The sequence below is a fragment of the Phoxinus phoxinus genome, assembly GCF_949152265.1.
Source record: "Phoxinus phoxinus genome assembly, chromosome: 21".
NCBI lineage: Eukaryota > Metazoa > Chordata > Actinopteri > Cypriniformes > Leuciscidae > Phoxinus > Phoxinus phoxinus.
This window is the reverse complement of record NC_136896.1, coordinates 29,134,231-29,278,409: the sequence shown is the minus strand read 5'-3', so window position 1 is coordinate 29,278,409 and position 144,179 is coordinate 29,134,231. Positions and strand designations below refer to the sequence as shown.

The following is a 144,179-nucleotide window of genomic DNA, read 5'->3' as shown; positions in this document are numbered from 1 at the left end:
GAAGCAAAGATCAAACTACAGAGAGACTTATTAGACTTCACTGGGTGAGAACAAACTCATGCATCCCATGTGCTACAACCATGAACCATGTCTGTCTTTGTATTAAAGAGGTGTTTGTGCTCTACTAGAATAGGTATTTTCCTCATATTCTCCATTGTTGCGGCTCCTCTCTTCCCAGTCTGTCAGTAACGCTCTGTTTAGTTCCTGTCTCTATGAAGCCCCTCCTTCTGAAAAGCACACTGTGCTCTGATTGGTCGGCTGGAGCAGTGTGTTGTGATTGGTCGAGTGCTTCGAGAGTGTTTGGGAAATGTCCCGCCCCTTACCATAACCGCCAGTTTAACACACTACTAACTAACTCAACCAGGCCCTGCCCCTTTATTCTGCATATTAATTATTTAAATGAGGAATATTGTGATGTGTTCGTTCCCGAAAGAAAGACTACAATGGAGACACTTCCTTTCAGGGAGTTCAGAAACAGTGATATAGAGAATAACTGCGTTTGGAGGGACTTTTTCATGCTCAAACAGGAACATTACACACTAAAGGAAGATGAACATGTAAAAAAAAAAGCATAATAGGTCCTCTTTAGGGCAAGACATTACAGGCAAAACCATTGTTTTTTTAAACCACTGGTCCGTTTTGGGCTATTTTGCTTCTAATAACATGTCATCTTTCCCACTATTGTAAAGAAAACATCCAAAATACACATTGAAGTGTTAATCTTCTTAATTGCATCTGTAGATTTCAGTTACAATACATATCTCGGCCGTGAGTCAGAAATCTCCACATCTGTATTCTGAAGTTTTGCACTGAGAAGTTTGTTCATATATATCATTGACCTGGTTTATATAACATGTTATTCCTAATAACATGGTGGAAATGTTTTTTTTTTGGCTGTTTTGACAGTATTTTCTGATTTATGGAGTGATAAAAATGGATTTCCCGAATCCCCTCTGTAAACAAAGTCATGTGGATCCATTCTTTATCCAGTGTTCTCATGGTGTCCTGTCTGTTTGTTTCACTTCTAGATCCCAAAGTCCAGCTCTACAGAGAAGCTCTTGTAGTTCCCCGAAGCGTTGCTCTGAAGTCCCTTCGATGTGCTCTGCTTTAAGAGGTAGGATTGACAATCAGCCCATAACATCAACCGCTTTCATTGGGAAACAGTGCAATGCAGTGTGACCTTTTCTCACAGATACTTCAACAAGTTCCCGATCTCCGGAGAGGGAAATAATCTGTGTTTCCCTCAAAAAGGACCCCAAAATTGGCCTTGGTAAGTGGATTATGGATCATTACTAACTGATATGCATTGAATCTACTCAAAAAATGTGAATTAATTCCATGTTTTGAGTAAAGACTACCTTAATTTATCAGCCATGACATGCTAAAAGAAAATGAGTAAAGTCCACATAACATTTGTCAAATACATTACAAATTTAACTTTCAAAAATTAAGTTTGAGTCTTGAGTTTTCTTCCAGGAATGAACACGTCACAATATTCCTCATTTAAATAATTAATACGCAGAATAAAGGGGCGGGGCCTGGTTGAGTTAGTTAGTAGTGTGTTAAACTGGCGGTTATGGTAAGGGGCGGGACATTTCCCAAACACACTCGAAGAGCTCCACCAATCACAACACACTGCTCCAGCCGACCAATCAGAGCACAGTGTGCTTTTCAGAAGGAGGAGCTTCATAGAGACAGGAACTAAACCGAGCGTTACTGACAGACTGGGAAGAGAGGAGCCGCAATAATGGAGAATATGAGGAAAATAATGTGTTTTTTGATAACCTAGACCCCAAAAACAAAATCAAGCCTTTGAAAAAGGGCATAACGGGTCCCCTTTAAATAACACTTAATTTCAACATTTACTCTCCTGATCCAGTCCAATGGAAAGCATGCTGGGAACTAAACATCCATGCAACAAAAATGATTCAGATAGGCCCAACACAAATGGATAAAGTAAACCTCAATTTTACATATTTAAGTGGATTAAACACAATAAAAGTACATCCTGCATCATTTTTTACAGCATGCAGGCTTGCCATTAACTTTCCTTCAGACAAGTAAATTTATGTTTCACTTGTCCATGCACAAAAGTCACTTGTCCGGGTAAAGATTTATAATTTTATCATTTATTTTTGATAAATGCCACTTTCTACCCGGCAGAGGCTGATTGACCAAGGGATACTTTAAAACGTGTAGCTACTTTACATCTGAACATTATCTAATATTTAACTATGTACATTTAACCAATACAAATGTTGTTAATGCTTGTTTACAGTACACGGCTGCCGACGCTAGCTAGCTAACGCCACTTACTTGTCAGCCGGGTTGGGTTTCCCCCGACAGACGCCACAGACCATTACTCCGTCTCCATAAATAACCCAGTCGAATTCATTTCCATTTGGTTACAAATTTTCATTCCCGTTTTATTTCGTATGGTGCTGTTGGTGTAACTGTACGGTGACTTGTTTATGGAGCTTTTCCTGGCGCTTTGAGGCAGGTAAAAATGTTTCAACTTGGACCGACTCCTGATTGGCCAATCAAAGCATTCTGAGTTGGACGCTGGTTCCACGGATTGTGGGGGAAAAAATGTGTTCGTTTCAAATCTGTAAAATTAAATCTGTCAAATAGACGTAATGAGTGGCACATAACGTGAAGTATGGCATTTTATTTTGTTTGAAATTTAACTTGTCCAGTGGGACAACTAAAAAAATCCACTTGTCCCGGACAAGCCTTAATGTCGAGCCCTGGCATGCATACAGAATATTAATTCACTCTTTCTTCATTCTGCCTCTAGGTATTGTTATTGTTGGAGAAGACAACACTGGGAAACTGGACCTTGGTATCTATATCGCATCCATTGTCCCCGGAAGCCCAGCTGACCGAGATGGACGCATCAAACCAGGTGAATCCTCACAATCATCAGATTATTTTGTGTCACTAACATCAAGACGAGACCTCAGAAGTCGCTGTATGAACACTTGTGAAGGCGAGCTCCATGTTTCCGTCAGGTGGTCGACTGATCTCTCTCAACCAGCTCAGTCTGGAGGGCATGTCCTTCGGCGAGGCCGCTGACATCATGCAGAACAGCTCCAGTGAGGTGGAGCTTATCGTCTCGCAGCCGAAAGGTACGATCATGCTTTTCAATTACAGGTGAAACTCGAAAAATTTGAATATTGTGCAAAAGTTCATTTATTTCAGTAATTCAACTTAAAAGGTGAAACTAATATATTATACAGTGCTATGCATAAGTTTAGACACCCATGCTAAAGTTGACTAAAAAGAGGAATAAAAAATCATCTTTTGGAAATTGAACTTAATGCCTTAATTTAAAAAAATAGGAAAAATCCAACCTTTAAGGACACCAATTTTCTTTGTGAATGAATAATGTATCGTAAATAAATAAATGTTCTTCCTTAAAATACAGGGTGCATAAGTTTGGACACCCCTATGTTAAACTCCCATAGAGGCAGGCAGATTTTTATTTTTAAAGGCCAGTTACTATATGGATCCAGGATACTCAGCATCCTGATAAAGTTCCCCTGGCCTCTGGAATTAAAATAGCCCCACATCATCACACACTCTTCACTATACCTGGAGATTGGCATGGAGTACTTTCCATAAGATCATCTCTCAATGCAAATCAAACCAGCTGTTAGGCTAACTGAAATAAAACCATGCCAATCTCTAGGTATGGTGAAGGCTATGTGATGATGTGGGGCTATTTTAATTCCAAAGGCCAGGGGAACTTTATCAGGATGCTGAGTATCCTGGATCCATGAAGTAACTGGCCTTTAAAAATACAAATCTGCCTGCCTCTATGGGAGTTTAACATAGGGGTGTCCAAACTTATGCACCCTGTATTTTAAGGAAGAACATTTATTTATTTACGATACATTATTCATTCACAACGAAAATTGGTGTCCTTAAAGGTTGGATTTTTCCTATTTTTTTAAATTAAGGCATTAAGTTCAATTTCCAAAAGATGATTTTTTATTCCTCTTTTTAGTCAACTTTAGCATGGGTGTCTAAACTTATGCATAGCACTGTATAGACTCATTACCGTATTATACCGGAGTATAAGTCGCATCAGTTACAAAATTGCTTCATGAAGAGGAAAAAAAACATATAAGTCGCACTGGACTATAAGTCGCATTTATTTAGAAATTTATTTCACAAAATCCAAGACCAAGAACAGACATTTAATCTGGAAAGGCAAGTTATTCAGCTCCACAACAGCACACAGAACAACAGCTGAATAGTGTCCGGTGTGTTAGCGTAACACATTCACACTTCACAGTTATTCAGCGACACAATAGCATAAAGAACATATACCTGAGGCTGAATAGGCTAAATTAACATTAGCCAGCGAGTCCAACAAGCAAGTTACCGGTAAGCAAGTTCACAAAGCTCGTGATCTCATTCCACAACACTGGATCCATTGAGTTCTTCCTCTGTGTCGCTTCTGAACAACTCCGCTAACTAGAGCGCCCCCTCGCGGCTGTAGACGGTAATGTTTTCTCTTGGTTCTCAGTCAGTATGAATACATTTTGATATATAAGTCGCACCTGACTATAAGACGCAGGACCAGCCAAACTATGAAAAAAAGTGTGACTTATAGTCCGGAAAACACCGTACATGCAAAGTGAGATATTTCAAGCCTTTATTAGTTATAATTTTGATGATTATGGCTTACAGCTTATGAAAACCTTTTCATAATATTCTAATTTTGAATAATCCATAATCCATTTTGAATAAGCCATAATCATCAAAAGTATAACAAATAAAGGCTTGAAATATCTCACTTTGCATGTAATGAGTCTATATAATATATTAGTTTCACCTTTTAAATTGAATTACTGAAATAAATGAACTTTTGCACCATATTCTAATTTTTCAAATGTGTTTCACCTGTATATACGTATATTCTGCTGCACGTGTGATATAACATCAGTAAACTCTAAAAACAACACAAATAATTAACACTACAGTTTGCATCAATTTTTTTGAGTTATGACAACCTCTAACGAAATTATGTTCAACTAATGTACAACACTGAAAAAAAAATTTGTTCCTACACTGAAAATAATTTCTCTCAGAAATTGCTAGTACATTTAATAAATAATTACAAAGAAACGGCAAGAAACACATTGATGTAAACTTGACATTTGTTAGAATGAAAGAGTGTTTTCTTGTAAAACAAAACGGTAACACTTTACAATAAGGTTCATTAGTTAACTACATTAGTTAACGTTAACTAATAATGAACTGCACTTATAGAGCATTTATTCATCTTTGTTCATGTTAATTTCAACATTTACTAATACTTTATTAAAATCTTGTTAACATGAGTTAATGCACTGTGAACTAACATGAACAAACAACGAACAGCTTTATTCATATGAACTAACATTAAGAAAGATTAATAAATACTGTAACAAATGTATTGCTCATTGTTAGTTCATGTTAGTTAATACATTAACTAATGTTTAATAAATGAACCTTATTGTAAAGTGTGACCAACAAAAAATACTCCAATAATCTTTTACAGTATACATTGTGTTAAAAGAACTTACATTTTGAGTAATCAACTCAAAAAAAAATTGTTTATGCTACAAATGATTAAGTAGTTCCAACTAATTTCAACATAATTGAGTGGTGACCCTAGAACCAAACCAATGCATCTTATCTCTATCAGTTCAAATTAATAACTAACATAGGACGTACTAAATGTAACTTATTTATTATGTAAATGTAATGAACAAGACATTACTTGGCATCAGTGCAGCCATTGTTCATTTGCTCAATGTAGTTTATATCAAACACAAACTAACCAAGAGCAGCATGATGGTAACCACAAAATCTTCAACACAACAAAACTCTTTTAAATGTAAAACATAAGAATATTGAACAATAACTATAAAAATTAATAACAATAAATAAATAAAAACAAATCTATTATTTTCCTTATCCAGTCCTATGCAATGCATGCTGGGAACTAGAAATTCACTCGCCAAGTTATCAAAACAATTTCTACTCGATTTCTAAAGCTAAAAAAAAATCCATTTAGGCAGAGATTTCAGTTTAAATAACACAATATTAGATTGATGTAATGATCAACATATTGCCAACAGAAAATTGTATTTTGTTTTATTAAATCAATAAATTTGATTGTTTAAAGATGCAACCATACATGTATATGAAAATGGCGTTGTGAAATCCTCAGCTCTGTACAAGCGTGACGGCGCTGGTCATCTGGCAGAGAGGAACTACACGTCGCAGAGCACTATCCTGGCTGACGGTCGAGCAGGGGACGAGTATCTGGACGAGCTGGTCAGTGTCATGATGACCCCTAAAGGCAGCAGCCGGCTTCACGTTCCTGAGGTTCGCATTATAAACGCACAGGTACTGAACATGTTCCTTCAGAGGCTGGGGAAGTGTGGCTTGTTTTCTAGGAATATTTGTATATATTTGTGCTGTGTAGATGCATGATTGTTTCTTTATCTATAGGTCATTTTGGCCTAAAACAATGTGTAATAAAAACAAATATATATATATATATTATAAATATACATTAAACATATTAAATGTTTTGTGTTCTAAATACACAGTTAAACATTTTTAAATTACACTTTTTGCTTAATTTGAAAATTACAGTTATAAAATGTCTATTTTTTTCTTTACTTTTTTAGAAATTATGGTATGACTATTTCACTGTTTAGATCATCAATGTCAATTTCAATAATTCATATTTTTAAGGTGGATTTAAGGGTAATGCTTTACAATAAGGTTTCATTTATTAACACTAGTTAACCTGAACTAACAATGAACAATACTTTTACAGCATTTATTAATCTTAGTTAATGTTCATCTCAACATTTACTAATACATTTTTAAGATCAAAATGTGCATCTGTTAACATTATTTCTACAAAAATATGAAGCAGTATGAATAATAATCATTATATTTTATTATATATAGCACAACTGTTTTCAACACTAATTTTAATGATCATAAATGTTTCTTGAACAGCAAATCATCATATTATACTGATTTCTGAAGCATCGTGTGTGTGTGTGTGTGTGTGTGTGTGTGTGTGTGTGTGTGTGTGTGTGTGTGTGTGTGTGTGTGTGTGTGTGTGTGTGTGTGTGTGTGTGTGTGTGTGTGTGTGTGTGTGTGTGTGTGTGTGTGTGTGTGTGTGTGTGTGTGTGTGTGTGTGTGTGATATAATCATGTCTAATAGTTGTGTCCACTCTCTCTGTCTGTTTTTAACAGGATGATTATTCCCGGTCAGCGTCTCTGATCAGCCTGAGACCTGAAGAGTTTATCGTGATGCTTCAGAGATCTGGAGGAAGTCTGGGCATCAGTATCGCTGTAAGCTCACTGTTTCATAGCTTTATAACTTTTGAGACTAAACAAAGTGGGCACATACATTTTTAAATAAAAAAATAGGACTTCATATGACACGGCTGTCTTAGGTTTTGGTAATGCTTATGCTTTCTTGTCTTTTATTTCGATATTTGTCATAGTCTTGTTTCCTGGTGGGTCATGTGATTTCGGTTGCCATCTTGTCTTTTGGTCATTTAGTGCACTGATTGGTTCTTTTGTCTCGTGTGTCATGTTCTGATTGGTTTATTGTCTTACCTTGTTATCAGTTTTGTCGTTTCATTGGTTCATGTTCATTAATTCCAGCTAAAAAGGTCTCAGGACCCGACGCAAAAGACTGATTCATAAGACAAGTTTTGAATTGCTGAGTGCGGATACGGGAAGGAAGTTATTGATCTGTGTGTGGGAAGCGGAAGAAAGAAATTACTTATGTGCTCCTGCAAAATATAATAATCTAATAATAACAGCACACAGGAGTCTGTCACTGCAGATCTGAAGCATAGTGTATGTGGATATTAGAGCCTATAGACATCAGCCGTCATGGCCGCCACATCGCAATCCACAAAAGTGATCTTGAAGCGTTTGAGACTGGTATCCAAGGTCAGGTGTCAGCCTCCTCAATGATGCTATTCTGTGTGAAAATGTTGTAGGCGGTCTCAGCGATTCCAAGTCACCAAACTTCTGGCCTGGCAGCGGATTACAGCGATTTTAGTCATTTTCGAGGATCCGTGTGAATGGGAATCATTTTGACAATGGTGTCATCTGTACGCGAAAAAACACTAAGGAAATTATTTTTCATTTTTTAGTACATTGTTGTCATGTAAACGTATCCTAAATCAATTTTAAGTTTAAGGCCTTGTGTCCACTAAAGCGTTTTTTCACGCGACTGGTGTATTTTTAATTGTTTTCAATGTGAGTGCCGCGTTTTTAAAACGCCATGAGCGTAAAGAGCCTTTCACACAGGACGCGGAATGCGCGGCGCTGGCCGTTGGGTTCAGCGTTGCTCTTCAGATACAATGCGATTTGCGCTACGCTATGCCAATGGACACACGGCCTAAGTATATTTTCCATGTATACTTTATGTAGCAAGTATATTAGTGTATTATATAGTGTACTTATACAAGTATACTACTAGTAGTACACTGAATATGTGTACTATTTCAATATTTCTATGGACCAAATTGTCCCACTTTTTACTTTAAAAAAAGTATACTTTAAATCGAGTGCTCAACTAGTATACACAAGTGTTTCTTTATATATATTATGTAGCAAGTATATTAGTGTACTATATAGTGTACTTATATTCAGTGTACTAGTAGTATACTTGTATGTGTACTATTTCAATACTTCTAGGGGCTAAATTGGCCCATTTTTAGTTTTAAAGAAGTATGCTTTAAATTGAGTGCTCAACTGGTATACACAAGTGTTTCTTTATAGGATTGCAGCTATACAACTACAAAATTTACTTTTAAAAACTAAAAATGAGTTAGTAACTATAGTAAACTAACAGTATAATTATAAATTCACTCAAACATGCCACCTACCAACTACATGCCAAGTATACTTAGAATACGTAATTGTTCTTTTCTTTTTTTAAGTATATCTTAATCAATTAAGCACAAGCATAGGCCAAATGTACTAGACTGTTCTGTATACTTGTCCATGTAAGCCAAGTAAATATAATTGTAAGTATACTCCTGATGAGTAGACAGAATGTATACTCTTATATTTATAGTTTAAAACAAGTAAGCTAATAGCAAACTTCTTCTTTTTTTTTTGTCAGAGAAGCAAACCTTAGCACTATTCAATTCAATTCAATTCAAATTTATTTGTATAGCGCTTTTCACAATACATATTGTTTCAAAGCAGCTTTACAGAAAATGTCTATCAATATAGTCTATCAAACTATCAATATTATTTACACGTAAACCGAGAAACCGAGTTAGCTGTTGTACGTCTGCTACTCCATCGGCTTCCACAGGGTCAGTAGTATCACAGAAGGTCAAACTGAATCAGCTGCCAAAGGGCAAGGAGAAAGAGTGGTCACATGACTCTGGATATAAACGTGCGGACGGGGGAAGCACAGGGCTACACAGGCTACGGCTAATCTGTCTAAATGGGGTTAAGTAGCTTGAAAGGCTTTTGTACTAAATGTCTGTGAGTTTAGAAGGCCGTACCATCAACACGAAATCCAACCCTGAATCCATTATTCTGTGCTCACCTTCTGCTACATGATGACCTTGGCAGGTCACTTGTGAAAAGTACACTTTAGCATAATTGTAGAAAGAAACTATTAAGTATGACCTGAATGTAATGTTTTCAAACACTTACATGTGAAACTGGCAAAATGAGAATATGGTGCAAAAGTTCATTTATTTCAGTAATTCAACTTAAAAGGTGAAACTAATATATTATATAGACTCATTACATGCAAAGTGAGATATTTCAAGCCTTTATTTGTTATAATTTTAATGATTATGGCTTACAGCTTATGAAAACCTTTTCACAATATTCTAATTTTGAATTTGGGGTTTTCATAAGATGTAAGCCATAATAATCACAAATAAAGGCTTGAAATATCTCACTTTGCATATAATGAGTCTATATAATATTTTAGTTTCACCTTTTAAGTTGAATTACTGAAATAAATGAACTTTTGCACCCTATTCTAATTTTGCCAGTTTCTCCTGTAATTGCATCTTAATTACAAAACGATTAAAATGCATGTTTACGATATATTTTAAAGTGTCATTGTTATAGTGTAATTATATACCCAAGTACTCAGAAATATTAATGAACAACATGTACTATAGGGTTAGGGTTTGGTTGAGGGTTAGTTGCGTGTAATTATATGCATAATTTACTGTTATTACTATGGTAAGTACATGTAACATATGGAACTGTAAAATAAAGTGTTACCAAATGTATTATAGTTTAGATTTATATTAAATGCAGTTAAGAGTGACCCAGTAGGACTTAAGTACATTTTTATATGTCATTTAATAATTACTCTTAAAGTATTTGAAATATGGCTAAAGTGTACTGACAAACAGTGACAATCATTCATGATGAATTAGAATAAACTTTAATGCCAATTCTATTGTAATTTATTTAAATATATTTGTAACTACACATTTGTAATGATGAAGACGCTACAGTTAAAATTATAATTAAGCGTTTGCATGTGCTTTTAGTCAGCAAAATAAGTGTACTTTAAAGCATGCCAAAAAACGGTATTAAAACAATTATTTCAATGTAGATTTTACATTTTTATAAAGTGACTGGTCGAAAAGTGTGTAAAGAGATCTTGGCATGAAAGTGTTCCCTCATTAAGTGGCCTTTTGTTTTATTTTTATTATAGTATCTACAAGTACAGTTAAAAAGTACACATTTAATACAATCAAGCACACTTATTTTCTTATGAAAAGAAGTTGACTGTGTGTCTCGATGTGTGACTCCACAGGGAGGAGTGAATACTGGTCTCCGTTACGGAGGGATTTACATCAAGAGTCTGATACCTGGTGGAGTGGCCGAACAAGATGGCCGAATCCAGACAGGTAAACGTTCCCATTACAGAGACTGAGGATCTGGACTGGGATTTAGTGCACTCATCTCTTCTTTAGTTTAGTAAATGGATGCAAGAATACGTCGGTTTGGTTGAGTCACTTGAATAATGATTGTGTGTGTATGTGTGTGTGTGTATCAGGAGACAGGCTGTTGGAAGTGGACGGCACCAGACTGCAGGGATTCACAGATCAGCAGGCGGCTGAATGTTTGGCAAGAGCAGGCGAGGTAATCTCTCTCTCTCTCTCTCTCTCTCTCTCTCTCTCTCTCTCTCTCTCTCTCTCTCTCTCTCTCTCTCTCTCTCTCTCTCTCTCTCTCTCTCTCTCTCTGCAAGTCTGCTCTGCTGTAATCACTGCTTCCTTCTAGGAATTCAGTATAACCCTCTAAAGTCTATCATATCATGTCTCTCTCTCTCTCTCTCTCTCTACAACACTATAAAGTCTATCATATCATGTCTCTCTCTCTCTCTCTCTCTCTCTCTCTCTACAACACTATAAAGTCTATCATATTTGGTACGTGAATTTGTACGGCCTCTAAATTTTCAACATGATCAAAACTTTGCTTTGCACAGAATCTGCTACATGCCTTCTGTCGTCTGGTTGATATTTCAAACTTTTTCAGCAAGTAAAATGCATTTTTGAATCATTGTTAAAACGTCCACCTTCAGCTCGTGGTTCACGTGTCTTTTTGCTGTGAAATCTTTATTGATATTTTAATAAGTAAACGTAAGAATAATTTTAATATTGTCTTTTATATTACAAGATGAATACTTACTGGACTGAAGCAACTTTGGATTACTTGATTATACAAACATCTTTTTTTATCTTGTTAAAATGTCTCAAATATGATCATCAGGCTTTTGAGGAAGGTTTATTTGTTCATCTCTCGATCATCATTGCATTGCATTATAAGTTTTTAAACTACAGAGCTTTGATCATAAATCATAATCATTTAAATATCATCTTACAACATTATTTGCATATATATATATATATATATATATATATAGTGATGAGTCTGATGACTGATATATGCATTTTATTGAAGTAATCTGATATGCTGTTATAAATATCTAATTGACAAGCTATCAGGATTTAATCTTTTTTTGGTCATATACTGTAGTATATTAATAAATGCACCAAATTGCAGATTTTTGTTCTTTTTGGTGCCTTTTTTTTTCTTTTGATGCTTTATTTCCATTTCTCCAATAATTGAAGCCATAGCCTCAATTTTGGGGGAATGGTGAGATTTTAGTGATATATACATTTTTATTAGCAGGCCTTCAGGATTGTGCCTTTTTATGCTTGAAACAACCAGATATTTGTACATTAGGTAATCAAGCATTGTTCTTATATATGTTTGTTTTCTCAAATTTCTCACTTTATCATACTGTATGATCCATAAAAGCATGATGTATCAAATATGATACAAAACATGAAACACTAAAACACTAAAAAAATCCCCCTAAATTATATACCGGTACTGCTATTTTTTGTATGTAAAACATTGAAGAATATTTTTGAAGCTTATTTCTATACAGTTTATGAATATGTATGTCAAGGTGACAAAAAAAAAGACAAAAAACTAAAGATTTAGATACTCTTCAGCTGAGTGATAATAGTTTTGTGTGTGTGTGTGTGTGTGTGTGTGTGTGTGTGTGTGTGTGTGTGTGTGTGTGTGTGTGTGTGTGTGTGTGTGTGTGTGTGTGTGTGTGCGTGCGTGTGTGTGTGTGTGTGTGTGTGTGTGTGTGTGTGTGTGTGTGTGTGTGTGTGTGTGTGTGTGCGTGTGTGCGTGTGTGTGTGTGTGTGTGTGCGTGTGTGCGTGCATGCGTGCGTGTGTGTGTGTGCAGGTGGTGAGTCTGGTGCTGGAGCGGGACGGAGGCTCTGTGGTGAGGCAAGGCCCTATAACCCCTCAGTTACGGGAGACACTCGCCGTCCGATCCCCGAATCCCACAGGGATGAGGAACAGCTGTCCTGCCATCACCATGACCAGACCCTTCGGCGTCAAGCCCAGAGACTACAGCTTTGTGTCGGACGGTAATCAAAAGATGCATGTAAATGCACCACTTTAATGGTATATACTGTACACTCATTCAGATTCTGTGCTGCTTTTGGAGTGCAAAGACGACTACCCGCCCGGTCTGGTCCTACCAGACTCTCGTACATTTCATTTGTACAGAGACTCTGGCCTCTCTCCATTGACAAGCGTTAGCTTCCTTGTAGGCGGATACTCTGTTGAAGTTTAAAACTATTAGATCTGCCATAGCCAATCGCTAACGTTTGTTTGTGACGCACGACTAGCGCACGACCTCAACGTCATCGGTCTTAGACACTCCCTCTGTTTGCTGATTGGACCGGTAAAAAATGGACCGGAGAAAACCCAGACGACGTACTGAAGGAAAATGAAAATTGAGCGGAAGCGTGTAGGAGGGCGGAGCCAGGCTAACTACACACTACATCATGTGTTTAAGAAGAAATCACCCTTTTAAACCATCTTAGAATATTGAATATTAATAGAAGGATTTGTTAACCTTTATCTCTGAGCCCATTCAATTCAATTGACAATTCTTATATTTGTATGGAATATTGCAGTATTTATCATAAATGATTTATACATGCACATCATATTTTTTTTAATTTCATGTACTTTCATAATATGGACTCGCATGAGATCCACCAATAGAAAACCACAACCATCCAATTCAAGCTCCGCCCTACATTTGCTGTTGTTTCAAAAAGCTGGTCACTCAGATATGCGTCACAATAGGAAAAATGATGTTTCATAACAGTTTTAACTCTTTCCCCGCCAGCATTTGTTTTGTTTTGCCAGCCACCGCCAGCATTTTTGAGCATTTACCCAAAAGTTTAAATTCCCCCAGAATATTTTGTTGTATGAATATCTGAACATGCAATATATCAAAAGAAAGAAGCGAGCCTGTGGTTTTTTTATGTTTTATCCTAGCTTAACCCTTGAAGACCTCTACAGCTGCCGCCGGCTAGAAATAACTATTATTCTTTAAATGTTTAATAACTTTTGAACCGCTAATCAAATCTGTATGCTTTAAAAAGTCCCGTAAAGAGGAGCTTCACTGGCTTTACATGTGGTATCATATATTCATGTTTAATCTCGTTTGGACATTCAGAGGCTCCGTAGTGAATGTGATTGCGTCATCAGGTTTTGATCAGCATTGATTCGTCAAAGAAACCCATGTGGTTTGTTTCTCTAAGCCAAACAGGAATGATTGTTGATGCTTAGTCCCATCCTCTGCCCAGATTGGTTTATATATATATATATATATATGTTACTTTTGCTTCAGTGTTCAATTACAACGTTTTCTATTTATTTTACATCTACATTGTCAGTAAATTGAAAAAACACACCAGCTTTTCACTGAAAATCGCCTATAATAATGTTGTAATAAATGGCTATAACTTGCTTAGGGATTGTTACATGTAGTCAAAATTTCATCTGGACATCTAGAATATCCAAGTAAAACTTTCTAAAAGGAAAAAATCCAAACTTCAGGGGGATTTTTTTGAATTGAGTAAAAAAAAAAATTCTACCGTTTTTCTTAAATCTGGTAAATTCATCCATTTCAAGACAAAATTAATGTCAAATTGGGAATTTAAATGAGCTAGATGGAAACTTCAAGTTCTCCTGATTAAAATTATATATGGCACTTGATGCTGACTGCTGTAATGGGTTAGAGAAACAAAGAAAAGAACAGGCGATGTTCTATGTCTTTAAGGGTTAATGAAATCCTTTTTTATCAACACTTGAATGTGGCTAAGTTTCATAAAAAAAGCAACATTGAGCAAAAAGCTGAGAAAATCTGATTTTTGTCAAAGACTACGTCTGGATGGGATTCAGAATGATGATCGAAACACAGATGAGAGAACATCAACACGGTTCACAGTCCTGTAGCTCGTCCTGGTCGACAGTTCATCCAGTAACAGGCAGTTTTGATTTCTATGCCGTTTAATGTCAATGATCGGGTTATTTTACATATGCATATGATTACATATGAAATTGCTTGTTTCTGCTTCTTCCTCGCACGTGTTCTGATCCTGAGATTCTGCACTCTTCCAGAAGATGTGCAATAGCGCCCCCTACTGTATAACAGTGAACACACAGAAAGCCGATACTAAAAATCACTTGATAGCATTTTCTGTGTAAAGTAAAATCCAATTTTACAACTTTATTGATGATTAAACAGATAATTTACTGTAGATAATTAATGATGAGCTCAAATAATGCACATGTTTTAACAAAATAATTAATGTAAGTGCTTTCATAAAATGATAAGCTTCACATTTCAGCTTTTAAAAACTAGATTTTTGCTCCCTTTTAAAAGAAAATGAGGGACAACATTGTGCCACAAAAGCTGTTGATTGATATCATACAGTATATTAAATGTGGAATATTCATTTTTAAAGTGCCCTATTATACCATTTTAAAGATCCCTAATGTTGTTTTGGAGTTTCCTACAATAGGGTTGCATGCATCCAAGGTCAAAACACACTTTCATTTTCTTATAATATACATTATATAAACAGTTCGATCCGGTCTCTCTAAACCCCTCCTTTCTGAGAGCCAACTCTGCTCTGATTGGTCAGATGGCCCAGTGAAAACATGGAAATCCGGAAAGTTCCGTCAATGGCGAGGAAAGAGTTAAAATCGTGGAAATCTTGAAATGTCTTAAAGATTGTATTCCCTAAGATGCCCTGTCCACCGTGCTTCAGGATTACACAAACACAGGTACAGTGACGTCAGCTCCACAAGGCTGGCTTAAACGTGTCTAATTCTGTCCTCAGAGAACATTCAGGAGGTGAAACTTAAGAAGACCCTGAACGGTCTGGGCTTCAGCTTCTTCATCTCAGAGCTGGACACGTCCCTCGACTGTGGCTCCATCGTGCGGATCAGAACGCTGTTCCCAGGTCAGCCGGCCGAGGAGAGCCGCAAGATTCAGGAGGGAGACGTCATTCTGTCGATTAACGGGCAGCCGCTGAAGGGACTGTCCTATCAGGTGACGAGAGCTTTTCTTTAACCGTTACAGACTCCAGTTACAGGATTTGTTGATTATAGTCCAATTATTCCTTTCTGGGCAATCAAAGTGATGTCAGCCAAGACAGTATGTGACCCTGGATCACAAAACTAGTCACATGTCGCACGGGTATATCTGTGGCAATAGCCGACAATATGTTGTATGGGTCAAAATGATCCATTTTTCTTTTATGCCAAAAATCATTAGGGTATTAAGTAAAGATCATGTTCCATGAAGATATTTAGTAAATTTCCTACCGTAAATATATAAAACATGTATTTTTGTGAGTGAATGCAGCACAATCGTGAACATAAATGCACAACTTTAAAGGAGATTTTCTCAATGTTTACATTTTTTTGCATCCTCAGATTCCAGATTTTCAATAGTTGTGTCTCGGTCTAATATTGTCCTATCCTAACAAACCACACATCAATGGAAAGCTTATTTAATCACATTTTCAGATTCTAATCTCAATTTCAATTTCAAAAAATTGACTCATGTGACTGGTTTTGTGGTCCAGGGTCACATATTTACTATTAAACTGATATTTGTCCTGTGAACTCTGACCCCACAGCAAGTGTTGCAGTGTTTGAGGATTTCTCCTTCAGTGGTGCGGCTGGTTCTCTGCCGTCCTGCTCAAGGTATGGAGAGAACGCACAACACCGACAATAGACTAAATCTGATCATCTTTTTATTTCATTTGATATTTGTAATCATAATAATCGTATATACTCACAGACACACACTCTCTCTCTCTCTCTCTCTCTCTCTCTCTGTCTACAGGTCAAAAGTTTGGAAACAATTTTCCATACATTAAATCAATTTTAATGTTTCTTTTAAAGAAGTCTCTTATTATAAAATAACTTTAAAATAAATTTTTGTATTGTGATAAATGTTCAAATGTGATTTATTCCTGTGATCAAAGCTGAATTTTCATCATCATTACTCCAGTCTTTAGTGTCACGTGATCCTTCAGAAATATGATTATTTTTATGCTCAAGAAACATTTATGATTATCAATGTTGAAACTTTTATTCAGCAAGGACACATTAAATTTGATAACTGAAGACTGGAATAATGATGCTGAAAATTCAGCTTTGTGTCACGGGAATAAATTACATTTTAAAATCTATTTAAATAGAAAACTTGTCTTTTTTTATCAAATAAATGCAGCATTGGTGAGCAGAAGAGACTTCTTTCAAAAATATAAAAAATCCTAATGATTCCAAACTTTTGACCGGTAGTGTAGCCTATGCAGTGTCATATTTGTGTATTTTTAATTAAATAATCAAAGAGAACAACGTCACTGATTTGTGTTTACAGTAACTTGTTTTATGTTTTATGTTGTTAAGGAACACTTCCACCGATATCCGAGAAAATAGGCCAACTGACCTGCAGCTGATCCACGAAACATGTGAAGGTCTTCTCCTGGGAAGGACGGTCAAAGAGGAATCCTGGTGCATTATGGGAGAGGATGGATCCTTCAGAGGGGTTAGAAAGTTCAAAACTGATTTTCCTTTAAAGGACAAGTTCGGTATTTTACACTTAAAGCCCTGTTTACAGATCGTATCTGATGAAATAGAACGGTTAAGATTAAAATTTGGACACATGCTCCTGTCCCCATAATTTTATTTAGCTTTTGTGGACCTATTTTGCCAAACGCGTCACACCCAGATTCTTCCGTTGAGAGCTTGAATAATAGACACCAGTTGGTGGCGATAATGCACCTTTGCTGATTGCAAGCAAACCGCTGGCATTTCATTTAATACACAGAAGAAGCAGAAGAAGAAGCGGCGGAGGAATAACGTACCTCACACAGCACATTCAATACAATCAATGGAGTTGGACAAACACTACGATAAAACCAGTTGGAAAGCATCTTTTTCAGCGTTTTTTTTTTTGGGACCGTATCAGTGAACACCCCTGACCACTCGGTGAGTTTCACGTCTTTGTAAACGAAAGTTTAATGTGTTTTAGGAAGGAATCTGCCAGTGCACCTAGACAACCATTGTGGGGGGGTGGGGGGGGAAGCTAAATAAAACTAAAATTCTCGGGACAGGAGCATGTGTCCAAATTTTAATCTTAACCGTTCTATTTCATCAGATACGATCTGTAAACAGGGCTTTAAGTGTAAAATACCGAACTTGTCCTTTAAGGAAGTTAATGATATGCTCGAGTAGATGTAAAATATGAATTTTTCTATACAGCCAAATTGATTTCTGTGACTTTACTGACATTTTTTGAAAAGGAAAATCGGGTAACTAATTCTTGCACATTCATTTCCTTTACCTCTTTTTTTGTATGTTAAAATGGCAATGAAGACATTCACACACACACACACACACACACACACGCACACACACACAATGTTTTCTAGGGTTAATCCTGAACTTGTAAAAGCAAGGTCAACATGTGAAGGATCTCAGCACTTTGACCAAACATGTTTTAAAGCGCCAGCCAGACTTTACTATCAGAATTACCACAGCACTTTAAAGGGATACTTCAGGATTTAGCATTAAGCTTTGTATCAGTAGAAAACCTGTAGTATTTTCAAATTACCGTGCTTCCCTCCCTCATATATCCCCCTGAGACGAGAGATTTATGTATTTTTTGTCTGTAAAAAATCCTCCGATGACGTAAAAAACGTCATTTTGAGTCATCTGAGGATTTTTTGGCCAGAGGCTAGAGACTACAGCCAGTAGGAGGCGCTAGATCCGCATGTTTTCAGCCCGCCCATAGAGGGAGGGATCTCACTCACAGAATGCACAGTGTCAGCCATCTTTTATTTGAAGCTAAGCTAACAGGCTCTTATTCTGTGGAGAAAGCTTAGTAGCGGTTACCATCCTCTTTTTCCCGGACATGTCCGGCCGTCGAGATCGTCCAAAATGTCTGGGATTCGGCTTTTGCTTTCTGCAGTCGCCATTCATTGTTTACATGCACACCTTTTGTTTCAATCTAACTGAATTCATCCCGATTGGCGAATCTGAATGCAGTGTTTACATGAACGCTAAACAAGTGATCGGTTGACGTGCCTTTGTAACATTGCTAAGAAAATTCCCGCTCCTCTGTGAGAGATACGAGACCGGTGTGTCTCACAGGCGCCGCTCATCAGTAATCACGCCACCGGCCTCGCGCCGTTCTCCCGCGGCCGTCAGTCTCGTCCTGCTCGCCGTTCTCCCGCGGCCGTCAGTCTCGTCACGCTCGCCGTTCTCCCGCGGCCGTCAGTCTCGTCCCGCTCGCCGCAGTAAACATGATGACTGGCGACTGTAGAACGCTAAAGCCGACATTTTTGGCAATCTTGAAATCTCGAGGAGACTCACTAGTAGCCTAGCCTTGTTGTTTAACTGCGCTCTTACCGGTAGGCGTGGCTTGGGCGTGTCCTCGTAGGGCAGCGAAGCAAGTGCATTCTGGGAGTTGTTGTCTTTCATCCCCATAAGCCACAAATACATTTTCTGGCTTTTCTCAGTCTAGAAGGCACCACATTCAAAAATAATTTCACATTTCTACAACATACATGACCCATTTTAAATACACATTCATCTTTCCAGAGGTGAAGTATCCCTTTAAGAGAGCAACTAGAAGAGTGTCTTTTGTTTGACTAAAGGAATATTTGTTTGTGTCTCAAGGTCCTGTCAAATACATAAATGAAGCAGACTGAGCGTTTGAAATCCTACAATGATCCATGATGCCGATCATTTCCTGCTCCTTTACTCGACTGGATGAAAAGGCAAGTGTCGGGAAGCCCTTTTTTATGAATGATTTGTCTCCATTATCATGCTATCATACTGCCAGTTTGAATACAAACTATTTGAATGATGCTTAAAAAAATATCAATTCTGTAGAATAAAAATCTCTGGGCCTTAGTTTCCTTCATTGCTGTGTTAAATAGGACATGTTTTACATTTACAAAGTCTTGATTTTGTTTCTGGGCTCTACTAGAATAGACTGATTGCCTGAATGTAAAAAAAAAAAATGTTTCCCATATTCTCCATTGCTGGCGCTCATTTCTTCCCAGATGTGTTCCCGAAAACATTGTTTGCCAACTATTGTTGCCAACATAGTTCAACGATTTCTCAAAACCATAGTTCCCACTAACATTTGCCAAAACTGCATGGTTGGAACTGCAGCTCTCGGCCTGTGGTTAGAAGCCGGTTTAGCTTAAAATGTTCCCAGCGTTACTTGTCATAATTGAATAATTGAACATAGAAGCAAAGTTTCTTGTTTGCATGACGTAAAATAAAGAAAAATGCCGTGGGGCAAAAATAGTGAAGTCGTCTTGAGGATCTGGAAAAAGAGGAATTAGCAGAAGTTATTAGTCCACCTGACCTGTGTGTGACGCTTTTCATGTACTGTACGGAGCAGGCGGCTGAGAGACAAGTCTGCAAAGTGCAAAAGCGTTACTAAGCATTCAATAACTTCACTGTAACCACTAGTGTCACCAAATGTAGTTTACACATCAATGGTCTCCCACTGGTTATACTACAGCACTCAGTTTGGCAAGTAGCAGTACATCAAAAATAAGTAGTGTGCGAACTATGGGGGAGCTCGGCTCCCCTTAATAAGACATGGGCTCCCCTGAAAACGTGATTGTGAAATTTTGGGGGGGGGGGGGGGGGTCTCAAAAAATATTGACTGTGTTATTTTGACGTGCAATTTCAGTTTTGTGTAATGTGATCATCGTGGATTATTATGTGCAAAAATATCATTCATTCATGCATGACGGCGATTTAAACCTACTGGTAATTCACTTCAATAAAGATTCATGCTATTCTTGTCATGAGCATCAAGGTGTGGTGGCGCTGCGGTGCAAAGTCCACTCATGTTAACTCAAAGATACGTCGAAAAAAATATAAACAGATCTGCAAAGACAGCCTATTTATAGACTATACTTGTGGGTGGATGTTTGCTGTCTGACCTATCAATTCGTGTCGATAAAGTATAATAGGGTAAATCCTGTATAGTGGTTTATCCTATATAGTGCTTGCATAAAGCAAGTAGTGCACACTTGTAGCTGAACATGTATCTGTCGTTCATGAACAAACGATCCGTTCATTGCGTCTGTCACGTGACAAATGAACGATAGACTCTGAAGGTAAAATTTTTATTGATGTTCCTTGTAAATTGTTTTTGACTGCATTATAATGATTTCTTAATTCAGAATATGATCAAGATTGCGTTGGTGGATGTGTTCGGGGAATTTACCTGTTAAAAGTATAACATTTAAAGCCCCTTAGATGAACGAAATGGCACGAAAAAAGATTCGTTCATTTTGATAAACGAGAGTCAGTAAAATAATCCGCACTCTGAAAAGCACACTGTGCTCTGATTGGTCGGCTGGAGCAGTGTGTTGTGATTGGTCGAGCGCTTCGAGTGTGTTTGGTATATGCCCCGCCCCTTACCATAACCGCCAGTTTAACACACTACTAACTAACTCAACCAGGCCCCGCCCCTTTATTCTGCATATTAATTATTTAAACGAGAAATATTGTGATATGTTTGTTGGAGACTACAATGGAGGCGTTTCAGGAGTTCAGAAACACTCACACTGATATAGAGAAGAACTTTGTGCTTTGACACTTTGCAGAGCTTCAAACAGCAACATTACATGCTAAAGAAAGATGAACATGTAAATAAGCATAAAAGGACCACTTTAATATATGTTTGTCTTAAGGTAAAATAGTTCAAATGTTCTAAATGACTGAATATACTGCCTGATAAATGACCTTTAGCTAACTCCAGTCTTTATTTGCCAACAGCTCGAAGCTCAGTTCCTGCAGTTCCAGAGGATTTCCACAAGGTGGCGTCACAGCGTCATAAACACTTAATGTGACCCAAACTCTACATTATTTGACTCATTTTTGTCTCTAAGAATGAGTCGTTTGTCTTTTTTTGTTCTCCATTACATTACTACGTAATGAATTCTGTATTAACTCTTAAACCATTACACTAAGCACACTTCATGCCACTTTAAAAGGTCTTTCTGTAGCATTGACACTTACCCAGTGTTGCTAGAAAAGTGTGTAAGGCAGCTACACATTAACCTTAACTGCAAAAACAAGCTATTATTTTTGGTGCCTTGCAGTCACAACAAGATATTACAACTTTTACAAATTTCAGATATGCCTGTTTCAATAACTGAGTTATGTACTGTACGTATTCAAATCTTCAGCCTGATCCTCAACTTTGCAATAAAGATTGAAATGTTTATACATGTAAACTTTATTCTTTTTTTTTTTTTTTTCAAATAAATGTTGAAGACAGTCTGATAGATTCATTTATATTTTCTCCTCATCTTTACACTGCTAATCAACACACACTGTTATTACTAGACAATACTAATAATATCTCTCTCAGTTTCTGTGGTTCTCAGCTTCCTGAGGAGAAACATCTGCAGAATCCATTACCGGACCTGCGGGATCTCAGGTTATTTTTACAGAACCGCTCGTGTCCTGAATTATGGGCAGAAACAGTCCGCCTGTGTCCATCCTGTCAGAACACACACACACACACACACGGGACTTGAACAACTGCTGAGGTCACTGAGCATCACGGCTGGGGAATCTTTAACTCAATCTGTCATTACAACTCAATTCTTTCAAGAGTTACTCTAGTCCAGTATCACTAATAATCCACGAATCACTAATAATCCACAGCTGTTGAATATGAGAAGCTCACAGTGCTTCATAATTACCCATCATGCCCTGCAGGAAAGTAGATGCTGTTGTCGAATGCTCAGACAAACACCGCTTCTGTTCACACACAAAAGCCTGTGTTAGTGTTGGGGTTCTTGTTTGTCGGGTTGTGAAATATCTAATATAAAAAAAAATGTATAATAAATAATCTGGTGATAGAGTGAATTAGCCATAAAATGTAAAAGTGAAGCGCCGCCAGCTGGTGAATGTGGGAACTTACAACAATGACTACAATATTCCTCACTGGGCTTTTGACCGTGGGAATGAAATTTGGAAACCACATAACAATTTGTTTCATTTAAATATTATTATTATTAATTTACAAAATATGTGTTTTTAAATGTAAAATAAATGTTCTACTTTAATTTTTATCATACATAGGCCTATATGTATATACATACAGTGCAATTTTCATTACTGGGATTATTACTCCAGTTTTCAGAGTCATGATCCTTCAGATATGATGATAGAAAAATGTTTAATATTTTGTAACAATATGCACGTCTTTACTTTCACTTGTTATTAATTTTAACATCCTTGCTGATAAAATTATTATTTTTCACAAAAAAAGGGGGGGGGGGATGACAAACTCTAAACTTTTGAGTGGTAATGTAAATTTAATGTATATTGATTTCTATTTTAAATAAATGCTGTTCTTTGTAACTTTTTATTCATCAATGAATCCTGAAATTTCTTAAGGATCATGTGACACTGAAGACTGGAGTAATGATGCTGAAAATTCAGCTTTAATCACAGGAATAAATTATATTTTAAAGTTCATTGAAATAGAAAACCATTATTTTAAATTGTAATAATATTTCACAATATTAAATTTTTTTCTGTATTTTTGATCAAATAAATGCAGCCGTGATGATGCACAAGTGACTTTTTTCAAAAACAAACTTTTGACCGTTACTGTATGTATGTATGACTACATTTAATTTACTAATTCATAATATTATAAAATAAAAAAATAAAAACTGTGGGTCTTGAACCAGACTGAAACCTTATTCAATTCATGCTAAGCCATTCAAATTGATATGATGATTTTTTTTTGTCATTTTTAATGTGAACTTCATATAACTGAAAACAAATAAAAATATTTTAAAATAAAAATCAATCCTGGGACAAAAAAAAACAATGTGCCAGAAGGACGTCTTTCTCCGAAGCATCTCGTGTTTTCATCATCTTGTGCATTAAAGGAGAACTCCTGCGCAAAATGAACCTTTGGTCTAATTACACATTGTTACCTAGTCAACCGTTATCTGAGATTTGTTTTCATGATTATCGAATGTAAATAGTTTTATCTCTAAAAACAGTTTAGCCTATAACGCTAGTATAACGCTAGTATATGGGGCATTGAGTAATGACAAATAAAAATCGCTTGTTAATACCACTAACACGGCTCAAAATAGCCCCACACTAACACGGTAGCATAATGAGGGTCCCTACATGCAAACCGAAGCATTGAGAACTGTGTAAGTGTCCAGACAGTTTAATAAGAAGATATTTTATACACACAGTCAACTTCACGTATACAAGCAGAATCCATCTTTGAAAAACAGACTCGATCAGTCGAACTACGAACCACCGATCCAAATGTGTAGAATGGTCCAGCGCATTTGGATCGGCGGTTCGTAGTTCGACTGATAGAGTCTGTTTTTCAAAGATGGATTCTGCTTGTATACGTGAAGTTAAAGGTACAATATGTAGGATTTTTTGCCGCCAGGGGTCGCTAACCTCTTACAATAACAAAGGCGTATATTGATGACGCAAAGCATTACGCGGAATTATGGATCTTGTCGTCAAGCTGGTGGATCTTTTATGGATGAGTGAATACATTGATGTTTTTAACATGACTGTGGTACGAAGCAGGCGCGAGTGCTAATGAGAGACGTAGCCTATGCCAGCGCCACAAGCAACGCGAGTCCCGCGGATATAAAGGAATATGGACATTTCATTCTACCGAACTACACAAGTGCTGAATTACTCACACAGGACAGTTTATTAGACGAATTAAACTTCTGAGGTAATATTTCAGTCGCTCTAGCAGTTTTACGATCACACTAAACGGCATTTGAGTGTGTTGAATGTTGTTAGTTAGGTTGTTTGTTGGCGATATGAGACTAGCAGAAAGCTAGATCAACATTAAAATAAGATACAGATCATATTGTAACATTTCATCATGTTGAACTAAATAACATTGATTAGTTGTATGTACATTTGCTCACCTGTCTAGTTAGTCGCGGACGCTAGCTCTCGGCATCTCGAAAGATGTTGATCTTCGTTTACTCCTCTTTTTTCCTCAAAGTCTGCTTGCCATGGTCCATAATGTTTGAAGAAAACAACAACAGCGTGAGCGTCCCGCTAGACTTAACGCAGTTGTCCACGTCTGTCGCCATGGTTACTATGGCAGTACGAGCGGAAACCGAGGCGAACGCGGATATGACGCCATTGACTGGCACACGCCAGTTAAAATCGCAATTTTCTCACGATTTACAAATAGTTGGAAACATGTGGTATATTGTAAGTAATCAACTAAACAACATATATAACATTGGCCTAGTGGTTTTTGGATATTTTACTGCAAAAAAATCCTACATAATGTACCTTTAAAGAAATCCAGCTTTTAAAACACACATCCGGAGACCCAGTGATCTGTCGTTCTCCGTCCAGCTGTTCCCATGGAGAACCACCGAACTGTGTTTATAGGGCTTCCATGATGACACTATATGAGTTTGCTTTACATCCTCAATATTCTGTAACGTTTCCCACAGGAGACGACGCGGGCCAGAGGAATAAATCACTCTGCTGTATCTGTCGATGGCGGATCATAAAACGCCTATTGCTCCCAATAAACATTCACTTTCATTCCCACACTGGGACGGTTTTGGGTGGCCTGAGATCTTATAGTGTGGATGCCCGTTTTTATTGTGGAGGCTTCATGAAACACACAGACCTGAACATCTGGAGCGGACCGCACACATCTGCCATCACACACACACACACACACACACCCCTGATCTGAGACCAGTTCAGCAGATCTCTAATGTGATGATGGACACAAACAGCTGGGAATCAGTGTGATGCAGAATCTAATGCTTCAGATCATATACTGGTGAAACTGGAAAATTTGAATATTGTGCAAAAGTTCATTTATTTCACTAATTCAACTTAAAAGGTGAAACTAATATATTATATAGACTCATTATATGCAAAGTGAGATATTTTAAGCCTTTATTTGTTATAATTTTGATGATTATGGCTTACAGCTTATGAAAACCTTTTCACAATATTCTCATTTTGAATTTGGGGTTTTCATAAGCTGTCAGCCATCAATTAATCTTGAGCTTATTGCATAAAATAACCAATCATTTCAACATGGACAACTGTTCAAAAGTTTGGGGTCTCATTTTTTTGTGCTTCTTTAAAGTTTCTTCTGCTCACCAAACCTGCATTTGTTTGATTAACAAGCTCAAAGAAGAAAGTTCAAAATAACAACAATTGAAATAGAAATCTCGTCACATTATAAATTGTTATAAATGTCACTGTCAATTTTTCTCAATGAAATGCATCCTTGCTGAAATAATTTTAAATTTGTTTTGTTTTTAAATACCAACCCCACATTGTTTTATGGTAAAGTGTACATATTCCAATAATTAAAAGAAGAGTGGTATTTTCTGTGAAAAATCAGAAAAAAAATCAGTAAAAACATCACAACTTTTCAAATTATTCATTATTTCAAAAATGAATGTGTGTGGCCTTTTCAAGCAAAAAAATAACAATAATTTGCTAATGCTTCAACAAACGCAAATGCTATGTTTCTGGCTAAAGTAAATTACCAGCAGATGGTGCAAATGAGCCATGAAGAGTATTTAGAGAACAACAACAGATGTTCAGGGTTTTCTTGAGTCAACACACACACACACACAAATCTCAAGTTTCAGTGTGTCATTTTTATATATCCATCGGGACCATGTGGCATTCCATTTTTATTAAAGGAATTATTCACCAAAAATAAAAATCAAGATGTCATTTACTGTTATTTTTTCAGTTGAACACAAAAGAAGAATTTTTTTAAGTATAATGAAAGGAGTTCATATGAATTTTGCACTGGAGTTATACAATATTAGATTTATTTTAGGTGGTTGCTTATTTATTAAACTTATTATTATTTTATAATTATTTTATTTATTAAACTTACTCAAATTAAATACCTTTTTGGTTTGTTTTGTGTCATTTTATATTGTGTACATTTCATTCCATATTTTATGTTGTTTTGTGATTATGTTGTGTTTTCAAACTCATATGGTGGCTTCAGGGTTATTATCGTTAACTAAAACTAAAACTATGAAAAACATTTATTTTAACTCAAATAAAGCTGAAAATAAAGTCAAATATAAATATAAGTTTAAACTCAAAATTAGAAATGTAAAATTACTCACTGAAAAAAAAAAAAATCAAACTAATAGTGAAATAAAAATTAAAATCAAAATCAAAATAGCAATAATTAAGAAAAAAATGAATAAGATGACAAAAGCACACAACAAAATTACTAGAAATTAACATGACTTAAAATTAAAATAAAAGCTTATTCAAAGTATTAATAAAAGTAAAATAACACTGTGTGGCTTTGTGTGAAAAACAGACAAAAATATTAAGACACAATAATCTGGAGTATGAGAACAGCGATGTCTGATTTGTGATTCGCTTCAGTTGAATCTGTTTAAAGAATCAGTGGATTAAAAAAATATATACTTTTTTATTTGCAAGCCATTTTAATGCTGATCTGTTTAATCATTTCAACGCTTGAAGACTACTTTACTTTCATTAAATGTAACACAGTGACCAGGTTGTATTCATAATATTCTTAATTATTCTTTTGGTTTCCACAGAAGAAAATGTATTTTATGTTACATACTTACGATTCTGCGTAATTACATGCAACTAATCCTAACCCTAGTAGCTACATGTTGTCGATTAATAATACTCAGAACTTAAATGTATAATTAGACACTGTCTTATAATAAAGCATAACCGAGAAAAGTTAGACAGATATTTGTGTGAACTTTTCTTTCAACCAAACCTTTTGATTGGCAGCGTTGAAGAAGTTGTTGAAGGAAAGTCGATATATTATGATTTCCAGGCAGAACATAATGCAGATTGCTGAGCTCATATAATAAACATGTATAGGACTCTCTAAAGATAACAATTATGCTGGAGCAAACATAACAAATGATCACAGTGAAAGTTTAATCTTTTTGATGAATGCAGTATTCTCTCTCCGGCGTTATGATTTGTCTCTCGAGAGGCCGGAGCTCCAAAAACAACAATAATCAAAGCAATCAAATCAAACAAACGCTGATCGTTTATTTCTCAGTCATTCTGTTATCCAAGAGATTCCAACTAAATTTTCCAAATATTTGTCAAACATTGTCTGGCTTCGTATTCATTCAACTCAATTATCTCTCTCCTCAGAACTTTCTTCAGTTCTGTCACTGGTGTGATGAAAGCCCATATTTCCATCAACAACAGTTATGATATGCCCAGCACTTCTGCTATTACCTCACTGGAAACACAACCGCTGTTGTCGAACACAAACACAGACTCACTCCTCTCGACAGGAACCGGTTGAGTGACGCCTGTGTGCCATACGCGTCTCCGGGATCATGTTATGCCTGTAGTCTGAGAGTCTGGATCAGTAAGATTAAGCATTTTTTAATTCAGCAAGGATGCATTAAATTAACCAGTAAAGACATTTATGTAAGGGTTAATGCCCGACGAGGTGTCCATTGTCAGGTATTAATGGACGACGGCGACGGAGGACGGTTGCCTCCGCCGAAGTCCATTAATACCTGACAGTGGACACCTCGAAGGGCATTACCCCGCTTATACCATGTTCACTTGCCAAATAACACATTTTTAAAACATTAGTTGTTTATATTTTAATTAGTTTTACCATCGAAATCTAACGGTTTTACAACTCCTTTACTAGGTGTCCTACATCTCTTTTTAATGGACACCCTGCAGCCAATCAGAATCGAGTATTCACCCAGACCATGGTATAAAATGTTACAAAAAACGTTTCTGACATAGGGTCAGTTTGGTTTGAACTGTGCTGGGGACAGAGACACATTCGGAAATGTATTTTCAGAAGTGCTGGTACAATGACGCATTATTATTTTTTTCTCTTTCGCGCAGGTTTTGAAAGACGATGTCCTGTAGCTTACTAATGTCAATAAATAAAATTGTGATGATGTCCGACTCGTTTTATGAAGAAGAAAGCCTTAAGTTTTCAAAAAGCATTAGACATATGACCCACTATTCTGCTTCATACAGTACGTTCCATGTTGACAATATGACATGACGTGGTTTAATGTGCCTAAACAAAGATTACCAAATTTCTCTCTCATATTGCTCCTCATAACCACTGAAAACGGTCAAAAAATCGAACCCAAAGTCCAATTGACTGTTCGCAAAGACCCGCCCCCCTTAGTTACTGTTGCTATGTCCGACAAGCTACGCCGCTCTCACACACACACACCATGTTCTCACGCAGTGAAAAACACATCGTGGAGCAGAGAGGACACTGACAACACACTGACAGACACAGACCAGGTTACTTTTGATATTAAACAAAGTCTCACCTTTCAAATTTGGTAATTTTTTTAAAGAAATTTAAACAATAAATAGCGTTTTGTGGCTCTTTAATGTGTGTGTCAGATCGCTGTGTCGCCTCAGTTAAAGCTGCTCGTGAACCGATCATCTCTTCCTTCTAGTTCATTTATAGCATCAAATAAACATGAATGAACATCAGAAGGAATGTTGTTTTAACCGCGGAAAGACGTCAGTACACTCCGCTTCTCAAGCTCAAATCATCCCATGTTAATCTAATAACTCTCCTGACTGCTTTGTCGGACAAAATGGCGGATGGCGAACTACGATTGGTCAGATCACCTGTCAATCAAGCTCCCTGCGAAGGGTCAATTATTATGGACGTTATCTGACATTAAGCGTTTCTGCTTCATGTTTTCAGCAGGGCAGCGGAGCGGCTGTGGTTGACTCCCCACGGTTCCCAACCTAGAACGTATCCCAATGTCACAGTTGTGGCAGTGTTATGAACAGAGAAGCGTGTAGGCAGCGCAGCAGCAGAACGGCTAAATTGAGCTCGGGTTTTTTTTAATGACGAAATCTGGTGGGTATGCATAATGTATTTATGTATAATATACAGCCCTATCACCTACTCGTGTAGCCTCGTGTCTTTGCTAGTCATCTCCACTGTCATTTTATAGTCAAAACATATTTACCTGACTTCTTGTAATCCTTTCCTTCCTTTATTGTTATATATCTTTATATATACCCTTTTTGGGATTAAGGCCACATTTACACATAGCCGGGTATTTAGAGAAACAAATATTTCCCCCCTCCGTTTTCAATAATAACATTGTGCACACAACCCGCATAAATACGCCGTCGAGCGCCATCATAACTATGCCAAACCTATGGGCGGCAGTGTAGGGAGAAGGATAAAGCCATGCAAGCCAATCAGAATCCTCAGAATCGACAAGAGAGAACCTAAAACCCCGTTTCTCCCAGTTGACACGACAACATATAACCGGCGTTTTCAGAAATCTCCACTTGGCCGGAGTTTTTAGAAATAATCGTTTTCTGGGATAAAAATGCCGTTTTCGTGTAAATGACAGAAATATCTGCGTTTACCCATCGTGTAAACGGGGCCAAAGGGTACTTGAAAAATAGAGTCAAAAACACTAGGGTTAGTCAAGTCAAGGGTTGACCCTATAGTCAAGTTAAGTAACCTTTATTTATATAGCGCTTTTTACAATACAGATTGTATCAGCTTAACAGTGATAACATGAAAATAATACAACAAAGTTTGTTTCTAGAAGAAAATTGCGTCATCGTCCACCTTAAGTAAGGCAGGTCAATAATATTGTTAAATATTAAATGTCCCCAACTAAGCAAGCTAAAAGCCAAGGCAGCAGAACCTTTTCTTCACATATAGCGATGTGTTTCTCTCATGCACGGGCCGTGATTTGGACCCAGACTCTGTGGTGGGCCTGTGTTATCAGGGGAGCATTTCTGTGGCGTCCAGGCACCCGGTATGGGTGGTCAAGAGGACGACCACAGGCTTTCACTCTGGCAAAACTCCCAACCCGCAACACACCCCTGCTGCTCCCCGAAAACAAACAGCTCTAAAACACCCTTTGTCTTTTCATTACACACTTCCATTCCTCAAGCTGAGCTCTGGTGGCTTAGTAACAAAACATCATACCAATGAGGAAAACTGCAAACATGTCGCATCTTTTGCGGAGGTGCGTACAGAATATGTGCTCGTCATCGCCCCATTGCAACAATTATGCTGGATTTGGGGAGTCATTTTGCAAGTTAATGGGGAATGCAAGTTCTCATTGAAGAACAAAAACAGCCTACGGCGACTTCTGGCCTAACGTCAAAAAGTTTGTGGCTCTGAATCAACTTTCTAAAAACTCATGCAATGTTTTCGCATGCAAAATCAACTACCCAGCAACACTGAATCGCCGTCTCGCATGATAGCTGTTATTCATTACAGATTTTCCATAAACAGATAAAGAAGTAAAGCTTTGGATTTTTTTCCCCTTTAAGAAATATTTTTTTATTTTTCTTGTTTATTCCCAAAATTCCCATTGATGTTATGGCATTGGCTATTTTCTAAGCTAGGCTGGAAGCAATTGAATTTTGTTTTACAATATGTTGATGCTACAGCACAAGCTTTGTGAAATATGATATATTATCAATTTACTTCAGATTTTTACGTTCTCCAGTCCAATATATTGAAATATTGACACTTCAAACGCTCTTATGCTTGACCTTAAAGGGTTTTGAACTTGAAAACAATACATACTACAAGGGTGATTTCATTGAATTAAATCAGTGCATGTGTTGAGTTGTAGATAAAACTGAACCACGTATATTTTATCATGCAAAACATTTAGACCGACCTACATATAAAATATTTGTTACAACAGCCAGTCTGGAAAATATCAAGGCAAGTTTCTAAATCTACTCTCAGCAGCTGAACGACTGTGTCTGTAAACTATAACTTTTGCAAGGCACTAACAAAACCATCTCTACCTTTCAACAGGCCGAATGCAACTGTGGCTCTTTTGTGCTCGCGTCCAATCAAGCAGAACGATCTGGACAGGAGAGATGGGTTTAATGGATGAGGGAAAAGAAGCTTGCAAAGAGAGAAAAAAACTGAAAAACTTTATGACTTTGCTTCGTCTCGTTATTCAGACAGTCCGAGGAAGAAAGCGGCTTTTACATGTCTGCCAGAGAATCCTTATGATTCCTGTTAACGAGACTTTCTTTTGTCTGTTTATCTCTGTGTGCAGTGACATGTTCAATACACTGAAAGAGCTTCATAAGCACTGCTCCTACAGCTAACACGAGTATTATTAAGAGCTTGTTTAAGACCGTCTTGGTTATTGCGTTTTATGCTTCTGTGCGGTTACTCTGTGTCCATCCAGACTCAAGTCACATCAACAACCATGTACTTGCACTTAAAGACCCGTTCCGATGAAAATCATGTTTTTCTAGGTGTTAACATGTTCTTGTGGCATTTTTCTGATGTTAGAGGACATAATCTTGAGAAAAATAAGCTCAAAGTTGTATTTCTGAGTATTTCTACATTCAAATGTCTGTGAATCAGTAGCAGACGCTAAAATGCCGGCTAAAATAGACTGGAGTTATGACGTAGTAACTCCACTGGGCGGGGCCACGAGCTCATACTCAAATTGGAACACATACTGTAACAAATAAGTCACTTTTCACCGTCTATCAATCGTCAAAACTAAAGTTTGGAGAACACAGACTGATCCCGTCAGTAATTACATCATTACATAATGAGAGAGGGCAGCCAGCCTCCTCCAGCCAAGCAACAGGCGACATTCGTGCATGTGAAATTTTTCACCTTTAAGGTGGCGACGAGTTTCGCCTGTCGCAGTCGTTTGTCCCCTCGTGTGTCAAGCCCATCACTCGTGAGAGAGTCAGTCAGTTTTTCAGATAGAGCAGTGACATTAGCATCATAATAATCCCGAAATTCCGAGCAATCCACTGATACTAAATATGTCCTGATTGATCACTGTGGGAGGGATGAAATATTGAGGCGAAGTCGAGCTGTTTTTTACCGCGACGTCTCGGAGTGAAATAATTATCGGTGATCGGTGATAACTTTGATTAACTTCGGATAATAATAATTAACGTGTATATATAATACTGTAATGCTTTTCCGTGCCAACGGCTCCGCCCACAACGCAGAGGCGAATTGCTAATGAGCTCCTGCCGCTCTGCTGATGCGAAGTCCCAGAAAACGGCACAGGTTTCGAGATTTTGGCTAAAAATGGCATAATCATAATTTAATCTACACATGAACTCCAGCATTGACTACATTGTTTGTGTACACAAAGTTGACTAAAAAGAAAGGTTTTGTACGACTCACTTTATCAGTTAGTGTTTCCGGTGGCTGGAATTTTGTCAGTCAAAAGTAGTCGATCTCCGAATGCAACGTAACATGAGGAGAGTAAAGATGGAAAGCTCTTGTTTATATAAATTCTAAGTGTCTAAGTTATCATGCTTTTCATTGGAAATACAAGTTCATGACATTTCCTCATATGGTGTCAGTTCATTACGTTGCATTCGGAGATCGACTACTTTTGACTGACAAAATTCCAGCCACCGGAAACACTAACTGATAAAGTGAGTGGTACAAAACCTTTCTTTTTAGTAAACTTTGTGTACACAAACAATGTTGTCAATGCTTGAGTTCATGTGTAGAGCCGCTGGTGACACTTCCAGCACAGTTTCATGTTGTGTCGAGCCGCTTTAGTGTTTTAAAAATAGCGATTTTGATGCTATCATTGTAGTGGCCCATGCACTCCCATTCAAAAGGCACTTTGAGCTAAAACGGTCAATCTTAAAAGTGGCGTTTCCATTCTAATAATGCTTTTACACGAAGGTTTGACTCGGGTAGATTAACAAACAGAGCCTAGGTTCAATTTTGGCGAGAGTTACCCTTTAAGTGTCTGACAACAATACATTCAGTTCATACTTAAGTATATTCTTTTAAAGTATTTGCATACTGAGGACCAGATGTACTAACGCTTTTGCGCCCACTTCAGGCGTATTTGTTTCGCAAAGTGCGCATAAAACCGTGGCGAGTTATCTACCAACAGGACGCACCGAGATGAACGCGCAGACTGCCTGACGCGGGAACTGAAAATGGCAAAATGCGCTTTTCGTGTCATGCATATGTATTCATGGGATGCTCAAGGGGAAAGTGTGAGTGTCATATAAAGAGATGGGAGGGGAAGCGTAAACTGCGCGTAATTATGTATTCCGCGTTATGTACAGAAAAAGCCGGTGAAAGCGCGCCTCTATTTTGCGCTGAAAATTCTCCGCCTCTTAAAAGCCGGTGTTACTTAGGAAGCGGGTTTCCTGGCGTACGCCTCCTGGTGAAATGTCAGCAGTAATCCGAGCAAGACGAAGACATAGGCTAAGGAGACGAGCTGAAAAGATTTTTGCCACGAGAATCACACTTTTCCAGTTGAGTGAAAACTAAATCATTAAGCGATTACAGATTAAGCAGCTCCGCAATATTACAGTTTCTGGAGGAAATTAAAGATGACATCGAATCTCCGACTCAGCGTTCACACTCCAGCAGTTGTTAAACTCCTCAATACATTATTATTATTGGCATCAGGATCATTTCAAACAGTCACAGCATGATGGAAAGAGAGGAGGCGCGCAATTTACGGTATAGTGTGTGGGGACAGGCGCTGGTTACCTGATGAACTGCAGGTTTGGTACATAACACACACACTGCGGTTTCACATCAAGCGCTTTCTGCGTCTTGGCCATGGCGCTATTAACGCTGCGTTCGCAAATGTACGTAGGCTACATCTGGCCCTGAGAACTCTTTTTAAAAGTATCCAAAACACAAATTAAAATTGTTTTGCTCCCACGGAAGAAAGAAAGTCACACCGTTTTGAAATGACATGGGGACATAATGAGTTTTTATTTTTGTGGGGTGAACTGTCCGTTTAGAGATGGCGGTCTGCGTGATACTGGATAAAGTAGTACTCGCTGAAACTCAGTACAGTTGCTGTATTGTTTCTCTTCTGATTCCCAGAGAGGGAAGTGACAACATGACAGAGTGATTGGGGACAAATTCCTGCTCCTGCCTTGACAACTTCCCAGCAGGGCGACGTCTGCTTTGTCTTCGCAACAGAAATCTCACTGTGATGAAGATGATGATGATGGCCAGGCTCTTTCTGGACCATCCCAGAACCAGCGTCCATGAAGAGCCTCAAGAACCTTCAACTTCCTCATGTGTTGAGAACATAAGAATATTTCACCCAAAAAGCTTCAATACTGTCATTTTTTACTCACCATTTCAAACTGCAGAAAACCACCATAAAAGTAGTCAACTCAACACCATCACATTTTTCCTTTTAAAGTCTTTTAAAGTCATGCAATTGCGTTGTATGAGGAAAAGACCAACACTTAAGTCAAGTTAAATATTAACACATGCATACTAAAAATTGCATGGATACAACATATGCTAAAAGCAAATGCAAATGAGATTTTGAATATTTTCAGATGGCAACAAGGACTAAAAATTCGGTCTGTCCCTCACATATGACTTCAGATGACGTGGAATATAGTGCAAGTTTTCTGAAAACTGGTGGATAATCAACAGCATGTCCATTTCTAGCCCCTCAACTCTTTATTTACCGTCTGTTGAAATTTAATTAAATCAAACGTGAAAATAATGCATGACATTTACATGCAAGGCCAGGAGAAGCAAAGAAATGCAGGCGTCATATCACTGAACAGACAAAGAGTTTGCTTTTAAGAGTATATGATCCATAAATTTGTAAATATTTTTATTTGGGCATAATAAATGCTATGCTTTAACCCTATAAAGCCTACATATTTGATATGCAAAATTCGAATGCCTCTAAATTATTGCTGATAAACCTGTTGCACACAATCTAGTCCTTCTGTTGCCTGATAGTTTAGACTTTATAAACAAGTAAAAGTCATTTTAATATAATTGTAAAAACGTCCACCTTCAGCTCGTGGTTCATGTCTTTTTGCTGTGACATCTTACAGATTTTTATAAAGTGGACTTAAGATTAACTTTCATATTGTTAATTGTTATCGTCTTACTTGATTGAAAACAAAAATTCATTATATTCATCTCTCAATCCTCAACGTATTGCATTATATGTTTACAGAGCTTTGATCATAAAACGAAGCATTTAAATATCATCTCACTAAGGCATATTTTTGGTAGATATAGAGTGGCGATGTATATTTATATTTATTTTATGTAAGTAGTCTGATATCCTGTCATAGAGATCTCATTGATTTATATTACAAGCTATCAGAATTGGTTGACAGCTTTTTTGACAAACGTGTGTTTTTTTAGATTTTGTCTAAAGGTTTACAACTTGTTCCATTTAAAGAAGTTCGATTATTTTCTGATTATTGTTTCACATGTCAGGCTTTACAGGGTTGATAGCTGAAAAAAGAGGCCGTCGACACTGAAGTAATGAGTTTTGAGTCGAGGCGTAAAGAAAGATCACACTACGAGAAAGGGACAACTAAAATATGGATGGGAGAAAGCAAGACAAATGCATTTGTGCGAAAATGATCCAGAGTAGGTGTGAACTGGGACAGGGTTTTCTGGAAGCTTTCCTGTCGTAATATCTCACAGTTGCCTCTCGTTATTGTTTCTTCGCCTGGTGGTCTAAGCTCAGAAAGCTCTAGTTCAGAGGATAAATCTGGGCATGTAAGTGAATCCGCACCAAGAGATTCAGTAATGATCTTAGTTTTCACCACTCAGAGATTCACATGTCGCCCCAAAATACCCGTTAAGCCCCGTCCAGACAGTGACACATTAGTGTGAAGGAGCCAAACCACATCAGTGTGCCATTATTAACAGCACATTTTACGGTTCTCAAAAGCTGAGAAATACGCTCCTTGTTTTTCCAGCGTAGCGAGAGTGTGAGCTTGTTGAGAGGCCGATTCAATCTCCTGACTTATGCTACACCAGATGAGGCATCCTTTCTCCAGCCAACTCGATATACAGACTAGGACTGAACTACTTTAAGACACCTTCTTCTCTCTGACGTCAGAGCAAACACGTCGACGGATACAACTGTAAGCAACATGACAGGATCTGCATGCCTTCAGTCCTCAAGAATGACCAGAAAATGGATCTTTGTTGCATTTTCAGGGGGATCGACTTTGCCGTAGATATTGTTCAGGACTATAAAGGAGGAGGGGGATGATGACAGACACGATCCATACGCTGCTTCTGAGTTATTAAAACTTTAAATTAAGCAAACACATCAACATTCAGACCCAAGCAGGGCCGGAGAGTCACCGAGGGCCTTAATTGGGGCCCCATGAGATGGTTCATAATAAATGAGAAGATTTCCATTTCAAGTCATTTCATTTCATTTTACACTGGTAGCAATCGGTCATATGTCACATTAAAACACAGTAAACGGGACTATCAAAACAACCAATTGAGTAAAACACTAACAGTAATACAGTGAAGTGTGCAATCACTGAATGCAATATCGGAGTATGTTCACTTTTGCATGTAGTTCTGCACACATTTTTGTTAGTTGACTTTGAATTTTTGTTGCATTAAATAAACATTTATAATGTCAACATAGTTATGCATGGCACAAATTTTGTCAGGAAACGGAAAAAAAAATAGTGGTTAAAAAATATATAATGCACCAACAAAAGCACACAATAAAATGGAGATAAAATAAATTATATCTTTTTTTAAAACTAAGTTATATATAGTGATTTAGTTTAACTTGTACTAAAATAACTGATACTAAAACCAAAAGATAAATAAAAAACAGGCAGAAAATTCAACGCTGGTTGAAAATCTGACCACTTAAAATGTTTAAATGCCATTTTCTGTGATGAATTCCTAATTATGATTTGTCACCAAGATAAAGTTATCTTAATATAGAGGAGGTTTTGATAAATTTGCAAGAATGACTTGAAAGCATCAGTAAGAATGTGTTAAAATTACAAACCAATCCGTAATGTTTTGCATGACTTTCCAACAAGAGTGCGTTTAAGATTTTATGGATTTAGCTGTAGGCTATAATTTTCGGCTCATTAATTTTATTTTATTTTTTATAAAGAAAATAAATTAGTGAACAAAAATCGATTTGTAAAGTAACCTTAACGTTTAATGGCAATTGGCAAAAAAAAAAAATTCTAGCAAATACTATATAAAAAATGCTTTGCTTAAAAATAAAAATGAATTGAATGTGGTATAGTGCCAGTGAAAGTTTAAAACAAAAATTAATTCCTATATTTTGTGAAGTGATTTAAAATTGTTTAAAAAAAAGAATCGTGTTGCACTGCTAAACTGATTCTTTTCCCCCACATCAAATTATTTTATACAAGTGGGGTCCATTTTCATGATTTCGCCCTGGGCCGCATGATCCAAGGCTCTTCAGAGCTTAAAAAGCTTGATATCACCAGCATTGCGTGTGAGAACTTGACATGAGAACTCCCATCAAGCTCATATAGTCAGTTGGACCGTCCTGTCTGCTTCAATCCTATGGAGCTTATATTATGACAAAATGATTTGAATTTGAATTGTGTAAATCTGAATTATTTGCAAGTGTAATCTAACAAAATTGAATTTTAGGTGGTAGTTTAAATAGTTCTGAATTTGAATTTTTTTAAACGAATATTGAACATTTGAAATTTAACAAATTGAAATGTTTTTATGGCTGAATTTTATAGACATGTATTTTCAAACAGTAATATTCAGTTTAAAAAAATTCAGATTCAAGTTTTCAAGATGAAGAAATTCAGAACTTCAAATTCAGTTTTCTAAAATTCAATGTCAAAAATTCAAGTTCAAAAATTCAGATCTGACAGAAAGTAGGTCACAGGTCATCCACAGGGAAGAGTATATGATCTCAGAAAAGTCGAACAGAGCATTTTGGCCAATTGGGGACTGCGGAAGTTTTCCAGCGCGAACGTGGTGGTGGTTCAAGAGGTTGCCACTCTCTGACCCTTGTCATGAATCGCCGGGAGGTCTATTACATGTACGACGCAGTCTAGACCGGACGCGAACGGTGCGACGCGACCCGTGAAATCCCCAACAGCACACGGATTCCCCATCCTATTTCTGACCTAGTCCCAGCTCTTTGCAACAGTCGCTTCAAGCTGTGTTGCGTCGCGCCGCTCGCGTCCTGTCTGTGTAACTGAGGTCTAGTAGACAAGGTGGCGTTCTAATCAATTTTACACAAAATGTAGGCTACTTTAAAACAAACACCAGAGACCGCTTAGACAAATGTCCCACGTGCTGAGAACGCTAACCTAACATATAAACACAAAATCATTCATGTTTAAGAATCTTAACGTTACCTCCGGGCGATTCATGACAAGAGTGGACATTCTAAAACGCTTACGTGAAAACCGCTTAACGTGGCTCACTGTACGAAGATAGTGATATTAAAGGACCAAACTCAGTACAAATCATATTAATAAACCATACTTTGTATAAAAATCAGATGAGCCCAGAATACCTACGCAACGCGTTTAATTGTGCGTTAACGTTAAGCATTTCCTTACCATAGAAAACCGTTATAAGAAAACGCTTAACGTGGCTTAGGCTACTGTACAAAGACAGTGATATGTAAGGACTGTACACATCATATTAATAAACCATACATGTATAAAAAATCAGATGAGCCCAGAATATGAACGCAATGCGTTTAATTACGCTTTAAGCATGTTCTTAGAAAACCGTTATAAGAAAACACTTAACGTGGCTTAATAAACCTTAAACCTGATTTGTTATAGTAGGCAGGCCTATGGTTTATTAAGGACCATTTAAGGTTTATTAAGCCACGTTAAGCGTTTTCTTATAACGGTTTTCTATGATTAGAACATGCTTAATTAAATGCGTTGCGTTCATATTCTGGGCTCATCTGATTTTTTATACAAAGTGGTTTATTAATATGATTTGTACTGAGTTTGGTCCTTTAATATCACTGTCTTCGTACAGTAAGCCACGTTAAGCGTTTTCATATCGGTTTTCTATTAAGGAATTTGCTTAACGCGTTGCGTTCTTCTGGGCTCATCTGATTTTTTATACATGGTTTATTATTATGATGCGTAGGCTACTGAGTTTGGTCCTTGTCTTTGTACAGTAAGCCACGTTAAGCGTTTTCTTATAGGTTTTCTATGGTAAGGAAATGCTTAACGCGTTGCGTTCATATTCTGGGCTCATCTGATTTTTTATACATAGTATGGTTTATGATGTGTACGGTCCTTATATCACTGTCTTTGTACAGCCACGTTAAGCGTTTTCTTATAACGGTTTTCTATGGTAAGGAAATGCTTAACGCACAATTAAACGCGTTGCGTAGGTATTCTGGGCTCATCTGATTTTTTTATACAAAGTATGGTTTATTAATATGATTTGTACTGAGTTTGGTCCTTTAATATCACTATCTTCGTACAGTGAGCCACGTTAAGCGGTTTTCACGTAAGCGTTTTAGAATGTCCACTCTTGTCATGAATCGCCCGGAGGTAACGTTAAGATTCTTAAACATGAATGATTTTGTGTTTATATGTTAGGTTAGCGTTCTCAGCACGTGGGACATTTGTCTAAGCGGTCTCTGGTGTTTGTTTTAAAGTAGCCTACATTTTGTGTAAAATTGATTAGAACGCCAGCTTGTCTACTAGACCTCAGTTACACAGACAGGACGCGAGCGGCGCGACGCAACACAGCTTGAAGCGACTGTTGCAAAGAGCTGGGACTAGGTCAGAAATAGGATGGGGAATCCGTGTGCTGTTGGGGATTTCACGGGTCGCGTCGCACCGTTCGCGTCCGGTCTAGACTGCGTCGTACATGTAATAGACCTCCCGGCGATTCATGACAAGAGTCAGAGAGTGGCAACCTCTTGAACCACCACCACGTTCGCGCTGGAAAACTTCCGCAGTCCCCAATTGGCCAAAATGCTCTGTTCGACTTTTCTGAGATCATATACTCTTCCCTGTGGATGACCTGTGACCTACTTTCTGTCAGATCTGAATTTTTGAACTTGAATTTTTGACATTGAATTTTAGAAAACTGAATTTGAAGTTCTGAATTTCTTCATCTTGAAAACTTGAATCTGATTTTTTTTAAACTGAATATTACTGTTTGAAAATACATGTCTATAAAATTCAGCCATAAAAACATTTCAATTTGTTAAATTTCAAATGTTCAATATTCGTTTAAAAAAATTCAAATTCAGAACTATTTAAACTACCACCTAAAATTCAATTTTGTTAGATTACACTTGCAAGTAATTCAGATTTACACAATTCAAATTCAAATCATTTTGTCATAATATAAGCTCCATACAATCCTGGCACATATAAGTTGGTGTGGTTTTGTGCATTGTGGTAAGGGGTGAATATTCTAACCTACACACACACACACACACACACACTAATAAAACATTCATAGAAGGACAGGAATGTCCCTCTGTCTGTGTAACTGGCTTCCTGATGCGACCCCCTACTGCCCTCCATTCTGTGTGTGAAACAATGACCCAGTGTTTCATCACAACTATAGATATCAGAAATACACCTCAGTCAACCAAACACACCCATTCATACCACTAATAATTACTTAACATGTTTTGATAATTATGGATTACAGCTTATGAAAACCCCAAATTCAAAATTTGAATATTGTGAAAAGGTCATAATAAGCTATAAGCCATAATCATCAAAATTACAACAAATAAAGGCTTGAAATATCTCACTTTGCATGTAATGAGTCTATATAATATATTAGTTTCACCTTTTAAGTTGAATTACTGAAATAAATGAACTTTTGCACCATATTCAAATTTTTGGAGTTTCACCTGTATATATATATATAAGTTTCACTATGTCGAGCAGGAAATCCAAACGTTCACCTATAATGCACCGGCCTAAAATATGGCTTATCATTTGAAACTCCAACTTCCTGTTGGTAGAAACTGCACATGGCCACTCGCTCAAACGTTAACCAAGCCATATCCAATATCCAAGTGTTTGTGCAGAGTGTGGAAGCTGAAGTATAGCGTGCTTTACTGCACGGCATGCACTCTAAAAAATGCTGGGTTGTTTCAACCCAAATTTGGGTCAAATATGGACAAACCCAGCCGTTGGGTTAAATATTTTTAATTAAATGTTATCCCGACGGTTGGGTTTGTCCATATTTGACCCAAATTTGGGTTAAAACAACCCAGCATTTTTTAGAGTGTGGCGTATTGTTTCCTGATAACAGCGGAAACAACTTAAAATACTGCATTTTTGGTCAGAGTAATACATCATTCGAAACTGTAAAGGATCTACTTTTATTTGTGGAAATTCACTATAACAACAAAACATTGTGCTTTGGTAAAATAAAGAACACAAACAGGATGCACTTTCTGCGGTCTTGGTCTCTGTGAACTTCTTTTTGGAGCGCTTCACAAAAATACACCGAAACTCAGCATACTTCCCTCACAGACATGAGAAATATATCTATAGAAGCTTGAAATGTCTACTTTTAAACAAACCATACAAATGTAAAACAAATACTCTCTGTTTATGCAATCCGTCTGAAAGGTGCGATTTGTATAAACGTGCGATTAGTCGACTAATGGCTTCAATGAACGACTACTAGTCGTCTAGAAAAATCTTTATTCAGGCCAGCCCTGATTTAATCTGTTAATTTACTTGACATATCTTTTACATTTTTTGGGTAATAAAAAAAAAAAATGGGTCAAGCCAAAAATGGCAAAATATTTAGTGGTCTAATAATGGTCAAAACCATTTTAATCACAAATCACTGGCCAGGAAGTTGGCAAGAATTGCACAAATACATAAAGTAACTTAAATAGGGGATTTAGTCTTCCCCGACTTGCAGGCAACTTTTTACAGGAAGAAGAGCCAGTGTTCTTCCACTCAATGTTAATGTAAAATGTAAAACATATCTCCCAGTTAGTTTGAGTTTAATGCAAGACCAAATATTCACTATAGGGTTTAAATCTGGACTCTGTCGAAACATGAGCCTAATGGACTTGTTCTCAAGCATTTCTTGGTTGTTTTTGCAAAGAAGTCGATTGTCGAGTTCACGGGCGTGATCATAGGTAACTAAACCTATGCGCGTGAACTCGACAATCGACTACTTTGGACTTCGACCGAAAACAGGAAGTAAATACAGGTATTTGCGCTGGCTGAAATAACATCATTTTTATGAATATCTTTCACATCTACTGCAGTCAGATTCACTCGTGTTCACTCTGAAGGAATCACTCAACATGGCTGGGCACTTGTAATGACACATCAAGGATGTTAAGAGGCTAAAAGCAGGTTTAAAACTTGCCCCATTTAAGTCAATAGGGTGCAAATTTTAAAAAGAGGATAACACGGTGTAGGCAACACCGATTTTTGTCGTTGTTCTCTGTATTGACAGCACTCCAAATTTACGAAAAAATGAGCTCAATGTTAAAATTGACCGGAGTTCTCCTTTAAGCTGGACTATGACACAATCTGCTGTACAGCCAAAACAAAGTTTGTTGCATTATTTTCCTTTTATCACTGTAAAGCTGCTTTAAAAACAATCTGTATTGTAAAAAGCACTATATAAATAAAGGTGACTTGACGCACTTTTCACTTGACACACACACACACACACACACTATATTCTGCCACAAAACTTTCCCTGAGACACCAATGGATTTTTAAATAGTGCATTTGCTTAAATTTAGCTAATTTCCTGAATCTTGACCATTAATTTGTGGTTAAGACAATTAAAAGCTTAGTGTTTAGCCATTTTTGGGCTTGGCCCATAGGATAGCAAATTTCCACATTATCACATGCAAACGCTGCTTAATAATACCACATTTTATTATATATATTTTGGAGCTACATGTTTGAACATTGTTTCCTCCTGTAATGCAACTGCCTCGAAGTAACGTTATACTGACACAGCCTCATGTTGAGTACCAGGCGTAGTAAATCTTTCTGAAAACCACAGCCTCATGTTGAGTTCATTCACATCCAACACTGCTGTGACCTTTACCTCATTAGACGCCTGCAATCATACTGGGCTAAACACCTACACAAATTATTTTGTTGCACAGGTTGCCAAAATTCATTTCAGTTTTTACAATGCCAGAGAATAGCCTGTACGGTTGACATTTCCTGCAAACAAAGAAACATTTGTTCAAGCACATGGTAACTCATAAAACGCTATTGCAAAGGAAAAAGGAAAGAGCTTTTTTATTTATATAGAAATCATATGACAGTTATGGATTTAAAATGGCAAAGAATGGTTGTAATTATGCTGATTTGATTACAAGCTTGCCCATCAACTTTTTTGACTGAATTTTACTTTAAGGAGCTGTTTTATGTCTTAAGCATGGATATCAGCCTGAGACACATCATAAAAACTCACACTGTTATTTACTGCCAGTAATTGTTTCGGAGCTATTGAAAAACTCTTGTGTCTCGCCAGATGTGTGCAGATTGGCTGACCACTTCTAAACCATTTCTAAAACTCAAAATACAGACCACTGTATAACACAACTCCCTCCATCAATCACCAATAAGTGAAGTCATTCATTTACAAGCAGAACTCTTTCTCTTTCTCACAACTCACAGTCTAGAGCTTTGAAGAATCTCGTTTCAATGAGTTTTGAGAATGATTGATTTTTTGTTTCTGTGATGAAACGGTAGATTCGTTTGTATGGGATCTGCAGATGTCAACATCGTGCCGCAGTAAATCAGTTGGATAAAGACAGAGACAGATGTGAGACAGCCGAGCGAAAAGATGCCAATGTCCCGACTCCAAATGGATCGTGATCACTGGGAAAGTGAACTGTGCCTCCATCATTTTGTGTCAAAGCACAAAAATCAAAACCTGGGAAACAAAAGAGTTTTTGGACGCTCTTCTTTAAAGAGAAAGCTGATTGAATGCAGGTCTATGGAATGCATGACCATGAGAGGAAATATAAGTATTGATGGTTTTTGAAAATAAATGCAGATTATTTTAAAAACAGATTCACTGCACTCACCTAATATGTTCCTGCTCCAAGAATACAAGAACTCAGTTATGAGTTTCCAAGATTTCCAAGTTAACAATTTAGCCACCCTCCTAAAAACGTGTTCTGGTTCAGACTGGAAAAGCTGGTTGGGATCGTCTGCGTTGCTGGTTTTACATTGGGTTTGCAGACTTGTTAGCGAGCCAAATTGGGAGATTAGCTGGTGTCAGAATAGTGGGTCTCATTTACTAAGAATTATTTATTTCGTATTTGTACGCTGCGTCCAAAATTGCATACTGTATATGTACTACATTTGGTTTGAAACTTGCTTTGCGACCAATATAAAAGTATGTTCTGTATAGCATGAATGAAATTTGGACATACTACATCCGCCATGTTGTGATTATCATGTGACCGTCAGTTCCGTCGCTTCACCGATTTTCCTGTGGCCTCATTTATCCTGTGGCCTCATGGGATATCAAAGTGATCGTGATTTTACCAATTCATGTTCCTGGATCAACAGATTTGTTGATTCTGAAACAACATTCCAATCAACCAATCAGATTTGAGGGATATATTTACAGTTAATGTCAAGTTTAGCCTTACAACTGGTTGTCTGTTGTATTGTATTGTTGTTAGCTGTATATTGTTAGCTGTATATTGTTAGCTGTATATTGTTAGCTGTATATTGTTAGCTGTATATTGTTTCTTGAGCCTCTTGTCTAAAGACAATTTTCTACCCCTGTGCAGGGCTGGACTGGGACTAAAAATCGGCCCGGGCAGTTTGGCCCAGACTGGCCCACTACATATGATCATAAACACCACCCATCTTTGCACGCCCTTGCAAATGTTTTTGTTCAACTCCTATTCATAAAAAACACTAATGCCATGTAATGATTGAGTAGGTACGAGAGAGAGTTAACAGATGTAATAAGTACAAATTTGTCATTTATTAATACAATTGAACTATACTCCACAGTGATGCATCCAAAAAACAAGCTATAAGCTGCATTGGCATAGCAATACCAGTGTTTTCTACAGGATCTTTGGTAAAACTGTGGTGGGTGGACCTCTGTCCCTCTAGGGGGGTTCAGGGAGAACATTTTGTGCATTTTAATGTTAAATTCATCAATCTGGTGCAGTTTGAGAGTTCAAAATTAAAAGTTCCAACCCATATTAAGTGTGCAAATTAAACAAATAAAAAAAAATCAAACCTCTTTTAGTAACAGTGTCTGTCTACATTACACTACTACATAATTATAGTTATAATATTAATCTCATGACAGTAGCCTGATAGCCATATATTGTAAAACAAATGCACAGAAAACTAAAGGAAACTTTCATAGTTAGTTTTGTACTAATTTCTATACTTGAAAGAAATAAGCATATGATCTTTTATTTTGACAGAAAACATGGATACAAACGCGTCTCATTAAACTTCTAAATTGCTGTAATCGTCAACTATGCAGATGTGGAAATAATGCGTAACTGGGTAATGGGTTCTGCTTACCGCGGACTCTACACTTTCTCATCTCTCTCCTGATCCTCCTCTCTATCATCATCATCACTGGAGCTGATGAAGGTCCTGCTGCAGAAAATATACATTTTGACATATTTTACAGCGTCTGCTTGAAGGGCCTGTGTCTATTTTTCACGCTATTTCTCTGCACATTCCGTGTTTCTTCTCCGTCTCTGAGACTATTTTGACAGATACACACTGACACTGCACGCTCGCTCAAAGCCCAAAGGGGAGGTGTTTAAAGATGTGATTGGGCCAGCCCAGTGTCAATCAAGAAAACAACCAATGGGCCGCTGATCTACGCGTTTCATGGGCCGGTCTGTCAGTGAAAAAAATAAAACGCGTACTTTTTTTGCCGTCAAATAAACAAAACAAAACGAATGGGCCGCCGATGTATGAGTTTTATGGGCCGTAAAAAAAAAAAAATTATGAGATTGAGATGTATCGGCCCAAAAAGCACGTCGGCCCACCGGCCCACCCGGTATGCCCGATTACCAGTCCAGCCCTGCAACCAGGGTTAGGTGCTTCTACATCAGTGTTATTCACCTATCATTTCACTCTGATTTTAGGGATAACTTATGGGTAGGGTTAGATTTAGGGGTAAGAATATGGTTAGGCCTACATTTTTTAGACAGAAAGTTTGTTCCAGGATCAAATAAATATGTTGTTCCAGGAGCATGTCTAAGGGTGCCCTTGGTGCGGTTCATTTGGGCAAGTGTGAATGCAGCAATCGCACTCGGGCGCACCAAACGCCCGAGTGCGATTGCGCTCCAAAAAGCGCACCAAACAAGCGCACCAAACAAGCGTCGAGGAGGTCTCGGTACTCTTTCAAACGAACTCTGGAGCGGTTCATTGTGGTGAGAACGTGATCCGACCTCGAACAGACCTAACTGCCAAAGAACTGCACATTTTTGGACATTTTTGGACTAAACCAGCTGCCGTAGTCAATGGGATGAGGACTAATGTTTGTTGACAGTGTGCACTTTTAGCATGGCAGCTCGCGGACAAACTTGTGAGGAGGTGCGGAGCCTCATAGAAATTTGGTCTAGTGACCATATTAGGTCCCAACTTTCAAAAACTCACAAGAACAGCGACATCTTCGCTTTGTTTAGCAACATAGTAAAAAGCGACGTGTTGTCTGCCGGATTTTCCTCCTCTTTGTTTACTTCCGGGAGTTCTGTTGGAATTTTCCCACACGTTAATTCTGACCAATCGAAGTGCAGTTATGTAAATAAGTTCAAGACACTTCTGGCTAGTGAGTGATGTGGATGTTGATGTGACTGCATTTTGGTTCGTTTTAGGGCTGTTAAACGATTAATCGCGATTAATCACATCCAAAATAAAAGTTTGTGTTTACATAATAAATGTGTGTGCTGTGTATAATTATTTTATTTATTTAAATACACACCCATGCTAGTATATTTTTAAGAAATATTTGCATGTATATACAGATTTATATATAATTTATCTTATATATAAAAATATTTTATATATAAATAACAAATTTTTCTTAAATGTATACATGAACATGTGTGTATTTATATATATAAAATAATTATACACAGTACACACACATTATTATGTAAACACAAACATTTATTTTGGATGCGATTAATCGCGATTAATCGTTTAACAGCCCTAGTTCGAATCATCAACTGATTCAGACCAGAGCAATCAGTGTGGTGTGAAAAGGAACCAAAACACCTGAAAAATGCTACAAAGTATAATTTTTCACCCTTGGTCCGGACAAAATGAACCGAACTACAGATGTGAATGCACCCTTACTTGGCAAAATCACGGTGACCGGGATGGTAAAGTGTCCATCCACTTCAGAATCTCAACGGAAATAGCAGGTCCTGGGTACTTTTCTCCCCGTTTTATGAATACTATATAGCTGTGTTCAAAATCGTCCACTATACCATCCCAGACAGCAACATAGTTTCGGCCCAGATCCGGCCCACATCTGGGCCTTGAGGAATCCACGTGTTCCAGATGTGGTGCTGTCTGGGTCACTATTCCCTACATTACTCCACTAATATGGTCCACTTGAAGGAGTGAATGAAAACGAGTGAGTGAATTGAGGGCTTCCGCTTTTGCATAGTTTCCGCTTGCCGTTTAATAATCATGAAACTTAACAAACGTACTCGGTTACTAACGTAACCTCGGTTCTCTCTAGAAGAGGGAACGAGTACTGCGTCGAAGAACGCTACGGAAAGATATTTCTTTGTCGAGATTGAAGCCTAAAATGAATCCTTAATTTTGTAATATTGTAAAACGCTTTTCTGAAGCATACAACCTAGGCGGAGCAATACAGCTCACCCATTGGCTGCTCTGCCAGAAAAGCACAGCCTATGCGAGGCCAGAGACGCTGACCAATGAGGACGCTTCGCGCCCTTCTGCGTCACCTCCCGCCCAAACAGGCGTGGCCTAGGCCTATAAATACGAGCATAGCTGTCTAACACGCCGATTTTCGTCAATGAAGCGACGCAGCGCGGACACGCACGGCCATGAGACGCAGTACTCGTTCCCTCTTCTAGAGAGAACCGAGGTTACGTCAGTAACCGAGTACGTTCTCTTACGTAGAGTTCTCTCGTACTGCGTCGAAGAACGCTACGGGAACCCCATGTAAAACGCCGTGCGTGCTCTTGGACCGACACAGACACCTAAGGGCGCGCGCGCCCTGGTATACAAGTGCCTACCCCAAGAAGTATAGGGAGAGCGGCTAAATTAGCATCATCCCTTTATAGTAGTGCCTCTTAAGGCATAATAGCATATATATGTAAATATAGATATATATGAGGGGTAATAGCATGCTCATGGGACACATTGTCAGTGAGTGATGCTTAAACATTGAAGTGACCTGGGCCGCAGCGCGGGGCAGGAACACTTATACACATTAAACATTGAAGTGACCTGGGCCGCATCGCGGGGCAGGAACACTTATACATATTAACATTGAAGTGACCTGGGCCGCAGCGCGGGGCAGGACACTAATACATAGTCTTCTAGACCGAGAGCAGTTTAGCCTGCAACGCAGGAACCTCTAGGTTATAGAACCTAATAAATGTAGACGGGGAGGCCCAGCCTGCCGCCATACAGATATCTTGTAACGAGATTCCGCTATACCAAGCCCATGAAGAGGCCATGCCTCTCGTGGAATGTGCTCTGATGCCCAAAGGGCATTCCAAACCTCTAGATGCGTAGGCTAGCGCAATGGCGTCCACTACCCATCGAGACAAACTCTGTTTCGTCGCGGCTCGCCCCTTGGAGCGTCCGCTGAACGAAACAAAGAGCTGCTCCGTCTGTCGAAAAACAGCGGAGCGGGACACGTAAGCTCTTAATGCCCTGACCGGGCAAAGGGAGCTATTTCCGTCCTCTGAGGCCGGCAGGGCCGACAGGGAGATGACCTGAGCCCTGAACGGTGTGTTGAGGGACTTAGGCACGTACCCATGCTTCGGTTTCAATACGACTACAGAGTCGTTTGGCCCGAACTCCATACAAGAAGCTCTCACTGAGAGCGCTTGCAAGTCTCCCACACGCTTCACTGAAGCGAGAGCCAAAAGAAACACGGTCTTGAAAGACAGGTGTTTCATGTCAACTGAGTGAATAGGCTCGAAAGGGGCCCCTTTCATAGCGTTCAACACTGTAGAAAGGTCCCAAACGGGGACTGAGGGGGGCCTTGGAGGGTTTAACCTCCTGGCGCCTCTAAGGAAGCGGACCACCAGGTCGTTCCTGCCTAGTGAACGGCCAAGCGTTGGATTAACGAACGCTGATATGGCAGCCACATAGACTTTGAGCGTGGATGGGGTTCTTCCCTTATCCAATAGCTCTTGCAAGAAGGAGAGAATCTCCGGTTCTCCACACTGAAGTGGTGACAGACCTTGATCTGAACACCATCCAGAGAACACCGACCATTTGGATGCGTAGAGTCGTCTAGTAGACGGAGCCCTAGCTTGCTCGATCGTGTCTAACACTCCTCTTGGGAGGTTAGCGGGTACCCGTTTATGGCCCATACGTGTAGGGACCAAAGCTCGGGGTGAGGATGCAGAATCGCGCCCTTGGCCTGTGAGAGGAGGTCTCTCCTCACTGGAATCGGCCACGGGGCAGTACTTTTCAGTCGCATCAAAGCTGGGAACCAGGTATGATTCGTCCAGTATGGAGCAACTAGTAGTACTGAGCATCCGCTCTCCTTGATACGCTCCAGCACTTGAGGCAGGAGCGAGACAGGAGGAAAAGCATAGAGCGGACGGCGGGGCCAGACTCTGGCCAGCGCGTTCGTGCTCTTCGAAAAGAATTCTGGGCAGTGAGCGTTTTCCTGGTTTGCAAACAGGTCTATTTCCGCTCTTTCCGCTCTGTTTTCCACAGCAGACGCACTGTCTGTGTGTGTAGGGACCACTCTCCCGTAGGAACGTTGTTCCGTGAGAGTCTGTCCGGGCCTACGTTCAAATGGCCTGGCACGTGTATTGCTCTTAACGAGCGCAGGTTGTGCTGGGCCCACACCAGTATGCGTTCCGCTAACCTGAATAGGTTTCGGGACCTCAGGCCACCCTGGCGGTTTATGTAGGCTACTACCGACATGTTGTCCGAGCGGACCAGGACGTGGTGTCCTTTTATCCGGGGACAGAAGCGCCTCAGCGCAAAGTCCACCGCCATCATTTCCAGGCAGTTTATGTGCGGTAGTTTGGCTCGCTCTGCCCATTGGCCAAAGAGCGGTCTGCCGTCGAGCAGTGCTCCCCAGCCTGAGGTGGACGCGTCCGTGGACACCACCTTCAGGCTCGAGGAAGTCCCCAGGCTTACACCTGACCGGTACCAGTCTGACGCTCTCCATGGTGTCAGGGCTGAAATGCATTCCTGAGTGACCTTGAGGCGATAACGACCGTGTAACCATGCTCGGCGCGGTACGCGCGTTCTCAACCAGAACTGTAGTGGGCGCATGCGCAGCAGGCCCAATTGCAGCACTGTAGAGGCTGAGGCCATGAGGCCCAGCATTTTCTGAAATCTCCTGAGCGGCACTATGTGGCCGCTGCGGAAGGATTTCGCCATTTGCAGGGTATTTCGCCTGCGCTGTGATGACAGCCGTGCTGTCATAGACAGTGAGTTCAGATCCAGTCCTAAAAAGGAGATCCTTTGACTGGGAAACAGTGAACTTTTCTCCCAATTGACTCTCAGACCTAAGCACTCGAGGTGATCGAGTATTAGTGTCTTGTGGTGAGCGAGTTCTGACGGCGATTGAGCTAGAATCAGCCAATCGTCCAAATAGTTCAGAATTCGAACGCCTCGGAGTCTCAGGGGTGCCAGCGCCGCGTCCATGCACACTGTAAATGTACGAGGTGCTAGAGACAGGCCGAATGGCAGGACTGTGTACTGATATGCCCGGCCCTCGAAGGCGAATCTCAAAAATCGCCTGTGACGTGACGCAATTTGTATGTGAAAATACGCGTCTTTCAGATCTATCGCCATAAACCAGTCTCCTCGGCGAATTTGCGCGAGGATTTTTCTGGTCGTGAGCATTCTGAACTTCCGCTTTGTTAGCGTTTTGTTCAGACGCCTTAGATCTAAAATGGGTCTGAGACCCCCGTCTTTCTTCGGTACCAGGAAATATCTGCTGTACAGACCCCCTTCGCTCTGAGCTTGAGATAAAGGCTCTATGGCCCCTTTGCTCAATAGCTTCGCTATTTCGGCTCGAAGTAGATGTGCTACTTCTGTTTTTACCGTGGTTTCGACTTTTCCCGTGAAACGGGGAGGGCGTCGATGAAACTGTAGCGAATAGCCTCTTTTTATAGTCTCTAGCACCCATTCTGAGACCCCGGGAAGTCTTTCCCATGCATGTGCACGTGTGACTAGGGGTTGAATGTAATCTGGGCCCTGGTCGCGAAATGGCGGCGACACGAGAGCAACCGTGTGCTGTAACATGGACGCCGTGGCGTCTGAGGCGGGGGACATGTTTAACACAGTATGCGTCCCGCGCGCGCTCGACTCTCTGTGAGAGAGAGCACGCGGGGCGAGCCCTACGGGGCTCGTTATGTTTGTGAATAAACGTGGGCGCTGGGTAGCGGGCACATTTATAACACCGGGGACACTGTGTTTGTGAACTGACTGACCGTTCGTTAGTTTCGTTTTTACAGAAACCGCGGAACGTGCAGTGTGTAGTGGTTGTGGGCACTGGATAGTGGGCACGCTCACTACATGTAAAGCACAACCGGCATGAGCCGATTTTATGTGTGCAAACCCTGTGTTGAACGGGGCTGTGCTTGTGTGAATGAATGGGCACTGGGTGGGCATTGCAGTTACACACATTACACCATCGGCCTTGGCCGGAACACCAGAAATTAAACTCTTTTTTAGATTTATCTGGGTCGCCGTGAAAACGGCGTTTGTGTGCAGGCAAACGGGCTTTACGGCCGGTTTGTTGGCTGCTAAATACACTGGTACAAACACGGAACTTAGGGCTGTACAAGCGAAAATCTTTGGTGGAAGTCCGGCCGCAGCGGGACCCGAACACCGTCTTTTTCCTAGCAGGGCTAGGATGGCGCCGAGGCCTCGGGCTTGAGTGAAATCTTGGGCCGAGGACCACGCGGTGGCGGGCGGCGTCCGGCGGAGCGAGACCGTGGTCTCTCTCGGGCCTGTTGCTGCTGGGCCGGTGCGGCGGGCGCGGGGCGCTGCTGAGTTCGGGCAGGCGGCTGTTTAGGGCGGCCTGTTGCGGAACTGGAGCGCTTTGGCAGGAAATGTCTCATGGCCTGCGAAGTCTTCTGTACCTCGGCGAATCGGTCCGCGAAGTCCTTCACGGAGGATCCGAAGAGGCTAGTCGGTGAAACGGGAGCGTCGAGGAACGCAGAGCGCTCCGACTCCGCCATTTCAGAGAGAGTCAGCCATAAATGTCTCTCGGAAACAGTAGCTGAGGCCATAATCCTGCCGATGGCGTGTGCGGCGGACTTTGTAGCGCGAAGAGCTAGGTCTGTGGCGCTACGTAAGTCCGGAACACTGATCGCGCCCGGGCCTTCCTCGTCTAGCTTGCAGAGGAGGTTAGCCTGGTGGATTTGGAGCACCGCCATGGTGTGCAGCGCCGATGCAGCTTGTCCGGCGGCGGAATACACGCGGCCGTTCAGAGCTGACGATGTGCGGCAAGCTTTCGATGGTAGGACTCCCTTAGCCCGCCGTCCAGCAGAGGGTGGGCAAAGGTGAGTCGCTACAGCCTCCTCGACCGGAGGGAGAGCGTGGTAGCCTCTGTCTCGAGCACCGTCCACTACGGAGAATGCTGGCGAGGCAGAAGTACGTACTCTGGCTGAAAAAGGCGCCTTCCACGATTTCGCTACCTCTTCGTGAAGCTCAGGAAGAAAGGGTGCGTGTCTGGAGGGGGGCGCAGCGCGGTCTCCAGAGAGGAAGCGGCCATCCAGCCGGTTGAGTGCAGGTTGTTCGGGCGTCGACCACTCGAGGCCGAGGCTCGATACGGCCTGTGTGAGCAGACGCATCAGCTCTGCTTCGATGCTGATCTTCCCTCCTCGACGTTCCGGAACGGCGGGGGAGGGGAGGTCCACAGAGCTCGCCCATCCCTCGCTCTCCGAAGCGAGAAGCGAACAGCAGTCGTCATCTCCCTCTGATACGGCTTGCTGGTCGTCCTCCATAATGGACAAAGCGGCGTGCTGCGGCTGTTGTCCGTCGGTGAGCGACTCAAGCGACACGTTGAGAGGAGCTAGCGGCGGTGGCGGCGGCGAGCTCCTCGTGGAGGGAGGTTCCGGGACCCGCTGAGCGCGGCGCTTCTTACGGCGCGGCGCTACAGGGGGCGGTTGAGCAGCTTCGGCGAAAGATGCAAGGCGAGTCCGCAGAGCCGCGATTGGCATCATGTCGCAGTGATGGCAGCCGCCATCACCGAGAGCGAGAGCTGCATGTTCCTCGCCCAAGCAGGAAACACATAGTTCGTGGTGGTCCCCGTCGATGAGCGCGGCTCGGCAGGAGCCGCAGGAAACGCGAGACATCTTTAAAAAGACACTCGTTGCTCTTTTGTGAGGAAAAAATGTGTGCCGCGGTAGGCGAACACACACACAAAACACACACAAAACTGAAAGGATATTCCACGCCGGAGAAGCGCAGCAGGGAACGGCGGCTGAAGGCGGCGATGACCAGCGGCTTCAGGTAAGGGCTCGTCCTGCTGAGGTGCTTGTTCCAAACGGCTGTGGCGGCTCGAATCAATCCAGCGATGCGTGCAGCTTCGTTGAATTTAAGAAAATCGGCGTGTTAGACAGCTATGCTCGTATTTATAGGCCTAGGCCACGCCTGTTTGGGCGGGAGGTGACGCAGAAGGGCGCGAAGCGTCCTCATTGGTCAGCGTCTCTGGCCTCGCATAGGCTGTGCTTTTCTGGCAGAGCAGCCAATGGGTGAGCTGTATTGCTCCGCCTAGGTTGTATGCTTCAGAAAAGCGTTTTACAATATTACAAAATTAAGGATTCATTTTAGGCTTCAATCTCGACAAAGAAATATCTTTCCGTAGCGTTCTTCGACGCAGTACGAGAGAACTCTACGTAAGAGAACTGGCAGCTCCAGCATTAATGCAAAGATTTATCTTGAACTGTCATGGAAACTAGCATGTATAAACCTTAACTAAACAATTTAATAATTAAAACGGGATTTATACCTGTGTGGGCGACAATCTGAAAGCCAAACGAATTTGTCGGCCGAGAGGCTGAGCAGGGGAAACTTAAATTGCCAGACGCGCTTGCTCAATGATGATGACGAATCCAGAGACTTCGTTTTGTAGATTTATTTGCAGAAACAAACAAGGCTGTGTATCCAGTAGGCTACGTTCCATAATTGCTTCACAATACGATATGGTGTACAAACAGCATTTAAACAGCGTTGGAAGTGCGTTCTACAGCGGTCAACAAAAATAGGACTTCCCCCCGTCACCCCCTCTCTTCCACTCCCGAACCACACAGGTGAACAGATGATATGCTCTACTTCCTCCGCTACCACCAGGTGCCTTAATTACCGTATGTGACCAAAAAGAGTGTTCATAAAAATACAACTATACCTGGCTCTTACAACCTGTATGATATTACGTTGTGTTTGGAAAATGGATGGATGGATGATTCAGCTGCGGGCGCCATCTTCTGGCGACACGCGGGAAATCATTTCACGTGCATGCGACTCACGCAGTGCATTATGGGTGTTCTCTAGCCGTTGAGCATACATCGGTTGTACACTCGTTATTGCGGTGCATTGTGGGAGTTTTTATTCTGTGGCAGAAACAAGCTTTTATACCTTTTATGCAAAGAAAAAAAAGTATTGCAGCCAGTCCCCCTCGATCAGCTTCAGTTTAAGCTAAAGGTCCAGGGATATAATTGTGATACTTCTTTCATCATCCCTTATTTAGAGGTTTGAATCTAAATCTTTTTAGCCACCCAAATATATTCTCAACTGTACGTACCAGCTGATGAAAGCATGTTAACCCCAGTCTCAGCTGTTAACTTGAAGCTCAGATTCCTCATCTGGTTCAAATATCTCCCTTTGATAAACTGGGCAAGTCTCCACCGCACCAAAAGCTGCCCATGTGGTGTAAGTCTTGGAACAACAACGTATTTATGACTGCCTGTGGTCAGGATTTTGTAGTTCATTATTTCATTTTATTATTATTATTTTTGTAACAGTGTTCTGGAGTTTCACAGTATTGTCTACCCTTCTTTGGCAGCAGGACTCATGTAATCTTTAGCCGTTCAGAAGGGACCGTCGGATGTTATGATGTCTGGACAAAGGTGTAGCTGTGCTTCATTGTTAGCTTTGAAACTCGATCTAATAAAACCTAGCTCTTGAGATGCCATGACGTACGTCTTTTTGGTTTCCTCTCATATCTACAAGGTCATTTTGAGTGTAAGTATAGAATTTGCGCTACAAACAGACACAAGATATCTATGTGAAAAAATATCCTTTAACCACAAGCTTCCTCCGAACGAATGTTTGCCAAGTCGCAAATTAACATTGATTTAGTAACAACAGAAGCCTTTTGTTTAAATACCTCTCCCGAAAAAGAAAAAAAAAACGTCCTCAAGTTTCCATCTTGTTTTTTTCTGCACATAAAAATTTCATGATGAAATAAAGCAGTTTGTATAAGGCGTGCATAAGGTGGGGAGATGGACGACTTACTGGTTTACTCAACTGGTCAGTGCACTTGACTGATGGCCGTTGCACAAACAATGTCATCGCTCTGATGGAGCGGGAGCGCTGTTTAAACAATCACGTATCTTACTGAAGTAGTACACTGTTTCTCTCACACACACACACACACACACACTCACTCTCTCTCGAGGAGAACAAGAGATGTGAAGGAAAGGAAATGTCCTCGCAGAAATGTTTGAACATTAGATGTTTATCGAGAAGGAACCAGAAAGGAAAAGAAAAGTGAAAGAGACGTCCATATGGAAATGAAGAACTGGAATGTTATCCATCCCCAGACAAATAAATTACTGACTCAGTCTTTGGGAACCCGACCCTGATGTCTGGGGAATCTCAAAAAGTAACGATAATCAAATATATCAACTGCTGTGTTTCTCTTCATCGTGCTGCGGGCTGTATTTCACAGAGCTGCTGGATGGGGATAGCAACAGGCCACATCATCTCTGCCCAAATGTCTGATCAGCTCCACATATGCTGGCTGGACCTTTGCTTTTGATGGCCTCCGATTCAAATACTTCATTGAGGAAAGCGAGAAAGAGCAGGTGGAGAAAGAGAGAATGAGGTGGAGGAGCAGTGATGAATGTCTAGATGCTCAGCCTGATCGCATTGTATTTATTGTGCAATTTATATGCAAAAAAAAATGTTTTGTGCATATGATACACACTTTATGGCGTATAATACGCACGTACCGCACACCACTAATCCTACCCAAAGGGTTTACAGTGCATATCATACGCACGTAAAAACTAATGTTCACGAATACATTGAACGATAAATAGTAAATACAATGCGTGCTATAGAGACGCATTTCATGAGATCGGGTTGAGAAGCTGGACGTAAAAATCAATTTCTCTGTCTGTCTGTCTGTCTGTCTGGCTATCTATCTATCTATCTATCTGTCTGTCTATCATTTTATCTATTTATCTCTCTCTCTCTGTATGTCTATCTATCTATCTATCTATCTATCTATCTATCTATCATTGTATCTATCTGTCTGTCTGTCTACCTATCATTTTATCTATCTAACTATCTCTCTCTGTCTGTCTGTCTGTCTGTCTGTCTGTCGGCCTATCATTTTATCTATCTATCTCTCTGTCTGGCTATCATTTTATCTATCTATCTATCTATCTATCTATCTATCTATCTACAGTATCTGTCTGTCTGTCTGTCTGTCATGTTGTCTTGTCTATCTCTCTCTGTCTATCTATTTATCTAGCTATCATTTTGTCTGTCTGCCTATTTAAAAACATTATTGAAAGTACTATTCCTTAATTATAAAACCTTTTTTAATAAAAAAAAAACTTTAAATGTCAACGTGGAGGTGAAGCAGAGTAGATTGTGGCTAGATTAATTGATACATCAATTGTAAAAATCCCTTTCTGATAGTCTATGGTTTCTCTTTAATTAAGAGATCAGCTACTGAGAATTGTGACTTTATCTGGAGATTAAACCTTGAATGTATACTTGACACGAGGGAACAGGAACATGCATGCAGTATAACCGCACTAAATCTACGAGGCACCTTTCAGCTTAATGACAAATGCAGCAGTCGCCACAGCGCACTCGTATTTTTCAATGATTCGATGCTGAGAGTTCATCCAAGGGTCGGACAATAACTCTTGAAAATCAGCAAAGGCCCACAGCAATATCACATACCATAGGAAGGATAATAGGGAAATAATTCAGGTAAAACAAGATATCGTGGTAATTGTTGAGCCCTGAGAAAAGAGAACTACGGTATCCCATAATTGGAGTGCTTCGACAAATTGGATTGAGGATTTGGTTTTCTTCCATGATGTTTTACAATGAGTCTCATAATTATATCTTAATTTAAATTAAATTACTCACCAGACTTTGAAAATTCAGCTCACAGCAACTTCCTTTTAAAATCTGTAAAATTAAAATGTAAAATGTGTACATTGTGAAATGCCTAACCAAGTTGACGAGAAGGCGAATAAAAATAAGCAGATGCTTTTTTTGGAATAACTTGCACCAAATTAATCACAGTAACACTATAAACGAGTATTTAAAAAAATAACATTTAAAAAAACACTTTGCAGTCAATTCTGAGACATTTTTATTTTAAATGTATCTTTTAAAAAGCGCCTAATGCATGTATTTTACATTGTCCTTTTGGTTCTAGTTTTACATGACTTATACATTTACTCTTGACTGAGTAATTCATTTGTGAATTTCTTACACTATTTCCCTTTTGGCATGTTTAAAAACACAAAAATGCCTGCTTTTTTTTTTTTAAGGAGGAAGTGTTTTGGTTGGGCTTCGGCTCTGTGTGACTGTGCATAAAACTTTCACTATTAGGTTGAAAGGGATTGTTCACCAAAAATGTAAATGACTCACACTCATGTCTTCACAAACCCATAAGACTTATTTGGTTCATCTTCGAAAAACAGATAAGGATCTTTTTGATGAAATCTGAGAGCTGTCGGTCCCTCTATTAACAGATACGCAACTGACGACACTTCAAAAAGTTCATAAAGAGTTCCTAAAACTAATCCATACGAATTGATTTAGGCTTTTATTCACATATAAACATTGATCAGCAAACATAAACAGAGAAGCTCAAACGAGCTGCCTAACAGAGAATGAACCTCATTGGTTCTTGCAAGCTTCTGTTAACCACAACTAATGAGTGACTGACTTGATGAATGTTTATATGTGAATAAAAGCCTAAATTCAATTTGTTTATCATATAAAGCGATCGAGTCTCTTCAGAAAATTTTGGACTAAACCGCTCAATTCATTTAGATTATTTTTTACAATCTCTTTGGCAACTTTTTGAAGCATCAAAGTTGCAGTTGCCTAGCCATCAATTGAGGGACGGAAATCTCTCAGATTTCATCAAAAAGATTTTCATTTGTGTTCCAAAGATGAACGAAACGAAAGTCTTAGGCTACTAGTTTGGACCGACATGAGGGCGAGTAATTAATGACAAAATTTAAATGTTAGGGTTAACTATCCCTTTAAGAGATATAACCAGACATTACGCTGGAAAGGATCTCAAACTGACTGCAGATGGTAGGCCTACTTCCTTGAAAATAAATTCCAGTAGGCTACAACCCTAAAACAAACATAAGGAAACGACCCTCCACACTAGATAATGCTTTAAAATAAAATACACTCACCTGTTGAGTAGCCTAATAAAATCGGCATCTCCTCTTCGCTTTTACAACATTTCAAATCCTTCATTTCTAGCCATCTCTGATAGCCAGAGCCAATGCTGATTCTCGCTTTAGTTTATTGCGATCTCTGTCGCGTCCTCCTTTTGCCAGAAGACTCTCCTCGTTTTTTAAAAAGGGTGATACCTTGGAGGTTTGATATTTAGCTGTCTAATGTCAATCTTTTTCGCTCGTTGTGACAATAAACCTACTCCCACCCACACACACTACACATCTATTTACAGATATGACGAGACCCGCGCTGGTGAGTGAAATGCAGGCTGCGCAATTTCACGCGATAACTATTCCGACGACCGGTCTACAATATTTACCATAGTGAATCAGACAAAAACACGTTTTGGAAGAAGGATTGATTATGCATAGACTCATTATTTAAAATTTCCTTAATTTTGAATAAAAAAGTCACATTAAGTAACGTAGCTACATTTAATACACAGGTTTCTTGTATACAAACAATACCGGATGCGCGCGCATCCAAGAGGCAAGACCGCTATATGTTATGCCGAGTTCTGTAAAAGAACATTGTAATTAACGTAGATTTCGCATTGTTTGTAAATTCTTGTTGACTCAATAATAAACTGCAATTTCAGAGTTGAATCTGTTTGCTTGTGTTTCATTTGCATATTAATATAACATTATGTAAAAAGTTAGTTAGTTGACTAGTATGAAATTGTCCAACTAAGTTTGCAAATCATAAAAACATGACATACCCTATGCATTTAGGTTAGTTTACAGCACAACAGCTCCGCGTCATCTCTGCTTCTGCTAGATATAGCCGTAAAGACTGTTGCTTTCTGCCTCTTAGATGCGCGCGCATCTACGTGATGACGTTGCACAGAAACCCGTGTATAAAAAAAATAAAAAAAATAAGCTAAAATAGTTGCACACCACACCACTGAAGTTTATTTCAAATATTATGGGTTGAGTGATCTACACATGCAGCCACAGACTCATAAGGTTCAGGGCAGACATATTAAAGCAGAACTAATTATGACTGACAGCAGTGCAGAGTTCAAAGTCCTGATGCTGCGAGCAGACTGTGTGCTTCTGTGGGATCAAGTCACTTTGGGGAGAGAAATACTACCATTTGATGCAGTCATGTGATCATTTTTACTGACAATTCTAGCCCTGCAAAAATGGTTAATGAACTTTAAAGTAATTTAACTGTTAAAACGATGTTATTAACTTTTAACAAGTTAACTGCGAGTTAAAGTGGGTTAATGTTGTTACTTGATGCTGTGGGCTATATATATATATATCACATGTAAGAATTGTTCCAGCCAAAAATATCAAAAAAGTTTTGCTAAAATGCATAAAGCAGAATTAAGATATCAAGTACAATCAATATAGATAGATAGATCTATCCTGTCCTGTCTCACCTGTAAGAATAATTTCATGCAAAGGAAAAAAAAAAAGGGGGGGGGGGGGGTCAAATATGTATATAAAAGCAGCATCTTTTTTACATTACCAAATGGTTTCATCTGACCTGTGAAGTTATACAGCTCACGCACCATACTGTGCTAACAAAAACATGCTGGGAACAAAAAATGGAAAATCATTTCACAGTTCTGCGAAATCCAGCCCAGGCATTGAGTGAGGGTGATTTATGGAGAATGAAACAAGCAGATATAGTGAGGTGCAGAGAACAGTGCCAATGGTCAGGCCATTCGCTGCATTAATGTGGAGTGTAATGGTCTTGCCGACGGAGTGATGATGGGAAAATGGCCTTCCTGTTCAGGAGCCCTTGAAGTGATTGATAACGGTGAGGAGAGAAAACAACGGCCTATGACCAGCAGTCACACTCTCCTTTAGTCAACGTATGTACACACACGAGGAGGGAGGGACGTCTTGGCCTCTTCTTTGACTAGCTGTCCCACAACAGCTGTTATATCGCCACATCCACAGACTACAAATGGTGATAAGTGACAATGATCATTCACAGGACTTTACTCTCAGCAAAAAACATATCAGAACTGTCTGTTATTGAACAGAGAGGCTGATCCATTGGCCAAAAAGGGTTTGCACTGTCTTAAGTATAGCCTTTTCCCCTCAAAACTGTAATGAGCCATTGCTTTTTATTTCATCACACACTCTGGTTCCATTAAAAACCTTTAATTTTCCGTTCAACAAAAGGTTCTGTATAGTGGAAAAAGGTTCATTTAGATTTTTTTTTAGAAGAAAAAAAATGCTTCATAAAGAACCAAAAATGGTTCTTTATGGCATCGCTGCAAAAATTAAACCCTTTTTGAACCTTTACTTTTACAAAATTGTGGTTTGTAATTTTAAACTAACATTGACCCCAACAGACACCTTACAAGAGTCTTACCTTTTTTTATTAAAATACAGAAAGACCTTCCTGGGGAAAATGTCTGGCACATTTTATGTGATCTATATAAAAAAAATACACATTCATTTGAATTTAATTTGCACAAGGTTTGATTTATTTGTCTATTCATATTTTTTTGTGCACTTCAACTCTTATCTTAGAGGATTAGTGTTCATATAGCACTTAAAAAAATACATTTTGCAAAGCAACCCAAGTTAAACTGCCATCTGTACAGCATATAGATCATGTCAAACTTCATAACTTCAAACCATGATCCGACTTGTCCTTTGACACAGTAAAGCTGCTTTTCATTGTAGTGATGGTGAATAAACTGTGATTCTGACAGGAAAATTGCAATAAATGATGACCTTTGCTTTGCTTTCGGTGGGGAGAATTGCACGGAAACGTGATTTGAGAAGTGCATCGGTTAGAAGATGATTCCTGGGGATAAACGCTGGATAATTGTGGTGGATTTTTGTAGACAGAACGTGCCTCTGGTGAAGGGCTGTCACTCAAAGAAAGCCAGCGTTCCTGGTTGTCCCTCCTTGTGGTGGACGTTCCAGTGGTCTCTGCGCTCATTAGGATATTCCTAATGATGGATGATCTATTTCATGTCTCCGGATGTTGTGTAGAAAACAAAGTCACAACCAACAAATGAGACATTTTCATTCAATTTAATGTAATTTAATGTAATAAAAAAAAGAAAAAAGAAAAAAAGAGAATGTTCTCCATTCAAAAATGACGTGGTGTCATTGAAATATATGCATTTCTTACATAATTTGCATATAATTTGCCGAATTATGAGTTGATTCTCGATGATGTGTTGAATACAGTTATGCAGAAAACAAAAGCGTGCAAGTGTCTCGGCAATGGCACATTTTCAGGCTCTGAATTACAGATGACTCTTTCCTTCAGGAAATGCAAATATAGTTCATTTAGCTCTGTTCATAACCCGTTTTGCACGACCGGTCTCTATATGCCGGATATTTCTGAGAGACTGGAGCTGTCAAAAAGCAAGCCACTGATGAATCTTGGCACAGATGAGGCGGTTGACAGAGGTTTTCAAGGCCCACGGACATCCATGACCGAATCAGTCAAAATGGTTATTTAGCTGGAGCCAGCAATCTGGGAAAAAAAGTAGGAGGTTTGGTGAGGGTCCAAAAACAACATCGCTTACACTGTCTTGTGGTTTAGATGAGCACTCGGTGCAAAAAGCTCGAGAATGAGAGAGAGCTTTCGGTTTTAGAGAGGCTGCAAAGGGTTTTAGAGGTTTATTACAGGGCACCAGACATATTTGTCCTTTTCAGACTAAAACACTGGAAAGATTTGATTGGTTTACCTTATTTTAGCAGCCATTTATAACTCTGAAACTCTACTGTAAATGCCGGACACCTGGACGCTCTTGCTTCTGGGAGCTTTTCTTTTCTCTTTCTTTTTTTTTCTTCCATTGTACATAATTTAAACAACCATGAAAAGTTAACGAATGGCAAATTATTATGTATTCCACAATATTATTCAACCTTTCAGTTGAGTTTGCAAACAATTTTCTGCCCCTGTAAGATGGATTATTATGGCTGTACAATGTTTAGAATCACACAGATTTATCATTATAAAGACTTTATGATTATTTGCTCTGTTCCGGTGAATTAAGGGTCAAACTCTGCATCTAAAGTCTTGTTTTATCTTGAGTGAAGGCGTGCAGACAGAAATGAATGTGGCGTTGTAAGATGTTGCATATAATCACAAACCTTTTTGCTTCATCGTTCATTATAGGGCAAAGTTGAGAACAAACTGAGGTTCATGTAAAGCCCAGTGTGAAAAGAAATCCCTAACTGTGCTGAACAGTTCAGCTGGAAGTGTTTTAATGGCTTGTCACCACTTCTTTCACAGGCCTATAGCACTGTGAGCAACCAAACTGTTCGACTCCAAAGACACAGACCGAAGAGGTTACATTTACAATTTATTCCAGAATGAGTGATGTCCACGTTATCTGTCCTCCTCACAAAATCAAAGAAATGCAGTGCATTTTACAAGCATTTATGATGTACTTTATAACTTTGGGACTGCTTAAAGGCAGGGTAGGTGATTTGTTTTCAGAAACATTTTTTGTTACGCTGGTTGTAAGTTAAATGGTCTAAATGTATATGTATACAGGTGAAATTCGAAAAATTAGAATATCGTGCAAAAGTTAATTTATTTCAGTAATTCAACTTAAAAGGTGAAACTAATATATTATATAGATTCATGCAAAGTTAGATATTTCAAGCCTTTTTTGTTATAATTTTGATGATTATGGCTTACAGCTTATGAAAACCCCAAATTAGAATTAGTTTAAGGGGTTAGTTTAGTAAAACTAATAAAATTAGTTTTCATAAGCTGTAAGCCATATATATATATATATATATATATATATTGTGAGGTGTAGGACCATATAATGATCATCAATACGATGTCCAAACCTGCCTGTCAACATATTTATTTCCATACCTCTGCGCACCTGCTCGGGCAGACATCACACGTCATCCGCGCGTTTCATGCTATTCAGCGTTAGACAGACGTCAGTCACTGAGCACCGCAAACGAAACAGCATTTGGCTTTTATTCCTCCTGAACCAAAACAGAAAGCTTGCTGCGTCCACACCATAACTGTAATTTGGAAGAGATGGAATCCCACAGCATTATCGGAGCGGTCGAATTTATGCATTTCAATGGCAACACTATCAGGCGGTACAGGTCAGAGCTCTTTAAGCAGTTTATGTTCATTATTATTGTCATTTTATGTGAGACATGAGCAGTGTTGGGGAAGCTACTCTGAAACTGTAGTTTGACAAGCTACAAGCTACTTGTAAGTTAAAGTAGTTAAACTACAGTCAAGCTTTTGGAAAAGTAGTTAGCTACACTACAAGTTACTATCAAAAAGTAGCTAGCTACATTGAAACTACTTTTTTGATTTTTTTGAACAACGTATATTATAAATAACTGAATAAGTGTCTGAGGAATGTTTTAAGTAAAATATTTAGTGTTTAAAACAATGCAATACAATTATGATTTCAAAGAGTATTGTTTATTACACACAACACTCAAATATCTCAGACTGTTTGTTAAAAGTGAAAAATTGCAACAAATATGACCTTTGACAATTAAGGCCATGGGTAATTAACATGAGTTGTTTCTCAATCCTCCAAATCTGCCGCCACGTCTTGCTCCATCATGGATAATATGGGTGTGTCAACCCACTTCTGTACGTCAGTGAACAGGCGGGCGTATCATTTTTTAACATGTTTTAAAAATTCGGGGAATCGGCCCGATTTTCACCAGCGTAGGCTGTCCCCCATATTTCCAAATCATACACAACCACGTCACGGCTAGATCGATGGGGCTATACCCTTGCCATTGGATGGTTCTGTCTTTATGCAGATGAAACTTGCCCAGAATTTACCAAAAAGTTCAGGACGATCTGGCTTAAATTTATCTTACCACGTAGCCTATGAAGGACACTGTTTTGTAGCTGTATGACGACCAATAGAGAATAGTACAGCATATATTAAATCGAGGATCCATATGATTACACGGTACTGTATGTCTAATGGTCTAAAATGGTTAATATCTATAAATGTAACTTTATATAACTCACAACAACATATTTCACTTAGTCTCCATATAAAAACATACGGTGAATAGGCCTATAACTGCAGTAGGTCATACTGTATCATTACTTGTCATAACACGTAGTTGATCCAACTATGTGTATTTTTAATTTTTCAATTCACAAAAACAAAAGTCTTCTGTAGGCTGAGTGAAGAGAGTGAACCCCGACTGAATATCTGCATCTATTTTTCTATTTTAATCCGTGCAGATCTACACTGTAGCGTTTATATTTAAATGAACAAAAAACACCAAATTGTCAAGTCTATAGACGGGTTATTAATGTGTTAGCGTCAATTTAATGATGTTATTTTGCAGTATATCCTCCTACTGGATGCATCAGGAACAACAGGGGCGTAAAACTGCCTGGGGCGTATATCTACCGGCTCCAGGTCTGCAGCCTCCCCATATAGCCCGAGTGTCCGAACTCGCACCGTGTACGCCCACCTTAGCCGCAAGATGCGTGATTAAACAACAGGTGGCGGTAATGGCTAAAAATTAGTTTGTAATCTATCAAGAAGAAGAATATCCTGGTATCGCGCTGATTCGCGCAGGCTCGACAAAACGCAATGTAGCTTTTGCTTGCGCTACTCCGCTACTTGCTGCAAAAAGTAGTTAGCTACTGGAAAAGCTACACTGTTTAAAAAGCAACTGAGTTACTGCCAAGCTACTGAAAAATGTAGTTAAGTTAGTAGCGTTGCTACTTGTAGTTAACGACTCCCCAACACTGGACATGAGGTCTCTCGTCCTCACCGTCTCTCGTCAACACCGTCTCTCGTCTCGTGATGCTTTGCAGACTCTGCTCTACGTGTGTTTTGGAGGAGGCGTGGCTTTGGAGACGCTCTGAAGGGAGGGTGGGATATAGCTTTCAAAGCTAACTTGCTATTGCTAGCCGCTCCGAAAATAATTGCCTACCCTACCTTTAATTCTCTGTGATGCAAATTAATTGTATCTTCTTTAGAGAACATGTGTTTTTTTGGTGAATTTGTTCATGTATGCCACATCCTAGGCTTTTTCTGAGATTTCTGAAATTTGCAAAAGTCATCAACATTAAAACATTAAATGGAAAAGGATTGTTTTTCTTTTCCTCATAAAAAAGTTTTTGTACATTTTGTACAAAGTTTGAACAAAAGTTTTTGGCTAAAATAGCAAAAAGTGGCAAAAATGGCAAAAAGGCTAAAACAAATGAATAAATATTAGATTTTTTTTGGTTAAACATGCGAAATATAGTGCATAGCCTACCATGTAAAAAGTCTGTTATGACTATTTTCAACATTTTTGAATAAAAACAATCAAAACTTTGCCTACTGTACAAGTATGCCTATGGGAATTATAATGCCAAGGGAAAGACAAAACAATAAAACCTCTGTCTCATTCTTTGTTGGCTGCTTGTCCGTACGAAATATAAGACACGGTTTACATTTTAAAGGTAGCTACAATTTATACCTGTCTTTAACTTAACGCTTCATTTTAAAATATTTTTTTTAAATCCCACAAATTGCAAAAACTGCAATACAATGAGAGAGGATCGTGGTGTGAAACAGCATGAGGTGTGTGTGAACTGCATCGCCTCAGAAAGATGCTTTAAGCTTCTCGTTGGCTGCACGTTGATCTGTCATCATCGCTTCAGCAGTGAGAAGCAAGTGTATGAGCGCGAGACATCATCATCCTCCTCCTCATCCTCCTCCTCCACCGACTCTATCAGTCCTTCTCACGCCGAGCTTTCCATCAGTCTTCCACTTTCGTCTAGTTTACTCGATTATAAAGGGATCAGTTGTGAATATGGCATCAATTTGTGCGGTGATGGCTTACATCTTTCTCTGTCTAAACATCGTCAAAGTTTGCTCAGTGAACTCGTCAGAGCTGAACGGAGATATTCCTGCAACAGAACCGTCAGTCCACAATCCTGCTCGAGACATGATGACCGTTAATATGTACAGAGTTTATGATAAATACAGCAAGAAGCATCATCATCAACATCGACAGAACGTCAATACAATCCGAAGCTTTAGAGGAGTCCAAGGTGAGTGAAACTAACAACTAAAATACGATATAAAATACAGCAATGCATGTTTATAGTTCATATTTCATATCACGCTGTGTTTGTGCTTCCAAAATGTTATCTAGGCTATATTTTAACTTTCATGATTTTTTTAATGATATTTAATAAACTACATTATATTTTCAAAAATACAATATGCCTATAAAAATACATAAAAGACATTACATATAAAGAATTCATAAAATACAATATAATTTTGTTTTATGCATTCATTAATGGTTTTACGCTTTATTTTAGGGTCCAGTTCTCACTATTAACTTGTTGCTTATTAGCATGCATATTAGGCTACTAGGATATTGGCTGTTTATTAATACTTATAAAGCACACATTAATGCGTTATTCTGCATGACCATATTCTATATTCCTTAATAACCCAATACCTAAACTTAACAACTACCTTATTAACTATTAATAAACAGTAATTAGGAGTTTATTGAGGCAAAATGCGTAGTTAATAATTAATAGTGAGAATTAGACCCTAAACTAAAGTGTGACCACTGTTAATTATAGTATTTTATTTGTTGGAAACCCTTGAGGAAATAGAAGGGGGAAAATAAACCAATAATGCATATTTTGAATATTCATTACATAAAAAAATCCATATGCACCTGGATTAAAATGAATTAGGCTATATATGATAAGCATATGTAAAATCATGCACAGATAGCACTTTCCCCATTATTTCAGTGTTTCAGAGCTGTTAAGTTTCCACTGGAGGTGCGCTATTAAAACACAGAGAGGGTATTAGTGGAAACAAAAAGAAAGAAAGAAAGAAAGAAACCTTGAGAGCGGCGGCTCACTAAACACTACCATATGGCCAGAGACCGATTCAGGAGCCGTGTTTATCTTTTTATTAAACTACCTCGTAAACCATAGAATGTGGTCGGATGTTAAATCTAAAATGTGAAAAATGTGTTGTTTATGAGGATGTTGTCTGGAAACTTTACTGGTCAATCACATGCATGCATGAGCGTAAAACCCACGCTAAATCGACAAGCAGCAATTAATGACTTGTGACGTTTTCAAATGCCCTTTTCAGAGCTCTCCCATCACAAAGTAGTTTTCCGCTTCAACCTGACCTCCATCCCCGATTCAGAGGCGATACTGACGTCAACTCTACACTTTCTTGACCAGCAAGTTCATCAGCGTCCTTGGGCCTGCCGTCGTTCCCGCGGATCCGCATGCCGTCTCCAGTACCTTCAGTCACTCACCGCAACACATCTCGTCATTAAAGGAACATCACCAAACGCTGCCATCCCCTCTCAGCTGTGCAACATCACACTGTCTCCTAACAGAAAGGGGCTTTGGCAGATTACAGACGTATCATCAGCCATCAAGCAAGCCCATGTGAACGGCGAATTATCGATTACCGTTGAGTTTGACCTTGGCCACCACAGACGTCATGATCGTTTGTCTCCTCACAGTCTGCCGTTCATTCTTGTATACGCTGATGACGCCGCCATAACTGAACCAAACAGCATTGCTATGAGTTTACAGAGATACAGTCCGTCTCATGTGGTTGAGGAGACCAGGACCAAAGCGCCCACAGCTTCTTTAAGCTCCAGAATCAGAAGAGAAGTGGATCACTTGGAGAACAACTACCTTCCTGACGTCCAGTACAGCGACCCGAAGCGCAGGGAGTTATGGGACAGCGGCTTTTTTGCGAAGAAGCCCAAACCGCTGTCAAAAGGCCAGGACTTTCATGAGGGATTGAGAGGGTCGCAGGAGCTCACCTTTGACGAGAAGACCATGAAAAAAGCGAGACGCAAGCAGTGGAGTGAACCGCGAGTGTGTGCGCGCCGATACCTGAGGGTGGACTTCGCAGACATCGGCTGGAGCGAATGGATATTAGCGCCGAAAGCATTCGATGCCTACTATTGTGCAGGAACCTGTGAATTCCCGATTCCAAAGGTAAGGGAATAAAAGTTGGTGTTGTATATTTTAGTTAGTTTTGTTTATAATGACCGCCTGAATGTACACTGCCCGGCCTTTAAAATAAAGTCGCTGTTATAGGCCTATGGTTGGATCATTATTACAGTTAGGGATGCATGATATATTGGCCACTATATCGGTATCGGCCGATATATGTTCATTTTAATGTTATTGTTATCGGCCCGATAAAAAAAAATTGGTCGATATATTAAATCCGATTAATAATGGATTATTTCCTTCAGCTGAGACACTTAAGATGTCCACTGTTCACCATGATGGTTTTGAATTGCTTGAAATATGATTGGAGTCACTTCGAAAAAATTTAATATAGGCTAGTTAAGTGCAACATAAGTCTTTTATTATATAGGTTATATAAAACTATAATGAGAACATCATTATTATTGTATGCTTGGGACATGGATTTTAATAGTGAGACTTTTGTTTTTGTAATCAGGCTTTCAAAAATGATAGAAGAATTTGGATTTAAATTTATCGGCCAATATATCGGTTATCGGCATTCAAATATAAAGAAATATCGGTTATCGTATCGGCCAAAATTTTCATATCTGCGGTTCCCTATTTACAGTGATTATTATGTTTCCAGCATGTTATATGTTTGGCAACAGTTCTTCTAACCCTAATTGATGGAGTGTGTAACTTTTCATCTCTTAAACACCCGTGTAGGAAGAACATCATGGCCATATTCCAGGATGACAATATCAAGATTCAACAGGCTCAGATTGTGAAGGAATGGTTGGGAGGGAGGATGAAGAATCATATTCACACATGAATTGGCAATAAATGTTGTGATGTTATTTCCATCAATGTTTGCTCAAGATCTTGTATTGAAAATGCTAGAGTCCAGCACTCTGTAAAGTCTCCTCCAGCACATCCCAAACTTTCAGTGATTTTAAGGCCTGGACTCAGAGGAGCCAATTCATGAGTGAAAATTATTCTTAATGCTCCTCCCAACCATTCCTTCACATACTGAGCCTGATGAATCTTGACATTGTCACCCTGAAATATGGACATGATGGGCTGTATCTTGCACCCAGCGCAAATGACTTTGTACGCCGACGCATGTATCATTCCTATTTTGCACCCGACGCAAGCAGACTTTTCCCTCCACAGACGCACGCCGGTAAATTAGGGAATGAACTTGGTTCAACACGGTTCAGCGAGAAGAGGAGTGTGTTCCGGCACAAACGTTCCCTGGTGATATTTTGCAGTTTCAGAAAACAACTCCGCCACTGACCAGGAGAAACCTCGTCTAAAGACAGCGGCGTGTTATTCAGATGCTATTTTAAGGGCGCATGCTTGACCATAATGTAGCGTGTGCACAACACACACACTTTGCTTCTCTCATCTACACAGACGCAGCAGTTCATATTTTTGCAAACCATACATTATTACAAGGAAAAATATTACCACACGAGGGTAATCATTGTGGTGTCCATGAAGATGTTGAATGAAAAAAATAGGCATAAATCTAGCTTACACATTTAACCAAATTATTCAGGCTAACTGTAGTAATGACGGATCAAACCTGTAATCAATAGTGGCGAGACACATCGGTATATAAGGACACCTGACAAAGTGTGTTGTTCGTCAAGAACCAGGAAACTAAATTCTGAAGACTGCGAGATCACCGTTACCATCATGTAAGTTGCGTGCGCTGGCAAACCCGCCGTTATAATAGCAATCCGCCATGGAACAAGCGCGCCGGCTCTTAAAGGGAATGTGAGAGGACGCTCTGATTGGTTTATTGCACGTTACGCCCAAACCACACCTATGAATAATGGAGCGACTTCAGACCAACACATTGTAGATTTGCATCGGGCGCAAGAGTTTTTATATTGTTTATTTATCCCGCCGGTATAATAGCAACAGCGCCTGAGATCCGCCCACAAAGTTACTTGCGTTTCGCGTTTGATACTTGCGCTTCAGAACGTTAAAATAGGGCCCGGTGTGTCTTCCTACATGGGTGTTTAAAGGGGAACTTGGCAAGTCTAACCATTTCTTCGCTGATTTTCACTTTTGTTGTCACATGTTTTCCCCACGAGCTCCCCCTACAGCTGTGGAGCGTATATTTCACAACACTGTCGTAAAAATCTCACTTGCGGCGCCCTCCTCCTCCTTTCTACCGCTGCTCATGTGCATTTGTTATTATCGGAGCCGGCCAACTTTATTGTGTGGAGCTATGTCTACCGAGGTGGGTAATACATAATACACAGTATCATAGAACGTGTGTTTATGTCGCATTTCCGTAAAGCAGTTTGTGTTTCTCGGTCATTCAGGAGACATTTCCAACTTACCGGGACGGTAATCCCCATGTTGCAAGGTTGGTTTTCTGCCTGGGAACGCTTGGGGGAGCTGGGAAAGTCACCATTTTCTCCAGAACGGGTTATTTAACCATCCAAATGATTTCTAAACGGTTTTATTAAGTTGAAATAGTTGCCAAATTCCCTTTTAAGAAATGAAAAGCTTCACACTTCATCAATTTGGGTTAGAAGAACTGTTGCCAAACATATAACATGCAAGAAACATAATAATCACTGCAATAATGATCCAATCATAGGCCTATTTAAATCCAAACAGCAACTTTCTTTGGCTGGGAAGTGTACATTATCTCATTATTGCACGGCAGCTCAACAAAATAAAATGAATGTACAGTATGTGGACATGAAAGATTAATTTGAATATTGAGCTGAAATCATTTTAGAATTGTATAAGTTTAATAAGCCCTATCTTACAGTTAAAAATAGTCCATTACAATGTGCAAAACAATTGGTCTAATTCTGACACACACAAAAAAAACTTAAAGTCGGCATGAAATTAAGGTTGTGATTGTCTTTTCTGACGTATATCCGAATAGAATCACTTCTTGAACAAGAAAAAATGACTTGATTTTGTCCGTGGGGAATTGATTAGATGGTTGTGGTTTGCTTTTGGTGGATCTCATGTGAGTGACAGGTTGCTTCAGAAGCTATTCTGATTCAAGAAATAATGATGTGCACTATAAGTCATTTATAATAAATACTGCAATATTCCATTTACAAAAAAAAAAAGAATTGTCCATTTTGATGTCATGGTGACTTTAAAAATAAGGTGGGTGGATAGGACTAAGAAATGCGTTTTGTCACGTTAACCTTGTTATAACAGAGTAGTTTTTCTGCAACCTTTACTTCTCTTAATGCAGGTTGTTCATCCGTCCAATCATGCGACCATCCAGAGTATAGTGCGAGCCGTGGGGATCGTGCCTGGCGTCCCAGAGCCGTGCTGCGTTCCCGACACGATGAGCTCTCTGGCTGTGCTGTTCCTGGACTCCAGCAGGAACATGCTCGTGAAGGTCTATCCCAGCATGTCTGTGGAGACCTGTGCCTGTCGGTAAGGAGAGCAAGGTCACTCATGGACATATAGATAAAGACAACCTGCAAAACAATGAACTCAGCTCAAGGGACTGCCGAAAATGAACTTTTTATCTCTGCAAATAAGACCTCGACACCTCAAATAATATTGGATCTTTGCACACAAACATTGTATCCTCTTTCCACTCTCTCTTTTATTTAACGAATTGTATATAATCCTTATTGTAACATATAGTAAGCCAAGCTGTTTTTGTTTTGAAACAAGTACAAAGTAAATTTAATTTACACTTTACACTTTATTTTAAGGATGACGTAGTTACACGTTACTACATGCACTTACTATAGTAAAAACAGTAAATTATGCATAATTACAAGTAACTAACCCTAAACCAAACCCTAACCGTAACTTTAGTACATGTAGTTAATTAATACTACTCATTACTTATTTAAGTGAGTACAATGTAACTACATCGCCTTAAAATAAAGTGTAACCAAATCCGGTAACACTTTACATAAGGTCTAATTTTTTTTACATTAGTTTTAATGCATTAGTTAATATGAAATAACAACATGTACTTACTATAGCAATAACAGTAAATTATGCATAATTAAAAGTAACTAACCCTAAACTAAACCCTGACCCTAACCGCAACTCTATAGTAAGTACATGTAGTTAATTAATATTACTCAGTACTTATTTGAGTAAGTGCAATGTACCAACATCACCTTAAAATAAATCAGGTCTCATTTTTTAACATTAGTTTTAATGCATAACTATGAGAAATATATTTTTACAGCATTTGTTAACCTTTTTTTAATGTTAGTTAATACAAATAAAACTGTTTATGTAGTTCATTAACTTATGTTTTATTTTTTAAAATCTATTAATAAATGTAATAATTTACCATTGATTAAGAGATGCTGTAGAAGTATTGTTCATTTTTAGTTCGAGTTAACTAATGTTAACAAATGAAACCTTATTGTAAAGTGTTAGCAAAAATCCTTAAACATTTGATTTGATTTGTAAGCTTGTAAGATGAAGCGTAACCTTTAGGATTTAAACACCTGGAATCTTGCATGAAAAGAAAACTGCAGATCATTTTTAGTCATTTGTGAGAAAATGCAGCATAATGCTGCCATCTAGTGCTGTGTGATTCGGCATAATATTGTTTCCCCTGCGAGGACGGACCGCATAAGTTAGAACAGATGGATTGATTAGCTAGCCATAGCTATAGAAAAGTCATTAGATTATGGATTTTAAAATAAAATAATAACATCTCAGAGGTTTTGTGAAACTTTATCAAATGAGAGTTTTGTATTTTAAAGCAATTTCATGTCATTTATAATTATTTATTTTTTTCAAACTGTACTGTATTGACTTTGTATGCAAACATTTCTCAAACCAGATTCTTCAGTGTTATTCTGGTATATAAACTGGTATGTTTTTTTTTTGTTTTTTTAAACTGAAATCCTGGAGGAATTTTTGTGAATAAAGACCTAATGAGTTGTATTAGGAACATAGATTGTTTGCAACAAAAGGGGCAAAGGTCAACTCAGACCCATTAACTCTTACACAGCCAGATTCCAGCTGAATGAAAATGAATCCAAATGGAAATGAAAGGAATCTATAATGCTAATATTTATCATAGCTGAAGCTGATTAGTCAAAGCATCAAACATGTGCAGACACAAACACATTCAGAAGTGATGGAGTTGCTTTAGTAAAAACAGCCAGAAGTCTGACCCTGTAAATAAGGGTTTGTCAAAATCACTCTCATTAGTTTTCAAAGTCTGTTCCCCAAGTGTTTACAGAACCCTCATTAACGACAAGCTTCCCCGAGATAACAACGCTCAAACCACGACTTTTGTGTCAAAGATAAGAATAGCTATGCTACTATTTTGGTTTCCGGAGAATGTGTTGCTTAGCGTGGGACGTGGGAGTGAACCTGAGGTTCACTTGAGGAACCCCGATTTCAAAGGATCTTCCACAAACCAAAGTCAGATGTAAAACTTGCCGCAGACGGTCACCTATCCGCTTTGGCAACCAAACGAAAGATGCGGGGTTTACGATATCTGCTTCTTCTGATGTCCATCAATTTAGCTACTTCAGTTGGGCTGTGCGAGGGGAAGTCTCTGGGGAGTCTGGAAGACACAATGTTCATTCAGGGAGAAGAGCAAAACCTTGAGGAAGACGATGACTTCAACTCCAAGTTGGAGAGCTTGTCGGGCTTCAGGAAGGAAGACTTTTTAAGGAAGCTGAATCTATCAGGCGTGCCGCACGAACACAGAAAGGTTCAACCTCCTCAGTTCATGATGGATCTCTATAATAAGTATGCATCTGATAAGACTTCCATCCCTCGGTCGGATGTCATCCGAAGCTTCATCATACAGGGTGAGTATCTCTAGATGCAATTCTGATACCACGTGTATGTGAGTGAAAAGGTGTATTAATCTCTATTTTCTGTTCTTTACAGATGTTATTTATTCCATCAGACACGGCAACAAAACTCAGCACAGGCTCCTGTTCAACGTTTCCATCCCAAATCATGAAGAGATCACATCGGTCCAGCTGAGGGTGTTCACGCTCTGGGAAAGAAGTAAAAGCACCTGCGCTGACCGATTCACGTCCATTCGGGTTTATGGCGTTGAATACAAGCAGGATTCAAACATTTTACAGCTTCTGGACGGGAGAGACGTCACCGAGGCCAGAAACACATGGGAGGCTTTCGACGTGACCAGCGCCGTCAGGATTTGGCAGGATTCGGGACGCGGGGCGGGTGAACTCCAGGTGGAAATCCAACAGAGCTGTCAATCTCTTGACATAAGCATGGGTTTAGAGGACAACGGCTCGGCAGTCGTAATCGTTTTTTCGGATGATCTCGGGAACAGAAAGGGAGAGTCGATGAATGAGGTCAAAGAGATGCTTCTTCATGAGAACGAGCGGATATTTGTGGAAAATCATGTTCCTGTGGACAAGCACCCCAGGAAGAAGAGGAAAGCAAAGAACAACTACTGTCGGAGGACTTCGCTGAAGGTGAACTTCAAAGACATCGGATGGGATAAATGGATCGTGGCTCCATCTGAATATGACGCTTATGAGTGCAAAGGGGTGTGTTATTTCCCCCTGACCGATGACGTGAGCCCCTCCAAACATGCAATAATCCAAACTCTGGTTAACCTGAGCAATCCCAAAAAGGCAAACATGGCATGTTGTGTCCCGACTAAGCTGGACCCAATCGCCGTCATGTACCAAGAACGGGGCGTCATCACGGTCCGACACCTGTACGAGGAGATGAAAGTAGCAAAGTGTGGATGTAGGTAGTGTTTGGCTGCTTACCCATTCATCTGGAAAATAACAGCATTCGTTTTATCATTCCCAATTGTCACAGCGCTGCCATTTTGTGAACCTTGCAATGAACAGTTCTTAAAAGTGAAGAACATTTTAATAATCAGAAGAACCTTTTTTCTATAAAGAACCTGTTGAAGGTTCTTCATGGAACCATACATGCCAATAAAGAACCTTTTTAAGAGTATAACATTATAAAAAAATACTTTTAATATAAAGTAAGTGAGATTAAAGTATAAAGTATTAAAATATAATGCCACATATATTTGCAAAATAATAAAGTAGCCTATTGCAAAATAAAAGTATTGAGCAAAAAAAAAGTTGTTTTGCTAACAAAAGTAAAGAATATAGCAGAAGAAAAATTAAGTATTGAGAGAGAAAAAATAAGTTTTGCAAACAAAAATAAAGAATTAAGTAGTGCAAAAAAAAGATATAACTAAATGCAAAAATCAATGACAGCTGTAAAAGAAGCTTAAAGTTCCCCTGTAGTCAATTATTTTATCCCTTAAAACTCAAAATTACATATTTTAAAGTTTTTTCCTTGAAACACATTTCTTCATGCCTTAAAATAGCTTGAATGTAACTCGACACCCTTGCCTAATTAAGTATACGCGGTTCTATGAATATGCAAATGAGCCCCGCCTCCACTCACTCACTGGTTGACGATCACACGTTGATCTGATTGGTTACAAGGTAGTTTGTGACGTCAGAAACACCAGCGATTTCAAATCACGTTTTATGTTGACATGAATTTACACATGGTTTGTCTTAAAACACCACATAGACATATAAACAACATTAAAAGCTGGATTTTCACCAAGAACTTTGATCTTATTTTACTTGTGTAGGAATAGCCTCAAAGACTAATAATAAACACCACTTTAACTGATTGCTGCAAAAGTTCAAAGTTCTTAAGCTTTTTTTTACAGCTGTCATTGATTTTGATTTTTACACTTTTGTTTTTTTTTCTCAATACTTTATTTTACTTTTGCAATTCTTTGTTTTTGAATGCAAAACATTTTTTCTCTCAATACTTTTTATTTATTATTTCTTTTGCAAAACTTTATTCTCTTTTGCAAAACTTTATTCTCTTTTGCAAACAAATGTGGCATTATATTGAATCCATAATTCTATTTTCATTTTACTCGACGAGCTGAGGACAGACCCAGGGGCGTTTCTAGGATTTGGCAGCATAGACCAAAACATCAGGGGCGATATTCCCCCTTAGAGATTTTTGTTTTACATTTTAATACAGCAACACACTCTACACAAGTATGCAAAAACAGATGTCAATGCTTGCCCAGTGCACTGCAAGCATGCGGTCCGGTTGTACATACTAGTAAGAAACCTCAAGGTGGCGATATAGTAACACCCCCAAATGATGTGGTATTGCTCAGGCAGAAAGCTGTAAACATGCTTGTAAGATTTACCCTGCTGAAAACTGTGCTCTCAGTGTGACGTGTACTTGCATGTACTTAGTGTTTGTTTCAGGTCTACATCTGCAAAGTTTCAAAGCATTTTAAACCTATATCTAATTCTTTAGTAATTAATTTAATATATATATATGGATGGGGCATAATGAGAATTTAGCCTGGGCCATTGCCCCTGAGGTCCCGCTTCAAGATTGAGCTATTCTGGGTTGCTCCAGACAAAAATAATCAGGGAAATGCTCATATACAACAAACAAAACTTACGCAATATCTCCCACTAGAGTTCCCGAACGAAACATTGGGCTTTAGCACTATTGACATAACTTAAAATTGTATTCTTTCTTCCTGTTGTACAACCGGCTCTCTAATTATTTTTCCTTTTTTTCCCCATTAATTTTATTCTTTTTCTCCCCCCACAAAAAAATGTGTATATAATCCATTGTATGTCCAGCATATATTTTGTTTTACAATTATGTAATTTGACTTACATTTTATCAATAAAGTCCAAAATGATTTGATTGCAAGAAATCATGCATCAAAGTAATCCCAGTTTGGGCTTTCATAATACATGTTTAGCAAGCCAAGCTCATTGTGGTGTGTGTGGTGAGTGCTTTCTTTCTGCTGCTGCTGGAGCTTTTCCGTCAGGTAAGCAATTGCTGGTTAGAACTGGTACATTATTTTGTAATAGCTTAAAATACCTGTAACATTCATTAGATCTTAACAAATTCTTTAGTTGCAGGCAGGGCCGGATTAAGAGTTCAGAGGCCCCTGGGCACAATGACTTGTAGGACCCCCTCAGCATCCTCCCACCCCTCCCCCCTTAACTTAATATACAAATGAAATAAACAGTGCTTTATTTTTTCAGCTACAGTATGTGTATTTAACAGCATGGAAGAAAGTCATTAAATTATATGAAATATGAAAATAAAACACAACATAGACTATTTTTTTTCCTACTATGGTCAATGGGGACCAGCAACCGCCCAGTTAGCCACACTCCTCAAAATATCTTCTTTTGTGTTTAGCACAAGAAAGAAATTAATACAGGTATGGAACAACATTAGAGTGAGTGAGTAAATAATGACATCATTTTTATTTTTGGGTAACCATCCCTTTAAGGACAAGCGGATGCATGTTTACTATTAGGGCTACTGTCTCTTTAAGATCTGCCCGCGACGAGTCTAATATACACGCAGATTTGTTTCTTATTTTTTTCTACTGTTCTTTCACTTTAGACATAACCAACTTTGTTTATGTAAACCTTGTGTGTATTTGACAGTATTAGAGCAATAAGACTCGAAAGATAACTTAGTCCAGTAACGGGCGCTGTTATACAGGCTTTAGTGCATATGCGCGTCGGGGTGTAACGTTATTGCGCTCAGAAAAGCGCTCGTTAGAACAGCGCATCAGCAGCGAACGACGACATGTTTAACCGGCAAGGCTTTAAAGCACATGCAAATAATTAATTTTTATAAACTACAGTGTCCCGTTCCTCTGCATTTCATGTGAATATACGTCGCGCTGTACAGTATGTTGGGACGGAGGCGCCAGAACTGCAAACTGATAGAATGCACGATCCTACGATATTTCTTCAAAAGCAGATCGTGGAGACATTTTAATCCTGATATTTGACATAATATTTGACGGTGCCCAGGGCCCCTTAGATGTCCTGGGCCCCTGGGCAATTGCCCAGTTGCCCTAATGGTTAATCCGGCCCTGGTTGCAGGATGCTCAAATGATAAACAAAATAATGGAATTTATAAAGGCACAAACTTCATATGATTTGCATGGTTCTGGTAAATTTCAGACAGTGGAGGACGTTTTTGTGGAATTATATATATATTTTTAAAGTCAGCATAGCAATATTTTTCAGGGACAGATATTCATATTCATGCGAACCTGTTTCTATCTCCAGCTCAGCAACATTTTCTCCCATCAGATACACTGGACAAAACTCCAGTCATCTAAAGGAACACGCCGACTTTTTGGGACTTTATATTATTCCCCGTATCCCCCAGAATTAGATAAGTCCATACATACCCTTTTCATCTCCATGCGAGCCGTAACTCTGTCTGACGAACTCCCCGCTAGCCTAGCTTAGCACAAAGACTGGAGCTAAATGGCTCCAGCTAGCATACTGCTCCCAATAAGTGACAAAATAACACCAACATTTTCCTATTTACATGTTGTGATTTGAATAGTCACAGCGTGTACAAATAACAAGGTGACATGTGACAGCCATCTTCTAACCGTATACTGGGAACTATATTATCAGAAGGAGAAGCACTGCTACTTCTGCGGAGTGATTAGCGCAACACTCAGTAGCAGTATGCTAGCTGGAGCCGTTTACCTCCAGCCTTTGTGCTAAGCTAGGCTAGCGGTGGGTGCGTCAGATGGCACGGCACGCACGGAGATGAAAAGGGTATGGACTTATCTAACTCTGGGGGATTCGGGGAATAAGATTAAGTCCCAAAAAGTCGGCGTGTTCCTTTAAAATGAGATTCCCAATCTCTGATTGGCCACATGAAATCATCAGATAGAATTGCATAAGACTCTGAGCATTAAAAGATAAAGCAAGATTAACAGTGCAGCACCAATTAGTGTTGAGTGAATGTGGGGTTACATAATTTCATCCTGTAAAAGTGGCAAGGGCCTCTAAATTCACACTAATGCTCTAACAAATGACAGAAAAGAATGAAGCAGTGAAATCTATAAGAAGATTAAAAAAACAATAACTATTCGGTATGTGAATAACGTACAGAGTTAATAAATGAGCCTCTTCCAGAAAATGAGTAATGCTCTGATGTTATACAATCAAAGCCATTGTCTAAATTGCCTGGGAAGAAATATATGTTATGATTTGTGGTGTTGCATATACAAATACATTTCTATCTTGGTGTTTATTTAACAGTCACCTGTTCAGCAGTGTAATCACATCATTAGCCTGACCCAGACGTCACCTTTGAAAGCTTGACCTTATTTTCCTCATGACGACATTGCTGACAGGACTATAATCCAAAAGCAAATGTGTAAAGAGACGCATTTACTGGAAAATAATTCCCAACATTTCACTCAAATATTTTTAATGTTCTAATGCTTAAAATGTTTCCAGGAGTCAGGACCCCTGTCATGGTCAAAAACATTGAGATTAAATAACATTAAGATGATTGCACTTTATTTTACATTACATGCACTTATGTGCACTTATACTTACCTAAGAAAGTAATGGGTATTATAAGGTAAATACATGAGTAAAGGTTAGGTTCAGGGTTAGTACCTATTACCTAGTTATTGTAATTACTATAATAAGTATGTACATGGGGAACAGGACTGTAGAATAAATTGCTACCATTGAGACCAAATACAAAAAAGACAGATGAACCAATAAATACACAGTACCTAAACATTTTACCTTCCATAATATGATTTACTTTTCTTCCAAAACAAACATCTTGTATGTACCAAAAATCCTCATTTACTCTCATGTCATTCCAAACCTGTATGACTTTCTTTCTTCCGTGAAACAACAGATATTTAGAAGAAGAAAAAAATCAGCTTGTTTAATAAAAATAAAAAAAACAAGACATTAAAAAAATGTGTTTGTGTTTTCCACAGATGTAAGTAATTTTTTTGGTTAACTAACTATCCCTTTAAGTCATGATGAAGCTGTGTGTTTAGAGAGATTTTATATCCTCTCCAACATTTTCCATATTTATTGATTTTGATCTGTCAATGTCTTGCTGATGCACTGCAGATAATGCGATTAAAGGTTTAATCAGAGCAAAAGCCTCTTATGTGGTTGCTGTTGTCAAAAACCTGTTCTATCTACCAAAGGACCACCAAATGAATGGACAAAAACCTCTGGCTTAGACAAAATTCAACAACCAACGGCAAAAGATGGCAGGGACTGTAAGAGTTTTTGCCCTGATCATAGTCGCTTGTCAGGTTCTGTTTATCGGTGCATCATTTCAGTCTGCGCTTGTCCTGGATATGGCTAAAATTCTGCTTGACAACTATTGCTTCCCAGAGAATCTAGTCGGTATGCAGGAGGCAATCCAACAAGCTATAAGCAGCGGAGAGATCCTACACATCTCCGATCGGAAAACACTGGCATCAGTCCTGACTGCGGGCGTTCAGGGTGCACTCAATGACCCCAGACTGAGTGTGTCTTACGAGCCTAATTATACTCCGATCACGCCACCTGCACTTCAGTCGCTGCCTACTGAACAGCTGATACGGATAATCAGGAACACGGTTAAACTGGAGGTGATGGATAACAATGTTGGCTACCTGAGGATTGACCGTATTATAGGTCAGGAGACTGTGTCAAAACTGGGACGGCTCCTTCACGACAACATCTGGAAGAAGGTTGCGCATACGTCAGCGATGATCTTTGATCTCCGCTTCAGCACAGCGGGAGAGCTCTCCGGTCTCCCATACATTGTGTCCTATTTTTCCGACTCTGAACCACTTTTGCACATCGACACAATCTATGAGCGACCCACTAACACTACGAAGGAGCTGTGGACGATGCCGACCCTCCTGGGGGAACGATATGGGAAAAGAAAAGAAGTGATCGTTTTAATCAGCAAGCGCACCATTGGTGCGGCTGAAGCGGTTGCCTACATCTTAAAACATCTCAAAAGAGCCGTCATTGTTGGAGAAAGGTCGGCCGGAGGCTCTGTTAAGGTTGAAAAGTTAAGTGTTGGGGACTCTGGGTTTTATGTCACGGTCCCGGTTGCTAGATCTGTGAATCCCGTAACAGGACAGAGCTGGGAAGTGAACGGGGTTTCGCCATCCGTCACAGTCAACCCGAAGGAAGGAGTTGCCAAAGCCAAGTCCCTCATTGCCATCAGGAAAGCACTACCGAAAACAGTTAAAAGAGTGTCAGACATCATTAAACGATTTTATTCGTTTAAAGATAAAATCCCTGCTTTGCTAAATCAGCTCGCTAAAACAGACTTTTTCACAGTGGTTTCTGAAGAGGACTTGGCAGCGAAACTTAATTATGAGCTGCAGACGGTCTTTGAAGACCCTCGTTTAAATATCAAGACAATGCAAGAATTGTCTGACAATGGCCTGGATGCGAGACTAGAAGACCATTCATCTTTTGATCATCTTAATGATCCGTTATTCAAGTTGGAAATTCTCTCAGGAAACAATGGATATCTGCGTTTTGACAGGTTCCCAACTCCCACCATTTTGATAGGACTAGAGGATCGAATCAAAGAGAAGGTCTGGCAACCTGTCAAAGACACGGAGAACTTGATTATCGATCTGCGCTATAACACCGGCGGATCCACCGAGGCCTTGCCGATTCTGCTTTCCTACATGTTCGACATCTCATCAAACACTCACCTTTTTTCAATCTACGACAGCATCCGGAACACGACTGCTGATTTCCACACCCTCCGTAACATCAGCGGGCCGTCCTATGGTTCTAGAAAGGGTATTTATATTTTGACAAGCTATTACACAGCAGAAGCTGGAGAAGAGTTCGCTTACCTGATGCAGTCCTTGCACCGAGGCACTGTTATAGGGGAAATCACCTCTGGAACACTCCTTCACACCAAGACTTTTCAAGTTGAAGAAACAAACCTTGCCATTACTGTCCCCATCATAAATTTCATTGATATAAATGGGGAATGTTGGCTTGGAGGCGGTGTAGTTCCCGATGCCATCGTGCTTGCTGAAGATGCAGTTGAGCGAGCTCATGAAATCATTGCATTTCACAAGGATATTCAGGCTTTGGTGCAAGAAGCTGGAGATCTCTTTGAAAAACATTACACTGTACCTGAGGTTGCAGCTAAAGTGAGTAGACTGTTACAGTCCAAACTAACCGAGGGACTGTACCGGTCAGTTGTTGACTACGAGTCTCTTGCATCTCAACTCACTGCAGATCTCCAAGAGACCTCGGGTGACCACAGACTGCACATTTTCTATTGTGAAATTGAACCAGAATCCTTTCATGACATCCCCAATATCCCTTCCCCTGAAGAGGTCGGGTTCATCATTGATGCCCTGTTCAAAGTAGAGGTAATGTCTGGAAATATTGGCTATTTGAGATTCGACATGATGGAAGACATAAAGGTTGTGCGAGCAATTGGTCCCCAGCTCATCAAAGCTGTATGGAGCAAGCTGGTAAACACAGACATGCTCATAATTGACATGAGGTATAACACGGGTGGCTATGCCACGGCTATTCCACTAATTTGCACCTATTTTTTTGATGCACGACCCTTGAAACACCTCTACACTGTTTTTGATCGCTCCACAACAACTGTGACAAAGGTTATGACCCTTCCAGAAGTGCTTGGACAGAGGTACGGCTCTCAGAAAGACATTTATATCCTGACAAGTCACATAACTGGATCAGCCGCTGAGGCATTCGCTAGAACAATGAAAGACCTGAAAAGGGCCACTGTAATTGGAGAGCCCACTATCGGAGGCGCTCTCTCAAGTGGAACGTACCAAATTGGGAATAGCATCCTATATGCTTCCATTCCCAACCAGGCGGTTTTGAGTGCAGTTACTGGAAAAGCATGGAGTGTGTCTGGGGTTGAACCACATATAGCAGTTCAAGCAAATGATGCACTTAATGTTGCCCAGAAAATAATTGGCAAAAAACAACAAAAGAAAAATTCAGGGAAATAGAACTAGGGGCTTCATTATTCTTTTCTTCTTCTTCTTTTTTATTTTACAGTAAAAATGTTGAAACATTGTCGAAAAGATTTCAAGTTATTTTAATGTTTTATGTGTATGTAATAGAAATTAATTTACCCTTTTTAAAGCTATATCTGACATATTTCTGAAATTGTTTAGCATAACTTTCACCAAAATGCTCTTTTGATGGTGTGCTTTTGTATACTCGTACTAATGTAAAAATAAACATGCTATAGAATAAAATAAAAAGAAGACATCAGTAAATGTTTCCTTTGAATACCTTTTAGCCACTGAAATTACAACAAAGGATTATTTAATACACATGATTTTCATTTCCTCTTTACAATACTGTATTTAAGAAACACTCTTACAAAGGTAAATATAAATAAATACCATTAATTTAACTACAAGTGCTTCATATTATTGTAACAAATGCAACGTACATTTTAGCTTGTTATTTTCTAACTGAAGAACTTTGGCTAATGAGATTAAGGTTTTATTGTGAGGAAAAGCTTCTTATGCATGTGTTAACAGAAACCTGACTGTCGAAGCAGACTCAGTTGACAAACCTCTCTGCAGAAGGAGAGTTCAGTTGCACCGAATTAGCAGGAATCCGAAACCTGCCAAAATGGCTCAAGCTGTGGTTCTACTAGCGTCGTTGTTGATCTTCAGTAATGTGGCTCACTGTGCTTTCTCCCCAACACTTATTGTGGATTTGGCAAAAATACTCATAGACAACTACTGCTCACCAGAAAAACTCGCCGGCTTGGAAGAGGCAATTGACGCTGCGAGTAGTAACACGGAGATCCTCGGCATTTCAGATCCTACCACCCTTGCCGGTGTTCTGGCGGATGGGGTTAAAAAAACAATTAGTGATTCCAGAGTGAACGTCACATACGAGCCAGGCTTCGTTCCCGCGCCACCACCAGCCATGCCTGAAATCCCACCGGAGCATCTGGCCGCGGTGATCAAAGCCACGGTCAAAGTTGAGATCCTGGATGGCGACATTGGCTACCTGAAGATTCAGCACATCATTGGTGAGGAGATGGCTCAGAAAGTTGGGCCTCTTTTGCTGGAGTACATCTGGGACAAAGTGCTCCCAACATCTGGCATGATTCTTGACTTCCGCAATGCTGTCAGTGGTGAGATATCCGGAATCCCATATATTGTGTCTTACTACACTGACCCTGAGCCATTAATCCACATTGATTCGGTGTACGATCGCACGTCCGACCTCACCATTGAGTTGTGGTCCATGCCGACTCTGTTGGGAAAAAGATATGGAACCACCAAACCCTTGATCATTCTGACAAGCAAGGATACTCTTGGGGTTGCAGAAGATGTTGCTTATTGCCTTAAACACCTTAAAAGGGCCACAATCGTTGGGGAGAAAACAGCTGGGGGAACTATGAAAATGGACAAAATCAAGGTGGGTGACACCGACTTCTATGTATCTGTGCCAGTTGCTAAGTCCATTAACCCCATCACTGGCAAGAGCTGGGAAATCACTGGAGTGGCACCAGATGTTGAAGTTGCAGCAGAAGATGCCCTTGACGTTGCCATTGCAATCATTAAACTTCGTGCTGAAATCCCAGGGTTGGTTCAGGCGGCAGCCACACTGGTTGCAGACAACTATGCATTTCCAAGTGTTGGGGAGGATGTCGCTGAGAAGCTGGGAGCCGTTGCATCCAGTGGGGAATACAAACTGATCTCCACAAAAGAAGAACTGGAAGTAAAGCTCTCAGCGGACCTCCTAAAACTGTCAGGGGACAAATGCCTGAAGACCACCAGCAATATTCCTGCACTTCCTCCAATGGTACGTTTTTATATGCACTACATTTTGCTTATTGATATGTTGGTTGTTGAGGCAAAATTATGAATGACAATTTTCCTTTAACTTCCAGAATCCCACACCCGAGATGTTCATTGAGCTCATCAAGGTTTCATTCCAGACTGATGTATTTGAAAACAACATTGGCTACCTTCGCTTTGACATGTTTGGAGATTTTGAACATGTTGCTGCCATTGCTCAGATCATTGTGGAACATGTCTGGAAAAAAGTGATTGACACTGACGCGCTGATCATTGATCTGAGGTGATTACTGTATTGCATAGTTGTTTCTCGCTCTATAAATCCAGCTAAATAAATAGCCAGTTCTGAATGAAGTTCAATAATGTACACATTTTTTAATCCACCGGCTTCGACCATAATTTGATAGTACGATCAATTTTGTTATTATTATTTTCTTTCAAGGAACAATGTTGGTGGACCTACCTCTTCTATCGCTGGCTTTTGCTCATACTTCTTTGATGGTGACAAGCAGATTGCGCTGGACCACGTTTATGACAGACCCTCCAATACCACAAGTGATCTTCTGACCCTTACACAACTTACAGGTACATTACTAAACTGACATATTTCATTTATTATTTTATTCTTTGTGAAAATTGGTCTAGCATTTTTTTATCTAAACATAAAAAATGCAGTGTCCTGAAGTAGATTATGTGTTCCCAGACAGCAACATAGTGTCGGCCCAGATCTGATATGCGTTGAATCCACATGTACCAGATGTGGCCCGGATCTGGGCCGACACTTTGTTGCTGTCTGGGTTGTATATTGTTATTTGCATATTTCATACTGCAAAATGAAGTGTGCAATTCTACTCTATCTAGGCAAGAGATATGGCAGCAAGAAGAGTTTGATAATCCTCACCAGTGGTGTGACGGCTGGTGCTGCGGAGGAGTTTGTTTTTATCATGAAAAGGCTGGGACGTGCAATGATTATCGGTGAGACAACCCGTGGAGGTTGTCACCCCCCAGAGGCCTTCCGTGTGGGCGAAAGCGATATCTTCCTGTCTATTCCCATCAAGCACTCGGACGCTGCTCAGGGTCCGGCCTGGGAGGGAGCTGGCATTGCCCCACACATTCCAGTGCCCGCTGGCGCTGCCCTCGACGCGGCCAAGGGCATCCTCTTTAAGCATTTTTCCGGCCAAAAATAAGTTGTCAAATTATATAGCAAATGAGTTATTTAGAAGAATGACATTTTTGTGTGTAGATCATTATGGTGATGTTTAGAAAGTACTAAGTTAAGCCTTCTGTTGCTAGTTCAAATCTTTTTCTATATTTCTGTATTATTTCTAACCCATCCAATCTAAATCTCTAAAAGCAAACTTGAGGATAATGCAAGTAATATTCTCCAAGTGATATTCAGAATAGGCCAAAGTGTTGGGTACTTTGTGTACTAGTTTACTTCGTACACATTTAAATGTGTTTATGCTTGTATATGCTTGTATTGTAAACATCTACTCATGCATATGAAAAAAAAAAGAAGATGAAAATTGTCTTGTTTGAAATGCAACTTAAATCTATTTGGGGGAAATCGCGATTGAAACCAAATGATAAAACTTAATAAATACTGTACAACATGGAAACTGTTTAAGTTGTAATGTGTTTTAAATAATAAATAAAAAATTCCTTACAACTGAGCTACAATTAGTTTAGCAAACATAAACCAATTCCATAAATACGCGTGAAGGTTTAAGATTATTTACCTTTACTTAAAATAACTACTTGCAATCTCAACTAATTTTTAAAATCACACAAACACACTTAACCACACAGAAGCAAAAACACTGTTCATATTTGGTAAGTCCACAATGCACTTTTTGCTGTATTGCATCATTACAATACAAACCTATGATATATAGGCCTACATATTTACTGCACCTTTTCTTTTAGAAATGATCATCAAGAACCAGAAGAGGGCAGCATATCTTCTTCATCCAGCATTGGACCAAAGCATGCTGTCAAATAGTAAAGTTTCAATTATAGCACCTTTTGTCAACAGGACTTTAACAGGAATGAATTACCTTCAATACGCTATAGTGTAATGGTGTCAAAGTTAGAGATCAACAATAAAAACTGATTTCTGAATGAAGTTTTGTGTTAACTAATTGCTCGTTATTGGGTATGTTTTGGGCACGGGAATGCTGGTTTTGGCCGGTTAGTTTTACATGGCTACACTGGTCATGGTGGTTTACCTGCTACAACACCCAGCAGAACCAATGGCAGTAATGTAAGCATCTAAAACCAGATAAATAAAACCAAAATATTTCACAATTTAACATAATCCACTGGTCTAAGCAGCTCAACAATTACGACATCAAGTTCATGAGGACTTCGAATGAGTTCACATGAGTTCGTCATTCAGTCGACTAATGTTCAGTATTACCTTGCACTTCAGTTTTATATTAGCTTTAGCAGGTCACATGTTGCGGAGTGTGTTTGGTGTTTTATTAAAGGGATAGTTCACTTTAAAATTAAAATTCTGTCATCATTTACTCACCCTCAAGTTGTTTCAAACCTGTATTAATTTATTTCTTCTGCAGAACACAAAGAAAGATATTTTGAAGAATGTCAGTAACCAAACAGTAGTCTGTACCCATTGACTTCCATAGTATATTTTTTTCCTACTATGGAAGTCAATGGGTACAGACTACTGTTTGGTTACTGACATTCTTCAAAATATCTTTCTTTGTGTTCAGCAGAAGAAATAAATTAATACAGGTTTGAAACAACTTGAGGGTGAGTAAATGATGACAGAATTTTAATTTTAAAGTGAACTATCCCTTTAAGTCCCCATGAAATCAAACTTTATGTTTTTTGGCTTTTAGAATGAATATGTTTATAAGTTAACATTAGTTAACTACATTAGTGAACATTAACTAATAATGAACTGCACGTATACAGTATTTATTAACCTTTGTTCATGTTAATTTCAACATTTACTAATTACTTTATTAAAATCTTGTTAACATTAGTTAATGCACTGCAAACTAACATGAACAAACAATGAACAGCTGTATTTCTATTAACTAATGTTAACAAAGATTAACAAATACAGTAACAAATGTATTGCTCATGGTTAGTTAATGTTAGTTAATACATTAACTAATGAACCTTATTGTAAAGTGTTACCGCCTTATATCTATAAGCTAGTGTGCTCCAAGACAATGACAAATTTGCATTTAGAAGATATAAGCAATCAAAACTTACAGTCTGCCAATATGAATCAGTGATTTTGATGACATCACTGCACTTCAGATTCTCATCAGATTTTCTGTCCAATCAAATGCTCTCTAGAATCTAAAGCTCCGCCCCCTGCATTATATAAAAAAGCTGAAGCTGCGGCTGAAATCTGTCACTTGTTCTCACATTTATTATTTTCAATATGGTGAATGGCACATAGTGCACTATATAGGGGATAGGGAACAATTCAGACAATGTAAATATGCTTTCCATTGGGGCGAATGAAGTCTGGTTTCACGTTAGTGTCATGTGAACCACCGCAGCTCCGGACCAGAGACACGATACGCGGAGCGGGTCATATAATCGGGTCGGTGCTGACGACAAAACGAATCGGACTCATTTGAACACAGAATTACATATTTTAAAGTGACTGAGGAGATTAGGAGGAGAAAAACAGTTATACAGAATCGGTATTAGAAAGAAGAGTGCCATGCACCAACATAAATTACACACTTTTCAATCTACACATCCTCAGCATGATTATGATCACTGATTAGTAACAACATCTTTAGTAACAGTTTCATATTCAATCTAAAAGGAGATTATATTGGACTGTGGCATTCATAAGATGTCAAATGCGACTTTACCAAGATCAACAGCTCTGGTCGAGCTTTGATATAAACGAAACGCTATTGGCTATTTTAAAAAGGGGGAGGAGCTGGTTCGATATGCCCCGCCCTGTCTTCCTGTTTCAGTGGAAATTATGTCAACACATTGAATAATGCTGCATGTTTCAAGACACTTCAGTGGACCTTTAACGAACCTTGTGAACTAACTAATCACTTTCTCTGAGAGCGTGTCTCCAGCGTTTAAAGTCCGCGTGAACCGGAAGTTGCAAACGACTTTTCTCAAGTGTTGTGACGCATTTCCGAGTGAAAGGGAATATTGAACAGAGGGCAGGGTTTTACTTTAGCGCTCCTCCTCTCCATCTCTCGCCCATAGCAGAGTAACGGGTTGAGGGAGTGGTTAAGCGATTAACCAACCCAAGCCGTCAAGCCTACGTCATCAGAAAAAGAACCATTCCAGACCCGGAAGTAACTTTTCAGACTTTGATTAAAGATAACTTCGGCAAACCATTTTTTTGTATTAACGTGTATTAACTTGCACGGATTAATTGTTCACCACAAGACTAGTAATATCCGCTAACAAAGTAAATAGGGTCAATTTTGATTTCATGCCGACTTTAAAGACTGACTGCAGCACAAGCAAATGGCATTCGAGGGCAGGCTTTGAAAGGATCACTTCATTGGATGATATTCAGAAAAAAATGACTTCAGTAGACCAATCACTCTGCCCTTTTATTTACTGCTGTATTTTGGGTGTCAGGCATTTTGTAATGGTGCCTGAATTTAGAAAACTGCCCTCATTAAATTCTATAATGCAGCACAATAAGAAGTGCACAACCTATAGATGTGCCGATAACTATAATAGACTGATGCGGCCTCGTAAAATGATATAATATTGGCCTATATGATGAAGATATGCAAGAAATCCACAGCCCCCTGTGAAGCATAATATTCAGATATATCCAGATTGTCCGAATTTGTTCACTCATTTTTGTTCACTTCTTCCTCAAGTAGGGAACATTACACACACAATATTAGATATATACGTTTGTTTAGTTCGTTATGTGATCAATATTGTTCAATAACAAGATGTCACCGGAAGAAGTAGGTCATTTGGGGACTTTTTGCCTAGTACTGTGAATTCAGACATACTTTTGTCATATACTTTTTTCACTTACTATGTAGTATATTTGTGCGATTTCAGATGCAGCCTTGGAGATGTGGCATTAAAAGGCACTCATGCTTAACGCCACCTACTGGTGTATCGGTGTAAACTGCTGATAGTGCAGACAGGGGAAAATAAAGCAAACAGAAACATTAATTTGTTCATTAATTAATTAATCTTGACCCAACGCCTAGATAATTGTGGTTTAGACTAGAATAAGAAATAAAGTCATCTATAAACTACTGGAAAGCCTTTGTAAAATGCTTTAAAAAAATGTACTCTAGTTTTCTGTTTTCTGTTTTATTTTATTATCGTCAAAAGACAAAACAGCGAAAAGACATCGCAAAAACACATATTTTGCATAGCCTATCCAAAAGAAGGGAGGAATCCTTCAAGGAGCAGGAGAAGAAACTGCCCCAATTTTTTCCTACAAGGGTAGAAATCTGACACCAGATCCTCTTCTGCCAACTCTGAGCCTGGGCTCTTTTCTCAAACGACTCAGTCTTTGCTTTGCACATTTACATTAAATAGCGTTCAAGCGCTTGGGGAAAAATACATCTAGCCTTTTTACGCGTGGATATCGTGCGGCAACAGTTCTTCAAAGTTCCCCCAAAACAGCAAAGCAGCCCGTGTTTAATATCAAAAACACTAAACACAAATTTGGAAACAGTTTTTTTTTTTTTTTTTTTTTTCTGGACATCGGTTTTCTGTGCAGTGCATATTGGGAATAGCGTGTCTTTTCTCAAGTTTTCAGACTGATGTGAGTAAGGACTGCGTCAACATCCGCAAAACTCCTCTTCTTTGTGTGCATCCTTCCCTCCGGATCTCAGCAGAGGCTCATTTCAAGCTCGATATTAAAGATAATGTGAATGGCCGTTTGTTTGACTGAGGATTGATGTTTTTGCGATAAGAAACGATGGCACGTTCAGTAGTAAAAGTGTGTCTCGGCGTGCTTTTCTTTGGACTTTTGTTGTTCACGCTTCCATCTGCGGGAGCCGAAGAAGATGTGGAGGAGGAGAGATCATGTCAAGGCGCATTCGACTTGTATTTTGTCCTTGACAAGTAAGTAACAGTTATAATTCAATCGTTTTGCTCGTTGTTTTGAAACAAAGACTCTCTCTCTCTCTCTCTCTCTCTCTCTCTCTCTCTCTCTCTCTCTCTCTCTCTCTCTCTCTCTCAAACTTAAAGGTAAGATATCTGTAAGTTATATCTTTAATCTCGTTGGTCTTGCAGCTGGTAATCTGTCTGCTCTCCAACATAAACCCGTCAATCACATTTAAAGGCAACATGATCTATATGAAGTGCAAATGTTAGGGATGCTTTTGCGGTCTGTTGGCCTGATGTTTTCCACATACTGCCTGGATAAAGTAGGCCAGTACATTTCCACTCACATCCTCCGTATTTTCCCCAAATTTCTCACATTCCGCATCACCAAAATAGATATTCACCAGATGTCCATTGTTTGGTATCACTTGGCTGGGTTCAATTAAAGTTCAGGGAGAAAATGCTGTGCAGTGCAGAAAAAAAATAAGTTTTTTTTATTGTATGGTATCAGTGGTTCCATTTAAAATCCATGGAACCTTTCCATTCCATAAAATATTATTCTGTATAGTGGGGGGAAAAAATCATATTAATAAAGTGTTATTTTTTGGAACTTAAAATGGATCTTCTATGGCATTGCTGACATTGCTTATTTTCAAGTAGACAGTGACAGTTTGCAGAAGTCATCTGGTTGGTTTATTTCTGTATTGTGCCAACTTGTTGGTTTGTGTGTGTGTGATGATGAGCAAATGGGTGGTACATGTGAAGTTTGCTGAATAAGCACTTCAGTCAGTCACAACTTCATTCCTCTGTGGTTCGCTTTTCCTGTCTCTTGTCCTTCACCATTGTTTAACTGACAACATCCTTTCCCATGATCTGTGTCGGTCTGGGAAGATTCTTTACAGGATGTTTAATCCAATTGCACATTTATTTATATTAAACACCTTTTTTTTGTATGTGTAACTTAGAATGCAAATGTTGGTTATGCTGCCATACATGCAGGTGAAACGTGAAAAAAATTAATATTGTGCAAAAGTTAATTTATTTCAGTAATTCAACTTAAAAGGTGAAACTAATATATTATATAAACTCATTACATGCAAAAATAGTTCAAGCCTTTATTTGTTATAATTGTGATGATTATGGCTTACAGCTTATGAAAACTTTTCACAATATTCTAATTTTGAATTTGGGGTTTGCATAAGCTGTAAGCCATAATCATCAAAATTATAACAAATAAAGGCTTGAAATATCTCACTTTGCATGTAATGAGTCTATATAATATATTAGTTGCACCTTTTAAGTTGAATTACTGAAATAAATGAACTTTTGCACAATATAAAAAAAATTTGAATTATACTCCCATTGCAATGTGTGGGTTGTCTAAACAGCATTGATCTCATATTTATTTGTTTAGTTGGTTTTTAGGATGTTTTAGTTCGTTTTAATATTCCTTTATTGCTCAACCTATGAACTTCGAGTTGACGGCTCTGTAATGAAAGGATAGTGATATTCTTTGACTATGGGTCAGGAAGCATTTAGGGTATTTTAAATGAATATACTGCTATCAAATATGTTATATATTTTAGTTTGTACACATTAGAAACCAGTAAATGCATCATAAATCCTTTGTCATGTGTCATGCAACATGCTCTGGAAGTGTTCAGCTGAGAGCAAGCAAAAACATCTCATACGAGGTCCCAGTTTTTCCCATGATGTGATGGCAGAAGACATCGCCAACCCCAACACCCCCCTTTTCCTCTTTACAGACTTCGGAAAAACTGACATTTAGTAAAATCACATGCACATGAACATCTGCAGCCCTCTAAGAACATTACAAGCCTTCAACAATTTAAGCAATTTCATTTGCATGCATTATTCAGTATTTTTAATCACGGTGCCATTGCGTGCATAGAGGTCATTTTTCTGTGTTTCAACACCGAATGAGGGGAAGTTGAAGTATCAAAGCATCATAAATAACAGCTGTATTGCACAAGAGTTTTTGGCTTCAGGTGCAACATTATTGGGCTTTGGATCTGTTTTTGAGGAATCGGCATGTTTATCTGATTAAAAAAAAAAAAAAAATTGACATCTTACCTCAAAAGTCACAATCTGAAACTTTATGGTCATTGACTCAAATATTTTGGAATCTTACTTTTTTTTTTTTACTAAAACCTAATACTATTATTGGCCAAAACTTAATGACTGATGGCAAACTGACCAAAAAGATTGCTCCATTACTCTTTCCTATGTAATGTGAATCATTGTGGAAAGTCCCGCTATATATACGCTATATATATCAATGGAATATTGGTTACACAAATAGCAAATGTGGGGCTAAAAAAGGACCAGATACTCAAATGGACCTCCGGATTGTCCTTTAAGCCTGGCATCATTGCTTCCGCTTCTGCTTTCATGTGGCCCGAAGGCATTCTGGGAAGTGCCAGCCTTGGGTAGTGATTCAGAATCAGTACCAGCCCATGGCCTGCTGTTTAACAAGTGGAATAAAACAAAGAAGTTGTCCGTGGGAATGCTTAGCATGGTATGTGCACGGCAGCCCTCAAGCCAGACGTCCTTAGTGGAACTGAACTCTTGAGATTTTTGCTGGTGCGACTTTAGAGATAGTTCACCCAAAAATGAAAATGCTGTCATCATATTCACCCTCTTGTCTATCCAAACCTGACTTTCTTCTGTGAAACACAAAAGATATTTTGAAAATCTTTATAAGGGACAAAACTTATTGTCCATATAATGCATTCATGTAGCTAACAGGGTTATGGTTTTGATTCCGAGGGAAATGCTTGACCTAATAAAATGTATCCTTTGAATGCAATGCAAGTTGCTTTGGACAAAAGCGTCTGCCAAAATGCATGAATGAAAGAAAGCCAATAAAGTTCTTAACGACATAACATTGGCTTTCATTGTGTATACAAAAAAATACTGAGACATTTTTCAAAATATGTTTGTTTGTGTTCCACAGACGAAAATAAGTCATATAGGTTTGAAACGACATGAGGGTGAGATGTTTAAAGGGGTGGTATAACGCCCTTTTTACAAGATGTGAAATAAATCTCTGATGTCCCCAGAGTGTGTGTGTGAAGTTTTAGCACAAATTACCCCACAGATATTTTTATATAGCATCTTAAAGTTGTCACTTTTTGAGGGTGAGTAAAAACGCACCGTTTTGTGTCTGTCCCTTTAAATGCAAATGAGCTGCTGCTCCCGGCACAGGGGGCGGAGCTACAACAGCTTGCACTCACACACACACGGACTGAAAATCTTTGTTTTCAAGCACTTTCAAGTTTTTAAGCACTTTTATGTTCAAACCGGAGATACTCAAGAAAAAGTGACAACATAGACAACGTTTCTGAATTTTTAGTTGATGAATTTATGTAGCTGATGTGTAACTATCTTCTAGTCATTGATTAGCATATTCTGTCATGATAATCTATAAATCGTGTTCAGGGGGCGGGGTTTATGTAAATTATAGGGTTGGTGATGTCACTAACCCGTGAGGAATGTCGTGTAGTTCCTACCAGCCGTTTTTTGTAGTCCTTAATGCTACTTTGAGCGTTGTAACTTTGCAGATGTTGTTTATTCTCAAACAGCAACATTACACACTAACTACAGTTAGAAAAGTCAAATCATAATCAACCACCCCTTTAAGCCGTTGCCATACAACCCTTGAGATTGAGATTATTTATTGTATTGTCCCAATCGTCCATCAACAATGTCTGAACACACATCCTGGTCTGATTTACTTCATTGTCATAAATGTTTTGAAACAACACTTTGTTAATCATAGTTTTGTTCCCAGTAACTGCTGTTTAGCTTAAGATAACCCAGGCATTGTCATCAGTTTGAAAACCGCCAGGATAGCAGCTGTATGTCAGTCCCTTCTCTGAGAGCCATGTCCAGTTTCCCCAAAACAACACTCAAGTTCAGCTTTACAGTACCTGCCGCTAAAGGTCCTGGAACAGTTTTAAGAGACATGCATTCCTAGTTAAATGTTATCACACACCACAAATATGCTTTCTGGATGCAGACCAGAAACTGCTGTGAAGTTTACACAGGGCGTAAAAAGTATTCGGATATGCAAAGGGCTTGTGTTTTCAGACCAGAACACAGAAAACTGAAAGACTAAAATCACAGAAGAAGTGTAGGCTCACATGCCCAGCGCAGATGTCCACTAGCCCAGTGTAGGCTAGTGGTTTTCAAATCCCAGTCAGTTGAACTGGAGTGCAGTCATTCATCGTCCTAGGACGGGGTGCACTTCTCAAATGTGACAATGTTAATCTTTCGTTGAGTTTTTCCTCTTGAAAAAAAAAAAGATTTGGCTGACGATATTTGTCCAGTGAATTAGACCCGCCCCACATGCCCCCTTTCCAAAACCCCGCCTTCCAAAGTCATGTCAGCCAATCCGATTTCTGCAAACATGAATGAGTATAAAATGATTGACAGGCAGAGTGTGCTGAGAGTGTAAATTAATGTACAGAACAGTATGGGTTAATACATCTTCAGTTCAGTATCTCCAGTAACTTTATTTGATATATTTTTCTTTCCTCTTTCAGGGTGATGCCATTTTTGATTTTCCTTTGGAAAAAGAGCTAGTGGCATTTCTGCAAAATATTGTTTCGCGGCACTTTCAATGTAAAATGTCCAGCGAGCTGCACTAAAAGAGGGTTCAGTTTCATCCAAAACAGATTAATGTGAATCTGGCAGCGTTTTATGTTGGTTGTTGAATGTATTGAAGCAGTCCGAAAATAAATGTCTGGCAAGTGGAGCCAAAAGGTTAATGCTTTATTGCTTTAGAAAATAACGTACCATCTCTAGACCTAACCGATAGTGTTAACAAAAGCAAATGTGAGGTAAAAATGCAAACCATGCCATTTTATCCGCTTCTTCAAGTCTTTGAGCTCCTGTGTTTCACGGACTCGTACCCGAGTGCAATGCTGTACCAGCTGATGTACTGTACATCAGGAAAGACACACATATGGAGCTGATTATGGGATGCAAATGCCAAAACGTATTAGTTTACAAACCATGCATGTGGTAAAAGTGTATTGAGGTCATAAAATAGTATAGTGAAAAAAACACTCAAAAATAAGTCTTTATAAATCAATAATCTGCCCCTGTAATCATAATTTACCTGAAAAGGAATGAAAGTTGTCTGTGATTCACTGCCACTAGTGTTGATTTCAGCTGGAGACAGCAGTGAATCGCATGGTACGGTTTTAATTTTATTTTTATTTGATCAGGGACAATGCACAAAAAGCATTAGTCTAAAAAAGAAGAGATGTCATGTGCCAGTTATAGCAAAAAATGCTAATTTCCACTCGCAGTCCCTGGACAGGTAGATGTTATACTTACAAAAGTTCATAAAATATACAGAATAATACATGGAAGCATTACTTCATTCACATCATAAAAACACTCTCCACTTCAGGAATATATCACTCACTCACACACTCACAGTTTAGCATTTATATCACAGATTTTTAAAGAGTTTTAAAGAGTTGCAGAAAATGTAGAGGCGTGTTTTCCAGGGTCCTACTTTTTGAGTTTTTGTTGTCGTTTACAGAGTCTAGGAGTGTCCGGGAGACCGTTGGGATAACTCACAACACCTATTTATTTTAATATTTTATGAGCCAGATTTACCAGCGCAAACCCTCTTTTAAAAAACTACTGTCAGGATTTACTAAAGACAGGATTAGCGCTAAAAAAGGCATGGACAGGGTTAATTTTGCGGCTGACCTTATTGCATATGTAGGAGTTTCCCTTTCAGACGCAAGATTTATGGGAGGAGAGTATTTAAATAAATCACACAATGAATCAACAATTTACTGGTGTTTGCACCATTATTCATCACCACCCCCCAAAAACATGCTAAACCAGACGCTAACTGGTAGATTGTGTTGGTCATTATGGAAATGATCCAGTTGTGTCTGTTTTTTCATTTGCACGTCGTCAGCAGAACTTTCCTCTCCCATCTGCGCTTTTTTGATATTGCGCTCTCGTGCTAATTTGCCCTGTTTAATAAATCTGGCCCTTTGTCATCCCAAAAAATACATACGGCCCCTTTAAACTTGGTGTGTTTTATCGAGCTGATGTGGCCGGTTTGCATGTTTGCATGTATTGCCTCAGATCATTTGCGTTTGAATAGCGCGCGCTCTCCGTGGGCGTGGTCACTTTAAAAGATAGCGAGCTATAATGAGCTGAAATGAGAACTCGCTCTTTTTATATAGATTACATAAACAGAGAATATTTGTTTTAGTTTTGAATTAGATCATTTAAAAGTACACACTTAAATGATTATAAAGATATATTGCTCATGCCTGGGTGAATAGTATTCGCTGAGTTTTGTTTAAGTTTGGAGACGAGCTTCAGAAAAAAGGTCACGGAGACGGAGAGGCAGAAAGCACTCCCTGTTTATTTTTCTTTATTTTACAAAAGCACAATGTTTTATTTCGATTGTAAGTGGACACATAAAAAAGTAGACATTTAACAGCTTATTTTTTCATATTTCTTAAGTCTAACCAAAAATGACGAGCAAAACGCGCCGGCGCGTTTGCCGACCCCAGACGGTTAAAGGGATAGTTAACTTTAAAATTAAAATTCTGTCATTATTTACTCACCCTCAAGTTGTTTCCGGGTCTGGTCCCAAACGCAGGATTTTTCTGCATTAGTTAAGGCAGTTGTTAGTAATTTGTATTGGATGCCATGTCAAATATGCTTGCTTTTCTGTTAAAATGAACAGTGGTTTGAGAACGCAGACGCTTTAATAGCACAAATTTTAGAGCGTTAAAGGATTAGTTCACTTTTAACACAGTTAACTGGTCCCATTGACTTCCAAAGTAGGAAAAAAAATACTATGGAAATCAATGGGACCAGTTAACTGTCTGGTTACTGACATTCTTCAAAATATCTTCCTTTGTGTTCAGCAGAAGAAAGAAATTCATAAAGGTTTGAAACAACTTGAGGGTGAGTATATGATGACAGGATTTTAATTTAAAAGTGAACTATCCCTTTAAGGCTGTTTATAAACATGGAGGAGATCATCCAGACTTGTTCTGTTAAACTGCTCAAGGCCTAGAAGATGTTTGAGGACCCAGAGGAGCAGTTAAAACAGCAGTGTCAGGGAAATGTCACCATAATATTCTTACCATGTCTCACAAAGCAGGAGGAAAGGGAGGTAACGCTGACTTCACATAAACCCAAACCGACACAGTCACGTTTGCTGCTGGCCCTCTCAATCATTAGCATTTCACAAAAGTCCTTTAATCTGACGTGCCAACAGGTAACTGCACTCGACAGCATGGAGGAACCGTGTTATGGTTTCTGGTTCTGGCAGAAATGCGGACCTGGAAAGTCGATCTCGAGGGAAGAGATTGTAAGACTGATCTCCGAACAGATGAGACCTGTAAGAGCAACACACTTTTCGAATTATCCCTCTTCCAAATATTGCTCCAGTGAGTCTTCCTGTCTTGGCTCTTGTTGCATCAAACCGCAATGACTTTCACGTGTCTTAACATATGTGCAATTACCCATGTGTACGAAGAGTTGTGTAACCGTAGAAAACACGAGTTTTGAGGGTCGTTTAAAAGATGACGTTGCTTTTGCTGATCGCTGGTAATTCCTTTCTCTGTGGATTAGGATCATCTTCGGAGTGGATGAAATCTTGCTGTATGACATTTCTGGCTTTATATGGTTTAGTATAACCCATTAAAATTAGATCAAAGAGGGGCACCGCAACATATTTCATCAAGGATCTCACTTGAGAATAGACCGCTTCCTTTCCTAATGCTGTTTGCACAGGTGAGAAAACTGCAAGCTAGGCACCAATCCCATGATTGCTGTTACCTCAAGAAAGTCCTGCTTCCAACACAAACAGTGTCCATTGTGATGTTCGAAAATGTGAAGTTGAAAACTGTGGCAAGGCCTTAGCATGACCTGCGTATTCTTGCCAACATTCACCTCCCGGTCTGTTTAGCCGTTTCAGAGCGTGCTGGCTTTGTGCTGGCCCGTCTTTTGTTGACTGTGTTATAAAAACATCTTCCTCCCACGCCGGTCCAGAAAGAGGTTTTCGGGAGCATTCATCACTCTACTTCAGGATAAAGCCATTAGCTTAGCGTTTCTCTAGAGGAACACAAACTTTTTTTTCTTTCTTTAAAGATGGATTGTTTTACCAACAACAATAAAATCAATCCAGTTGAGTTGGGAGAGTTGGGTCATAATATAAAGATTTGTGTCCCTCATAAATATGTTTATTCATAAATTATTACTACATCTTAATATACAGTAGTAGTTTTTCTAAACACATCAGCAAAAATCTAGTTCACATTTTTATTTGGATGTTTTTATATTTATTTATGTCTGTCACTTCTTAAAATATTAGAAAATATGCACATTTGATGGACACAAACTACATTCTCAATGTACTTTTAGATTTTAGTTGATATAATGTATTAGTAAAAACTCCAAAAATAAACAAGATTTCATTATAATTTCAGGAATTTAACTCTCAATGGAAAGGTTAAAGTGCACTCATTTATATCACGTTTTGTTATGTTTTTCAGTAGGGGATGATCATAATGTAATTTGTAATTGTTATAAATTAAAACCTCTTTCTAAGAAGCACCCTTAGTTTCACAATCTTGAGGTCAAGGCTTAGAAATTAAATTGAATTCTGTTTTGAAATTAATTTAAATTCCATTCTTAAGGAATTTATTATGTTATATTATGTTATATTCATATATTATGTTATATTCACACATGTTGAGTCACATATGACTCAACATTTAAGAAAATGTATTAATTTAGCATGTTGCAATTTATTAATACCATAATCACTTTAAGTTATTTAATAACGTTATCAAAAACATTATTAATACATCGTTCATGGAATGTTTTTTCTAAAATGTTTTAGTTGGATGTTTGTGTAAACATTTTTAAAATGTTATTGCTTGTTTCAGAATATCATCAGAGAACATTCAAAAGTAGCTGTTCAACGAATCACAAAACTTAGGGTTCGGATCATATTATGGTTTTTGAGTCACGAATCAGATCATTTTATTAATGGGGGGTAACTTTGTTTTCCATTTATTACTTAAAGCTCATTTTAAGTACTCCGATACCACAGCATAAACTACTAGCCTAACTTATAAAGTTAAAACATTATTAAAGGCAAGTGAGCAGACAGTAAAAAGAACAAGTACACCAATTACAAGCTTAGATAAAAACAACATAAAGTTAAAAATAAAGTAAGGTCTAACAGTAGTATTCATTTCGGGTACAGAAATGTAATAATTAAATAAATAAATAAACACTGTTCACTAATGTAATATAGATTAATCTTTGTTAAAGCTGTGTTTGATTAACATGACAGGCAACAGCAGGTATTTATAGGTTGCTGTCACTTTAAGACCCCATGCACGCACAGATACAATAATGATACACATCCGATTTCTCGTTCACTTAAGACACAACCAAATGTGCTTACGTTAATATTTGCCGAGACGGGTATTTTGACTACATAATTTGTGTGTATGTGTCCATCCAAGTGCACGGGGACTATTGAATGTGTAAACTAGCAAGACAAAACACATGCAAATGATGACCTTTCACTTTATTGTGGTTGCAACTTGCAATTGATCCGCGAATCACATGCATGCCGAACCGTGGGGCCTGATCCATACGTTTAAAGGGGACATAACACACGCAGTTTCTGCCAATCTCATGTTAATCTTGAGTACCTATAGAGTAGAATTGCATCCTTCATATCTTCAAAGAGTCTTTAGTTTTATCAGATTTATTAAAGACAGATATGCTGTACCGTTTCTTTCCGAAAACAGCCGAGCTCCTGGATGTGTCCGTAACCGGAATGAAGCACGTTGATGGGCACACTCTTGCTCTCGCTCTGATTGCCGTGATTTTTTTCCCCCAAACCAGTTCAGCGGTGTGTCATTGGCATGTCAATCACTGTACTGATTGCTTGAACCAAACAGTGATCCCTAAACCTACCCATCAGTAGCCGCGTTTCCATTACCGTTCAAATTGAAATTGCGAATTGAAAATACGCCCAATGGAAACACAGCAATTTCGCAAAAACTCCCATTTAACAAAATTATGTTTTAGTCGCATGACATCGGTTAATGGAAACGCTGTCATTTCGCAATAGTTTTGTATCGATATTTCGGAAAAAAACGCAACAATTTTATTAAAACGCGGCGACTGTAAAATCAGCTGCACATGCAGTGGGATTTCTGCTGGACTGGTTTGGGGGGGGGAAATCACGCGTCTGGTTGATGTGTGCGCACGCTCTTCCAGGAGAAGTGCCCATACGAGGAATTACACCCTTTCTGACGTCATACAGGACCATACTAGGAAAAAAACTTTTTTTTTTGTATTTGTGTATTTGGCACAGAAATACTCTGTCATACGTCCAACTCGTTTTTTGAAACTTTGGACATGTTAGGCATGAGAATCCAACTCTTTAACAGTGGCCGCGTTTCCTTTACCCTTCAAATTGCGCAAATTGCGAATTGAAAATACGCCCAATGGAAACACGGCAATTTCGCAAAAACTCCCGTTTATCGCAAAAAAGTTTTTACGCTCGCATGAGGAGGTTTTTTTATGCAATTCGAAAAATAATTATTTTGCAAAACTGCAATGGAAACAGTTTTTGCACATTTACAGTCACCTGACGGAGATGGCGCGGTGTGTTTGGACAGAATACGAGACAGAGTTCTTTATTAAATTCATAAAAGACAAAAGACTTACAGGAATACTGGATTACAAACCTCAAAGAAATGCCACAATCAAGACCTCGAAGCAGAAATGAGGGAGAAACACCCAGAAACACTCACAAGTATAAGGGGCTTTCCTTGCCATTAATGCTTTGATAACACACACACACACACGTCTCCTTCGATTTATAATGGCCAGTGCAGTGGCTGAGATATATATAAACCTACCAACATCCGTTGCCATGATTTTTGGAATGAGTTATCGTGAGAGGAAAAAAAAAAAATTAAGTTTTAGTCGCATAACATCGGTTAATGGAAACGGCGTCATTTCACAATCAGTTTTTGCCAACATTTAGAAAAAAAGTGCTAAATTTTTGCACAAATCTGTAATGAAAACGCGCCTAGTGTAAATAAGTAATTAATAGCAATTAATTGAGCAATTAATAAAGCACATTCCCTTTAACCACTATTCAAAAGTAACAATCTCATGTTTGCAAAATCATGAAATCAATCAATCACTTTATTTATAAAGCACTATTAAACACAACTTCCGTTGACCAATGTGCTGTACAGAATAAAAAGAAGCAAAACAGAAGGAAGAAAAACTCTGGTAGAATAAAATCAACACGTACAAACAGGACAGCTGCATCAACATTTATATATTGTACAACAAATAAAATAAAAAGTTTTTAATCTAGTTTTAAAAATGGACAGAGTGGGAGCAGTTCTAATTTCAAAAGGCAGATTGTTCCAAAGTCTTGGAGCAGCAATGGGAAATGCTCGATCTCCTCTAGTCTTAGATCTAGGAGCCACTAAGAGACCTAAGTTTGCAGACCCAAGAGCTCTTGTAGGTTGATGAACTGTCAGCAGATCAGAAAGGTAAGACGGTGCTAACCCATTTAAGGCGTTAAAAACGAATAGCAAAAGTTTAAAATTGATCCTATACCGCACCGGTAGCCAGTGAAGTGACTGAAGGACAGGAGGTATATGTTCCCGTGTACACACTCCTGTCAAAGCTCTGGCAGCAGCGTTCTGAACTATCTGAAGACGATTTATGGAAGATTGACTAATCCCCAAATAAAGTGAATTACAGTAGTCCAGCCTTGTGGTAATAAAACAGTGTATAACTTTTTCAAAATTTGCAAATGAAAGGAAAGACTTCATTTTGCTGGGTTCTTAGCTGGTAAAAGCTTGACTTCACAACTTGGAAATGGAATGTTTAACACGGTTGTTTAGAACGTTCAGAGAACATTCAGAAATAACGTTTTCTAAACATAATAAGAATGTACTCAGAACATGTTTATGTTGGGTTAAAATCACCTTGTCCGACTGGCTCAGGCACCGGTTTCATGAAGTGACCCAGTTACTGTTATGTCTGGCTCTCAGATTAAACGTGTTACACCAGGGAAAGAGATTTACACGACACCGAGCCAATTTCTGCTGCATGTTTCATTAATTAAGTCAAGCTCAGATCAGTAGACTCAATTAGTCATTTCCCATTTGTCATCCAGCAGCACTAATGAATTAGCACTGGTTGGGACTGAGACAGGAAATGACCAGCTGTCATTGAGCGTTTACAGCCGCGCCTCAAGGGGAAAACTGAAGGGGTCAACATGTGATGGCTTTGCTAAAAAAAAAACTGCTTCATCCTTTCCGGAATAAGTTAAAAGCATTGATAATTACCGTATATACCCGAATATAAGACGAGTTTTTTGTCTTAAAAATTGGCTGAAAAATGGGGGGTCGTCTTATATTCACGATATAGACAAAATCACGGGGGGAAAAGGAGAAAGAACAACGGAATGAATATGAAATAGTGACTGAAACGCGACCCATTAAGACAAAACCAGCTTTCCCTTCCAAGATGTTAATCTGCGCAAAAATCCTGATAATCGAGCCGTCGTCTGATGAAATCAAATACACATAAGATAAAAACAATATCTGTGCTGTGATTTCTGCTATACTTGCATGTAAAATTAGAGAAGCAACATAATATCTGTGTTTAACTGAATTAAAATGCTGCTCCTCTCTGCTGAGAGAGAGAGAGAGAGAGAGAGAGAGAGAGAGAGAGAGAGAGAGAGAGAGAGAGAGAGAGAGAGAGAGAGAGAGAGAGAGAGAGAGAGAGGTGCGCGCGAGACGCAGAGCGAGAGAGAGAGAGAAAGGTGCTGGAAGAGAGATAATTAATTATCAGTGCAATTTTCAAAAAAAAATATTTTTGTTGAAAACCAGATTTTTTTCCCACAAAAATCTCTTTTTGTCCCAAAAATAAGTCTGGAAATAGGGGGGTCATCTTACATTCGGGTATATAGTAATTTGAAGGATTCTCAGATGTATTGATCTAATGCATTTAAAGGGTAAAAGCAGGAGCATCCATTGATTGATTTTTCAATTAACTTTCTCCTCAGGTCAGGAAGTGTCATAGACCACTGGAATGACATCTTCGCTTTTGTTGAACATTTGGCTGAGAAATTCACCAGGTACTAAACCCACCGACGTCTCCTGAGAAAAACATCATGAATCAAACTATAGGACCCAACTGAATGAATGGCATGTTCCAGTTGCATAAGGTTTCTAATGTGTGTTGTAGATGATTTCACAAATGTGTATTTTTCATCGTCTTACAGCCCTCTGCTGCGAATGTCCTTCATCGTCTTCTCGACCAGAGGGACCACGCTCATGAGACTCACCGAAAACAGGTGCAGAAGAAAGACACGGTCTCTAGTGCTTCACATTTTTTGAATTTGAGTTCATTCTTCTCATTTTTATTTGCATTTTCAAAGGGAGACCATAAGAAAAGGCCTAAATGTTCTAAGACGAGAGGTCCCAGGTGGAGATACATTTATGCATCTTGGTCTAGAAAGGGTAAAATGTTCAAATTAAAGCTGTTTTTCAATGAAATTAGCTACTTAAATGTGCTTAGCTTCTTTTTAACAATATTATTGAATCTTCATTCACAGGCAAACGAGCAAATACACCAGGAAAACTTTGGTAGGCTTCCATTTAAGACGCCACTGAATAGAGTATTGCTGTTATTAAAGTGTGTCCTTCCCAACAATGACGATCTTCACTCCACTCTGTAGGAACTGCGAGCGTCATAATTGCATTGACGGACGGTGAGCTTCAAGAACATCAGCTGATAGCGGCTCAACAGGAGGTAACAAGCGTTCAGTCTGCAGACATTTATGAATCTAAAGGCTCACGGTTTCTAATCGAGAATGCTTGATGTTTATCCAGGCCGCACGAGCTCGGGGATTGGGTGCAATCGTGTATTGTGTTGGAGTTAAGGACTTCAATGAAACACAGGTGATGATCTTTTGTTGATGGTTTCCTAAACTTGTACACATGTGGCCAGATTTACCAGACAGGGCAAATTAGCGTACGAAAGTAATTCCATAAAAGCGGCGATGGACATCAGTTCAGCGCGGGATCTACCGACGACGTACCCTGGAAATCCAGAGTTCTCGTGAGAGCACAATTTGAATTTGCTCAGCGAGTTTACTCAGGTGTCGAGTAATAATGCTCATTAAATATCTCTCCTTTACTGTGCAAAATATCTTCAAGGAGAGTGGTAGACGTGCATTTAAATTTAAAGCCCCTTCAGAATGGAATAGTCTGCCAGGGTCTCTAAGATCTATTATTTCCTTGTGTTCTTTCAAAACATCTCTTTTTGTTTACTTGCAAGCAAACTGTTGCTGTAAATGTTTTCCTCATGTTTGACGGATTTTATTTATTTATTTACAGTGCTATGCATAAGTTTAGACACCCATGCTAAAGTTGCCTAAAAAGAGGAATAAAAAATCATCTTTTGGAAATTTATCTTAATGCCTTAATTTAAAAAATGAGGAAAAATCCAACCTTTAAGGACACCAATTTTCTTTGTGAATGAATAATGTATCGTTAAAAAATAAATGTTCTTCCTTAAAATACAGGGTGCATAAGTTTGGACACCCCTATGTTAAATCCCCATAGAGGCAGGCAGATTTTTATTTTTAAAGGCCAGTTACTTCATGGATCCAGGATACTCTGCATCCTGATAAAGTTCCCTTGGCCTTTGGGATTAAAATAGCCCCACATCATCACACACCCTTCACCATACCTGGAGATTGGCATGGTTTTATTTCAGTTTGCCTAACAGCTGGTTTGATTTGCATTGAAAGATGATCTTATGGAAAGTACTCCATGCCAATCTCCAGGTATGGTGAAGGGTGTGTGATGATGTGGGGCTATTTTAATCCCAAAGGCCAAGGGAACTTTATCAGGATGCAGAGTATCCTGGATCCATGAAGTAACTGGCCTTTAAAAATAAAAATCTGCCTGCCTCTATGGGAATTTAACATAGGGGTGTCCAAACTTATGCACCCTGTATTTTAAGGAAGAACATTTATTTTTTAACGATACATAATTCATTCACAAAGAAAATTGGTGTCCTTAAAGGTTGGAGTTTTCCTCATTTTTTAAATTAAGGCATTAAGATAAATTTCCAAAAGATGATTTTTTATTCCTCTTTTTAGGCAACTTTAGCATGGGTGTCTAAACTTATGCATAGCACTGTATATATTTTTTTGTCTTCTACACCTAAATGAATGGGACTTTTTCTTTTTTTTCTTTTTTTTCTTTTTTCCTTTCTTTATCTTTTTATGTGATTATGGGTGTAGGTGTGCGAATGCATGTAGATACATGTTTATGCGGGGCGGGTAAGGTGGGATGAGGGAGAGCTTTTGCGAGTGTGAATGTATATGTGTTGTATTTTTTGTTTCTGTCTCGAGGACCCCCTTGAAAACGAGATGTTTCATCTCAAGGGGTTATCCTCAACAATAAATTTCAATTTCAATTTCAAATATGCCCCTCTATCTGAGCTGCACCAATCACATCGGGTTATCTGGTATAGGCGGGCCAGAGACGAGATGACATTAGTCATTAGTAAACATTGCAGGATGGCTGAACACCAGTTGTTTGAAACGGCTTTGGGCGCTACAATGAAAGATTCGTTCCTTTGCAAGAAGGAAGTTTTTGCTGTTTTGCCGCCCGGATACGCCAAAAGTATAATCTACCAGTTAGCGAGAGGGGAATTAACACTGCAATAGCCTGAACTTAAGTTGGACCAAACTTTTCAAATGTAATCAACATTTTTATAAGTACTAGATGTGTTGGGCTATTTAACATGACATTTTATTTATATTATGCCGAAATGAACGCAATTACTCGAAAAAAGATTTGTTCGTTTTGCTGAACGAGATTCAAAGATCCGAGTTAAGCCAAGTTCACACTACAGGATTTTAAGCCGGATTTGCAAATCATTGAGCTCGCCGACAGGTCGGGGTGTTATCGCGTGCAAATCGCGGGGGATTAGCGGCCAATGAACGCTCGCCAATCTGATAGTATGAAAGAGCCAACAACGCATCAAAGACGCGAGCCCAGAAAAAATATCTAGCATGCTAGATATCCGGAGCTGTCGCACGACTCAACCCCATGTGATGTCATGAGCTACAGCCAATCAGAGCAAGGCATGGGTTGAGGTCACCGGGAAAATACGCAGTTTTTTTTTTTCAGAGCAAATCATCGCGCAAACAGTTTGCAGCACTAATTTCTGTCCGACGTCCATATTCAAACAAAGACTCGCGTGTTGTGTTCTTCTTCGTCTTCTTCGCTGGGTAGTGGCGCGTGTGCTGTTTCGCGTCATTTCCGGTTCGTTTTATCGCATGATTTTTTTGTGACAAAACGTGGTTTAACAAGATATAATCGTTGGGTGACAGAGTTGTCATCAACTCGTGTAGTGCGTTACCTCCTGTTGCGGATCAATCACGTTGTGTCGTGTGGTGTGAACCAGTGATGCGCGGGTTGATCCAACATGGAAGCGGGTCGGCAACAATATTTTCTTTCTTTTTTTTTGCGGTCCGAGTTGCGGGCGGGTTAGTTAAAAACGTTGGTCGGGTGCGTGTTGTTTATACATTGACCCGCGCATCACTGGTGTGAACAGCTCAACAACTTGAGCACTGCTGATTTCACAGAGAGCAAGTCATGTAGTGTGAACCGCACAGTGCAGCCCGACGTTTTACTATTGTCACCCGTGTATTATTGTGTTTGGTCGTAGTGTTAGCTAATTGCGTGCAGTGAGATATTCAAACGCATGCTTGGTGCCGCCCCTCGAGCTGGCCGGTTTTCATTCATCGACACCAGACCATTAATCTTTCAGATTTAGGTCTGGATTTTCAGGCTACCGACGACGTGCAAATTAAACAACATTTCCATAATGACCAACACAATCTACCAGTTAGCATCTGGTTTAAGACGTGGTAAATAATGGCACAAATAGTAAATACCAGTAAATTGACAAGCACAAACCTTAATAAATAACCTTGCATGATTCATTTGAATACTCTCCGCCCATAAATTGTGCGTCTAGAAGGGAAACTCCTACAAATGCATATGCAAAAAGGTCAGCTGTAAAAATAACCGTCAACAGCGCTAATTTATCACTGCGTGTCTTTAGTAAATCCTGACAGTCGTTTTTTAAGTTGCAAGTGAACTTAGCCTGTTAACAGTCAGTTATTGGAGTGCTTATTTTATTGTTTTTTTTATCTCATCTTTTAGAAATCATCATAAATTATTAAATAATCGAAAGTTTACCATTTCGAAAGTATATAATTCAAAAGCGAAATTAAACATTGTGCTCTCTTGAAAACAGTGCTTTAAAACCTTTTAGCGGGCTACATTTTTATGATATTAACGTCAAATTTTGAACACAACTTGGTTAGACATATATTTTAGAGTCCAAATTATTTGGATAATTGGATAAAATAAAAATATTTGCTTTACAGTAAACTTAAACTTCTATAAATGTTTTACACATTCATTATTTGAAGCTGCTGTAATCTAAGTGTCTTCTTTAAATAGAGATCAATCTTACCAAATCATTTATGAATTACAACTATTAAAGTCTATGCTAAAAAAGGGCAGATTAAACTAGTACAAAAGCATCAATAAGGTCTTCCATCTAACAAACAATGTTGGAGACGCTTCCTAAACCCTCAAGTGTGTACTTACCAGATGAATGTAATTCAATGTAAACCATGCACGTTATATGTTGGAAACCAGTTGAAATCAACCAATCGAAACTAAATAAACTTCTGTTTATCCTGTTGTAGCTGGCCACCATAGCGGACACCAGTAAGCATGTGTTCCCGGTCTTGGGCGGATTCCAGGCACTGAGAGGAATGATTGACTCGGTAAACTGAAGATTCATTAAAAATGCATTTTCCTTTCTCAAAGGGTTATTAGTTCATCCAAAAGTGAAAATTCTGCATTTAATTATTCATGTCGTTCCAGACAGATACGACTCTTATAACACATATTATTTCTGTCCCTCCATTGCTTTTGTTTATGTTTGTTGATCAGTGTTTATTTGTGAATAAACGCATAAATTAAATATGTTAATCATATAAAAGCTCTTCAGAAGAGTTGGATTAAACGGCTCGATTCATATGGATTAGTTTTATGATCTCTATATGAACATTTTGAAACAGACTTTTAATTTTTAATGGATGGACAGAAATCTTAATCTGTGTTCAGAAGATGAATGAAAGTCTTATGGATTTGGAAAGAAATGAGGGTGAATAAATGATGATGATATTTTCATTTTTTTGGGTGAACTTTCCCTTTAAAGCTGAAGTGTGGAATTTTTTCAATGGTAATTTTTTTTTATTTTTTTTTATCCAAGCTTAATATCCTCCTTATTTTTCAATGTAGAAGTAAAGTATTTCCTGTGAATGTGCGAGACTTCCAGTCATTAGCAGAGTGCAGTAAATGGTAAAACTATTTTCACGACTAACCACCAGTGTGTTTATAATTACAACAAGACATTTCAATAATATGGTAAGAAATGGTTTGTTTGCAACATAACAAGCTGTGAATGAAACCTGAAGACTTGCACATTTGTAAAGTGATTCATCCCAAGACCATCGGAAGATAAAGCTCATCGCAGAAACCATTGACACACTTTAGCTTTAATAATAATTGATAAATGCATTTTGAACTAATTATTTTATCATTTTTTTATTTAAATGAAAATTTATATGAATTAAATATTTTCTTTTTTTTTTTAGATCATCAAAAAATCTTGTATCGAGATCTTGGCAGCGGAGCCATCCAGCGTATGTGCAGGAGGTATGAAAAAAATATATATAGTCTATATATATTTACATAAAATAATAATAATGCCTTTGATTTCATTTCGTAATAGCCATGTTCATTCCACATTCAATTAATACGATCTCATCATGGATGGGTGTAGGAAATATGGATTCTTGTTAACTTAAAAAAAATAATAATAATAATTTTTCCTGTTTTTATGTAATGTGTTTGTTTTATATGTTCGGCGCTGCAGTGGCTGTATTCATGAGCCCAAAACAAATTTCCCTTTGGGATAATAAAGTATACCTAACCTAACTTACTGTACTGTCTGGCTGTGGATAATGCGTGTGCCATAAATCTTTATGGTATATTGCAAGTCAAAGAGAATTGAACTCAGGAAAAGCCTGTTCACACCAGGGGCTAAAACTGTAACGGTTAAACTAAAGATATTGTTTTAAAAATCATTCCAGATGTAAAAGATTAGCAGAGTTCACACCACAGCTATAACGATAACGCCACAGAGAAACAACTGGAATCACTTTCTGAAGGATGTTTTCCAGCAAATGAGTGATAAAAACATTGACAGCCAATCAGAATCAGTCCTGCTGTAACGAGCCTGAGCATTTAAAGCGGCAGATCTTATCTTTAAATCTGTAAGACTGCATGATTCATTTAATTTCCATACTTGCATCCATATCACTCTTTTTGGACTAGATTTCCATTTAAACATTAAAGTTGCACACATTTACTGTACACTGTAAAAAATTAATTGTTGGTTTAACTTAAAAAAGCAAGTTACCTTGTTGCCTTAAAATTTTGAGTTTGTTGTAATAAAAAAATTGAGTTAATACAATGAAGAAGAATGGGTTTAATAAACAGAAACTCAAAATAGTATCTTCACACATTAGTTATCGAAGTTGATTTGACAAAAGATAAAAAGTTGTGATAACAAATTATAAAAAAAATATTTTCATGATTTGTTATCACAACTTTTTATCTTTTGTCAAATCAATATTTATCAACAAATTCATATATGTATCATCATCAAATTGTAAATAAATATAAGCACACACTGTAAAAAATTATTGTTGGTTTAACTTAAAAAAGAAAGTTACCTGGTTGCCTTAAAAAAATGTGTTAATTGAAATGAAACAATTGAGTTAATGCAATGAAGGAGATTGGTTTAATCAATAGAAACTCAAAATATAATGTTATCTGAACTACATTAATTATCTAAGTTGATTTGACAAAAGATAAAAAGTTGTGATTACAAATAATGAAACACCGGTAACACTTTACAATAAGGGCGCACTAATAAGCATTAATTCATGCTTAACTAATGCACAGATAATACGGAATTAATGTATTACTAATGATATGCTATTCATTAATGATTGCCTCATTAGCAACTAATGAAGAGTCTGTCTGGTTAATATATTAGTTCATATATAAATTGTTGTTAATTAAATATGTAATTGTGGATTAATTCCATAATCACTTATTTTATTAACTAATAGTGTTAATTAATGTGTTAATTACCACAATGAGCCTAATATGCATTAATACATTATTAATTACAACATTAGTAGTGTGTCAATTACTACAATTACTAGATGATGAGTTAATAATGATGTGTCTCAACAAGTAAAGTCACAACATAATGATTGTTAGCTAATGATTAATTAATGATTAATGACCATCACTAGAGTTTATAAAAGCTGTTTATTAAACACTGGTTTCCAAAAACATTGTAGTAATTGACACACTACTAATGCTGTAATTAATAATGTATTAATGCATATTAATTTACCTGTATTATCTGGAAGTTGAAATATAAGGCTTTGGCTCATTGTGGTAATTAACTAATTAATTAAAACTATTAGTTAATAAAATAAGGTAGTATGGAATTAATACACACTTACATATTTAATTAATAACAATTCATATATGAACTAATATATTAACCAGACAGACTCTTCATTAGTTGCTAATGAGGCAATCATTAATGAATAGCTTAGATAATCATTAGTAATACATTAATTCAGTATTATCTGTGCATTAGTTAAGCATGAATGCTTATTAGTGCGCCCTTATTGTTACCAAAACAAGTTTTTTACAGTGCATTATCATAAAATAATCATAAAGAAATTCCAGTGTTGAACTTGACAGTCTGTGAGACGCATTTCCCCAAGAGGACAATTATATCATTGCGGTTTTATATTACCCAGCATTACTTGAGCTGCTTGACCCATGCTGGAAAACAAAACACAGAGAAGTTGATATTTTTGTAAGGAAATTGTGTCTTTTGTGCGGATTTATCACTCTTTTCTGAGCAGCAACTGTGGGAATCTGTGTTTCAGAGTCTTTTCAAGTGGTGGTGAGAGGTAATGGCTTCCGGCACGCCAGAAACATCGACCAGGTCCTGTGCAGCTTCAAAATAAACGACACCGTCACGCTCAGTGAGTGTTTTCCCTGCAAATATTCCCACCGCACTTTCTCATTTCTCATGTTGCATTTAATCTGCTTTACTAAGCTTTTCTCCGTCCTGAACAGATGAGAAGCCCGCGATCGTTGAAGACACGTTCTTGCTGTGCCCTGCGCCTGTTATTGATGAAGTGGGGAAGTAAGTGAGAGGCTGATGGACAGGTCTGCCATGCATTAGCTCGTGTTTATGATCCCAGTCAGAGGTCACATTCCTCTTCCTTATACACAGCTCGCTGTTTTATCCTGTTGATCCAGTCTTTTCCAGAACGGCCTGATTTCATGAGTTCATAGCCTTCTGATGCACAGAATCAAAGCCTGAGCTTTAGATGATCTCCGAGGAGCCGTAAAAGCGGATCGTTTCCACTCTCTGCTTTCCTTTGTTCCTCTTCATCTCCATTATTTCCTTACTCTGCTCCCATAAACCCTCCATATTCTCTCTCCCGCTTCTCATACAGCATATTATGTTCTGAACCCTCTTGTTGACAAGAACTACGGTGTTCTTGAGTTTTAAGATTATTGATGCTATATGTAAGGATAATGTATAGAGAGCCGAAGTCCCGCCCCTCCGCTTCCGGCTCATGGGACCTTATTTTGGAAAAAGTAACGTTTAGTTTTATGTGAAAATTGCTCAATGAACTACATCTCTCGTCTCGCACTATACGTCACCGTTGCTCGTGTGTGTGCCGTCTGGTACAACACACTCCGGCATCACGGCGTAACGTCACGATTATAACGTAAGACTATAGAAAACATGACAGAAGTTAGCTTCAGTAAAGTTAGCTTCAGTAAAGTTAGCTTCAGTAAAGTTAGCTTCTGTAAAGTTAGCTTCAGTAAAGTTAGCTTCAGTAAAGTTAGCTTCAGTAAAGTTAGCTTCAGTAAAGTTAGCTTCAGTAAAGTTAGCTTCAGTAAAGTTAGCTTCTGTAAAGTTAGCTTCAGTAAAGTTAGCTTCAGTAAAGTTAGCTTCAGTAAAGTTAGCTTCTGTAAAGTTAGCTTCAGTAAAGTTAGCTTCAGTAAAGTTAGCTTCAGTAAAGTTAGCTTCAGTAAAGTTAGCTTCAGTAAAGTTAGCTTCAGTAAAGTTAGCTTCAGTAAAGTTAGCTTCAGTAAAGTTAGCTTCAGTTAAGTTAGCTTCAGTAAAGTTCGCTTCAGTAAAGTTCGCTTCAGTAAAGTTAGCTTCAGTAAAGTTAGCTTCAGTAAAGTTAGCTTCAGTAAAGTTAGTTTCAGTAAAGTTAGCTTCAGTAAAGTTAGCTTCAGTAAAGTTAGCTTCAGTAAAGTTAGCTTCAGTAGAGTTAGCTTCAGTAGAGTTAGCTTCAGTAGAGTTAGCTTCAGTAAAGTTAGGTTCAGTAAAGTTAGTTTCAGTAAAGTCAGCTTCAGTAAAGTCAGCTTCAGTAAAGTCAGTTTCAGTAAAGTTAGCTTCAGTAAAGTTAGCTTCAGTAAAGTTAGCTTCAGTAAAGTTAGCTTCAGTAAAGTTAGTTTCAGTAAAGTAAAGTTAGTTTCAGTAAAGTTAGTTTCAGTAAAGTTAGTTTCAGTAAAGTTAGTTTCAGTAAAGTTAGTTTCAGTAAAGTTAGTTTCAGTAAAGTTAGTTTCAGTAAAGTAAAGTTAGTTTCAGTAAAGTTAGTTTCAGTAAAGTAAAGTTAGTTTCAGTAAAGTTAGTTTCAGTAAAGTAAAGTTAGTTTCAGTAAAGTTAGTTTCAGTAAAGTTAGCTTCAGTAAAGTTAGCTTCAGTAAAGTTAGTTTCAGTAAAGTTAGCTTCAGTAAAGTTAGCTTCAGTAGAGTTAGCTTCAGTAAAGTTAGTTTCAGTAAAGTTAGCTTCAGTAAAGTTAGCTTCAGTAAAGTTAGCTTCAGTAAAGTTAGCTTCAGTAAAGTTAGTTTCAGTAAAGTAAAGTTAGTTTCAGTAAAGTCAGCTTCAGTAAAGTTAGCTTCAGTAAAGTTAGCTTCAGTAAAGTTAGCTTCAGTAAAGTTAGCTTCAGTAAAGTTAGTTTCAGTAAAGTTAGCTTCAGTAAAGTAAAGTTAGTTTCAGTAAAGTCAGCTTCAGTAAAGATAGCTTCAGTAAAGTTAGCTTCAGTAAAGTTAGCTTCAGTAAAGTTAGCTTCAGTAAAGTCAGCTTCAGTAAAGTCAGTTTCAGTAAAGTTAGTTTCAGTAAAGTTAGTTTCAGTAAAGTTAGCTTCAGTAAAGTTAGCTTCAGTAAATTCAGCTTCAGTAAAGTCAGCTTCAGTAAAGTTAGTTTCAGTAAAGTTAGCTTCAGTAAAGTTAGCTTCAGTAAAGTCAGCTTCTGTAAAGTTAGCTTCAGTAGAGTTAGCTTCAGTAAAGTTAGCTTCAGTAAAGTTAGCTTCAGTACAGTTAGCTTCAGTAAAGTTAGCTTCAGTACAGTTAGCTTCAGTAAAGTTAGCTTCAGTAAAGTTAGCTTCAGTAAAGTTAGCTTCAGTAAAGTTAGCTTCAGTAAAGTCAGCTTCAGTAAAGTCAGCTTCAGTAAAGTAAGTTTCAGTAAAGTTAGCTTCAGTAGAGTTAGCTTCAGTAAAGTTAGCTTCAGTAAAGTTAGCTTCAAGTTAGTTTCAGTAAAGTTAGCTTCAGTAAAGTTAGTTTCAGTAAAGTTAGTTTCAGTAAAGTTAGCTTCAGTAAAGTTAGCTTCAGTAAAGTTAGCTTCAGTAAAGTTAGCTTCAGTAAAGTTAGCTTCAGTAAAGTTAGTTTCAGTAAAGTAAAGTTAGCTTCAGTAAAGTTAGCTTCAGTAAAGTTAGCTTCAGTAAAGTTAGCTTCAGTAAAGTTAGCTTCAGTAAAGTTAGCTTCAGTAAAGTTAGCTTCAGTAAAGTTAGTTTCAGTAAAGTAAAGTTAGCTTCAGTAAAGTTAGCTTCAGTAAAGTTAGCTTCAGTAAAGTTAGCTTCAGTAAAGTTAGCTTCAGTAAAGGTTGTCAACCTGAAGGGGAGGGACTTAGGCTCTCTATAGCGAGGCAGTTGTTATAGCGAATACAACCCCGACAGGCTGATCAGGACCCGACACGAAGCGGAGCCTGAAGCGGAGTGTATTTGCTATAACAACCGCCTCGCTATACATTATCCCGCTTATTACATGGCTACCTACCAAATAAATCAATAATTTTACACAAAATATTGATTTAAAAAGGAGTTTATTGATTTAAAAACGACTGTATTGCTTCCGGTACAAGTGTTCCGTTCATGGTACGGCAGCAGTTCCTTGATTATTAAAATTTATAAAAATATTGAAACTCTTTGGTAATTTTTTTGAGAGAGATGCTAACGGTCTAATCAGATTCAATGATCTATGCTAAGCTATGCTAAAAGTGCTAACGTCAGACCCGGAGATCGGCTGAATGGATTCGAAAACGTTAAAACTATTTAACTCTAGGGGAGTTGGAAAATGAGCCTATTTCCCAAAAAAAGTGGCATGTTCCTTTAACTGCTGTTTTCTCACCGTTGTCATTTTGTTATTGAGAGGAAAGCGTGCAGCACATATTTACATATTCATCTAAACGTCGCTCTTTTCAACCTTTTTACGAAGATAACTCCGCTGTGAGAATATCGGGGTTTTCAGTAATAATGGTCTGTCAAAAATCAGGCTGTTTATCAGTGTTTTTGCACAGAGGAATGTGAACCTAAGCAAAAGTCATCAGGGAGAATTGGCTTTATCTGTCAGACGAGCAGACTTAACCTCTGTCTGCTCAGACACAAACCTCGGCGGGAATGCTGAACATTTGGAAGGCTGTTTTTATCAAATGTTTGAGACACTAGACAGCTGACTACAACAGAAGTTAACCAGCACCCTGCAAAGCGCTGTAAGGGTGCCAATTATGGTCTGGAAGGCGTTGAGATCTGCAAATACATCTCGTTGTACAAAAAATGTCACAAAAATGTTGTCTTTGGCACATGATGTCTCTCTAAAATCCTGTTGGTCTTGTGTGTTTTTTCTTTCTACTTTTATGGATTCTTCTGTGCAATGTGAAAGGGTTTTGCCAGCTTTCAAAGTGATAAATATGGGTATGTAAAATGCATGTTTTGGTCTTTGCGCTCCAGGGTGGTGTACCTGCAGGTCAGCATGAACGAGGGTCTGTCGTTTATCACCAGCTCCGTGCACATAACCACAACCGAGTGTGTAAGTCTGACTGCAAACACACCAACACAACATCACGTCCAGACAAACTACAATCTACAAAAGGGAAATTCATTTTAAGAATTTGGCAGAGGTGGATAAAGTACACAACTTCCTTACTTGAGTAAAAGTACAGATACTACTGGTTAAATATTACTCTGTTACAAGTAAAAGTTGTAAAGACCGATTTTTACTTAAAGGAGAACTCCAGCGCAAAATGAACCTTTGGTCTAATTACACACTGTTACCTAGTCAACCGTTATCTGATATTTGTTTTCATGATTATCGAATGTAAATAGTTTTATCTCTAAAAACAGTTTAGCCTATAACGCTAGTATAACGCTAGTATAACGGGCATTGAGTAATGACAAATACAAATCGCTTGTTAATACCACTAACAAGGCTCAAAATAGCCCCACACTAACACGGTAGCATAATGAGGGTCCCTACCTTCAAACCGAAGCATTGAGAACTTTGACAGTGTCCAGACAGTTTAATAAGAAGATATTTTATACACACAGTCAACTTCACGTATACAGGCAGAAGCCATCTTTGAAAAACAGACTCGATCAGTCAATCAAGGAAACGGCGATCTAAATGCGCTGGACCATATGAGATTCTACACAGTTCAGCGCATTTGGATTGGCGTTTCGTTGATCGACTGATCGAGTCTGTTTTTCAAAGATGGCTTCTGCTTGTATACGTGAAGTTGACTGTATGTATAAAATATCTTCTTATTAAACTGTCTGGACACTGACACAGTTCTCAATGCTTCGGTTTGCATGTAGGGACCCTCATTATGCTGCCGTGTTAGTGTGGGGCTATTTTGAGCCTTGTTAGTGGTATTAACAAGCGATTTGTATTTGTCATAACTCTATGCCCCATATACTAGCGTTATACTAGCGTTATAGGCTAAACTGTTTTTAGAGATAAAACTATTTACATTTGATAATCATGAAAACAAATCTCAGATAACGGTTGACTACTAGGTAACAATGTGTAATTAGACCAAAGGTTCATTTTGCGCTGGAGTTCTCCTTTAAGTAAAAGTACAGAAGTACTCATTTTTAAAGTACTTAAGTATAAAAGTAAATGTCAATGCATTGCTTTATTAATTTATTGTTGCATGTAATAGCCAATTTACAGTACCTTATGCCTCTGAATCTCTGCCTGCCCTCATATCAATATCACATTTACTTCTAGAACACAGTTCCAGTCGTGGGATTGAATAAGTCACTCAATAACATCCACAATGGTTTCGGACACCCAAACGGCTGTTCCCAGTTTTTTGGCTTTTAGTATGAATATGTTAGCGTTGTTATCTATATAAGCTAGTGTGCTCCAAAACAATGACAAAATTCGCTTTTAGACCAAACCCAACGTTGAAAATGAAAATCAAGTTGATGTCAGAATCTATTGTCAGATTGACGTTAATCTCCAACGTTGGACGGACGTTGTATTGTGGTTGAAAATCGGTTGACGTCAGAAACCAACATCAGTCGAGTTCTGGCATCAACCCGACTTTCATTTACAACCAAAATCATCCCTGACGTTACTACTTTCTACTCAAGGACATTGACAGAAATGTAGTGGAGTTAAAAAGTACGATATTTGTCTTTCAAATGTAGTGAAGTTAAAGTAAAAGTTTCCAGAAAAAATAATACTCAAGTAAAGTACAGATATTCAAAAAGTGTACTTAAGTAAATGTACTTTATTACTGTCCACCTCTGGAATTTGGCTTATGCTACCGCTAACCCGGACGTCGAGATCACTTCCGTGATTTGAGAAAAGCCCGTAAAAGGCAGAAAGCGATGCATAAGGATGTAGTGTAACGACGCCCAGTCCCAGGAATGCACTAATATTTTGTTGATAGTACCAGTTTGCAACAATTATTAGTTAACACTAAGTTGTCAACACTTCGGAAAAAAATAATAAAAATGTTTGGATATACCAAAAAACGTTTTCAGCAACACCGGGCGATCACGCGAGACTTTTACGGGCTTTTCCCAAATCACAGAAGTGACCTCGACGTCCGGGTTAGCGGTAGCATAAGCCATCAGGCAAGTGTTATTTAAATAAACTCCTGATGTACTTAACTTTCCAATGCCTAGTTGTATGAGTACAGAACCGATTTGTACTACTGTAGAAGTTAGGTACCATCCCGGGCATTATTAGTGCGGTAATTTACCAGATACAACCTTGGATCCATTAAGCGCCTGCACTGAGCCATTCGTCTGATATCTCTAAATAAGCTTTAACTTTAATAATGTTCGACCGAGGGAAAAAAGCTTCTGGGGGGTGTTTGGCTCGAGGTCACGGTGCAAAGGACCCAAGGTTGAAATTACTCCGAACCATCCCTTTAAAGTCGGCATGAAACAGAAGTTATGCTCATCTTTTCTTTCCTATTCTGCCGTATATTGAGTGCAACACTTCTGGAACAAGAACAAATGTGGGCGGGGCTTGATTGGATGGTTGTGGTTTGCTATTGGTGGATCTCATGTGAGTGACAGGTTGCCAGAGAAGAGATGCTGGGAAGTTATTCGGATTAAAAATGTCTGTTTTGATTTCATGGTGACTTTAAGAGATCCTTATCATTTATGTGGCCTCAGATGATGTGAAGGTGGACTGATAAAAATATTGCTCAACATCCAGCAGCAATAATGACTTTGGATAAGCAGAACTTGCCATAAACTGCCAAGAGGAAAAATGCTCACAACTCTTCGAATGCTAATGTTAAAAAAAAACAAGTACACAATTAAATAGCCTATGTTGATTGATACTGATACATCTTTGTTTTATTGGCTGATATCAGTATGTTGTGCATCCCTAATTTAATTTATTAATAACAATTCTTCCAAACCGCTTATCTAATCAGAATTTAGAGCCTTTTTTCTTCTAATTGGTCCCTTTATACTCATCGCTTTAGCTCTTCACATGATCAAATATCTTCTTTAAATGTTGTGAACTGTCCCAAATCCAAATCATCTCATACTGTACAATTATGGCATTAGTGAATGTTTTTGGGTGTTTTCTGCACTCTTTGAAACGCCTCCATTGTAGTCTTGAGTTTCCTTCCGGGAACGAACACGTCACAATATTCCTCATTTAAATAATTAATATGCACAATAAAGGGGCGGGGCCTAGTTGAGTTAGTTAGTAGTGTGTTAAACTGGCGGTTATGGTAAGGGGCGGGACATTTCCCAAACACACTCAAAGCGCTCGACCAATCACAACACACTGATCCTGCCGACCAATCAGAGCACAGTGTGCTTTTCAGAAGGAGGAGCTTCATTGAGACAGGAACTAAACAGAGCGTTACTGACAGACTGGGAAGAGAGGAGCCGCAACAATGGAGAATTTAGGGAATTTTGTTTTGTTTTTTTAAGCATACTAGTAGAGCCAAAAAAACGAAATCAAGACTTTGTAAACGTGTATAATAGGTCCCCTTTGATTAAAACTAAATATAGCTATTATATATGATCGTAATTATGTTGCATTGGAAAGTTTCTGTACAATTAATGGGTGGTCTTTTACGTCGTGACCCCTTATTTTTATTGTATTCTCCCCTCCTCACGTTCAGGTCGTCCCCCATCATCATTTTCTCTTCACAACACACACCATCCCCCCAATAACACACAGATCAAGGGCCAAACCGCAGGGGTTCAGCACGTCCGACAAGAGCCCCAAAAAGATCCTGTCTCTGACTCTCACTGAGCAGGCTTCTTGCCCACAACCACAAAATAACTTTTCATGAAGCATTTCTTCTCTAAATACACACACACACACACACACACACACACACACACACACACACACACACACACACACACACACACACACACACAAAAAAGCAATGTGCTCTTCCCATTATTTTCCCATGACATACTTTTTAACAGTGAGATTACTCGGTTTTTGGTAGTCACAGCTTGTCTTTTGATGAAAATGTCCTGTAGATTTAGTTAATATTTCGTCATGGTCATGTATTTGATGCCATTTTACATTTTACTGACAAGTAATTTTTAAATAATATTTAAACATTATTTTGTCATGGAATATTAATTCATTTTACACCATCATATTGTCAAAAATGACATGTAAACATTATTTCTTAATGTCGTATTCATTAATTTTTTAACCATTTTACTGACAAAAAAGAGTGTATATTTAATATTTTAACCTTTTTTTAAATGTATTTATTTTATATTATTAATTTATGAATGTAATATAAACATAAATCAAACAAATAACAGGTTTATTAACATAAACCAAATTATGTTATTTTGTCGACAACGTATCATTAGTGAAATTCACTGACAAAATTGAAACATTGGTTCTTAAAGTAAAAAATCCCAAATAACAATATGCCAATATTTTTTTTGTTAGTGAAGTATAAATGGTTGCTTATGCTTCTCTTTCTCAGTTTGACGGGACGATCCTGCTGATCACGCTGCTGGTGCTGTTTCTATTATTGGCTCTGTTGTTCATGTGGTGGTTCTGGCCGCTTTGCTGCACCGTAGTAAGTCATCGCCTCATTTACCATCTTAAATATCAGCCTTCATACAGTACGTTCTCACGACACATCTTCCAGTGTTTTTAAATCTGCGAGCCAAGGCCCATGGATTTGCGGTAACGAATGAAGTTGAGTGAGTTAAGGTGGAAAATTGGTCAAATCATCTCAAATGAGCACACACTGTATAACCAGAGGTCATGATTTAAACATGATATCCTGTATTATGCATCACTTGTGCTTTCGGTTATGTGACACAACATCTATGTGTCTTTCCACAGGTGATCAAAGAGCCTCCACCTCCTCCACCCCCAGAGCCAGTGAGTTATACTTACACCTCAGTTTATCTGATGCAAAAAGATGAAATATCACAGACGGGGGCTTTGCTAAATATCTATGGATCCTCTAGTTGACCATACCAGAGATAAAGGGTGTTAGGGGGGTCTGTGTCAAAGTTCAGAAAAAAAACAGTATAAATATTATATTTACAGTCTTATAAATATTATAAATATATAGGCTACTATATAGAAAAATATACAGATAATAACAATTGTTATTAATTTCATTGTTATTAATTGTTATTACTATTATTAGTAGTAGTAGTAGTAGCGGTATGTCAAATTAAAATGAATAATTACAAATAAGACCAAAAATACTTTATTATAAGGGGCTTTTGCACCGGAGGAACCTTTTCATAGTTTCTAGAACTATTGGCGGAAGTTCCCGTTTGTTTGGCGTGTTCGCACGGCAGGAACTAGGAACTGTTTTAGTTCTAGCAACTCCTTTTTTTTAGGTACTAATTTAGCTCGTACTTCAGAGTAGGGTCTAAACCAGCAGTATAGAAAAAAAAACTATATATATATAAAGTATTTGCTGATAATTTACTCACCCCGATGTCATCCAAGATGTCCATGTCTTTCTTTCTTCAGTCGAAAAGAAATTAAGATTTTTGAGGAAAACATTCCAGGATTTTTCTCAATATAATGGACTTCTATGGCAACCAACGGTTTGAAGGTCCAAATGTGAGTCTCAATGATAGTCTCAATGCAGCTTCAAAGTCTCGACACGATCCCAGCCGAGAAATAAGAGTTTCATCTAGCAAAACGATCTGTAATTTTCTAAAAATAAATAAAAATGATATACTATTTAACCACAAATGCCCGTCTTGTACTCTCTCTGAGATGCGCCACGCATTACGTCATCACGTTGGAAAGGTCATGCAAGACGTGTTTACAAAGACTAATACACATACCAATAATGATATGCACACATTTTAAACGTTCCTTGAACGTTTTAAACAATAAACTGACACAAATACATATAAATATGTATCATTCAACATACATGCATCATACTTGGCGCATCTCAGAGAGAGTACAAGACGGGCATTTGTGGTTAAAAAGTATATAATTTTAATTATTTTTAGTAAATGACCGATCGTTTCGCTAGATGAAACTCTTATTTCTCGGCTGGGATCGTGTCGAGACTTTGAAGCTGCATTGAGACTATCATTGAGACTCACATTTGGACCTTCAAACCGTTGGTTGCCATTGAAGTCCATTATATGGAGAAAAATCCTGGAATGTTTTCCTCAAAAATCTTAATTTCTTTTCGACTGAAGAGAGAAAGACATGGACATCTTGGATGACATGAGGGTGAGTAAATTATCAGCAAAACTTTTTTTTTTTTAATGAATGAATCCTTTAATGTACGCTGATTGCCCTAACGCACGTGAAACACCAGCACCCCCCATTTTTTAAAATACTGTGTAAACACACAGATTAAAGCTTATATATTTACTCCAGAAACTAACTCTACGAACATGGAAAACAGGGATATTGAGCCTCTTAACCTTTACGCTGAGGAGAAAATCCAACGCAACTTTGAGGAGACCAAGAGAAACATGATTATGTATTTATAAGGGCAATTCTACTAATAATTAGGCAAAAGCTAATAACTTTTCATTACTGTCTACGTTCTATGTATAACAGTTCTATCTAATAACGTATTAGACAGTCACATGACTGTTACACAGAGGTCCGCCGTGCCGTCAAAATAAAAGTCACAACAACAAACGCGGCTTACGTCACTCTGAGTTCCTTCTGGCGGTGCGAATGCAACCAGAAAACGTTCCTAGGGGAACCATATTTATATATATATATATATATAATATATATATATATAACCAGTTCCTAGAACTAAGTTCCTAGAACTATCTGGTGCAAAAGCCCCGAGTGTTTTATTCTGCTCTGAAAACATGTGATTAATCAAAACTGTTTTATTCTGTTGACAGCCATAGTTAGTATTTCATAGAAAGTAATTTGAAACTACTTTGAAGATTCTACAAATATGTTACACATATTTATAATATATTTATTTTTTAACAGTAATGAGTCTTTATATAAAACACTTCTTAGTTAGTTGTTAGTATCTCCATATAGATAGCAACATAGTATAACTATGTTTTTCAAACTGGTTTAACTGCTATAAATAATGAGTAGCTTGTCTCCCGGAAAGCTACAGTTTCAAAGTGTTTAAATGGATGTAAATTTGGCCTTGTCTCATAATCTGTATTCGGTAGCAAATCCCATGTCAACATCTAAGCCACAGCAGGGTTAGAACAAGGAACTGAATTTTCTTAGTGTGAGATTCATGAAGAGACTTTAATAAAAAACATCGGATGAGTGAGTATAACAACATCAGCATGTGAAAAAATGCACTGGCAGTTTATTCCTGCGAGCAGATGTTTGGTACCTCTCTCGTGCTCGTGTACGTAACGTGTTTTCCTCTTCAGGAGTCGGAAGATGAGGACGGCATGCCAAAGAAGAAATGGCCCACGGTGGACGCATCATATTATGGCGGTCGAGGGGTTGGAGGAATTAAACGAATGGAGGTGGGAAAAACGTGTCATGTGATATTTATTAACGCATTCATAGGAAGATGTACACATTTTTGGGAAGAATAATTGTTTTATATTAGTCAGATTACATCAGATGGGCCTAAAGCTCATTTTTTGCCACACTTGCGCCTATGGTCGGTAACTTTTTAAAATTTACCAGCCATACAGGTTTTACATAACGATAAATGTTTAAAGATTAATGGCCCATTCACACCAAGGACAAAACTATAAAGATAACGATAAATGTATAGTTCTAAAAATCGCTGTGGAGTTCACACCACAGATATAACAATAATTGCATGCAGGAAAAATATAGTTGGAATCACTTTTAGAACAGTTTTATCCAGCGGATGAACGATAAAAACACTGACAGCCAATCAGAATCAATCCTGCTGTAATGAGCTCGAGCATTTAAAGTGACAGACACGCGCTTATAGTAAACAGAACAATATCATCCACTGGTGTGGACACTTATTTATAATTATCATTCTTGGTGTGAACGGGCCTTAATCCTTATTAAAGTTACAAAAGTTATTCAGTCTAGAGTCAGTGATTGTTCTTTATCTTTTGTTGTTTGATTAGCATTAAAAACTATTGTACTGTTTGTAGGGAGTTACAAATTCAAATGCGCATAACTATAGAATTAATTATTGATGCGCACGTGAGAATCATCAGCGTTTCTCACAGGTTTAAAGTCTGTGTAGAGAGAACGGTGTCGTCTTAATTTAATAACTAATGATCGTTGCGACGGAAGTGAATCAATCAAAACTAACTTTAGCTGGAAAATATCTTTATTCAAGAACCGCTATAAAGCCAAAACAATCTGTTACCTTAAATTATCCGTTTATCTCTGTAAAGCTGCTTTGAAACAATCTACATTGTTAAAAGCGCTATATAAATGAAGATGACTTGACTTATTTTAAATAATATTAGTATTTAGTAATAATAAAAGTATTTTTGATCAAATAAATGCAGCCTTGGTGAGCATAAGAGACAAAAACATTAGAACATTTGAATTATTATACCAGTAGTCTATATAATTAAGAAGATATATTAATATATAATAATACAAGTTGCTAAAAGTGACCTAGAAGGGAAAGCATCTCAAAAGAAGTTGCAAAATCAAACAGAAACTGAAAGACACGCTTCTTGCATTTGCTGAAGATCTGCAACAAGTTTCCGAAGAAATGATGTAACGTTTGTGTCCTGGTCCAGGTTCGCTGGGGAGGGAAGGGCTCCACTGAGGAGGGAGCGAAGCTGGAAAAACCCAAAAACGCTGTTATAAAGATGCCAGAGCAGGAGTTCGAACCCTTTGAACCCAAGCCCAGGAAATCAGACAGCAGGAGGCAAGCTCAAGACAGGAAGTGGTATTCTCCCATTAGGGTAAAGATGCTTTGTCATCGTCATCATTGTTTATTATCATAAGCTTTAGTGTTTTTAACAGCACGTTTCTCCTGTTCAGGGTAAACTTGATGCGATCTTGGCTCTTTTCCGCCGTGGATATGATCAAGTGTCACTTATGAGGCCACAACCAGGAGATCATGTGAGTAACCAGGTCTAGATGATCAAAGAGTCTTGGCTTAGCATTAGCATTCTTCCATAACCATGATGTCAAAACAACAAACAGTCTCAACCAAAAGCTTTCAAGGCGTTTGGACCTCATAAATCCCCGTCCTGTGGGTTTTTTGACTCATTCCTCTTCGCCTCGGCCAGACGTTTCCTTACCTTTCATTTGTCGACCCAGACCAGCAACGCCCCATCAGCGAGGCCCGACGGCTGCCAACACACATCATAGACACAGCTTGCCACCTGCATCAAATCAGTAGCCGTAAAAATGAAATGAAACACAAATGTAAGCACTTTCCAGACAGATACTCTGCACTTTTAAAGGCCCGGCGCTCACATATGCAGAGCAGCCGCATGGTTTGACTTTTTAATGTCAAATTGCGGGTTATCGGGTCTGTTGGATCGCCGTGATTTAGACTTAACGCATCTTTCACACAGACGTTTTCATCCTGCTGAGATTAACTATCTTCAGGTGCTAGTGAAAAAAATAGAGCTGGGTCTATTCGATTGATGTTCCATGCATGTTCAGATATTAATACAACTAAATATTCTGGGGGCTATGAAATCTCTTGCGAAAATGATCAAAACACTGCTGGCGATGACTGACCAAATAATTTACCTATGGCTAAGCCACGCCCCCTCCACTCACTCGGACACACAGTCCACGTTCGGTGACGGGCGCTATGGCAGCGGTGGCAGAGACATTTCACAGGAGGCAATTCACTTTTGGCTAAGCCCCGCCCCCCTTAGTTACTGCTGCTACCTCCGACAACTTCATCTGGGCTCTGGTTTGGTATCAACATGGCTTATGCTGTGACAGCTCTTCCTGCTGGAATTTTATCAAACTTTTATAAAGCAGCAAATAAAGTGTCCGATAGAAGTAGGCAAAAAAGGGGCTCAGTATGCGTTCGAAGGCTATTCAAGACATACCGGTGAAACGCAAGCAACAACAAGGCATCCAAATAGAGGCAAAAGCATAACGGTCACAGTCAAAAACTGAACCACCGCATATCCTAATGGAGACGGAGGCTGGGACTAACAATATCAGGAGCAACACTGTTCATGCAAAGCTGGGTAGGTCTCTATTTACTTCTATAATCGTTATTACAAAGCAAACGAACTACGCGAGTATAACGTTGTATTTATTAGCAGCGTGTGCTAGCGTATCAACAATTAACGTTAGGGTAGAGAACCGAAATCATAACCTAAAACTGTCTAACTAGTATAACTTCACAGTAAGGTTAAAACACAAAAGTGTGTTGTTGATCTTGAGGGGTTTCACTGACTGAGGACGTCCACACAGTTTAATCCAAAAACGACACTTGTCAGTATTTAACTTCGGTTTTGGGAAGGGGAAAAAAACGGACACCCCCCTCCAACCTCTCTGGGAAACGCGTATCTGTGTTACAAATGCCCCAGGCACAACGGTTAACCATATTTCTGATAAAACTACGACGGTAATAGCCTGCCGAGACCAAAAATATGAGACGCCGGTGTTAAAGTCAATGGAGCGCTGTGAAAAAGTGTCGGACCGCTGTGGAGCTCGTTCTTGGCTGCGCTGTGATTGGTCAATCTACATTCTAGGGCGTGGCTTAGCCAAAGGCGAATTGATGATTTTTGGAGACAGAAAGATTATATATCATCTCAAAGTCTCCAAAAAGGCCTTATCTATGCATTGGAAGGATATATTAATAATTTTATTGTTGAGAAGGTCGATGAAAAGCTTCAGCTCCAGGCAAAAATGTACAGGTCAGTGTAAACGTGATAAACCGCAAAAAAAAAAAAAAAAAACACACAAAGTTCCCCAGTTGTTTTGGTAGAAAGTTGTCTAAAATGTTGTGCTTCAATATGTAATTAATGGTTCATGATCAAATTAAATATGTACAGGTCTAAGTTGCATACGTTTCCAGGACAAGCCTTTTTACCGTCTTTACCGAGAGTAGCCTAACGTTACCTCTCCGCTAGCGTGTGCTACAGTATTTACATGAATCATTCAGCACAACATTGCTAACATTTGTTATCTCGGTTATTTACAGATACGTTAATGAAGCTAAGTGACATGATGTACAACGCAGCTAGAAGCTAACGTTAACGTTTTCTAATGTTAGGCTAACGTTACATTAGAGATGTTAAAGATAACGTTCAGATACGTTGTTGACTTTCCTTAGAACAGATGTAGACATCCTTGTTTATTTTATCCACGTTTAGTTGGTGTTGTGGTCATAACTTAACCCAGAGCAGACACTTATCTCGGTTGAGATGTGGCTTGGGAAAGGGTAAAAAACACACACCGTCGCCCAGCCTCTCGGGATACCTAGTGTCGGAGTTGATGTGCCCCATGCACACCGCTTGACCATTTTAAACTTAAAATGACAAGAAAAAACATATAAAAGTGAATGAAAACTGACTAACTGCAATGCATTTTAATGGACGTGCAAGCAGAGAATGTCCGAGTGTATTGGGTTAGCTATGCGCACTGTGATTGGCTCATCGCGTTTGGGGGCGTGGCTTAGCCATAGGTCAATTCTGATGACAGACTTTGGCTCAGAACCACAAACCAACATTTGAGATGCTGGATAGTCCAGTTATCCAATCACATCCTCCGATGAGGCAAAGTCACATGAGTTTTTTAATGTGTCCATCGTGACTGGCTTTTCTGAGGTAAATGTGAAGTTACATGATGTCGTTTACAAGCTGTTCAGTAACTGAGGATTGATATTCTCGTCTAGTTTTTGACCCGACTGGCTTCAATAGCCTCGAGCGAACGTCTCCACGCTGCAGAGGAATGGTTTTCACCTCCTCGTCCTGTAATGGCATGGCTCTCTGCGGTTGGTGACGAGAGGGCTGAAAAATGCCCCGACTGACTCGTTTCTCTCTCTCGTTCTTTCGGAGAATGGAAAACAAATGAAACGGGCGTCATTTCCTGTCTACAATTGCATTAAGAGGACATAAAATGTATCCAGCGGTGCCTCGTCTGTGCATGAAGAACTCGCTCCACCGCCATAAGTTGAAAACAAGGTCATGGCAAAGCTTTTACGAGTCCCGCCCCCTCGCCTAATGCAATCTTTCTCTTTCTTAAACAAGCACTTTTCATCTTTCTGTGCTTTCCTCAGGCTTTTCAGACAACATGGTCCGATGTTGTTTCGATTGAATTCTTTTGGTTTGTTTCGGAGTATGTGTTTGTCTGACGTCTATAGTGTATCATTATCTCTCCTCGGTCTGCTTTTCTCATTTGTGCCCTGCTTAAGCTCTCTTCCTCATGCCTCTGTCTTCAATCCCATAATGCACAGGGATCAGCTTTCCACTGGCTGTCCCAGCAGCTCTGACGTGAAACCTTGAAGTTTGCCTTTGGGTTTTGCACAGGCCTCGCTCTGGTGGAGGTTTGAGGATGAGGTCATGTATAAATCGGTCTTGAGACGGCTATAATTGCAGTTGTGTCAGGAGGTCATTTTCCCTCTGGCATATTTGCTGCTTTGCCATGAGGGAAGGACTATTACAACAAACATCCTTCAAAACACCTACTTCACCTGTCATTAAAACGAGCTGACCTTAACGCCAAATCGTATTCCTTTCATAATGTGACGTATAATGAAACACAACATTTGAGTTTATCCATCAGGAATTGATTGGATGTTGAAAAGTGGGTCTCTATATGACTGGAGGATGGAGGAGATGGGTTATAAATAACAGCTGGATGACGTCAATTTTAGTTTTTCTTCTTTTGAATAACATGCACATAAGATTCATACACAATTAGACCAGAAATAATTATTAAAGTAAATAAGTAGCCTACTTAATCAAAAATTTATTGATTTCATGGTGTCATGTATATATTTAGGTGGATTGTTTTTTGTCTGTTGTTGTTTTTGTTTTATTTTTGCTTAAAAGCAGATTGAATTAATTATAGTACATATGAAAAGAAAAGAAATCCACCTAAACATACATATTATTTTCATATGTTATAGAATAAATATAATACTATCCATCACATTATGAAAGTATATTAGTTGTGAATAATGCCCAATAGGACCAGGAATATTTATTAATAAAGCATAAAAAGTAAAATCAAAATGTTTGTGTTTTGATTTCAGTTATCATATTTATTATATTATATATGAAAATAATATTAAATATAGGTAGGTTTATAGTAATTATAATACTATACATTGCATTATGAAAGAAAAAGATATTAGATATTATTTAAAATATAATGCATCATAAATAATGTAAATAATTTTAAAATGTATATAAGGTGGACTGTTGATTTGTGCACAGTAAGACTTGGAATATTTATTAAGAATGTAAATATTTGGTATTTTTAGTGATAATTTTAGTTACATTTTGTGTGTGTGTGTGTGTGTGTGTGTGTGTGTTGAAATGTAACTAACTAAAAAATGTAACTAAAATTATCATAAGAAAAAAAGAAAATAATAATATATATATTAGTTGTTTAGGTTAACAATGGTTTAGTTCATTTTCATTTATTTCTGGTTAATAATTTTAGATTTTCAACTAATATAGGCCTAAATAAGATTAATATGATTTATTTCAGCTTTTAATAGTTTTTTTTTAGTAAATGATAATAATCCTGATTTCATGTTGAATTTAATTGTATAATGCATGTGAAGCATATTAAATATATATTTAGATGACTTTTCTCTTTTAAAAAAAGCATGTTTTCATATGTTTTTTAGTGAAGTCCAGGCGTTTTTTTTTTTTTTTTTTTAGAGAGAGGCTTTGGGGTTATAGAGGACTTTCCATGATGCATAATTTACAACTGTGGGTGATTTCATCTGTGGTTTTCACAGCGCTACAGCCAAGCTTGCGAGATCTTGTGTGTGAGCAGCAGAGAAGCCAAAGCAAGAACGACTCAGATCTGGGTGTCATTCTGGAAAATAGGACGAAGCAATGCTTGCGTATTGGAAAGTGGCCACCTTCAACACAGCAGATTACCTCACGTCGTTTCTCTTGTTGTTCTCTCCTCAGGGTCGATGTATCAACTTTACACGAGTGAAGGAGGAGGCGGCAGCGGCAGCTAAAGCTCAAAGCCCACCTCCACCACCACCAGACTATCAGCCGGTTCCCAGTCCAGTGTCCTCTCCTCCCAACAGCCCTCCTCCGAGAGGACCACCCCTACCCCAGTCTCCACCGGGTCCACCGGGTCCCCCACCCGCCCGGGTCCCACCCGGACCCCCCTGCCCCCCTCCGTCACGGGCCCCACCCAACCTCGACGGCAGACCATGAGAGAAAGATCCAGCCTCCAGTGCAATTCATCCCTACAGCCAAACGAAATGCTCCTCTCGCCAAAAAACGCACGTGGTATTTATCAGTCAGGTTTCGATTAGGATGTGGTGTGTAGTTTGTTGCTGGACAGCAAAAAAAAAAAAAAAAAAAAAAGTAAGAAAAGCAAAAAGTCGTGACAAAAAATTCAACTACTGAGTTTTCCACATACGCAGATTAAGAGGGACCGTTTTTTAGCTTTAGAATGACTGAAGTGCTCCTTTTTATTGAGGCTGGACGAATCCGCGTAATTATTCCCATTAAACCAAAGTGGTTTAAAGCACATATGAGCTTTCCATATCATGCCAAAAAAAGTCCAAAATAACCAGTATTAGATGCTATGTTATATTGTACAGCATCCTGTGCCTCTTCATTTAAGTCATTTTTATTTTATTTTTTTAATGTCGAGTCACGGATTTTACAGTTGTTGAGTTGCAGGTTCTCTCAGGTGAGTCTCTGACCGAGTCAATGTGGCCAAAGGGAAATATCATAAGCCTGTCAAAATGTAAGATGAATGCAAGTGATGAATGTGTAAAGGCGTTTCTTTTACTGTAGTGTCGCGATTAATGTCTTATTCCGGGTTCAGACTACACAATATCAGCCCGATTTTTGGCACGATCCATTCGACGAACGGGTGTTGTGGTGTTTCGGATACGAAAATATTCAGAATAGATCGTTTAATCTCCGATAGTGTGTGTATAGTGGACGAGAACTGAGTCCACAACGTCCCGACAGAAAGACTAGCATGTTTACATTTTTTCGGTCCTCCACAGTCCTTGTTTGTTTACGCTCTTCTTGAGAAGTAAATCACTAGTCCCGCCTCCTTGATGACATCACTGACATCGTTAAAGACGGCAAGCGGTGATTGGTCAATGTGTGCTTCCTGTCACTGCCTGCAAAGTCATTGGCTGCGTCCCAATTCGCCTACTTATACTACGCCCTAAAAGCATGTAAACTGTAAAAAAATATTTTCATGATTTGTTATCACAACTTTTTATCTTTTGTCAAATCAACTTCGATAACTAATGTGTGAAGATAACATACTATTTTGAGTTTCTGTTTATTAAACCATTCTTCTTCATTGTATTAACTCAAAATTGTAATTACGGTACAACGAACTCAATATTTTAAGGCAGCAAGGTAACTTGCTTTTTTAAGTTAAACCAACATTTTTTATTTTTTTTACAGTGTACTCTTTTTGCGAAGAAAAAGTACATACTTTTGAGTGTGTAGCAAAGAGTAGGCAAGCTTTGAGACACACTACTTCGTCATCTTTAACGGACAGATCTGTGTGTGCATCCTATCAGTAAACTGCCCTGTCAATCATCTTGTCACAGTTAAAATCCTCCATTCAATCTAATTTAATTTCCTACCGTTTCGGAGAGAAATGTAGTCGCACGTTCATCTGCCAGTCGCGGGTCTTTCATGCGGAGACTCTCCTCGTGTGTGTGCAATTTGAATGTAATGATGCATTTAGAAGTTAATGGCTAAACGTATCTTTACACAAGTTCATAGTGCTGCTGCAGATGCAATATAATGTAGACAACATTGAATAAATACACTTTCGTCAGGTTAGATATTGATAATTAATCACTCACTCAAACCCCTTTATCTAAACCTCTCTACATAACCGCCAGACTCGCGCGTCCTCCATGTCTGTAGTTTTTTTAACACTTTTCACTCGTGTTTGTAGTTCTAACCTTCTAACGAGGATCTAATATAATCCTCGTCCAGCGCGCGATGGGTTGTGGACAATATCAGCCGTTAGCGTGCGCATCGATCTGCACTTCAGATTCTGACTGGAAAAAGTAGACCATCCGATGGTGCGTTCAAGTCCTCCAGGGAAGTTCGCACGCACGAGTTGGGAAGTCGTGTTTACGACGGCCGGTACGTTCAAATAACTTTCGTCGGAGTAAGGGCCCTTTCACACCTACCTTGTTTGGTCCGGATTTTCGGACTTTTCAGTTTGATCCGAACCAAAAACACAGGTGTGAAACCTCCCCCGGATCCCGGTCCGAACCAAACAGACGACATTTGGTCCGATGAAAAGAGGTAGTCTCGGTCCGGATCAAACTGAACAAAGGTTTGGTTCGTTATAGCCTAATGTGAAAGCATTTTTGGACTTTCAGACCATTTACAGGACGTTCCGGTGGTTCCCGCGTAGCCGGAGAGACAAAGATAGCGGGAAAAATGGTCAAAAATGATGGCGGAGTACTTTCTCTTAATTAATTACACAAAAATACAGCGAGGTTCTTAAACTAGTTCTAGAAAATGAAGAACAAAGATTTGCACAAGGTGTGCTTTGGTTCTTTATGTTTTTAGTTAATTTATGAAGCCACTGCAAACTTTATCGTTACATATTACATTGTTATTTTATAATGCTATCATATTCTGTGCAGGCAATTAGCTTGACAAGCCTGACAAGCTAAATACCTTGTATTGTGTTATTCCGCCATGTTTCTCAGTGACACGCCCACAACTCGTAAAGATCGGGGCTTAGAGAAAATCCCGAGCTTCCCACTGGTTTTTATGACATTGTGGTGGCGTTCAACTCGTAAATACGATCTATACGAGATGACTTGAACGCACCATTATTTCAACATATTACGATTTGGGACGTACTAATTCTACTTTCGAATACTATTTAGGACGGAAAGTATGCGAATTGGGACGCAGGAATTGACCACAAGGCGGTTATCAGACGCAGCCAGTGACTATCATAACAGAAAACATATTGTGTAGTCTGAACCCGGCATTAGTATGTCACAAGATCTTTGGTTTAGGTAAAACCGGTGTGCAGGATTTGTCTCAAATCACTCGGTTGCTGGAATTTGGACTGATTCTTGAAGGTGCAAAAGTTGGATACAAGTATGTTTTCAACTCTACTCCAGAGCTTTATCTGGGTGAATCTCATGAAAACGTGTCCTGTGGCCGGTTGCATCAAATTCTACTCGTTAGACGTCGTTTTCTTTAAAGACTAATTTGAATCTGAAGAATAAGACTTGATTACTCCTTGGAAAACTGCTAGTTGGTCAGATTAAATCTTAAGACACTGTCTTATAGTGGCGAAGTTTATGCTAAGTACTGGCCACAGGTCACATTTCAACCCAAAATGAAAAAGTTTTTTTTTTTTTTGCGTAAAGAAAATGAAACCTATTTTAAGGACCATTAGGCAGAGCTGCATGATTAATCGGTACAAGATTGTGATCTCGATTCAAACACACACACGATCTCATTCCTAAATCACAACGTAACAAATATTAAACCTTTGACAAAATCACACTGTCACGTATAGATCAATGAAACCGCTTCATATGAAACTGTATCATTATTTCTGTGTTACAGTAATTCAAATTATCACAGAAGAACTGGGATAAAAGTTTATAGTTCGTTTATAAACACTGATGACTATGGTTACGGTTAAAATAAAGTAAATCACCTTTTGAAAGTAACAACGTTTCAAATAACGATTGTATCGATTACATTGTTACACCAGTAGGTGGCGACAAGTGACTGTTAATTTTTTTTGTCATTGAATCATTCATTCAAGAAATTCGTAAAAAGGAAAAATGCTGATTCATCCAATAATGAAACAAGTGAAGTTTTTATGAGTGAGTCATTGAATCATTCATTCAACCCATTTTTGTATTAAACATTTTAAATAGACTTAACATCAGAACCTCTAGTAAATTACATGTTATTTTGTTTAATTGTCTGTTCAGAATTGTGTAGCTCTACCATTAAGATTTTTTTTGCATTGTAACTTTATTTTCATCACAATTAAGCACATATCACCCCACAATTCTCATTACCATCAAGATTAATTTTTTGTAAATTAATAATAATAAAAAATAATTTACATTATTTCCAGTGGTGATCTTCGTTAGATTGTCAGCATCATAGTACAATATACAATACGGTTATGTAATGTTGCGGAATTTTTTTTAAAGTATGAATCCCGCAAAAACTTACATCATTAGTGAATTTTATTACTTTAGTTTCAGTTTATATTAAGTTTATATTAGACACAACTAATGATTCAGGTGTGCGAGCCACTATATTGTCTATGTAATAAATATGTAATATATCAGCATATAGGAAGCACATCAAATATTAAACAGCTTTATAAATACTAAATAGATTTAAAATAATTGATCATTATAACATACAGTAGAGTATTTTTAGTATTATCTGTCCTCATTACAGTAATGAGAATATGGCGGCATCCTAAATGGTCCTAAAGACAGGCTTCTTTTTCTCTAAGCAAACAAATACATTTTCTTTTTTTCCTCTGTGTTTTCTCATGATCATGCATGTTCTTGGCAGGTATCAAGTTTGTTCATTGTAAAGGTTGAAGCTCTAAGCGAATGCAAAGGTCATGTTTTCTGTATTCCGCAGCTGTACTGTACGTATGTGGATATTCATCATGTTTTCTTTTGCATTTCATCGTCAAACATATTGCAACTGCAGGGCAGTTCACAGCATTTAATTTATTACCCCCATGCCTGAAGGAAGGTACTTGAATATGACAAGGTGTCCTCTGTTACAAGCAGGACACTGTGCATGAAACCAAAAAAAAATATTAAAACGGAAAAAAATCATTTTGCCTCAGATAACAGCCAGTGCCTTCTCTGTGTTTCATTGTTTTTTTTTAATTACCTTTCTTTTTTTACGTCATTCAAGTATGATACAGTAGCACTGTTTACTTTTGTTTTAATGAAAAGATTTTGTTTTCCCCTTTTTGTCATTAAAAGTGAAACATTGTTCAGCTGTGAACAAGCTAAAACTTTCACGTCGCCCTCATCGGTTCTTCATATTATAATGCGGTCCAAACCGAAGCTATTGATGCCGCCAACTGCAGTGTGATGCTATAGGTTTGTGCTTTTGTTTGGATTTGTTTTGTTTTATTTGCTTGTGCCAATCATTTGAAACATTGTGATCTGTACTATTCCACACACACAAAAAGTTGATACCAGAAATCTAAATCACAAATTTTTTGTGTTATGATGTAATAAGTGTATTAACAACAATACTGATGCATCTATTGAAAGGCTCATAAAGTTTACTTTTTTCACAGTATTAATAAAGGTCGACTTTCAAGCTTTTACTGCATTTGTCTGGTTATTGGTTGGTCTACGTGTAAAAAGTGATGTGTAGCGGCTCACATGGCCCTCCTTAGGATTGAATTAAGCACCTAAAGCTGCTTTTGTGGCCTTAGGAAATAGTTTGCTTTTGTAATGCGGCTCAGTTCAGTGACTTTGATGAAGTTGTACAAAGATCAGCTGCAAGTGTGTTTATATACAGTCATGTGAAAAAGAAAAGACATCCTTTAGAATTGTATGGCTTTACGTACCAGAACATAGGCCTAATAATAAAACAAAAGATCATCTTGTAGTTAGCAAGTGTTAAAATGAGGTAAATAGTAGGCTATACAACCTCAGATGAGCAACCATATGACATATCACTGTGTCATTTATTTAACAAAAATAAAGCCAAAATGGAGAAGCCTTGGGTGACAAACTAAGTATGATTCAATTGCTTGTAGAGCCACTTTAAGCAGCAATATATTTTAAGGAATCACTTTCTGTATGACAGTGTCAAGTCGGTGGGGGAATTTCGACCCGCTCCTCTTGCGTTGCTTCAGTTCATTGAGGTTTGTGGGCATTTGTTTCTGGACAGCTCTTAAAAGGAGCACACCAACTTTTTGTGACTTTAGCTTATTCACCGTATCCCCCAGAGTTAGATAAGTCCATACATACTCTTTTCATCTCCATCTGTCTGACGCACACACCGCTAGCCTAGCTTAGCACAAACAAAGACTGTAGGTAATGTCCCAATAACTTAAGTGACAAAATAACTCCAACATTTTCCTATTTACATGTTGTGATTTGTATAGTCGCTCACAGTGTACAAATAACAAGGTCACATGAGACACCGCCATAAACCGTATACATACTGGGAACTATATCCTCAGAAGGCGAAGCACTGCTACCTACTTCTGCGGAGGGATTTGCTCGCAGCGCCTGAGGAGCAGAGAGTTCGCTCAGAGTTGCGCTAATCACTCCGCAGAAGTAGCAGTGCTTCTCCTGCTACTGAATGTAAAAAGGGCTTCATCATGGTAGCTACTAGCAAATGCACCTATAATAATAATAGAGTATATAAACCTCTCACTGACCCCCGTAGGTACATGAGTCTCACAGCAAGGTCTGCACAAATCTTGTTCTTGTGGCTTTCAGATAATAATCCATGGGAAATGAAAAGTGAGCTAAGGGTGAATGTTAATGAAATAAGGTTTTTCCATGATGGAAACATAATATAATGGGAGAATCAGAAGTTGGTAATATGAAATAACCTGAACAATGTTTTTGGGATATGTTGAAGGTGTCTGTCTCTTATCTGTCTGTCTTTTATCTGTTTTATGGTGGGATTAAATTGGCCTTACTGGAAAAAAGCAGGTCAAAACAACAGCAAATCTCATTTGATTTGATTCTCATTAATACTTTCCAAAGTAGTTTTTTAAACATAGTTTTTACAATAAAATGTGAATATTATAAACAGTATTGTAACTTTTAAAAAACTTTAAAACAAAAGAAGTGTGGAAAAATGACCAGTGTTATATTATTATTACTATTATAGTTTTTGTTAATATTTTGAATTAGATTTTATTTTAAATTTTAAATAAAAATTTAGTAGTTTTTTTGGTACTGGTACAAATTTTTTTTTGGTAGTTTTATATATTTTTCATTTATTTTATATATATATATATATATATATATATATAAAATATGAGGAACAAAAGGCTAAACGTGGTTAAGGTATTTATCTGCAAAAATTATTTGCCAAAAAGGGAAACTATAATTACAGGTTTTATTTTACAATACAAAACTTGCATAGAAAAACAAAACAAAAAGCTGACATAAAAGCATACACTGACGACACCATAATCACTTAATATTTGGTTGGTTCTCTCTTGTTTTTGCATGTGTTCATAATTTCTTTGTATGACAGCCAAAAAATTTCCACCACACAATTTGTCATGTTTCATTGCATTACACAACTACGCAATAAACTTTAACAAAAAGTTTTAATTATAGGCCTATTTGAATAAAGGGTGAACATGTAAATTTTCCTTGACCAGACATGACTTTTGGCCTCTAGTTTTAAATTAAGTTTTAGCTACTTTTCAGTTTATTTTGTTTTAGTTATTTTAGTACTTCAACTAAACGAAATAGATATATCATAAGGGCAGATGGTGGAGACATCAATCTGCTGAACATGAAGCACTGAGGGAAGTCAACCCACTGGAGGAAGAGGGTGAACAATGGGAGGTATTTTCCGCTGTGGAATTATGGGAATGGGGTGGAGCAGATCACATGTGCTGTGTAGGCCGACGGGATCTCAGACGGCACAGGTGGGAGAACAGCCGGATTTAAGGATGAAGAATGAGAGAACAAGGAATGACTAAACAGAAAACAGGCACTAATGACTGAGTGAGGAAAACAGAGGACTGCTATTATATATATATTGGCTGGACGACATGACTTTGATTTGACAGACTTAAGTCAATTTTGTGACCATAGACAACCTTGATGTTGATAAAAAGCCCCATTACAGGAACAGCTGTGCCAATCCTTATAAGATAATATGTGTGAAAGTTTGTTCTTTCTGCATGTCTTTAGCGTGTCTGATAAAGGCTGTTGAGTTTTTGGCATTGCAACAAACAACATCAAGCCATTCACACACATTTCTTGAAATCCTATAATGGTGCGTCATACTAAAGTCCAGTGATTTATGAGCTCTGTATGTTTCACTGAAGCTTTCTGCCCTTAAACTGGAAACAATTAAATACTCGTTATTTGAAAAGCCAAACTGAAGGATAGCACAGTGTTGCAAACAGGACCACAGAGAATCTGAGCTTCAGGCTATGTTTACACAGAAACGGTCTGAAGAGAAAACGCAAAAGTGGCGTTATCACTTTTTATTCTGCGTTTAGACGAGCGTTATGGGAAATCTGCGTGCATATGGTGACGCAAAAGTGTGTGAAATTGGATGTAGTGTGCACTCCAGGCGGCTAGGTGGCGATGTGAAGCACTGAAAGTGAAAGAGACGCTGACACTATTTTTCATGTTTAATACGGTAAAGCTGCTGCTTTAACCCTCGGTGCTCTTATCGTGTCACTCAAAAATGACACTTTTTTTTTTTTTTTGTCAATGAAATTAATACTATTAGTTTGATAATGTTTTGTTATTTTCCTGTACTGCCGCATGCCTGTGACGTAAACGCGTACGCGACGAGAGCCACCGTGAGCAGATCGGTGCCTTCACTGTCTAGTAGCAAAGAACGTATATTGACAAGAAGTGAAAGCCAATAGAACGTTCCATTGCAACACCAGCGCCCAGCAGCAGCCCTACGTTTCCGCCATTTTGGGGTGAAAGCGACTCGGCAGTCCACTACTAGTGATGTGTCGTTCGCGAAGGAGCCGGCTCTAAGAGCCGATTCTTTGAAAAGAGCCGGACTTCCCATCACTATCCACTAGCTTCTTGCTGTCGCTATGGCAATATCAGCTGCTTTATATATATAAAAAGTACATTAAAGATCAAATCCTAACTGAATGATGACAACATATAATAACGTACAATCACTGATCATCAAATCCCGTTTAACAGTTTATTTCACAGACTTAGACAAGTCACTGCTTTCTTTTATTCCACTTGGACTTCATTGTCATTCTGTTTGTTTATGTGTAACTGTTACGGTAACTGTTATCTGTGCTGTTGTCCAGTAACTCCAGTTGGAATCTTCACCCCAAAATGGCGGCCGCGCCACCTAGTGGCTGTTACCCAGAAAGCATCAGAGTTTCGCCTCTTGTTCTTCTATACTCTTTGCTAGTAGCCTAGACTTTTTTGCGTTTTTACCCTTTAGACGGGAATGCGACGGTGGAGCGTTTTTAAGATTTCCACTCTGGAGGGTGGTTTCACTTTTTTGCGTTTTTAAGCCCCAAAAACGAAAAAAATAAAATAATAATTCAGCAGCAATAATCAGCCAAATTTGTGAGTCAGTTCAGTTCAAGGGGGTAATCCATCCGCCGGAAACTGAAGCCTCCGCGGGCGCCGCCATTGTAGCAGAACTTCACCTGCTGTTAGCATTCCATTGACTCCCATTCATTTTTGCGTCACTTTGACAGCGAATAACTTTACATCTGAGGCGTCCAAAGACTCCATTTGTCCATTATTTATTTCTAAAGAAACTCGACAATGTATAAAAGGCTCCATTACCTTGTACCTTACGTTATGGCCCCGTAGAAGCCGTTTTTGTAAAAATAGGCTAACGATTGCGTCATAACTCACGCGACTCTCTGTCGCACTGTAGAGAAATTACCGTATAGACCGGCGTAGAAGCTCGCAGGGAATCGGGGGAACGTGGAGGCATTAAGTCCGATAAAGTGAAGGGAGTAGCCCACAGAGAGTGATAAAGTTGATCCTGCTGCTAGCTCATGGACAGCTAATACTCACGCTCTCCGTCTCTGCGAGATTCGGAAGGGAATGATTCAGATTTCTCTCCGCACAGCTACTAGAAGACTGACAGCTGTCAGACACGTTGCTCACGTGTTCAAGCTCAGTTTGAGCCTGCGCAGTTCGCCTGGCGATCAGGAAGTGAGTGCTTCAAATGGGCTTCACTTTTCTCCGTTGAAGTCTATGGGGTCGCTGTGTCCATCTTATATACTGTCTATGGTTCAGTTCAGTGGCATTGTTTACGTTCAGTCCCTCCAAAATGGCTGACATAAAAACGACACAAAATGGTCGTTTTCGTGGATCCGTGTGAAAGCGGATTGTTTTTTTGACAATGGTTTCGTGTGTGCGCGGAAAACTTCTCCGTTTTAAGCATATTGTTGTCGTGTATCCTTAGACGCTATATATAACTTAAACACACTTAAAAGGCCCTGTTTACACGAGAATGCTCGCGGGTGAAAACGTATAAATATTTTATCAGATGTGCCTTTCATTTAGACGGCGATGGCAAAAAAGTGAAACCACCCCCCAGAGTGGAAATCTTAAAAATGCTCCACCGTCGCGTTTCCGTTTAAAGGGTAAAAACGCAAAAGTCTGCTAGACAGTGAAGGCACCGATCTGCTCTCGTCGCGTAGGCCTACGTGTTTACGTCACAGGCATGCACCAGTACAGGAAAATAACAAAACATTATGAATCTAAAATATAGTATTAATTTCATTGACAAAAAAAAAAAGAAATTGCTAATTTTTGAGCACCGAGGGTTAAAGCAGCAGCTTTACCGTATTAAACATGAAAAACAGTGTCAGCGTCTCTTTCACTCTCAGTGCTTCACATTGCCACCAGCCGTCTGGAGTGCACACTACATCCAATTTTACACACTTTTGCGTCACCATATTCACGCAGACCCCCCATAAAGCCTTGTTTATACTCGACGCGTCCGCACGAGGGCGAAGTGCACGCGGTGAAAATGACGTCATTGCGGTGTTGGCGGTCGTGCGCGTTGGGTGCGCAAGGGCCCATTTCGCCTGGCGGTGTGCACGGCAGATTTTGTAACATCGCGCGCGGCTCCGCATCCGAAGATGAACGACTTTGAGCCGAATCTGGCCGAGCACGAACTTCTCATCACACCAGCACCCCTAAATTATTGCTTACATTAAAAAAATTAGCATACAAATGCATAAAAAGCCTTGAACATAAAGGTCCATGGTTAATACAAATGTACACAAAAGTTAATTAAATGTTTAGTGAAATTAGAAAATATTTAAGAGATCATTAATTTATTTGTATACGTACATGTATTCCCATATAGGCTAGCCTACATATATTTTGTTCTAATGTCACAAGTAATAATCTCAGGGTTTAACGTTACTGTGTTTTACACGATTATTTTTGTATTGGTGGTGGTAACTAAAATAAACATTGTCACGTGTTAATATTTCTTCTTCTCGCCGATTCCTGATGGTTTAGAGAGGGCAATTACTCGAGTCGCCCCCTGTAGTTTCAAAGAATAGTACAACGGCGAGCGCGTCAAGTAGGCTATAAACGCCTCGACCGTTTGGAGAGGTGCGCGCGCAGTCAGCGGAGACTCGCGCTCGTGCGGACGCGTCGAGTATAAACAAGGCTCGTCTAAACGCAGAATAAAAAGTGATAACGCAAAGCCACTTTTGCGTTTTCTCTTCAGATCGTTTCCGTGTAAACATAACCTTGGTCTCTCTCTCCTCCTGCATCTGTGGTCACACACAACAGCCCGAACTGTAAATCCCCCCTGTCTTTGTTTATGCACAGCCTGACCGCGTCCACCGACACTCAGTGATATTTTCTGCTCAAAACCCCCGGGCCAGTGGAATGTGCTGATTGTCAGGCTTTTTGGAGCCGTTCTCACATTGCAACCCCATCTGAACTTCCCTCACCGAAGCTTCTCCTGCGCTCCTTATTCCTACTATTTGGATGCCCTTGTCTCCAAGGTAACACACACACACACACACACACACACACACACACAGATGTTTCTCGGACTCGGTTAGCCAAAGCAATTTGTGAGACAGACTGAGCGCAGAAGACAAGTATAGGCCTTCGACATGAGTGTGTCTGACCAGACTTTCTGCACTGAACACACTGATCAAGACGTGACATGAACCCTGCAAGACAGCAATTTGCATAATGTCTGCGCTGTTTGTGATCTATATGTGAAAATATTTTGATACTAAATACATTTTGATAGAATACGAGCTTTTTCCTGTAAATAATTGCTCAATAAAACCAACACTGGAAATGTCTGTGATCTTGGCCCAAAAGGTATCTTAATTCAAATAATAATTCAAAAAGACTTGTTTCATTTTTTTAATGTGTTATTTAATGGCATTAGTAAAACTCATGATGCTTCTTTTTTTAATGTAGATAACACAAAAAGTGTCTGAGATAAAGAAAAGGACAAACTGGTTTAAGATAAATGTGCCAAATACATTTATAGGCTAAATAACTGTAAAAATGTCATGTAGTGTAACCATCAAATATATACATCTTGATATTTTCATTAAGGTTTATAAATATATAGTTTTCATATATTTATAAGTTATGTTTATATGTTTAAATGTTTCTTTTAAATATCAAAATTAAAAACAAATGGCATCACATGGC

The 144,179-nt window shown here is 38.6% G+C and overlaps 6 protein-coding genes across 8 annotated transcripts in view; all 6 read left to right on the top strand.

The window, feature by feature from the left end:
* frmpd2 (FERM and PDZ domain containing 2) overlaps positions 1-21,887 on the top strand; it is a 50,787-nt gene extending 28,900 nt beyond the window's left edge. For 2 of the 3 annotated variants that reach the window (XM_079596491.1, XM_079596492.1), the window contains 15 exons: positions 1-44; positions 1,029-1,114; positions 1,193-1,270; positions 2,798-2,905; positions 3,012-3,128; positions 6,227-6,405; positions 7,275-7,373; positions 10,849-10,942; positions 11,092-11,177; positions 12,799-12,985; positions 15,764-15,975; positions 16,568-16,634; positions 17,346-17,484; positions 19,620-19,720; positions 21,750-21,887. The exon at positions 1-44 is cut by the window's left edge and continues 131 nt beyond it. In XM_079596491.1, coding sequence (XP_079452617.1) covers positions 1-44; positions 1,029-1,114; positions 1,193-1,270; positions 2,798-2,905; positions 3,012-3,128; positions 6,227-6,405; positions 7,275-7,373; positions 10,849-10,942; positions 11,092-11,177; positions 12,799-12,985; positions 15,764-15,975; positions 16,568-16,634; positions 17,346-17,395 — 1,407 coding nt within the window. In that variant the 3' untranslated portion in view covers positions 17,396-17,484; positions 19,620-19,720; positions 21,750-21,887. Of the gene's footprint in view, positions 45-1,028; positions 1,115-1,192; positions 1,271-2,797; positions 2,906-3,011; positions 3,129-6,226; positions 6,406-7,274; positions 7,374-10,848; positions 10,943-11,091; positions 11,178-12,798; positions 13,003-15,763; positions 15,976-16,567; positions 16,635-17,345; positions 17,485-19,619; positions 19,721-21,749 lie in introns of all 3 variants that reach the window. The other variant, XM_079596493.1, reaches the window with a different exon arrangement.
* Positions 21,888-67,302: 45,415 nt separating this feature from the next.
* gdf10b (growth differentiation factor 10b) lies at positions 67,303-74,542 on the top strand. Its single transcript, XM_079596061.1, has 3 exons — positions 67,303-67,688; positions 68,767-69,638; positions 72,859-74,542. The coding sequence occupies exons 1-3, from the start codon at positions 67,313-67,315 to the stop codon at positions 73,048-73,050; spliced, it is 1,440 nt and encodes a 479-aa protein (XP_079452187.1). The 5' UTR covers positions 67,303-67,312; the 3' UTR covers positions 73,051-74,542.
* A 466-nt stretch (positions 74,543-75,008) lies between these two features.
* On the top strand, positions 75,009-76,482 carry gdf2 (growth differentiation factor 2). Its single transcript, XM_079595958.1, has 2 exons — positions 75,009-75,418; positions 75,501-76,482. Exons 1-2 carry the CDS (start codon positions 75,082-75,084, stop codon positions 76,346-76,348), a joined length of 1,185 nt encoding a protein of 394 aa, XP_079452084.1. The 5' UTR covers positions 75,009-75,081; the 3' UTR covers positions 76,349-76,482.
* Positions 76,483-81,699: 5,217 nt separating this feature from the next.
* irbpl (interphotoreceptor retinoid-binding protein like) lies at positions 81,700-84,456 on the top strand (the record flags this gene model as incomplete). The annotated part of the gene is made up of 1 exon (XM_079594561.1): positions 81,700-84,456. One exon carries the CDS (start codon positions 81,700-81,702, stop codon positions 84,454-84,456), a length of 2,757 nt encoding a protein of 918 aa, XP_079450687.1.
* Positions 84,457-84,849: 393 nt separating this feature from the next.
* On the top strand, positions 84,850-88,400 carry rbp3 (retinol binding protein 3). The gene is made up of 4 exons (XM_079594562.1): positions 84,850-86,281; positions 86,370-86,560; positions 86,720-86,862; positions 87,139-88,400. Exons 1-4 carry the CDS (start codon positions 85,094-85,096, stop codon positions 87,462-87,464), a joined length of 1,848 nt encoding a protein of 615 aa, XP_079450688.1. The 5' UTR covers positions 84,850-85,093; the 3' UTR covers positions 87,465-88,400.
* Positions 88,401-91,711: 3,311 nt separating this feature from the next.
* On the top strand, positions 91,712-132,129 carry antxr1c (ANTXR cell adhesion molecule 1c). Its single transcript, XM_079594503.1, has 18 exons — positions 91,712-92,346; positions 105,476-105,547; positions 105,695-105,766; positions 105,851-105,932; positions 106,028-106,058; positions 106,151-106,224; positions 106,305-106,373; positions 110,216-110,296; positions 111,173-111,233; positions 113,561-113,659; positions 113,754-113,823; positions 117,706-117,784; positions 122,202-122,297; positions 122,570-122,608; positions 125,083-125,181; positions 126,403-126,570; positions 126,650-126,730; positions 131,740-132,129. Exons 1-18 carry the CDS (start codon positions 92,201-92,203, stop codon positions 131,995-131,997), a joined length of 1,677 nt encoding a protein of 558 aa, XP_079450629.1. The 5' UTR covers positions 91,712-92,200; the 3' UTR covers positions 131,998-132,129.
* Positions 132,130-144,179: the final 12,050 nt, after the last annotated feature.

Coding starts and splice junctions, on each gene's coding strand:
- gdf10b (XM_079596061.1), top strand. CDS start 67,313: ATGAGCGCGAGACATCATCATCCTCCTCCTCATCCTCCTCCTCCACCG. Junction 67,689..68,766: donor AAGCTTTAGAGGAGTCCAAG/GTGAGTGAAACT, acceptor TGCCCTTTTCAG/AGCTCTCCCATCACAAAGTA. Junction 69,639..72,858: donor GTGAATTCCCGATTCCAAAG/GTAAGGGAATAA, acceptor CTCTTAATGCAG/GTTGTTCATCCGTCCAATCA.
- gdf2 (XM_079595958.1), top strand. CDS start 75,082: ATGCGGGGTTTACGATATCTGCTTCTTCTGATGTCCATCAATTTAGCT. Junction 75,419..75,500: donor CCGAAGCTTCATCATACAGG/GTGAGTATCTCT, acceptor TGTTCTTTACAG/ATGTTATTTATTCCATCAGA.
- rbp3 (XM_079594562.1), top strand. CDS start 85,094: ATGGCTCAAGCTGTGGTTCTACTAGCGTCGTTGTTGATCTTCAGTAAT. Junction 86,282..86,369: donor TTCCTGCACTTCCTCCAATG/GTACGTTTTTAT, acceptor TTTAACTTCCAG/AATCCCACACCCGAGATGTT. Junction 86,561..86,719: donor GCGCTGATCATTGATCTGAG/GTGATTACTGTA, acceptor TTTTCTTTCAAG/GAACAATGTTGGTGGACCTA.
- antxr1c (XM_079594503.1), top strand. CDS start 92,201: ATGGCACGTTCAGTAGTAAAAGTGTGTCTCGGCGTGCTTTTCTTTGGA. Junction 105,933..106,027: donor TGCATCTTGGTCTAGAAAGG/GTAAAATGTTCA, acceptor CTTCATTCACAG/GCAAACGAGCAAATACACCA. Junction 111,234..113,560: donor ATCCAGCGTATGTGCAGGAG/GTATGAAAAAAA, acceptor TCTGTGTTTCAG/AGTCTTTTCAAGTGGTGGTG.